Below are 130,510 nucleotides of genomic sequence, written 5' to 3'. Positions count from 1 at the left end.
TATATAAATCCTTATTTCCCAATAGTTATTACAAAAATCCTTTAAATTCTCTTTGATTTTCTTTTGCTCGAGCGAGTGCGATTGGCGTATCGACGTATCCCTTTCATCAAATGATCTATCGCCTGTAGAGTGTTGAAAGTTGTAGCTTTGCTGCAAAGCACAATCGCTTGTCGTACAATCTATCCATCGCTACAATCAAGTAAATAAAAAGAATAAAACATAGCATAACATAACCTGCCCATATATATATATATATATAAAACAAATACCCAGAAGCGGTACGCTCTTCCATCTCAATCATCCCGTCACACACGTGTTGTGATGTATCAAAGCTGCTATAACTTGGTACCTGGAAGGAACTGGAAGCTTATACTTCACAACGCTTTCTTGAAAATAATATCATACACACAATCCAGTCTACATACTTGCCAGAGCCTTCTGCTCGCTGCCGTTTGCCACCGTACACCGAGTTCAGAACCGGAGCACACTCAAGGATGCATAGAATTTTTCTCTTAGCCGTCGTCACACTATTCCACTTTGATATCTATTTTCCCATCCGCCCGCCCACGCCAAACTCAATATAAAAAACACTTACACACCTACGTACTATACCATCGCATCTAACCCCACCGCCCTCTTGCATAAACCTCATCTTTTTCACATAAAAAAATTATACTCGCACATATTTATCATAAAACTCATCTAAAATCATGGCTATACGTCGGCAGTAATATTGTCTCGCTCTCGGTCTCGGTCTCGGTCTAGTTTGTAGTTTAAACTACTCAGCGCCCTCATGATTTAATAATAATTCTCATTAAATATTTTGATAGCCGCAACCACAACACCTTGCGGCTAATATTTTTCATGCTGAGCCAGTTACTATTCCCTGGCAGCAGCTATTTGGCGTCTGTGTTGCTTGAGGACAGATTTCAGCGGCAACTTTAGCACATACACACTTACATAAAAGCCATCACACATACATATATATATACATATATAGATAGACGCTTGGCAATGTATAGATATTTGCATAAAAGCAGTAGGAATTCCGTAGCCTGGCCGAGCAACAATTTATCCTCGTTTAGGGTTACGAGAGTCGCGCAACGACCCGATTTCCATGCTTGTAGTAAATGTGACGTAGGTTGCTCGGTTGCTTTATTGCCGGAGGTGAACTTGTCACATCGCGAATTCTAATGGCGTGCGGCAGGATGGAGGCCATGATTCTGTAACTCTCTGTACCAAGTATACGTACTAGTAGCAGTTGCAGTTGTATTAACTGTAACAGTCAACCAACGAGTGACTAGTAGATAGAGTAGAGTAGAGTAGTAGACCAGGCCTCAAACTGTTGTTGTACTACTTTACTATATACTAAACACTATACAGAGTGTAGTATAGAAGCCACGTTATCGATACCTGTTGCTTGCTCCCTTAATCTCTTTATCAAGAGTGCCCGCCATGGCAGTAACGACGACAGTCTGCAGCGGCATACCATCCGTCGTACGTCGACATTCTGGTTGTCGTTGTCCTTTAACTCCCTACTCACCGTTAGTCTGATCAATGACACTCGCATGTATCTCTTGCATTTTCAATTTTACCTTCAACATAATCCAACTTGATCGTACATTAAGCCCAGGTACTAGAGGAGTATATCTCAACTGCATTGCGACTACTGTGCCACTTGTCTATTTTCATACATATATATATATATATATATATATATATATATATATATACAACCTATATGTATATACAGATATATAGATATATATATAGGCAACAACATGTGGCTAAAACTCAATGCATGCCAGTATAGATCGAAGTTGGTCGTCGTCGCAATCCCTCTAGAGAGTGGTTACTCAAATTCATTTGCATTTGAACAATCCAACGACAATCAGGTAAATATTATTGTACGCTTGAACGAGGATTGAATGTGTTCACATAGCTTCCATTTCGGAAACGTAATAACGTTTCTCAAATGGCGGAATTTACAGTGTCGCGAACAGGAAATGTCTCTGACGTTCTCTTTAACTGTAGATATCACCACCACTGCTTACGCTCCTGTTCCTGCTTCTGTTCCTGCTCTTGCTACTGGTATTGCTACTGCTACGGTGAGAGAATAATCTGTTTCACGCTCACACTCTTTGTATACAAACCGTTGAGGATGTGTCTGTAACTAGCATCCGCTGGTTCTCTTTTGCCTTGTCTCACGTCTATCATGCTAACCACAAATGTCCCTCTACTCGTCTCTCTTTCCTCCCTCGGTGGTAGCTCCCATGCTTCCCAGTAATAGGCGGATAGGTGAATAGATAGATATAGGTATAGATGCTTTCCGTTGTTCTAAGCACCTCGTGGTTTCGTCGGTTGCCAACTTTGCTGACTGGATAACGATGATCGTTGCTCAGCGGGAAATTTTCGATATCGATTACCGATTATGTCACGCACATATATACATATATGTATATGCGGCCCTAAAATACGATATAGCCCTGTCTGTTGTCTCACTTGCTGTGGCATTACTATCTCTCGGCTAGTAAATGCAATGCGTGCATAGGTCACAGTGTCTGTACGTCATTGTGTGGGTGTTTTCCGCCTGTGTCTTTGCGTAGGTATCCGCTGTATTTGTATATTGCGTATATAGATATAGACATGCACCGTGCATTGAAGCTAGTGCGTCATGCAACCAGTAAGCTGATGACGCTGATAGCTGTGCTTTGACTTTCCTTATCGCTTCCCATCCTCTTCATCGGTCTCACCATTGATGCACTCTAATTTAGATATGCGGTACACTACGTACTGTGCTGTGAGCTACTGCTTTGTTCACGATTACTCTCTAGAATGTCCTCGACACCCGTCTATCTTTCACTAATATCGTTATCTGCTTTATATATATATATATATATTTCTCTCTTTGTAAATATTTGTTTTATTTCATTTAATATAATACAGGACTACAGTATGAAGTGCACATCACATATAGTGGCTCTTGGACTTTTAGCTGTTTTAAAGCCAAAGCCAAAATGAAAAATGAATGAGATGAACAAAATGTAAATGAAGTGGATAGAGAGTAGTACCGTGAATAAATTTGTGCGATTCAGTAGATAATTGCAGCATTTAAAATTAAACGCACCCTTGCGTTGATACAGCGGGAAGGGAGATGGGGAAATGGAAATGCGACTACCGGAGAGCTGGAGAGTTAGACAGATAGTGAGTAATGTAGAGTGAGATAGTAAATTTATATTTATACGGTATATATATGTATATACGTAATAGAGGGAAATAGATAAATATATATGTGTATGTATGAACAGAGAAAGGTAAAATGGTACGCGTCGGGCCACAGAACATTCGTCACCGTCCGGCGATTTAATGACAATCCCAGTGGCTGATTTCGAGGTTATACTAATATACATATACATATATATACTAATAGCAAATACCTCAATATCCAATGTGGATGAGATGATATATATATAGTTATTTGTGAAACCCGACTAATCCTAGTCGTTTCATCGAGTATATCTATCAACTAGTACGATCGATCAAGTTATCACCTTACTAGTACCCTTTTGGCTCAAGTCATTCCGGCACTCCGTCGAGAGTCATCCCGAGCTTCGTATCCATCACTCTGTATACTAAACATCTATTAATTCATACATTCCGACAACCGGGAATGCTTAAAATTATATTGAATACAAAATGCTAATAGCTATTTATAATTATTAATAGCGAAAAAAAAGCAATTATATTTATTTTACAAATAATATATAAGCTTGCGGTATTAAAAATAAATGATAAAATTGTAGTGAGAACAGCGTCGTCTCGGTTGTTGTGATTTTATCTCTATTAAGTAAATGTTGTCATTAATAAATTTAAAATTAAATAGCTTTTCATTTGAAAGTCAACGAGGAGTAGCGTAATTCTCATTAAATTAGTTATTACATTCCGTAATCCCAACTAAATATGTATACATCAGCTGATGCCGGGGTAAAAATAAGAGACGACGATAATTCAAACGATAATAGCATACCTGCTGTATTATTAATAGACATATATATATATATATTTATATAGATACATACATGTAGATTGTATGTACATTCCAGTATAAATATACTGTCAGATTGAAACGCGTGCGCGAGAGTAGAAACCCGGCAGCCTAATCGCATTCCGTTGAAGCGAGCACCGGGTGGCGGCGGTGGTAGCGGTGGCGACGACGAACCCCGGGCTAGCATTTATACCTTCGCGGTAATGACTATCGTTGTTCCGTGGAGAATTCAATATCGATTACCGATTACGCGCGTACCTATTCGTACGTGCTTTACGTGTTGGTCCAGAAGCGCTAGCTCCACTATATAGCTCCAAGTAGCAGTAACGCCAGTAACAGTACCAGTGGCAGTAGCACTAGCAGCAGCAGCAGCAGCTGAAGTACGCGGAAGCTTCTCTCAATTTCCTCTTCTCTCTCTCTCTCTATCTCCTCTTTAATTCGTCCCCTCTCTCCTTCGCAGACTCCTGCCTCGTAGTCCTCTTAAAGTTGCACTCGAGCTTTCTCATTCCAAGCATACCCAGCACACTTCTCGCTTCTCACTTACTAACCGTCGTTGTAGGGCATCTTTCACGCGGCGCACCCACAACAAAGTACACTACCACCGCCCTGACACTGCTACAGCAACCTTTTCTATATACAGTTTCTAGTCTCAAGTCTTAAGAGAGAGAAAGAGAGTGAACGAGAGAGTCAAGTTGAAAGAAAGAAGGAGAGAATTAGTTTTGTTACTGCGGCACTCGTGCGCGAGGACTCGCTTAGCGACTTTTCTACGCTCGCCAAGCGTCAAGTAGAGCGAGATACAGATATACACTAGTTAAGATAGTAGTGGTAGTAGTAGTTGTTGTTGTTGTTGTTGTTGTTGTTGTGGTGACTGAGAGAGCTTGAAGAGAGGCTTTCCTGTGTGTTGTTTAGCAAGAGAGAAAGAAAGAATGAGGGAAAATACTCGACGGGGGAGCTTGGGTGGAATGGAGAGGAAAAAATAAACGAGCTGCTAGCCCATCCCAGGCTACAGCGTTTACCGAAACAACGAGTAGAGAAAACGAAGGAGCCCGGGTAGGATGAGGATGAGGCAGAAGAGCCAGCAGAAGCAAAGGAGGAGGGAGAGGGGGAGGAAGAGGAGGCCCAGGAGAAAGAGGATGAGGAAGAGGCCACGGGAAGCAAGAGGTGCTGGTAGCTGCTCTACCAAATGGAATGGACGGGAGGATGTATATCTTGTGTATAGTATTTATACATATATACATACCTCTACTGGTATATCGTAAAACGGGACAGTAACGTCCCTTGAGTATGCAACGAAAGTACATAAATATAGTCCAGGTCCTTTTGTTGTTTCATTTTTTACTTCAGAAAGTAATTTAGAGCTTACAGATTTTTTTTTTATTATACTTTTTTTAATCTATTATTTTTATTATTTATATTTATTTATTTTATACTGTTTTTTCAGCCAACTCATTCCGATGTTCGTTTACGAAAGCGCGGTATTTTTTTTAGTTATGTGCTTGGCGTTTTTTAGTTTTTTAAATTGAACGATCTTGAGGATTTACGGTCGCGCGAGCCATGTAAATGCATGGAAATATCTGCGGATGCGTTCGCTTGTGGAATTCTACCAAATGTGAATTTTATGTACCAGTTATTTCCATGTGTGCGCATAAATGTGTTAGGTATGTGTGGGAGTAATGGATATCTCTGGATACACCGGAGCTAATGAAACGAGGGACAAAAAGTGACTGTACCGTGGAATAGTCTGACAGCGCGAGAGAAAAGCATGGTAGAATGGACATGCCACTGTTCGTTCGTTATAGAGTATATAGTTGGAGAGTTTATTGCAGGTTTGAGGAAAATGTGAAAGTTAAATTGTCAATTAACATTGAAAACTCACGGGGACTGCACTCTCGGTCTTTCAGGACTCTCTGGAATAATTTATATTATTTATTCATTAAGTATAGACACATTGTGGTGGGTTAATTTTATCGAGAAACAGCCAGTTGACAGAACAAAATTATCCGGCTGTTGGTGAGGGAGTGGATAATAGAGGATGAGACCGAGATCGAGCTGGAGAGGGTTAAAGAAGAAGAAGACGAAGTAGAAGAAGGTGGTGAAGAGGAAGAGAGTTTGGAAAGGTTCCATTCCTTGTATTGGCACTCGAGAGTGCTGCTATTGCAACGGACAGCCGCATGAAACTGTTGAGAAGTAAGATGGAGTTCACTAACACTTTGATAACTACCTCGATTTATTTCCCCTATATATCTATCTATCCATATACATATAAATATATATGTATATAAGTATGAGTTGTAATATATAAGTTTGGTGGACGTAAAAATGTGAAAAAAAAATAAATGTTAAAAATAAATCAGACTTTTGCCGATTTAAGCAGCCAGTTTAAATTTTTATTTCACGTCATTTTTTTTTCTTACGTTTCGCAGTCTAATTTAGTGCATCTGATTTATATTTTTTATTAATTTATTTTAAGTTTCCTGGTCAGTCAGTTGGTTAATAAGCGAGTAAATATTAAATTATAAAATTTTAAATTCAATGTACTTGTATTAACATTTAATTTAAATCGTGGAAATAAAACACATGAGAACTATTTCTCAAGATGTCAAGTATTTAATTGTAATTTAAATCTAGCAAAATATTAAATATGTTAGACAGGTTTAATTATTTTATGAATACTGCGAATTATTGAAATGCCAGCTATAATAATAACTTGAAAGTTGTATTCCTTAGATTCAATTAGTGAAAAAAAAAAATGTTTTTACATTCAATTTTATATAACTAGCCCGTTAATTCCAAATTAATATTTGATGAAAAAAATTAAATTAGTTTGAATTTAATTTTAAAAATGTTTGATAATTTAAAAGCTATCGGAAAATAAAATTCTGTGCAATTAATAAATAATGTATCAATTTTTGCCGGCATGAAAAATCTTGAATTATTAATACAGTGATACTTTTGACCTAAAAAATATAAAAACGCTGAGGTTTCAAGATTATAGAGATTTGTTTGGGTATGTATAATAAATAATATGGGGTTTAATGTAAAAAAATATTTTAGTAGGTTTGTGTATGTGATCGCGTTAAAAGAAATAGAGTGTAGGTTATATTCAATAACGTAATCTACAGTGCACAAGAGAGTAAAACAAGCGGATAAAACAACGTGCAGCGGTTCGAGATAACTACTATTGCAGCAGCATTTGCCCGCGAAAGAGCAAGCTTGCGAGCAGAGAGTATTATTTATGCATACACAGAGCTGTAGTGTAGTGGAGTACAGCAACACAGGCCGAACTGATGGAACACAAGGCTGTGACTGGTGAAAACGGGCGGCAATGCCACCGAGCAACCAAGAGCGGCTCTCCCTCGAGGGGAGGCACTAAGGGCCGATAAATCACACGAAGATGCATACCACCCGACGTTTTAACGTCCATCCAATATTTTGTATCCCATTATTTTGTTGACCAATTACTTTTTTCACCCCTGATCTTGAGCTCTTCTGAGGTATTTCAACTTTTTTCTCCAATATATTTTTATCACCTTTTTTGCCGTCATACTAAACAATACTCTGTAAGTGATGCGATAGCTCCAAGGTATTTCACATTTATGACATTCTGTGTTGAGAAGAATGCATTCAACCAAAGTGGAATTTTTATTCAGGCATTATCATTGAATTTTTTACCAGAGATATAAAGACCCGTACACTACGCCACAAGTAACAATTTTCCCGTGTTTGTCACCACCAGAAAGTAGTATAACCTGACTTTTGTCAGCCACCGTAAAAAAAAAAAAAAAAAAATAATAAAATCTATTCTACATAAATATTTATTTTTATTATTATGTAATTTATTTTTTCTGTTGAATAATAATTTTTTAACTCTACTGCTTGCTCAATTTTAAAGATTATGTCAATCATGTATATTTAGTATTTTAATTAATTTTAATTGACATTTCAATTTAAGGTAAATAATGAATTTAATTATTTTAAATCCCGACAAATATTTACGAGGAAGTAAATTAAATACATTTGATATTAAAAAAAAAAAAATGTCGATATTTATTTATTAACTTTAAAAAAGACGGATTGGAAAAAATGATAATAGATCGGTAGATTGAATTATTGGGCTAAAGTATAGTGTACAGTTGAGCAGTACGTTACAATTTATTTTATTTTTATTTTTTATTATCGTTTTCTTTGCTCGACTGGCGACACGAATTCAGAGATATACAATTTCCCGGACCGATGGGAACGACTTGACAGAAGCCCATTGTGTGGTTAGTCCGAGGTCAAAGACGAGGCGACTTTTGAAAGGACAAAAGTGCTCGGGGGTATTGGAGTATTATAGATTTTGCCGAAGAGATTCGGATTTCCGATTCCAGTGCCTCAAGCCAAACGACTCAGGAAAGAGGTGTCTTTTTATTTCAGTCCTTATAGGCGTGCAATCGCCAACAAACTCCGCTTTTAGTATTAAGAAAACAATGTGCAGACGAATGCTTTAGCTTCATACTACAGCCAATGCTGTTACGTATGACAGTTGGATTCCCACTAGATTGGTCAGTTTCCGCGTCCTATTCACTGCCAACTCTGTCTCTATCTGATCAGTTATTTCTCTTTCTCTCTCTCTCTCTCTCCCTCAAATATATACATATATATATATATATATACGATAGACTAGAGGTAGAACTGAATAGAATAGTGGGAGAAGCTCGTGAATTTGAACATAACAGTGAATCGTTCCCTCGTCATGCAATGATACACATTACATATATTATATATACAGGTATATATATATATAGTGTGTGATGTGTAACCATGTGGTTCTCTATACAACCAATAATATACAACATGTATCTACATAAATGTGTATACATAGAATGTACATTCATCATCTAGTCACGATGAAGAGAGACAATGAACTATATAACGTGCGATGTCGTCATTTTGATACCCACTACCCTACAGTAGTTGCCGCACTGTATACCCACCCCCACAAACTACTACCTAGCATCCACTGTAACCATACCACCTACAGCAGTAGTCACATCTCATTCTGCTCTACTATACACCATCCACACAAGCTCGTCGCTGCTCGTCGTACGTCACTCGGACCAGCGGTGGCCTGTCAACTATGACAGGCACGAGGCTTCCTGTTTACCTACTCGTCTCCCACGTCTGTCATCGTCTAACTACCAATGCATTTTTATAACCAGTATGTATATATGTATACGTTAAAAAAATATAACAAAAATAACACAATAAAAAAATACAGTGGGTTTTGTGGGCACCCCTCACTGCTTCCTCCCTTTTTTAAAATATCTTTGTCTATCCAGAATTTATTTGTTTATTATTTGTTTTTTTATTAATTTTTATTTATGATGCTATCTATTTATTTATGGTGGCATTTATTTATGAGTATCATGATTTTATTTATGGCAACAGCTGAGTAATCATCTCTGCCTCAGAATCCTTCGGATTGAATTTTTTTATATTTAAATATAATAATAATAATAATAGTAATGATAAAAAATTGTATTACGGTGGAATTCATATATACATAAATATATATCTTGTCATTATTTATGGGTAAATAATGTTTGTTTTGTTTCGAGTGATTTAAAATAAAATATATAGAAAAAAAATTGGTTGGTTTTTTAATTAAATTTAAATTAATTATGAAAGATATTTGAGACAGCTGATTGAAAAACATGCTAATTAACTCTATCGGTAAACTAAATATTAATAATACTTGTAAAGTAAATTAGTATTCACCTGTAATATGATTAAAAGCAATAAATTGAGTGAGAAGTACTATAAATAATACTAATTAATATTTTATCGGTAAACTCGACAGAAATCGGGCGTCTTTATAACTAGCCTCTGATGCTTTAATTGAGTTCAAGAGATGATTCGACATACATATAGATAGAAGGATAATTGCATTCAATCAAGACATGTATAATTAACATGGATTCACCAGATAATTTACACAACAGTGGATAGTCGGATGAAGAGTGAGGAAGAAAGGGAGAGAGAGAGTGAGAGAGAGAGGGAGTGTACCTATTAAAACACAGCTGACTCTGTGTTTATTTCATCCACGTATACTCAATTCAACTTTATTATCTTACTTGAACCGCCGGTAAAATAAATAAACAAACTGAAACACCAACACCTACACCAACATCGGGAAATATAAAAAAAAAAATTAAATAAATAACTTACAACGCGATGAAAAAAAAGTTAAATAAAAATGAATGAATAAAATAAATGAACGGTAGTAAAAAATAAATGGAATAAAAGAAAAGGTAAATACATAAACCCAGAAAAGATGCCGCGATTAAACTGCTCAGTGCGCGGATCCAAGTACCGGCAGTAAATTCCTGACCGCAGCGAATCGGCGGTGATCGTCTGCTGGTGTTGCTGCTGCCGGTGGTACTGATGGTGATACTGCCATTCCCAAGCTTCTACAAAGCTAGCAAGCCAGTTCGCTGGGTTTGTTCATACTTACTTGCTCTCTTTCCTCATATCATGTGCAGTAGCGCCGGTGGTTAAATGGTATTGCTTAAAATGTTGGTGCTGGAACGACGATACCTCCACAGCTTCAAGGTATTCTCGAGACACTTGGTATGTTAAGCTGTCGTGTGCACAATCCATGAGCTCACTTTCACAACGAGAGGACATAAAGGCTCTAAAGGTGTGTGGGGAAGCTAAACTGTGGAAGCTGCAGTGGCAACGTCAATAATAACCAGCACATATCCAATATCCGGATGTGTCGCACATTGGAGCTCAATAGAAAGGACAAGTGGAAAGCCATAAGGCAGCCAGACCGCCTCTACTTGTGCTCTCGGCGTCATCGCCAAAGTCTTGGCTCGTTCGCGCGTAATACCATTTCATATAGATACCGCTGCTTCCGCCTCAGCCTCGGCCCCTGCCCTTGCCTTCACCGTTGCCTCAACTTACTGATCTTACTCTATGTCTATGTCGGAATCTAATATAATACATGTACATATATATATATATATATATATGATATTGTATATAAGGTCTAGATGGTTTTCATGTCCATGTGGTTGTTGCTGGTAGTGTTGCTACTGGTACTGTTGGGTTTGCTGGTGGTATCCCCCGTCGGCGGTGAACCCCGGACATCGATACAGCTCTACCACTTCTCGCCCCACTTAACCACTCGCTTTTCGACTACACTAGACTACAGAGGAAGCAGATCGGATGCAAAGGCAGAGCTAGAGCTAAAGGGAGAAGCAGAGGCAGGGAGAGAATGTAGTGGTCTCGACTCGTCGTCATCGCCATCGTCATACGCACATTAAGCGCTTGAGGCACCTCATACTCTACTTCATTTCCTGTCTTTCTCTTTTACTATATCCGCTCTTTCTATTTAATCTATATACATATATATGAATGTGTGGACGGATCAGAGAGTACGGTAAGTCTTTTTACTAGCCCGTGATCCTGTTTAGATACTGTGGCCACGTTTGTTTCAACAAACGACTACTCGATTGTAGAAAAATAAAATAAAGAAAAAGAAAGTGAAAAAATAAAAGTTGTTTAAAGAAATTATGGCTTACCGATATATATTGGTTGTCGCAGGGGTTTGTGTTCCGTGAAAAAGGGAATTAAAGAATACACATATATTTTTTTATCCGGGCCAAAAAAAAAAAAAAAATAATGATAATAATGAAAAAATAAATGAAATATACTGGCGGAGGAAACTCGCCTCGGGCAGAGATCCTTTCTGGCTTTATGAAGAATCGAAAAAGTTGCTACAGGAGAGAGAAGGTCGCTCGCAATTAGCGGATGCATAACTCAATACCCCTGGTAAATTGGCTCGAGTAGTTTTCGTGGATTAAAATAAAACGAGTGATTGAGGAGTGGAATGAGTTGGTATTCCCAGCGGTGGTAGCAGCAGCAGCAGCAGTAGTAGTAGTAGTAGTAGTAGTAGGAGTAGTAGTTGTTGTGGTGGTTGTGGTGGTGGTGAAGAAAGTAAAAGAGATGAAGAACGATGATTGCAAATGGAATAAAATGAGTGAGTGGATCGAGTTAAAGGAATGAATTATTTTACAAGAGCCTAAAGTCCTCTGCAAGTGCATTTCTTATCGTTAGCTCAGGAAATGCTTTTGTGGACGTCTGGACGATGTTTTGGTCGTTGTCGGTCGCCCGAATCTCTTACGATAAACTCGATAAACTTTTCCCGTAGGTCAACCTCTTTCTCTCTCGCTCTCTCTTTCTTCCTCGCTTTTACTCTCACATGGGAGCCTCTCCGGGCTCAAGTCCAGAGTGGCCCGCGTAACTTGAACCAACCGAAGCTTTCGTACATCCGTTATGGTCGACCAAACTTCCCTCTGGTGGTTGGGTTACTGCTATCGGTGTATCGCTTCTTGTCGAGCATACTCTCGTGCACAAGCTCGACTCCCGCCTTCTTCTACTTCTCTAGCAGCTTCTCTTCCTCCCCTGCTTCTTGTTCTTCTTCCAACAACTGTATATAAACTATCGTCTCACGTTCCTAGACCTCATAACACCCCGACACTCTAGCTCCACCACTGAAACCACCTTTTAGCTACTGCTACCTTCTGTTACCTTCATCGCAGACTCGAACACCAACTTTAACTCCACTTGCCGACTAACGAATCACGCTGGTTATTAAAAGGATACTCAACTACAGACTTTAAAACCAACCTCTCGAGTAGTCTCTACCTCTACCTCTACCTCTGACTTCTCTGTTCTTCTTCCTCTGCTACAACTACTGCTGCTGCTTCAACTAGTGTTTAATAGCAAAGACTATCCATTCAGATGTGTTGGTTAATGTCGTGCGACTATTCCATTGTACTCAGTGCTAACCATTTACACACATAACACGCGACACGTAAATACAAACGAAGGTTTGTTAACAGCAGGACGAAAATTACAGTACGAATATCTCATTAGCTCAGCCAAGTAGTTTAGTGCACCGGTTTTCAACCGGGGGAAATACTGTTCTCTATGTGGTTGAATGTTACTCTGTGAGATTATTAGCTTAAGATTAACAAAATGTATATAATAGTGAGAAGTGTTGAGGGAAGGGGTAGGGGAGAGTGTTTTTGTCGTGGTTTCGGCTCATGATTTTCGGGTTAAGTAAATTAATTAACTCGACACATTTTACGAATCGTCGTATATTTGACCTTATTCTATCTATTAATAATATTTTTTATAATAATAATAATTATAATAATAATCATATCTCATTGTGACAAACGACCACATGAATAAAAAAAAATAATACATTTAATAAATTGACGTGTTATTATAAACTTAATATTAATAATAATTATAATAATAATCAATATATAAAAAAATTCATCACTACCATCTTTGGGAGAATATAATATAGAAAAGGCGTTTTTATGTTTTTTGTTTTAAGATTTTTTCAAGAGCTAAAGGATCCTGGGGGCAAACGGGACAGGATGATGAAGTTAATTCATTGAAAATAAGAGCACGGGGCCAGATAATGTAATTGAGATGAGGAGGTTGGAAAGAGGTCGGGAACGGGGCGGGGAATCGGTTTCGAAGCAAAGTAGAGCAAATTATGGTAATTGGCTATCGTATAAAGGCAGTTATAAAGGTATTTTTTTTTTTATTTTTATTGCGATATAAAAATGAATTTGGGGTTGAATGAGGAAATCGAGATAGTGCTTACACGGTAATTCATACATACATTGTAACGATAATTTCAGTGTTAATCCTCAATAATTCTCATTCGAGCCACTTTTATAATCATTTGCGCAAAAGTATTACTTTAATTTTACTTCTTTTTTTTTTAATTTTTTTTTTTTTTTTTTCTTTCATTATTTTGTTACTTTTTTTGTTCACGTTATAAAACAGTCTTTCATTGTATCATCGATGCACCAAAATAAGAGTCCCTGGTCCGGGCGTCCCTCTTATTTCGCTCGCTTATATTTAATTATTAATTTTTTTTTTTTTTAAATGTACGATATTTATATTCACTGTATAAATATAATTTTACGTACGTAATGTCATCTAATTAAATTGTAAATTAAAAAAAAATCATTCACTTTGCCGGTCACGTCCGACTGATACGGAGTCTTACTACTTACTATAAAATTTTAATTATTTTAATTCCCACTCAAGTTGTTATTTATTTAAAAAGTTTAAAATTTAATTAACCGTTATTTATTTATCATTTATATTAAACTTGATGTGTTATTTTTATTTTCATTATTATTTATTATTTTTATTCATCCCCTTCGTCATCTATTACTACTTCTATTACTACTACGTATCAGGTATCGAGGTATGGGCCTCCGATCGATTACTTACGGTGCGCGGCGTCCCGACGCTACGTGCTCATACATATATCAGTATGATATATACAAGTAATCCATGAGAATAAAAGAGACATATCTCTTTTTTTTTATTATCATCATCCCTCTTCCCTTTTTTACTCCGCGTCAAACTCCTTCTCATCTCATCTTTATAACTAGTCATTTTTCGTATTAAAAAAACTCTTTAATTTTTTAAATTTTATATTTGAAAGCTTAAAAAATTTAACGCGAATACAAATCGTGTCGTCGGATCGCTGGCCCTCGATAAATGAAAGCAGTCATTTAGTACAGTCAATTATCAGCGATATTGCACAACCAGTTGTCAATTAAACAAAATAATAATCACTAAATTATTAATAATAATAATAATAATAATAAAAATAATAGTAATAAAATCACTTGTTTCAATATTTAAGCGAATGAGTGATAAAAAATTTTCGTTATTTAAAACTTTTAATCAATAACATTTACGCCGGATAAAGTTAAATATTTACGAAGACGTAAGAGGGACGTACGAAAAAGGGAGTATTTATTTTTAAATTATTTTAAATTAAATAAATGATTTAGTTAATTGTTAAAAATTCATTAAACCACTTCATCTCACGTGCGTTTTGTTATCGCTCACAACTATTATTATTTTTCTTTTTGTTCATCATGTAAAAATGCGATTAATCTCACATCATCATCATTATCATTATCATCGACCATTAATCATTACTAGTATTATTCCTCAAGAACAAATCACTATCATCACCAATCACTGTCATTGTCATTATTCAGCTCGCAATACACGCGATTAATTTTACTTCAGTTATTTATTTTTTTATTTTTATTTTTTTTTTTGTTGTTTCAAAAGAGTACTATTTATTACTCAGCTACACAGGTGACTAATATCAGCGATTACTCGTTTTAAAATCTATATGAATATTGTGTCAAGTATAGGTGTTAGTTTATCGTTTTTTCTATTTTATTGTAACAATACAAAAAATACTACCAGGTATATACATATAGATATACACGAGTAGTTTTCAATTGAAAATATACGCCAGTACTCGATAACAATCCTTGCGAGTATAAAATTCAGAGTTAAAACGTTGGCAAAAAAAAAAAAATTTACTGTACTTTTCCTTTACTTGGCTTACACAATAGTATTTTTTTTATATTTTTAGTTGAGTTTTGTATCGAGTCTTTGATTGACATGCTGACGCGTATCGAATATCGTAAAACACGGGAACATCAATGGGTTCATTTTATTATCTTTTTTACGCTCTTCTATTTTATTCATTTACGTTTTTTATAATTTTTTTTCGGTAATGGCGTAAAATGGTTGAGCATCGGTTGAACACTCGCGGCATATGTATACGTATGTATTCATTTATCCCAAGTCTCATAGTTACTATTTTAATTTACCGAGGATGGTGTTTTAAATGAAACACCTGTAGCCGAGTTTTTAGTCCCTGAGCTCGTTTAATGAATGAAAAAAAGTTTAATTGGAATGAAGGATACGTGATGGTGACCTGTCAGCTTGTTACTCAACTTAAACTACTGGTTAAAATGCTTAAACTGGTAATTTTAATGCTTAAACAGCTAGTGCTTCTTTAGCTATCGCTATTGCTGATGGCGATGCTGATGGAAACGGTTTAATTTAATCCCTGAAAACCATAAATTTAAAACCATCTCCTTAGACTATCAGTTTAACTCTGTGATTAAAAAACACTATAGAAAACCACTGGGTCTCGTCCTTCTTTTTTCAATATACATCTATACTTTTTTATTTCCATTTACTTAAAGTTATTCTCCAGTAAGTCAATAATCCGTTTGGGTCTGTTACGATTCAGGAAGTTTAAAAAAATAAGCCAACGTTAAAAGGATCACTCACGCGAATGTGAACTCACTGATGGTCGCTTTGAAATAACAGTCGATAGTCAAGCTTAAATGCAGACTATAAACTCTTAGACTTAATATATATATATGTTACTTCAACTCTTCTCTTCTTTTCAGTACTAAACTAAACTAAACTAAATTCAACTCAACTCTACTCGACTCATTTCTCTTTTTCACTTGACTTTATCTCTGTTTGTCGGTTATTTTCCTTAACGGATGACCGCTCCCACAACTTGTGTTTACACACTAGCAGTCCTGACCATAACGTACCGAAGACGACGAGGAACTCAAAGCTGGACACGCGAGAAAGCACAGCAATCGTTTTACCAAGATGTTAATACCGCTCAAAGGTCCAGAACTAATTCTCCGTAAGGACAAACTTCCTGGATACTGCTCGGTATTATTATGGTTATCATTGTCCACTAAATTGCCGCTATAACTTACAGAGTACTCACGGTTATTACGCTCTATAATATTACTATTGCGGTAATTGTGATAATAATAACGACGTTGATACAAGTGATGGTTTTGTTGCTGTTTGTCTTGCTTCTGATGTTTCTGCTGCTGCTGTTTCTGCTGCTGTTGCTGGTAATGATATTGGTGTTGATGATGATGAGGAATACGATGTGTACACTCACGGGCATCCCTGACACTCGTATGTGGCAGTGGAGAATGAATAAACGAATGTTCTGGGACATAACCCGTGATATTTGGCAAATTATACGATAAAGATGAGGATTGTGCTGCTGGTAGCGACGATGATGATGATGATGATGATGGTGTTAATGATGGCGGTACTTGCACGTGGGATGATGGGGCCATACTCGGCCTCATTCGGGATCACCAGTTAGCCATACCCGGTTTGTTTAACGTCATGAAGTAAATTTGACATGAACTACCGCCTTTCGCTGACGAGAAAAATACCTAAAATAAATAAACACATAATTTATTATTAATTAGTATCAGTATTTGGTATTTTTAATATTAATCATCATGTTCATTAAATATTTAACACGCTCTATGGCTCGTGTACTGTTAAATATTGACGATTAAATTTTTTATTTATGGATTACTAGGTACAGCTTTTTTTAAATCCCTTTAAAATAGTATTACAGCGTGTACTTAATTATTTATGAGTAACCAGATGTTAAAATGAGCTTGTGGAAATACTTTTTTTTTTTTTTTATCTATTTATTTTTCGGTAATATAGAAATACTGCAAGTAATTAAATTGTCTACAAGTTTAGTTTGCATATAAAAAATTCTTTTTAGAGCTAAACTTGTTAAAATTTAATTTAGCATAAAAAATTTTTGTTTTTACTTTTAAATTAAAATTCATGTAACACAAAAACTTTGATGATTCTTTAATATTTTTTTTTATTTTCTAAGTTTAAAGTTGTCAAGAATTTAATTAAGGATTATAAAAACTTGCTGACAAGTATTGACATGTAATTTTAAAAGATAAAAAATGGATTAAAAAATTTACAAGGGCTTCAGATGCCAGTGGTAATCCATAATTTTATGAAAAGGCTCAGTCAGAAAGTATGAATTATTTACCTTATCATTACGTTCGCAAAGGAACTTGAGCCGTTGAGCTTTTTTGTGCATGAAAACACCATCAAGATGACCAGTCTCGACACTTCTTATTTCAATAGCTTTATTACCCCATCCCATTATTTGACCAGTACCAATGTATGCCACACTAGTTGGCATTTCGCCCCACTGCAAGACCATTGTCTTGGACACACGGCCATAGGTATTGACGTAAACGCCTTCGTTGTCGTAACACAACAACAATTGCATGCCATTACTGTGCGGTAATGCAACAATACAGTGTGGACAAATGGGTCCCTGAGTCTGTAATAACAATTGTTAATTCAATTGGAGCCAAACATAAGCTACTGGTTGATAAATAATTCATTTAATAAATAAAAACTCACGTGTTTTGGAAGATAAATATCGTAAACAGTCGCGGAATCCAAATCAACCGCATGAAAGCCATCAGCGCTGCCGTAGATAACTTTTAATCTCGAGCCCTCTTCGACAGTGAGATCGACGAGTAGTGGACGGTGCGCTAGCTCACCGAACGATTTAAAGGCCATGAATTTGTGATAGGGTTTAGGTGCCCAAGCGTAAATCTCTATCGAGTCTTTAAGAGCGATGACGAGAAATTTTATTCTCTCGTACTTGACTATTTTGAAGTGCACAGCACCCTGGAGATCGCCTACATTTATCCAACCATTACGTCGTTCTACTTGCTGTTGAATAATTACCAAAAAAAATATGTAGATAAATAAAGTTTATTTTTTAATCGATATAATATTTAAATTTATAATTTTAAATTTAGCGAGCGCTCTCAGCAAACCGAAAACAAAATCTAAAAACTGGTTTGATGCATTTCACTGCTACTTGAACATCAGTTTATAAAATTTTAATTTTAAAATAATAAATATGAGATAACAAAGCGTGAAGTAAACCCTCTGTAATTTTCATGGTTCAAGTTCTTCTTAATAATGTTTTTTGTGATAACATAATAACTCAGTTAAACAAAACTAATTACTTATTACTTACAATTTAAAAATATAAAATAAGCTTTGATAAATATAAATTGGTTAATTAGTTTTTAAGTTAATGTGGAAAAGTTTGTGGGTAATTTTATATTTAAGATAAGTTTAAAATGTATATAGACACTCATAAAAACCACTAGAACTTGAAAAATTTCTGTAGAGGCTTACATATAAAAAATATTGTAAAACAAATTTGAAAAACTGTTATCCCTAAGGTTTTATCCCTAAACTTCCCGCTGTTTCCGAGCTCAGAGAACTTAGTCTAAATTATCTGTAGAATTTCTATAGAATTTCTGAGGCAGCGATCCTGATCAAAATTAAGGTGTCTATGGATGCTGGAAGGCCTCAGGGATATCAGAACAAACTAATCGATTCGAGCGATCTTCGTGGCAATCAAAAGAGCTTACCAAGACTGAGGACTGATTCATTTTGAGGTGAATCAGGTGAGTGGTTTGAGATACGAAAAAAATTTAAAAACAAAATTTTTTTTATTTTTATAACTCGTAAACTACTTAACCGATTGACTTCGAAATCTAATCAGATCTAAGTCTTAGTGAGCACTTTCGATTGCTACCGAGTACGTCTGAATTCGTTTATTCACTCCAAAGATATCGTACGACAAAAATTATTTTACACAACACACACACGGACGTCCATCCGGAAATTTTCATTCTTCATAGTGGGGAGTTAAAAACTAAATTCAGTTGATTATATTGATTTATTTAATAAGAATTATCTCTGGAGATTTAAATTTGTAAATACTTACGTCGCTGTGACCATCGGTCCGCAATATTTTACTCTTAAGCCAGGAAAGGTAGTAAACCCTGACACGATTTTTTTTCCCGCTAATAGTAACTAGAATATTTTGTCCTTCGAGTACTTCCATCTGCTGAAATCGTCTTCTACTTATCAACTGATATACTTTGCCTTGTCCGCTTCTGTCTAGCAGCATTAAGCCATTCTCCGTTCCAATTAGTAGATTCACGCCTAGAATTATCATTATTTTTATAATAATAATAAAATAATAATTATTATTAGAGTATTTTGTTAAAAGTAATTATGATAAATTTATTTAATGAGATTTTAATTTAATTTTCATTGCTATAATAAATTCTATAATGCAATTATTATAATCTCATTTAAATTATTATGATAAATTATAATTTTAAAAAATTTTATCATTTTTTTTTGCATGATCAAATGAGAGTCGAGATGGAATTTAAATAACGTACGAATTTCAAAATGTTTTGGTAGTAAATGTGGGATATTTAATTGAAATTGTTTTGATGATTCAAATTCTGTGGAAAGAGGCAACGCGTATAATTATCAGTTATTTACACGGTTACCAAAAGCCACAACTAATTACTACGATTACTATTTACCTTGATATTATACCATAGAGATACTAATTTCGTGCTTTAACGGTTTTTTTTATACAGTACGCATCCCTGTTGATAACGTTCCCTTTATCTTTACATTATTACCGTTCTTTTTATATTTATATTTACAACTTTCTTTGTATTTTGTAAAGTAATTTATAATTTATATGTATAGTAAAATGAAAGTGAAAAAAAAAAAATTATTTTTCTCCTGAAGCGACAAATTAAACTTCACTCCGTACCTTTGACTTTGTAAATATTTTTTAATTATAATATAATTCTTAATATAAATTATAAATTTATTTATATAAAAAAAATAAATTAACTATTGATTTTTAATTATTTATTGTGACTTGAAATGTTTTGGTAATTTAATAAAAGAACATTTGTTTAATAATTAATAAATTTTTGGACAACGCTCAAGCAAACTTTCAAATAATGATAGTTCAAGTTTTTAAGTCAATAATATACCAAGTATTAATTAATTTAGTTGAAAGTTTGATTAAACTTTTTTTAAAAACTTTTAATTTCCGAATTATCGATCGGAATGTAAGAATAATTAAAATAATAAATTAATAAACTAATTTTAATTATTAAAAGGACATTTTATATTAAAAATTGTTGGAAAGAATATTTCTTGCTAATAATTTAAGTTCACTAATTTTAATTAAAAATAATTTAAAAAAAGAAAATAATAATAAAATGACAATAATTGTGATACTTTTAGGGGTGTGAGAATAGTTCGACTTTACGAATTACTCGTATCGAATCGAATCGAACTATTCGATTTGTACTTCGAATCAAATATATCAACATTTTGAATAAACCGTATTTTTCGATTTGAAATTTTCGAATTATTCGTAAGTATTTTAATTATTTATAAATTTTCAAATAATTGAAAAATTTTTCTGAACGACTTAAAATTCTAATATTTTTTCCAATAATTCAAATTTATTTTCGATTCAAATCGAGTAATTTGAAAAGTTACAAATAATTTAAAAATTTACGAATAATTTGAAAATTTATAAATAATTCGATTTTATAAAATTATTCAATTCAAATTTCGAACACGATTCGCAAGTTTCTAAAGATTATAATTCGAAAAAATTACACCAGAATCAAAAATAAAATAATTCGTGATTTAATTAAAATCAAATACGATTATTATACTATTGTAAAAATCATAAATATGAATAAATAATTACCCCATAATGCAGCGCAAAGTATTTCGCTATTGAAACGTTTTTTGTATTTCCTTATCTCCGGTGTATCTGACGACAAATCGTGACTTGTTGGCGTAACATTGACATTAACATGTGATTCTCTCCGTGCAGGACCGGCTCCAAAACCAAACGTCAGGAATGAACGCTGTTTCTGTTGAAGTGCAAGAGGCGCGGGTGTTTTAACAGCTTGTCGATACTGCTGTAACAGAGTCACTTTTGTGAATTAACAAGTTCCATAGTAATGTCATAAAGGATGCCGTAAAAATAAGAATGAGCAAAAGATACTATAGGAGTATAAAACTCAGTAAAAAAAAAGAAAAAAAAACGAGCTCGGCATCGAGTTAGAGAGAGCGTAAAAACAATAAGTATAAAATCAGATTACTCAATTACTTAAGAATTACTACACTCTAAAGCGTTATGGCTGTTGCACCAATACTTATTTCTACTTAAATACGAGAAAAAAAAATTTAAAAAAGTAGTACTTGTTCTTACATTACTGTAATTGCACATGAGCTTGTTTATTTTTGACTTTACTTTATTTACTCTTAACTTTTAAATAAAATTAAGCTGTAAATATTTTTTTATTATTTATTTTTTATTTACTACTGTATGCATTGTACCGCAAATGAAGCAACAACCAACACATAATGATAATAATAATAATAATAATTATAGTATAATATGAGAGTGAGAACAAATGCCAATAACAGTAACACCAATTTTAATTAACACAATCACTATACACGCAATTACTACCTCACTAAAAGTAAAATAGTAGTAATAAGGAGGGTCTTCATATAAGTAATAATAATAATAATAAAAAAAAAATTTTAAGAAATAAAAATAACATATAATAAAAAATACGATGTACAGTGTATGATAAGTAGAAAAAAGTATAAGTACTCGTTGAAAAATTTACATTTTTATAATTATTATTATTATTTTTTTTTTTACATTATTTATTTATTTATTAAAGAAATTACTTTTTTTTTTTATTATTTTTTAGTACATGCCAATTGCAGAAGACAAATAGTACACACATCCGGTAAAGTATAAATAATAATAAAAAAACAGTAAGAAAATAGTATATATTTTTTTCGTTCACCCCAAGGTTTATGATAGAATGAATACAAAAGAAAATATAAAAATAAATAACACAAATAAAATAATAAAAACAAAACAAATAGTTAATAAAAATAAAATAATAGAAAAATAAATTGATTACAAAGGGAGTACGGAGATAAAAGAAAAGCCCCAGATAAATTACAATAGTTTAAATTGAGAGTAAAAAATTATTCCCGTTCATAAACTTTTGAGTATATATTTTTATTTGTTTACTTTTTTTTTTATTACTAATTATTTAAAAAAAATTAATTATAGTGAGTTGAGTTAATGTAGTTGTTTAGTTTTATGAAAAGTGACCCTTGAGATATAGAAATAAGGAAGCGACACTGATCTGATGTAGATGGATAAATACTTACATTGTAATTAGTATTGGGATGGGGGTGGTCAGTAGATAGGGCCCTGGCGTTCAAGTTAGAGCTCCCGCGTGTCCCACAACACACAATAATCGTGAATTAGTCACACGTGATGGATATATACGGTAATAAATTATTAACAAGGGTCATATCATTAAATATTATCATCATTATTTATATATATGTACACAGAAAAAATGGATTTCTTGGCGCTAAAAATTTTTACTCGCCTCAAGAAAAATTTTACTTATCCTAAGAATTTTTTCGCCTTATAAATTTAAGCGGATAAGCTACCGAACCTATTTCTTACACTCAGAAAAATGAACGGGACTATTTTTGTTGCATTCGTTGAGAAAATGATAATTTTAAAACAATTTTTTCTGGAGATGAATTAGAAATTTTGAAAATACGAAATTTCCCGCCTTATGTTAAGATTTTAAAAACGCTAAAGACTCTCTATTTTAAGTTTCCAGTGTTTATCCGTAAATTAAATTGAATTGAAAATCGTAACCTCTTAAAATGAAAATTTTCTTGGGGCGAGAAAAAATTTCTTGCATCAATAAATTTTTTCTAGTCTTGATAAAATGTTTTTTTTCTGTGTATATATTTATTTATGTATATATATTTATATAAATGGTTATTTTAATGTAGTCAGAGAAATAAAAAGTGATATTATAAGGTTTTAAAAAGCAGTTAAATGAGTTTTAAGAATAATTTAAAATATTTCTCTGGCTACATTAGCATTGAGAGCAGATTATCTCATTGCGGTGTTTTATTTTAAAAATACCGAGAGTATTTTAAGGCATAAAGTCGTGGGATTGTTAATTATTCAGACACTTATTTTGTAGATCTTGATGATAAAATGAAATTATTATAAACTTTTTATTTTTTTATTATAAAAGCTAATGAATAATAAAAAGGGAGAATGAATATAAATAAAAATTTTTCGTTTCGTTCTTCCTTTTGCCGAATTTTAAAATTACATATAAAAGCTATAAAATAACAGCTATTGCAAAATATATAAAGAGCAGATGATTAATTTTGTTCCTATTATAGAAAACAAAAAAAAATGAAACTTTAAAAAATGAATAAAAACATAAATAAATGAATGATAAAGGTATTAAATAACGAGTATAACATAAATAGACATTACAAGTTAAAGCTTAAACTAAAGCTAGATATAATAATAAAGATTTCGTGAACCGCTTTTGCTCTAACGTAAGTTCTTTGTATGAATAATTAAATTGACTGGAAAATCTTAATTTTAAGCACGAAAAGTTTGAGCAGCAGCGGTGGGTGGAGGGTATTTTGACCCTGATAAGATAGTAAAAGAAAGGAAAAGAGAGACAGAGTGATAGCGAGATAGTGAGAGAGTAAAATCTTTATCAATTAATTGAAGTGAATTCAAAATTAAGACAAAACTTTTCACAAGACACACTATATATTTAAAGCATAATGGAATCTTTTAAACATTAATGCGGGCCCCACTATATTCATCACGTACCTAATTAAGTGCACAAGAGCGGAACGTTATTCTAAATAACTTATATTATTTTTTATAATGTATTAAGTACAGAAGTCTATCAATTTTATTTATTTATTTATTTTTAAATTAAATTTCTCGCTCAATAAATTTTTTTTTAATTATAAAATTAATATAATTTATATGTTAAAACAACATTATTTAAATTAAACTTTCGTAGCGAGAAATTCGATTTTTAATTATTCTTAGTCAGGACTCATGACTCTTAAGGATTTTGTAGATTTCAGAAACTGGTAATTATGCAGATTTACAAGCCTGTATATTTTTACTCGTTAAAAATCTTTTCAGGTTTTATTTTAATCTTATCTACGCATCCGCAGATTGATAAAAAAATGTGTACACGGATTTATTATGCTGTCAACCAAACTTGAAACAGTAAGTTGTGTGGTCGAAAAATTATTACGCTGTACTGAAATTATTATTATGAGCCGCTAACATTTTTTCCTAATTTAGACAAATGATATTCATTACAATTTATCAATCTTCATTATTGTAGTATAGCATAATAATTTTTTGACAATTCAACTTCCTGTTTAAAATTTCCTTAACAGCATAATAAAAAAAGTTTGGAAAATCCAAAAGTGCACGCCTCGAACGCCAGTGTTATGATTGAAAAAATTAAATTTCAAAAAAGTTTAAATCACCCGCGTTTTTTCTCATAAACAATTCCATGGTAAATATACAGCAATGAAAGTCAACGAAAAAAGTAAGATATGAAAAACATTCCTATTAAAAATGGCTGCAATGTGTCTTTGTTTACATGCAAAATTTCCGGTTTTAACAGGAATGATTTATTATAGAAAAAACCAGAAGGGCTACAGTAGTAATTTTCGAAAAAAACCTTTTCTGCATAATTCTGAAGATTGTGAAAAAATATTGAGTCGTTTCGTCAAATCGTTCTGTAGATATCCGTATCACGACCTTTTTTTGAACCACAGGCTAATGCACGTCCACGATAAATTTTTTATCTTAATACGTATCGGACAACTTAAAAAAAGTATCAGGCTTATTGATAAGTGTTCCCTTCTTATACTGATGTGTTTTTCATAACGTGTAAGTGTAATATAAAAATAATATATACAGTTAAGTATGAGAAAATCGTGTAACTTTGACAAGTCGGTTGTCAAGCACAACCTCTCCAATTCGCGTTCGAAGTGCGCAATTCGTAGATTTCTTAAGCCCGTTTTCCTCCGTGTATATGTACATGAACAATACTTATTCTGATTGTTACTCATTAAAATTTTAGTTCACTAAATCATCTGAAAATTGTTTCATTACGTCTGTATACTGACAGAATATTGAAAGAATTCATTGGCTTAGTAAATAGAATAAAAATAAATAGACAAGTAATTCAAAAAAAGGTAATAATAATTTTAAAATTTTTTATGTTCGTAATTAAAAGCTATTGTGCTCTATAAAAGTTTGTAGTATTACATATTTTCATTAATTTGCAAATGGATAAATTCGATTAAAAAAAAATTTTACAGAAAAATATGTGAAGCTTCGCAGTATAATTAAAAAACAATTTAAATTAAAAGTATAAAAATAGTGAAAACAAACGAAGTGAATGTTGAATAAATTGACGAGTATCGTAAAATATCAATCGATTTAAAACTTCAAAGCTTTATTTGAAATAAATCGAGTTAATACAGATGAAATGCAATTTTATGCACAAAAAAAAAATTAAATAAAACGAAACTCATGAGGATTTACGAGCGTATCGTAATGATAAAAGCTATAGCACGTGAATTTAAAATTCTGGACATATTTTCGGATTTAAATAAATATACAAAATCCTTTTAGCGAGTCTATATTATAATAATAATTGATTAAATAGATTGGGTAATACGTTTGAATAAAACTTTAACGTTCGTGTAATCTGTGAAGCCAGAGAATAATGTCGAGTCAAATCGTTAAAATAGAAATTTCAATTTAAACTCACAGAATAGCTTTTTAGTCTATCAGCACATATATTTGTACATACAACAAAGTTATACGAATTGACTTGACTTATTCTGCTGGTAGAAGGTGAGGCGAGTGATGGGACAGAAAGAGCTTAAGGAAAGGGCTTGTGGTTGATGGCTGTCTGGGTAAAATGAGTGTAGGTGTAAACGGTAATACACGAACGATGGATAATGCTGAAAATATATATTAAATATATATGTATATATAAGCTTATATGTCTGACCTCTTCGCTGGTTGATTTGTCCTGTCGCTGACCTGGTGACGAGGTCAAAAGGTCCGGCAGTACTGAGCTCGGTCGTGAACCTGGTGACGAATCTGACCTCTGGAACTCACCGCCGCTACTTCTTCCACGATCACTTTCACGATTCTGTAAATTTATATTTAATTATATAAATTATAAATTATTTATTAATTATTATTTATAATATGTGTGATGATGAATAAAAATACGGGGTTTTGTTTTATTTACTGGGAAATAAATATTAATAAATAATAAAAAGGATGTAAGAAAAAAAAATAAACAAATAAATATGAGAATAAGAACAAGGAAAAAAATGAAGAAGCAAATGACTACTCCAATGCTGGTATTTATGACTTGTATTATTTTATACAGATATATAGGGGTATATATATATATATATAATATGAAGCTAAATAATACTGAGTTGAGTTACTAAAGTTATTTCCATTTTCTTGTCGCTACTAAAACTTTGTAAATATTATACATTTCTCTGAATATGTATTTCATATTTTATACTTCTCTGTCACCATTTTATATGAATATTTCATTTTTCATGATGAGCCCGAGCAATTTTAACTTCAAGACAGTTCAGACGTAACAACTTTTTTTTACAAATCTAATAAATTTATTTTTTCAAATTATTTTAGCTTAAGATTGAAAAAAAAAATTTAAAGCTTTACTAGAAAAATGAATATGTATACTATGGGTTTTTTATTGATCGATTAAAATTAATTTATGATTAAAAAATATTTTTTACCATCATACAGCCAGGCTTAATGGATTTTCGGTCATAAAGTTATTCGCTCAGGTATTTAATGATATTTTATTATTCATAGAATTAAAAAAAATTAATAAATATATTAATTGTTTTGCTAGGCTTTGAATGTTTCTAAATATAAATTCATTCATAAAAAGGACTGAAAATTAAAAATTCATATTTTTCTATTGCAGCAGAACTTTAATAATTTCTTATGAGTTTTTTTTTTTCAATTGTTAGTAAAAATAAAAAAAAAATCTGTAATGAAGATTTTTTATGACCAAAAATGTATGAAGCCTGTAAATAAATTTAACAGATTTTTTTATTACATAAATAATAAAACTATTTATTGCGAAAGTTATAATACTACTGTAAATTGGAATCAACGAATAAAATAAATAAAATTTAATACCGTAAAAATCATACAATATTTCAAGTATACTAAAAAATATATATCACAATTAAAATCATTATTTTCATTATACCAACGCTGCATTGAGTAGTCACTATAAATGTACGGTCATAAAACAAAAACAAAAAAATAGTAGAATTAGGAGCGTAATAAACTGCAGTACTAAAGGAATTCACTTTATAGGCTAAATTGTAAAAAAAGTTAATTAACGAAAAACGATACGAAAATTAAAAAAAAAAACAAACACGATATTAAAAAAAAAATTACATCCACAAGCGCGCATATCAAGCGCTAGCGATACACTTAACATGTAAAACACAAAGTAAAAAAATACATCAACAAAAAAAAATTTTGCAACAAAGGCTGAAAATGTGCGGTGCATTTTTGTTTAACTGTCAGAGTGACGGTTGCACGTAAAGGGCGACATAAATGTAAAAAAAAAAATATATGTATGTATTATAATATACAAATAAATATATAATAACAATAACATAAATGTATAAAGTGTAGGATAAAATATTTTTTTTTTTTTAAGTAAACTAATGTAATGTTTTTTTTCTCAAGTTTCTACTTTACACAATAACGTATAATAACGTCACATAAATTGATATACACGTGCTGATCATCACGTTCTATACGTATACATATAAATGTATAAGTACGTTAAATGAGGCAAATACAAATACACATTGTTACATATACTTATTTTTTTCTCCATCCACAATGAAAACGTGCAACTATTTCGCGTCATCCTCATGCCAGTTTTCAAAGCATGCTTTTATGTTCATGTTCATGTTCATGTACACATATAATAATAATCCACACATACGCATATACATATATATATATGGTGTAAAATGTTTTTATAAAAGAGCAAGGCAATGGCTGGTTGAGATGACGACGATGTGAAAAAGTATATTGTATCATAACATAACAATCAATTGCAATAACAATGTCTTTTTAGGCATTAAAAAAAAAATTATAAATAAAGCAGGTCATGCAACGGTCTTCACGATCATCATTATTATCATTATAACTATATTATTGTTATTATTATTGTTATTCTTGGTCGTTTGTCAGACGCCAATTACAACAATTCGATGCCGATGAGACCTTAAAAAAATTCACATTCACGCTATTTCTTCTGATCTTCTCATTAGATTCTTTTCTTCAGATGTCGCTTTTGTTATTATTTTATTTTTTTTTTTTACTGATTGCTGTATTTTTTTTTTTTAATTTTAAGATTATGATCTTCTATTGGCAGTTAATCGTGAATTTGTGGTCAAGTTGCAGTTCCTTCGTTAAAGAATGGCTTCATGCATGCTTTATACATAGATATATATATATATATATATATATATATATTTATATGTATATGTATATATATACATATATCTGTAGTAGCAGCAGGCACGTGAACATGTGGTTGAATGAATGAAGAACATATATGTTAGCACAATACACACATGGTTATTAATTTATCACTCGTGAAACATAATCAAAAGTCTTTGTGTTACTAGTTGAATGAGAAACTGGTCTAACCAAATATAGATTAATTATTTTAGTACTATAGTTATAATTACTATTATTATTAATATTATTATTATTATTATTATTATCATTGCTATGATAATTATAATTATTACTTTATGATTGAACGTTGACTATTCAGTCGACGCGTAAGAATAGAAAAGATAATTGGGAAATAAAAAAAAATGATTTATATTAATATAATATTTTTTTTTCCAAATTGATTGAAGCAAAAAAATAAAATTGGTTAGTGGATATGGAAAATAATTTTTATAATTTTTTTTTTTTTTAATGAAGGGATTAAATTTTAATTGGATGAAATAATAATTTAGTCTAATAATTTGAGGGATTTTTAATTACTTTTTTTCACCGTTCGTTATTAAAACACCAGCTTTGTCAGTAGTTAATGCGTGCAGTGATGATTAGCGTACACGAAAGCATCGCGAACCTCATGCGATTAGCTTTCATTTTTGTTAGTTTTGTTTTTTTTTTTAAATTTTTCATTTTATTAGTTACAGTTTAGACAGTCGCGTAAGCGAATCCCAACATTCATCTGCGGTTATATGTGAAGTAGCAAGAGTATAATTAATAATGGAAATGAGTAAGTAGAGGGAGAGATTGATTTATATTCAGCATTTTTATTTTATTTTAAATTCAAATGGAGAGGATTTTTAATGTGAAATGTTGAAGATTATTATGTTGGTTATGATATTGAAAATTGATGGAAGTCTCCCACATCAACTGTTAAAATACACGAATCAGAGTCTAATGGTTTATTTTTTTTATTTTTACGGATTCTAAATGGAAGTTTTAAGTAAAATTAAATTGATAGGAATTAAAATATTAAATAAATATAGTATTGCACTTAATTACCAGTTATAATATTGGTTTTTAAGTAAACTATTATGGAAATGACAGTGAAATGATACGATAGCAGTAGCAAATTTAATAAACTATTTAATTATTAATAATTAATTCATTAATTTTCACTACTCGTATAATCAAATTTTTAATTAACATACCAAGGAGGTTTTTCTCGATTATTTAAACCTACAGTATCTATAAATTGATTATTAATTATCTACATATTTTTAAATATATAAAATAATAAATTATTAAAATTTTTTTTTTTAATTTTTTACTAAAAATAATAAATCAAAATAAAATCAGAAATTATCAATTATTTTAATATAAAAACCTCCTCAATAACAGTAATAAAAAAAAAATCTATATTATAAAATGCGTCTACCTTGTACTGCCTCGACTATATAATTAAGAATAATAATGATAATAATCTATTGATATATTAAAGTCATTCGTAAATAAATATTATATATCCGTAGATGCGGGAAGTTATTATCAAAAAAAAAAAAAAAAAAAAAAAAAAAACAGTATAGGAAATGAGTTGATAGATAAAGTATAGCGTAATGAGGGCATTATATTTATAAGTAAATAGGATAAAAAAATAAAGAGTAATAAAAATGATGAGGTACTAGGTTTCTAGGTTGACGAGCCAATGATCTGGCAGACGGACAGGCAGTCAGGGCTCGTCGACAAGACTGACCTGACTGATAACCGGGCTGTACTCGCTAGCAGTTGTACTAGCCGTCGATTTAATAGTCCCTCCATCATCGGAAGAAATTGTCGTATTAGTGGCATTCAATGAATTTGTTGTCGTTGGGCTACCCGAGGGTCTAAAACTCCGTCTTCTTGACGACGAGTCGTCAGCAGCAGTAGCAGCAGCGCGTAATAATCTAGCCTCATGACGTTCACGTAAAAAGTCTTGCTGTCTACTACTGCTACTGCTACCAAAAACAATTTCACTCTCTGTTTTCTCTCGTCTTGGCCGCTGGAGTAGTCCACGACCAGCGTTAGTGCTCGTCGGCTCACGTCCATACGAGAATTCGGTCAATACCGGTTCACCAGGTGCCAATCCGCTGGATTTTTTTCCTAATATACCGGCAACACTTATTTCACTTCCACGTCTATTGCCACTGGAAAATATACTAGACCGTGGCTCGGACTTTTGCAGATAAGCCGAGTGTCGCGTTGATGGAAAAAAGTCAGAATTTTCCCGCCTGAATGCCCGTGCAAACGCACTAGAGTTTCCTAATTTCGAATCTGATTCCTGACGTCGATGCACGGCCTTAAGTTGTGATGGCTGTGACTGTTGAGACGATTTATGATTACTCTGTTTATGTTGATGATGAAGTTGAGATTGGGTCTGAGGTTGTTGAGCTTGAGACTGTTGATCTTTACGTCTCGAACCAGCGGCTTCGTAGCGCTTCAATGTCCTATCCCCCGAGGACGAGGACCTCTCATCACTAGCAGATTTTCCGCTGCTGCTCGCCTCCTGTTTCATTTTATCCAACCTTTCGTTACACCCTTGAAAGAAGCGAGTAAAGTCCCACTCCTTGAGGAGCAGCTGCTCGTCAATCTCGGAGTGCCTGTTGCTCGCAACTACCGCTCTATCGTCCGTCGTCGTTGTTGTCTTACTGTTGCTATTTGTCATTGCTGTCGTACTTGTTATTGTTGTTGCTGTTGATGTTGTTGTAGTTATGGTGATTGTGGTGATTGGTGTTAATTTCTACTCGACAACGACGAACGTATAGAGAAGACGGTAATCGAATGGTCGGGTAATGAAACAGTGATCAAGAAAAAAAAAGAAACAAAAAAAACGATACGTAGTTTGTGTTGTGTTTTATATGATTGATGTTTCATTATTTTATCAAACTTTTTAATTTACTTATGGATGATTACTGTATTGTATTTTTGTCATTCGGTTTTTTTTATTTTAGTTAACGTATGTTTTATTGTAAACGAGTTGTCGGTATTTAATATCAACGAGTGGATAGAGTGTTTTATTGTTGCAAATGAATCGTTAAGATATTGCGAATGGTTGAGTGCTTTAATTAAACATGTGACATGTCAACAAAATATTTTTTTAGTCCATGTAATTTAATGGATGAGTTGTGATGGCCGGTGATGGTTATAAAGTGGCTGGTGGTTTGATGTATGTAGAGTGCTGGCAATTAATCTGCCAATAACTGTGATACATATATATATATAAATATATATATGGTGTCATATAGGCTCGAGCAAGTATCATACAGCAAGTGAGACTGTGATGTATGAAGAGCCGACACGAAAAAATGAATTTTTTTGTCATCAATTAAATATTTTTTAATTTCATCGGTTAAATATTAAATCAAGTGGAAACTAATTAAACTAATGGAAATTTTATACTTTTGAATAACTAAAAATTAACTTTTTTTTGTCGAGAGTTATTTAGCGAACTGCTTTGTAAAGAATGTATGAAATCTTATTATTTTCATAGAATTTAAAATAAAACTTTTAAATTTTTTAGTTGTAATAATTTGGAGTATTTAGTTTTCAAATATTTGTTAAACTATGTAAGTAAAACTTCACATAAATAATTTTATTACTGTATTATACTGATTATAAACTTCAGTGATAATTTAATATTTTTTTTTTAATTGTGAATGTAAAAGGAATAACAAAAAAATTTTTTTCGTGTACTGTTTATAGTAATGGAATGAAAAAAAAAATGAACAAAAAGAAAAAGGTAATTTTGACAGGCATCTGAGATGATCGTGAAAAATTAGGCCTTGAAAAAGGCTTCTCAAACGCATGATATGATGACAAGTACTCGTTCATGCGTCTGGTTGCATCGCCTCGATGATTTGCAATGTATTAAAAAAAAACAAGAGGAAATTTTCGTGGACCGTTAATTTAATGGCAGTCTATCGTCACTTATGTACTTAAAATAATAACAGTAATATAATAATAATAAAAAAAAATAAATAAAAAATAATTACGTATATAAACGGTCATACGACGTAATAGTAACGTGTAAAATGATACACTGCAGTGCGATACATATACAATAGTGCATATATATATACATATATATGTATGCAAAAATTAGCTACGATAATTAAATTTATACTTGCACTCTCTACTGATAAAGATAAAGTACTCACTCTTTTCATGACTAGTGTACGGTCACCAGATTCTTCTTCGTCTGGAGTTGGTGGTAACGGTCGATTTGGCGCGCCACCTCCTTTAAAAATAATAACAATAATAATTATTTTCATATTTATATTTACATACCCAAGTAGCAGACTTGATTTTGTGACATCTATAGCAGTTTTTTGACATATCGATAAGCCACCAAAATGTTAACAAAATCATCAGAAATTTGTGTCACCGGAAAAATATCTGCTTAAAAAACTTGACACAATTGACGGCAAATAGTAAATTACAAATATATGTCATCTAAATAAGTCCATTTTTTAAAGGAAATTACTTTTCTAAGATGGAAAAGAAAACACAAATTTCTTATGACTTCTAGGACCAACATCTGTATGTCTTATTTATACAAACAAACTTGGCTTTGAGACAAAAAAAATTTGTCATCCTTTAAAATGACATCTTAAAGTTGTCTCTTTGCTACTTGGGCAGAGGTAGGAAATCGATCATTTTTATTCTTAACATTTACAAATTGAAACTTCAGATCATTCATTCTAAAAAGAGCGGTGTTAAAAATGAACTCAATTTAATACCGCGCGGTGTTAAAATGAAATAACACTGGAGTTAAATCAGTGTAAAAAAAAATTCCATGTATAGAAATTAGAAAAAAAAAATATACTACATATAAAAATTTAATGAATATTATCAGGAGGGAATTTCAACTTTGTTATGTACTTATTTGTTATACGTAATTTTTTTAAAAATTACACAATTTTACTTCCACCATTTTAATCATCCATAGTTTAATTAATTAATAAAAACACTCGTCAACTGTTAACACCCGTAAAGAATATTTATACCGGCGGCTTATTTTAACACCGATTTCGTTGAAATTTAATACCGAAAATATTAACACCTACACCGCCCGGATTTACCCCGTTTTTTTTTTTACAGTGTGTAAAACAAAGTAAATGATTTAATTGTTTATATTTTACTATTGTATTTGTATAGTAATAATAATTATTACTCTTACCTTCATGGTGATTTTGGGCATTGTGCGAAGAGGATGAGGATGAGTCTGAAGACGGTCTGAAAGCAAATTCAGGACTGGTACACGTGCCACAAAAATATATAATTCATCGGCGATTAGAGATGAGACGATGGACAATGACGATAAATGATGATATTCAATGATGTACGTACGGCAAATAGTATGAATGCGATGCCGTAGGTCGATCAAATGTCAGTTGATGAGTGATTAGAAATGAAAGATGAGTTATGAAATTTTTTTTAAATTTTATATAAATTACCATTATTAGTGTGAATATGGATATGAAACTTACAGAGGTTTGGGTGGATCACTGGCCAATAGTGTACCGTCATTACGTGCATTATTCCCACTAGCGTCTTCAAAGTCGTCGTCGCTGTCACTCTCAACAGATAGTGCCTGAAAATTATAAATTTTTTAAATAAAATTTTTATTTTCCATAAATTATTTTATGAAAATATTTATAATTATAGATAATAAATAATCTTAATTAATAATAAATAGCTATAGTGAATTTACTAAGAACAATAAATTTTAATATAAAAAAATCGTGTACCTTAAGATCAGATCGTTTTTCGCGCAATAAAAAAAAATTGCTCAGTAAAAAATCTACTGACGACTGGATTTCTAAAATGACTCGCATGTAGGTCCTGGTACTGCTCATTAAAAAGTCAAATTACATATATTTTTTTTCATTTTTTCATTGCGCAAAAAACATTCTGATCTTCAGGTACACAAATAATCCACAAGAAACCCAAAAAAAATTTTTTTATAAAGTGGTGCTGACAGTGAAAAATAAACCCATATAAGAACAATAAAAGATATATATCTATATAAATCTAATATAACAAATACCATAGTAAGAAGGTATTAATAAAAAAGAGAAGGTACGTAATGTTATCGTACTAATTAAACGGGATGTTGATTATTTGTTTGTGTCTCGAGTAGTGGGCAGCATTTTGTTTGTTTTTATTATTATTATCATTATTATCATTATTTATTTTATTTTTTTCAGTTGCTGATGTTGTTGTTGTATTGCTTGCTTACTTGATCAAGAATACTGGAGGACTGAGGCATCTGTTTGTTGTTTTGTTCATTATTGGCGACAGGTTGAGCCGAATGTGTTGCCGCATTTGCCGATTGTGTTGGTGCGGGGCTCTTGTGCTGACGATTGGGCCTCGGCGGGGCTTCTGGGCCCTGTGACACACCAAGCTCGTTGAGTTGAGCACACAGCATGTCCAAGTCCTACCACCCAACGCGCACACACGTTACCCCGTTAGTCACAATGTCATTTTACCAATTTTACATTTTTTTTTTATTTTTAATTATCACATTGACTGATTTATTATTTATTTTTATAAAATATTTATGTTAGCCGCCTCCATATTTTTATTTTAAAAGTAACAAGTAGAAAGCCAAAGTTATTTAAAAGCAGTATTCTGTCAAGTAAAACTGATTTAATAATAAAAATTAAATCATCAGATTATTATAGCGGTTGATTTAAAATTAAACAGTTTAGATTTATACTCAATTTCATAATTACAATATATATTTTTTATCTTGTTAATTATGTATTCAATAGCTCTCTACTTAGCTAAGCAAGTTATGTTAATATTTTTTTAAATTTATCAACAGGTAAAAAGCATGGCTGTGACTGATTTAAAACGTCGTGAAATGTTTATTGGAAATCGTTAAAAGAATTGTTAGTGAAAGCCGAGTCTTTTTTTTTTTTTTTGTTATTTATACAGAGCGAAGCATAAAGCGTTGGATAATAGTGTGGACATCGTACATATATAGATATAAATATAAATACGAATATATATACATTTAAGTAGATACGTGGCAATAAATTATTACTAGTAACATGCAGGTCATATTAAAAAGATTTATAAATAAAAATAATAATAATAACAATAATAATTAAAATTATTTTTCCGTAGCTGATAAATCTTTCGACAATTAATATACACGCTAAAAAAATGATAACTATTACCATCTTACAACAAGATATAAATAAATGATTACCATCTATATGATAATCATTATCATGCTTTTATGTTAACTATTCGTCTTTCATAGAGTAATATTTACTATTGCCATCTAGATATTTCTTATTTCTGAAAAATTTTTAAATTTTGCTTTCTGAGATAGTAATGATTATCATTTCGGATAAGAATGCTTACCATCTTCGATAGGAAAAGTTGACATAAAAGAATGGGAAGTAATACCATTTTTTTAGCGTGTATTAATGCACTGTAAAAAATTGGAAGTGAATTCGGAGTGATCAAGAATTTGATTCAAATCCGAATTCACTCCGTCACTCGGAGTCCTGGAGTTTTAAAAAAAATCTCCGCATACGGAGTAAATAGGGATTTTTTTTTAACGGAATGATGTAGATTTTATTTAAACCCGCATTCACTTTGATTCGGAGTTTAAATATTAAAATAAACTCCTTTTAGAAGTGAACTTCACTCCAAGGGAATTAAATAGACAGTCATCTGCTCTGCATACACTCCGTTAATTTTTTACAGTATGTAAAAACTATTTAATAAATAATATAATTAAAAGCGAGAGGAATAGTGTAGTGCGCTCTTACCTCCGGCCTTCTTGGTGGCAGCTACAGATTACATGTGAACATGGAAAAAAAGAAAATAAAACAATAAAAAAAAAGCCAGATACATTTAACATCAACAATTACAGAAAAAGATATAATTGATGCAAATGTATGTGGCTTGTAAGTGGGGTAAGGTGGCTAGGGCTACATAATTGTAACTCTAATAAAAAAAAAAGTCGCTTACATGCAGCCGCTAATTATATATTATGCCAGAGTTGGAATTTAATCGGTCGTGCACTGCATATAGGAAAAATAAACTAGAAAAGTTTATTGTCTAGCGTATAAATACTGAGAGGTGTGTGAATTAAAAATATAAAGATAGAATCATAGAACATATTATTAAAGTGATTATTGTTTTTTTTTTTTAAGTCTGCATCATACATTTAAACGCTCGGCGGTTTGCATCAGAACAGTAAACGTGCACTTGCAACGTCGCCTTGATTTTTTTTTAAACTTATCTATTGTCTTTTATTGTAATGCTTTAATAGCTAGTTGACAATAATAATGATAATAATAATACTATTTATTGTGAATAAGCATTACTTACCATAGGTTTAAAAATATGACTATTTCGCTGAGGAGCAGCTTGACCGCCTGATCCGCCGCTGCCGGCTCCACCGGAATTCACCGCTGGATGATGATTAGACGGTGGAGTAGATACTTTGTGCGGCTGTCTTGGATCGTCTCTTGGAGTCGGCGGTAGAGGTCGAGAAGGCGGTTGTGGTTCTATTGTAATAAATGTTTGACCCGAATAAATTTAAACCGTCAGCAGATGCTGTCATTTTTTTATTTTGTCATTAAATTGCAATGAGTATGAGTGTTTTCTTTTTTTTACCAATAAGTCTGTGAGGAATAGCCGGTCGTGCTGGAGGGCCAGGTTCTGGAATTTCTCTTTGGCCTCTACTTGACGGTTTTTCTTTGTTCGGATGCGCTGGCTGCTGGGGAATGTCCTGGGTCAACGTTCTACCCTCTTGAATCTGTTGGAAATTACGACGCAGTGTATCTCCACCGGGTGCTTGAACTATTGAGGATGGTTCGCCAGCCAACGCTGGTTCATCTTCCTCATTTTCGCTGCCGCTGTATCGATAATCATCTCGTTCTGCGATAAAATAATAAATAAAATAAACATATAAAAGAGCAAAAATAGATAAAGCTAAAGTCTGATAAAGAATAAATATTATAATAATAATGATGATGATGATGGACAAGAGCTATTGATTGTTTGATAAATCAGCAAGTAAATATCACTCAATAGCTATCAAGTTTGCTGATAGATGGATGGAGATGGGGCTTGGATGGGATGGTTGGTTTATGATAAATAGATAAACCGATAAAGCTATCTTACCTTTCTCTTGTTTACGTTTCTTACAACGATCGATGTGGTCTTTCAGCTGTATCCTTACTTGACGCTCCGTCGGCTGGTCCCGGATGAATGGATGCTTTAGTAGCTGCTCTGTATACGGCCTTTGATGATAATCCTTTACTAGGACCGTTTCAATAAAACCGTGAAATTTCTTGGCCCATTTTTTAGACTTTAATCTCGGTGGCATATTACGTGGAATTAAAAATAGAGCCTGTAATAATTTTGATAATGTTAGTATTGCTATGTAAACGTGTACCATTGTTTGGAATTTAATTAAAACAACCTGAAGAGTACAATACTTACTCTCATGGGATGTAAATCGCAGAGAGGAGGCTGTGACTCGGCCATTTCAAGTGCCGTGATACCGAGAGACCAAAGGTCACTTCTATTGTCGTAAGTTGCGTCTGGATTTTCATCACAAGCGATAACTTCGGGTGCCATCCAATACGGCGTACCAATGAATGTATTTCTTCTACCGATTGTACGATCTAACTGTGCACTTACACCGAAATCAACTGTAAAATAAATTTTAGTAAATTATTAATTCATTAAATAATTAATAATAATAATACACTGTAAAAAATTTAGGAGTGAGCGCGGACTGTTTATTCGCTTAATCTCCTCGGTGTGAAATTTACTCCGAAGGATAGTTTATTATAATATTAAAACTCCGAATCAGAGTGAATGCAGATTTAAATAAAATCCGTCAGTACTCCGAATTCACTCCTAATTTTTTACAGTGTAAGAATAATATTAATCATACCTAGTTTGACTTCAGCATTATCTGTTAATAAGACATTCTGTCCTTTAATATCCCTATGAATGACTTTATTACTGTGAAGGTAGCTGAGTCCTCTCAAAATCTCTCGCGAGATATAAGCGATCCACTCCTCCTTTAAACTTTGGCCTTTTGTTGATTTAACTAAATCAGTAACCGAGCCAGCACCGCAGTACTCCATAACCAGCCACAGCTGGTCATCTTTGCCCGGTGGTGATTTTTTAACAAAAGCTCCATAATATGTCGCAATATTTCTGTGATTTGAATACTAAACAAAACATATTCATTCATTAGATCAATAGATCGGATACTTACTAACATGATAAATCCTTAAATAATTTTTTTCTAGCTCACCTTTTTGAGGACATTGATTTCAAGTTTTATTTCTTCTTCTTCGTCCTGCAATAAAGTTAAAAAATTTAATTATTATTTTTTTTTTTATAAGCATCAGATGCATTAACTACAGATCGGGATTTATAAATAATATATTATTTTTATTAAAAACTAATAATTATTTCAAGACAGTTTTAATCCTTTTTTAGAGGAATTGAAAATAGAAAAGCAAAGAAAAAATGTATATATATGTTAGTGTACTTGTAGTATTAAAGATCATGAAACGATATTGCGTATCGACCGTTAAGTAGGTAAGTAGAGTCAAGATTAGCTCAGGCGTTATATCAAATAAAAATGAAACAAGAGTATAGTTTTTCTCTCTAAATGCTACAATTTTAAATCCACTATTTATTTATCTATCTGTCTAAGCACTCAATAATTTATTTTATATCAATCTCATTAAATGGATTAATAATAAATAATTACTGTAATTCAAATAATTAAAAGATTCAGTGTTTGATTTTGATTGCCCATGATTAGTTTCGTTATTAGCAAATTTCCGATCAAGTTATTCGTAGTAAAATTCGTCATCGTTCATTTAAAACGCATACCGGATACAAATAAATGCACACTCATGTTAATATTTTATTTAATGTGTATGTAGGGTCATCGCTGTGTACAGATTCTAGAGTATCGTAGTGTAGACGGTATTACTGTTGCGATGTTTTACAATCATCGGGTTTTTTTATCTCACGCGATTAATTGGAAATCGAGACTGTTTAAGAAAAGAGAAAAGAAAAAGTAAGAGAGGGGGGGGGTGAAGAATGGAGTCATAAAAGCAAGTTAAGCGACTTCTGTTAATATAAGATATTCGGTAATCAGCAGCAAACTCACGGGATTCTCGGAAATTTTTATCGCGAGTATGAGTAATCAGATATACTGGGTCATTACAGTAAATTATTGTTTCTCTGCTATCAATGTATACAATTGCATTTAACTTTATTTTTTTTTATCTTAGTATTTTAGTTTAAGTAAAATTTTTTTATAAAATAAAGATTAAGTAAGTAATTAAGTGTTTGTAATCACGTTAGTGGAAAATTTCAAATGATTTAATTTTTTTTAAACGCGATAATTATCGGTATTTTTATGGAGTTTTAATAATGGTAATTAAGAAGGTAAAGAGATGGAGAGATAAAAATGGAATAAAGTTCATTGACTGGATATTATTATATTGGTTAGACAAAGGTCCTCACCTCCGTGACGTCCATAACTTTAATGGCCGCCAGCTGACCCGTTTTGGTGTGTCGGCCCTGTAAAATAAAATATAAATAATCATTAAGAATATAAATTAGATTAATTTATGTTATAGTTGATTTGATTTTCATTTGTCTAGACTGATCATTTTTTTAAATATTTTTTTTATTGGAGCAGAAACTTTAAAATTTATTGTTTAATTTTTCGGGTGGAAATTTTTTTTTATTCAAATAAATTATCTGGGAATAATAAAATAGATTTGAATAATAAATATGATGTCCAATAATATGTAATAAAAAATTACAAATTCCTTAGTAATTTTATTACTGTCAATTTAGATTTAATGTCTGAAAAAAAAAAATTAATAGCAATAATAAATAAATAAAAAAATGATTGATAAGATTTTTATTAAGCAATATATATATTTATACGATTGATAAAACGCAGGTACAGTGTATTACATACACAAAATCTAACGGTGTCTACGTGATGTAAAACAGAAATGCATGAGTAGTTGAAAGGAGTCGAATAATAACAAGTATGCATGTATGAATATATGTATGTGTATATGATAGTAAACACATCCAAAATATATGACCAAAGCGTATAATAGCAGACGTGATATCGGTTTTCATTCATCGTAAACTCTTCAGTACCATCATGATGTCAGACGCGCCCGTATGTCAACGGTTTCGAGTTTAGATGTACGTAGCATCTCATACATGTATATAATATACCAACCTATCATTGCTTAAAAACGAAACCTTCTTGGTATATATTTATTGCATACATCTATGTGCAAACAAACTCTATACTCATATATAATTTTATATACGAAGGCAAATAAGCGTAACAAGAGGAAATGAGGATACATTTTTAGGTCTTCGATTTCCGTTGTGTCCTTTTAATTTTTTTTAAATTTTTATATTTACTATTAATAATATATTTTTGATATTATTAATCGTTCGTTAAACTATATGTTTATAATATATGATAAAAGTATGTTAATTAAAACGATTTATATGTACATATGGAATTTTGTGCAATGATATGCCGACAATATCATACCGGTGCATCTAAATGCCGTGTGTCATAAATGAAATCGTGTAAAAGTTTGCGCAAGCGCAGAGTAGTAAATATATATGTGCATGTACATATATGTAAAGTATTTTTATATATATATATATATTTGCTATCACTGTCGTTGTCGCGGTAACATATAACGTGGAATCGTCGTCTTCGTTGCCGTCAAACACTACGTAGTGTCATCGGCCCCAAGCTACACAATACTCACATACACACATCCATACACACATGACACACACGTGTGACGGTGTAAACTGTCTAGGGGGGCTCCAATCTCCCTACGTTCTCTCTTTTTCTCTCCATTGGTCTTGCTCTATCATACGTATTCTATTTTCTTGATTCTCTCTTTATATTATTCCTCTTGTCGTCTACTCGTCCTTCCTCCCGGTTTTCCTCACTGATAAACCCGAGTACTGCGGTAAAACTCAAGTCCATCACTTACACATCACATCATCAAATAAAATACATAATGTGTAATGTGTCTCAACTCGTTTTATTTTAAAAACTAAACATTTCAGGCTCAAGTGGATATTCACCAACTATCCACGTTGTTAATTTTTTTTTATCCTGCAGCTTCAAGTGCAAAGATGTAAAAGAGAAGTTGAGTAGAGTAAAAATGATGAATTAATTTTTTTTTTTTTTTTTTATCAACTAGTTTTAAAAAAATAAAATTATTTAATTGAAGTATATAAATTTTTTATAGAATTTTTTATTTTAATAATTTTTTTTTAAATGATAAATTAAAAAATTGCAGTAGATTAAAATATCTAATACTCTAGAATATATTAAAACATGAATATTTAAATTTTAATCTTCTTGATAGTAAAATGAATAAATTAATAATACATAGTACTATGATTTAACCACGAAAAATATATTCTTTATTCTTTATTAATCAACTCCTTGACTCAACTTCAAACTTCTCGAGTAAAAAAAAAAAATAAGATAAAAAAAAAAGAGGTCTACTTTAAATCGGAAGTCTTGTACAGCGAAAGCTACGAGAAATTCTCTCATGCCTCTCTACTTCCCCCTGAGAACAATCATTAGTTTCAATAGACCGGATAGAGGTTGTCAGGTCGTTGACTTATATTTTGGCACCGCTACTTTTGTTTTACTTAAAATTTTCCCAAACGCCTTATAAACCACCTCCGCTATTTCTTCTTCTTATTATCATTATTCATCTTCTCAACACACTAAATAAAACCCATGCCAATGAAATGTTCTCCGAGTAAATCGTTTGCTAACTAATAGATATATGCCCACGCTGAATTTTTTTGAATTTATTATAGCTTATTATTCTTTAATTTAATAAGATACTCCTTGAGTCATAAACACATATATCGTCTCTGAGACATTATTTTTGTTATTTTAATGTGCAACGTGAAACTCCTTATGTCTTTTTGCTATATTTCAAAGAAGCCCTAAGAATAATGGCTTCACAATGCACAATATACACTTGACTACTGTCTTTAAGTCTTTACTTTTATATATATACATATATATAATATATATTTATATATTATTGAGTCGTCCCCACGCATTACAAGGACGAGAAGCACAAGGTAAAATTTTTTCAAGGTGAATCATCATACTACACATACATATTATTCCTTATACAATAAATTTATACATATAAATTTTTTTTTATTTTCTATACTTTTTAATACGACACAATACACGTGAGAAAGACTAGGTTTTTTTTAATCCTCAGATGAGACTTACATTATTAGTCATCATCGACCGAATGATCGCCCCCGTAATTTTTCAACCAATCGATCAAAGTCTTTTTTATTTAAAATATCTATCCGTTGATTATTATAAATTATCCAGAACACTCGTTTAGTTATAAATATAAATACGGTTGACATTGATGGGAATTTAAAAAAACTAACTATTATTGACGAGGGTTTATAAATATACATATATATATATATATATATATATATATATATATATATATATATATATATATATATATATATATATATATATATATAATTGGTTGTGTATGTAGATGCATATAAAAAAAAATGATTTTAATTAAATTTACGGTGGCAGAAGTCGGGAAGTGAGGAAAATTTTCTCTTGTATTTCTCATGATACTCTGGGCAGCATAATATGTGATGTGGATATGCACACACGATACGATGCATGCGAGTTATTTAGCCCCTCGCAAATATACGGAAATAGAACGCGACGACCACGGGCACTGCGAACTTGACGTCGTAAGAGTACAAGTGGAGAAAAATAGAGGATAAAGAATAAAGAAAAGTAAGGAAAAGAAAAATAAAGAGAAGAAGAAAGAGAGTGAGTGGGCTGCAGTCCACAAGATGAAAAGTATCAATGGCAAGCTCTACTCTACTCGCAACGACACTCAAAACTAAAATATACCTTTGAAAAAATTTTTTTATATTTTTTTAGGTCGATCGATTATTTTATGCTTTACTTTGTTGCCTTTTAAAAATTCTTTGTGTGTATAAAGTATTTTTAGTTTTTTTATACTGTTTTTTTTTTTTTTTTTTTTTTTTTTTATATTTTTTTCTGCATTTTATTTTGGATGAACGTACTGAGAAAAATTATGAAGAGGAAACTAGTAGAACAAGAGGTAATAACTGTCTCCAACGAAACATAAGTTTCGCGGTAGAATGAGAATGAAAAGTGGAGAATTTAGAGTACAGTAGTGCAGTTTAAAGTTGAGGAAGACAAGATTTCAAGTTGTAATATAATAAGTAGTTGGTGTAATGGTGTTTGGTTGCGTAGTGTTGGATTGTAAGTTTCGCGGTTCAGCTGCTAGTGCTGGTGGTACGCTAGTACGGATGGCTAAGTCTGTCATGAGAGCAAGTAAAGACATAAGAGAGCCAACCAAAAGACTACGACGATCACGACGACGATATGCGTGCGTGCGAGAGTAGTAGCTACTTTTATATACATTTTTCTCTTTCTTTCTCTCAGTCTGTTCTCTCCACGTCTCTGTGGTACTAAACTCGCGTGGGAGTTATACCGCATGCCAGAGTTTTTCTCTTCGACTTGGCAATACAATATTTTATATATATATATATTTTTTTTTATTAAACTGCTTGATCAAACGAAATCTTGGTTACAAAAAATTATCTCTAGGAATCTGAGTTTAGAAAAGTCATTTTCGTCTCGTAACTTCGTAGTAATAAATAAAAAGTTAATGAAAAAAAAGAAAAAAAATGATTTTTAACTGTTGAACGATTTATTTGTTGAGAGTAGATAAAGTGATTAAAATGAATGTTGAAAGATAAAAAAATGATAAGCAAAAAAATTTAATACCATTGAACTACTGTTGCGACATCCATGAATGACACACAGATCATACGGTGCATTTATTTTTTATGAATGACACATTCGCGTAAAAGCTTTATAGCCGAGCGGTAAATAGAGAGCAATTTTTATTCTTTATACATCAAACGACCCGGTACAAATGCTTCTAAAGAGAACATATATATGATAATAATAAAAAAAAATCTCTGCTCAACCTGAATTTGTAGCCAGTGCATATTGTATCGACCGGCGAATCGCCTACGTAAAAAAAAAAATAAATAAATGATAATAATAATAATAAGTAACTCGTCAGACACGTTTTCGAGTAGTAAGCAACTTTCGTGGAACATTTTAACACGCGTACGCACAAACGCTCCAAAATATCGCGGTATGACAAACCGGAAGTACCACTATAACAATTTAATACTCAATACAGTTATACAATTAAAAGAAACTAATAAATAGATACTGAAGTTAGCTGACGTCTAATAATTTTTGAACTTTTTTTCAAAGCAACAAATTATAAAAAAAAAATATTTGAAAACAATGCACCTATAGCTTTTTAGATTTTCTACATGTGCATATTTGTATTATTTTTTTTTTAATTCATTTAAAAAAAAAAAAATCTGAAAATTGTCTGCTAACTGCAGGATCATATAAATAAGTAACGACACTGGTTAGCCGACGTCTAATAATTTTTGAATTTTTTTTCAAAGCAATGAATTATAAAAAAAATATTTGAAAAAATTGCACCTGTAGCTTTTTAAATTTTCTACACGAGTATATTTTTAGTTTATTTTTTTTTGTAATTCATTCGTTAAAAAAAAAACCGAAAATTGTTGATTGTCTGCGAACTGCATCATGTAAATAAGTTACGAAAAAAATGAATTAATAATAAACAAAAAATTAGGCATTCTCACCTTGTAAACTTGACCGTAAGTTCCATTGCCAACGACCTCGATGAGCTCGAAGATGCCAGCTGGATCCTGTGGACAAATAAGTTTATTTATAATATTTATATATTGTTAACATTAACATTCATAATGAATGCACGCAGTCATATATATATTTATTATATTAAATGCATGTTCATGGTATCCCAACAAGTCAGAGGCATATTTCATAGACATATTGATGACGCATTACCAAAGAATGACTGTGTCTCTTAACACTTGCCTTGCCTGGCTGCTTTATTCTACTACTACATTATTCTGATTAACTCAACCGACAATTCTCGTGAATAACCGGACTTTGTATCTAATCTAGAATAGGATATACACTCTAACATACACCATATCTACATTTATAAATATATATTTATATAATAATAATAATAAAATAATAATAATGCGGGTAGAGGAGAAATCATCCGTGTCAATGACGATTCAAGATGACAATGATCGCAAGTACCATCAACTTCTTTAACTCCAATCATCATCCATTGCTCCAGATTCTTATTTAACTCTGTACTGATGAAATTCAACATTCCTAAGACGTTTTCACGTATCTAGTATCTAGTACATACGAAACCCACCATTACCATTTACAAATATAATTTATAAAATTAAACCAAATAAGAAATTAGCATAGCTGTAACATAAACAGAAAAAAAAAGTTAAAAAAACCGGACTATCACAACAATTAAAAAACTTTCCCCTCCGAAACTGATAACTGCGTAAATACTTACTCACAACTTCGATAAAGTAATTAAAAACAAAAACTAATAATTAAATCCTGAGTAAAAAAAAACATTATAAAAATCTAGTGACAGAAAATGTCTGCAAGTCTACGATGTGGAAAAATAAAAATAGATCAGCTTTAAATATAAAAATTGTTTAATTGGTGAGTTGATTTAAAGAGTAAAATGAGGCAGGATAATCTGTAATGTCATGTAAATAAATATAATGTACCTTGAGTGCATTCAAGTCGATGTCGTCGAGCGAGCAGTTAACGCTCGGTGCCAAATTATGCGCCATCTTGATACACGACTCGTGTTCTCTTACTCTCTCTGTTGTATTAAATCCTCAGTGCCCCTCTTCTCTCTCGCACTCTCTCGTTTTCTACCACTAGATTTCAATCTACCTAAAAATCTCTACCACACAACTATTACACCCGCACTGCACGATTTTAAAAATCACTACTCAAGTAATAATTATTGTAATAACACAAGACCGTCTTGTAAGTAAAACCCGTGATGAGGGTTACTATTAAACATTAATAAAACACGTTTGTAATATTAAACATATATATATATATATGTGTGTATATAATATAAGACACGCCCGACACACCCGCAAAAGGGCCCAAGAGTATTTATATTTTGTTTTAATTATTTTTCTGACTCCTTTTTCTTTAGTTTTAGTATAAAATGTGACGGGCAATACCGCGCACGGGCCTCGTCCCCGCCTCTACAACACTGGCTGTCTGTCCGTTCTCTATATTCTTCACCAGCAGCAGCCTCTCTCAATCTCCCCGTTGTTTCTATCTCGTAGGATATCACACACTCAACTTAAACATGTACACATCAGCCTCGATACAATAAAAAATATTTTTAAACAATAAATTAAAAACACTAAAAGTTAACTCCGTTTACTTGTTCTGTGTGTGAGTGTGCGTGTCTATTTTTTAAAAATCTTGTTTTGGCGCACTTGGGTGTTAGATGACATCCGGGCTTGCAGATGACGGTGATGGTGCTACGGAGATGATGTTGGTCATTGGTGATACTGGATGCTGGGTGAACGCCGCGCCAAGTCACACCCGGAGCAGCACATGGCGAATAATCCCATGAAAACTCCACACACTGTCAATTAAATGCACTAGCAGCAGCAGCGGCAGATTATTTTGAGGAATTGATAACGACATGTACGATGATAGACTCAGCCAGGAGGTATATTAAAAATGTCCTGGTGTCTATTCCTGCTCCAGTGCTGACGTTCCAATCAACTGTGTATGTACTGTGATGTATTGGCTCGTGTTTCTCTTGATGTCTTGTCTCTCTCTATGGGTCTCTACAAACTTGAGAGGCCTTGAAAGTTTGCTTGGATAGTTTATATACTTGATACTTGGTTGGTTACTTGGTTGTTATATTACTTGTTAGTTGGGTTTTGGGCTTGATGGTATATGGTATGAATGTATGATGGTTGTTCCCCCCCACGAGGACTAACTTAATCATGTAGACAGCGCCTCTGGCGTTTGTTTAATTATTTCAACTGTTGGTAATGAAGTTCAATTATTTGTTTTTTTACTTGGTAATTTTAGCTATTTGTTTGTTTGACTTTTTGTTTATAAACAATCGGCTGCTTGTTTGCCATGACAGGCCGAAAGATTATTGTTTACACAATTGGAATTTTTTGACAGCTGAGAGGCGACATCTCACGGCGAGCTGATAAATTGGTTGGAAAGAGAGCAAGTGTGTTTATGTGTGCACACATGATGTGTTTGTAAATTATTTAAGCATTCAGGAAACTGGATAAAAAATTAGGTAGTGTCATCTAGATGATGGTTTTTGAATTACTTGACGGGTTAGCCGGTTTTGTTATCAAGAGGCGCTTAACTTTTTTTTTTATATTGAGAGCATGCGCGTATAATTTTCAATTTCGCAGTTTAAAAATCGCGCTTTCTTTTGAAAAATTTTCTATAGATTTTTTTTGCTGTGGGACATACCCTGATAGCACGAGTTGCTCGTCAAAAAGTTGGGATTCATTTGTTTGCAACCAACTTGACATCAAGTTGTCGACAACTCTAGCTTTTGCAATTTTTGCTACAAGTTAACACCAACTTTCTGAGAAAGTTGATGCCAGGGAAGAGCCGAAATTCAAAAACATGTTTCTGAGAAAATTGAAGACGACTTTCCGTCAAGTTACGATTGTCAACTTTTGCAACCAACTTTGGCCACCAACTTTTTCAGAAAGTGTCTATCAACTTTGGAATTACCAACTTTTGCGGCCAACTTGACGTCTAGTTGCGGCTGTTTGACGACAGTTTATCGCTAACTTGGCTATCAGAGTACACTCATTGTCATTAATGCCTGGCCCCCTGCTTGGTAAATAATTTATAGTCTGGAGGATCAGGCATCAATGACAACGAGTAGATGAGCCTATACTAAACATAAAGCTTTGAGAACAAAACACTACTGCCGTGTTGGTTATTAACTTTTACTTACTCGATAGCGCAGCAGATATTGTAGAGATCTAGTTTTTCAAATCTTTGTCCATTATATGTGAATGTAGCAGATATGAGACATTTTATAAATTTTGTTTGAATAAATAAATAAATGAATTTAAAAAAATGTGCGTACTTTTTTTTATTGAAGTAACTACGCATTTTTGAATTTTTGTTCTTCTTACATTTTGTCTATTCATTCAAAAATTAAAAAAAATTCCTACTTGTTACATTCTCACTCATTTATCTATTCACCTGTTTAATGCGCATGTGCAGATTCTAAACATTATCTTTATCGTTGACCACCGCACTACTAATTATCATTCCAATTAAAGTATACATACTCAGGTACTGCTGAAAATTTGAATAAAATTTATTTTGTAACCATTTATTGTCAATACGATTTCACAAAATGAGTGTGAATGTAGCTGGCAATTGGTAATTTTTTAAACTTTATGATAAATAACACACTTATTTACACAAAATATAATAGCGATTTAAATATTTTTGAATTCCCAGTTTGAAATAAGTAAAAATAAATATTATTACCTTTATAATAAAACATTTTATTTAATCTGAGCTACGTCGAGACCAGAGTATTTTTGAATGCGTGATTTTTTTAATTTCCGCGCATGCGCAGTCTGCAGCTAAACAGCTGAATCGATTAATCGTGAGCAGCATATATCGATAGGTATCGATTATACATTTTATTTAAAGAGTAGCAAAAGCAGTACTTGTGTTATTGAGTGTTATATTTTGTAAACAGTACCCGGAAAATGGACGCCTGTGACATACAAAAAGATAATTGGGACGAGTTAGAAGTGACGAGAGAAGAGTTTGATAAATTAAGTGAGTGTTTAAAGAAGGAGGATTTTCGTAAGCTGTTTATCGAGTACGCCGAAGAAGTGTCAAAACCTGAAAATCGTAAATTATATCAAGAAGAAATTAAGAAACTCGAACGTGAACGTGGCGTTGATGTTACGTTCGTAAACCCCGAGCCGGGTTACGTCATAAAGACTAGTTTAAATGGTGATAAGAAATGTTTTATAAATATAAGTAAGAACGACTGTGTTGGCAAGCCGACAAGTCAGCCATCCTATGATGTCGATAATGGACACCGTGGCCTGCAATGGTCTATTCCGCATACTCTTGCCCCGCCGCGGGATGACCTCGATAAAAAAAAATCACGTTGCACTGTCTTCGATGTTGTCTTTAATCCCGATACTCTATATTTGGCATCGAAAAACCCGAGGTTTAAAGACATTGTTAATAACACAGCCTTGGACAGCGTCGAAAATAATTTTAAGGTGAGTGACCTCGAGTCTTGTTTCCGAGATCGTTTTGGTCACGAGTTTTAGAGCCGGCACTGATGGCGTTGCCAAGCCGCCATCGAATTTTCTAGAATTATTCGCTACTATATGTAGTTGCTGTCAATATTTTTTTTTATTATCTATGACCTTGAAAATAATATTTAATGTTTTTTTTTATCAGCTTGTTTTTAATTTTATCAATAATGAACATGTAATTATTGATAACTTTGATAGATTCTAACTTGGATTCGCAATCCAAGAATTTGATGTGATTATTATTTTTGTATAATTAAATAATAAATTTTTTTTGTCATCAGGTTAAATTAGATCGAAAAAATATAAAATTTCCAAAGATTAATTTCAAAGGAGTAAGTCAGTCAACTGTTATAAGAAAAGAATGCGAAAAATCACCAGAATCAACGGAGGAATCGAAAGATTTTGAGCCAGAAATTTATCAAAAATTAATTTCGAGTTACGACGAAGCTCGGGAGAAATACAAAAAGAAATTATCAGTACAAGAAAAACCTTCACGTCCAACACCAGTTACAAAGTATTTAAATAACAAGACATCAGTTTCCGAGGATAATAAATACACAACACCAAAATTTGTAATAAAGCATCAGACAGATTTGGACCTTCAGGACTTTAGGAATGCGAAGGACTCGAAAATCTACGCGGCAACGCCTAAAAAATTGATTATCGTAATTGATTTGCCGCTGCTACGTGGCGCAAATGATGCGACCTTAGACGTACAGGAACGATTGCTGAGTGTAGTGAGCGAGAAACCAGCACAGTATCGACTAGAGCTTCCGCTGCCTTATCGCGTTGACCCAGATCATGGGAACGCTAAGTTTGATACTAGTAAAAAAAAATTAACAGTAACACTGCCAGTTGTTAGAGAGGTCGTTAAACTCACAGAGGTCACCAGAGATGACAGTGGAGTTGAGAGCGATCATTCTCCCGCTATTTCAGAGTCATCAAGCATCGATACTCATGAATCAAAGATTCATTTAGATGACTTTGAATCAATTATCAATAATGTTGATAATATCAAGGCTTCCAATGGTTTGATAAGCGAAATCACATCAGTGGATTGTGATAAAATAAATTTAAATACCACTGATAACTCGATTACATCAACGAAAACCGTTAAATCTATTATCAATACCAATATTACGTATTCACTTCCGCATTTAAATTGTAATTTTTATGATAACACAATAGCACTAGTTATAGATGTCAAAAATGTCGACGCTGATTCAATTTGTTATCAATTTTTGAATGATAGCACGGCAATAAATATCGTACTGGTATCAATCGGTGCGGGTTTCTTTCCTGTCCACTACGCGTTGTATTTAAAACTCGACAGTGGGTCATCGTTTAATGAGGAGAGTATCAATGTTGAGCCCTGGGATAACAATGTTATTGTCAGTATTACGATGAAGGATGCTGACAAAATGACACGTTACTTTGTTGGATTGAATCAAGAGTTTTTGGAGGCACGGGATGTACCGCATAGAATATCTTTTACTAAAAAATATGAGGCTTTCTTGAGAACCAAGGATGAGGAACAGCAAGCAAATGATAATAATGTCGGTGTTCAAGTGAACCGGACTGACGACAGTAAGCAGGTTGTTATTGATATAAAAAGTAATAACAGCAATCAAGATCACATGGATTCGGATGATGAGTACTCGGAGACGAGGGCTGATGGAGAGAAGAGAGACTGCTTGCAGAAGTGCAGGTCCATTTCGGAGAGCAGTGGCGATGAGCTTCCAGATAACAGAAGAAGTAATAAGTCGAGGGGTATTTTGAAGTATAGACGGGATAATTTTTCTAGATCTGTTTCGGAGTCTAGTATTGATGATACAACTGGATTGGTGTCGTCAATTGAATTTAATTATGACTCTGTACAAGAACATTACTCGGAGTCTGATTGCTGCAGTTTGAAAAAGACGGTCAGATTTAATGATGTTGTATCACGACAATTATTCAGGTAATCTTTTTTTTCTTTGTTCGAAATATTTAAAAAAAAAAAAAAAAAAAAAAAAAAAGCTGATTGCAATTTTTAGGCCATTCTTAGACAATGCCCTTCTTCCCCACTTTCTAAAAATTTCAAAAAAAATTTATGCATTGATTGAAAAAAGGAGATCGTAGTTGCGATTCCATTGAGATATAGATTTTCAAATTTTTTAGACTAAAATTTATTCAACGAATTTCGTTTAACTCCTAATTGATGACAATTGTGAGTAATTTTTTAAAAATTCTATACCATCGGTGGAATTGCAACTTCGGGGTCTTTTTTAAATTAAAGTTTTAATTTTTTTTTTTAAAGCCATTCTGAGACTGCTCCCACTTTTTAAAAATTTTAAATGACTTTGAATTGTCATAAGTGTATCAACATTTAATCAATTGATTAAAAAAAATATGAAAACCTTAATTGAAAAAAGGACAGTGTAGTAGTAATTGTGCCGAGGTATAGATTAAAAAAAAATTAATTCCAATTGATATCGATTGGGAGTGAAACGAAATATGGAGAATAAATTTCAGTAAAATCTTCATGTCAATTTTGAAATTCGAATTTAAAAATTTTGTAGACTGAAATTTATTCAACAAATTTCGTTTAACTCCTAATTGATAACGACTCTAAGTAATTTTTTTTTTAATTCTACATTTCGGCGAAATTACGACTACGTTGCCTTTTTTTTAATTAAAGTTTCAATTTTTTTTAAAATTATTATAACTAATTATTATAAATAAAATATTTTTAGGTCTAATTCAAGTATCTTGGGACGAAGAAAAAAAAACCAACGAAAATTACGCAAGAAGAAGCAAGCACACGAAAGACGTATGAGCGAGAGTGAAAATTCCGAGACTGAAGATCGTGATAAGTACAAAGTAAACGCAACTAACAAAAATAACAAGGAAGAAAAAATAGTAGATAATAATGTAAAGTCAATTCTTAATCGGGATAAATTTTCGAGTAATAAATTATCCGACCAGGAAAATAATTATAACAATAAGTGTGATAGCAAAATAAAATCACAAGTCAGCGATAATTGTGATCAAAATTTAAATCAAGCGGAATTTAAAAACGATTTGATTTTTGATCTTGATATGTAAATCGAAAGAGTATATTTTTTTAAATTTTATTTTGCACTATCCTTATATTGTGTGATAATCAAATGCCCAAAAAAACAGGTAGTTGATGATTTTTTTTAAGACATGATTTATCGTAGCCATTGCGGAACATTCCCAGTGATAAAATATTAACACATTTATTATAATTATACATTTTTTTTCTTTTTTCGATTTTGAGCACGTTCAATATTATCATTATCAATCATATTTATACAAATATATATGTATATGCAAAACGTTTATAATATTTATAGTCGAGCATGTGACTACGTAAGTTTTACAGTCAGTTGTTAGAGAATATATCGTACTATTGATTAGTAATCATGGAATTTATAAATTTTTTGTTTTTTTTTTTTTCATATTAGTATAACAATATATGAAGTAAATAGGACCGTATTTTTCAATTTTACAACGATTGTAATAAATTTCAATCTATAATAATAAAATCCATCGTTAAAAAATATTTTTATTGTGATTATTCATCATTAATAAATCTTTTGCTACCATTCCTTTGAAGCCTCATCTATGGGTAAATGAGCATCTTATATTCTTACTTCTGGTTTGAAGATTTTTTGATCCTGATGGCCACACTTTTTCTTCAAAGATTTGCTGTTCACTGTTTCCGGACACTTTGACGTCAAGTTCTCTGCCGAAATTTTGACTACAATATGAGGACAACACTTACCACAAGTTGGCGTATCTCTACGCCCGCTTTTAGAAGACAATTGTACAAAAAATGTTGCTTAGAAATTGCGGGAAAAATTTTGAAGAACAAAAGTAACTTTTAAATTGATGACAAGTTAGCGTCAACTATTTGTACATCAAGCTTTTGCAATTAACATGACGTCAAATTTGGGCCGTAGATTACCATCAACTTGGCTATCAGAAGACATATGAGATATACTTAGATTCTATATTATCGGGACTCCGTTCGGTAGGTATCTTTTTCATCAACGTCTGTACATACTCAGATAACAGTTTCTCCGCATCTATCCACCTATTGGCTACTACTTTCTCTGTCAAATTGGCAATAATCTGCAGCCACAATATGAAGGCAATTTGACAGAGAAAGTTCATCAAGTTTTTATCAACTTTTTACTCGCCCACCATGGCATTCAATTTGATGAAAAGTTTTTTTTACTCTGATAGCCAAGTTGGCAGCAAGCTGTCGTCAAGTTGGCCGCAGAAATTGGTATTTTCATAAGTTTATCGCAATTTTCGCAGAAAGTTAGTGGCAACTTGTAGTCAATAGTTACAAAGCTGCAACTTGTCGTCAAGTTGGTCACAACTAATGTACTCCAACTTTCTGATCAGAAAGTCTGGCTACCAGGGTATACATCAAGATTTTTTATTACTTCTTGCTTTTGAATTTAAATCAAAATAATTGTCTTAAATTTTGAATATATTTTTCAAATCTTTAAAATCACTCTCTATATCAACCCACTCTACCTATTTAAAATATTAAAAATTTTCCAAATGTATCTCCATAGATTTATTTCCTTAAAATTTTCATCAGAAAATACGATACCATAAATTAAACTGAGAATGGGGACCATAAAAAGAATAAAACAAAAAACACTTTAATTCACCGCAGTTTCATTTACAGCAGCCGTGCCATTTTCTTAAACGGTTCGCGAGGGCTGTGAGCATCACTCGTAAACGAGCAAGGTCGAAAAAAAGTGACGAACTACACCAGTATCCAAACAAAGAAGAAAATAAATAACTGAAAAGTATGAAGAAAGATTTTAGGTTAATCATATGGCAGTCTTCGCCGTCATAGAGAAAGATATAGAGCAATAAAGTGCTTGGGTTGATGGAGCTGGCTAGTCGTTGAGCTTATATTTATAGATCTTTTTATGTTTTAGGATGTAATAATTTATACCGAGAATTTCTTTCAGGCATAGACTCCATACTCTGACTCACTTTCCGTGGCAACTGCTCCGTACTCATTTGAATGGTTTTCAACATCACGAGGGGTGCGGAATAGTTTTTCTCAGTGATTGTCGAGTAAAGGACCAAAAAAATGTAAATAAAAGAAAGGGTCGCCACTGCTATCTTTTTCTCTCTCTTCTTCACTCTTTTAGCACTCATGCGTGTGTTTATATGCGTGCGTGCACGCATCTCACTTTACTTGCTTTAATATTTTTTTATCGTCATCCATAACTCACCTCGAGGGTATAAATAATACCTACATCAGTTCAGTAACATAGAACACTATACACCCAACAGGAGCTAGATTTAGATGGCGGTCAAAAGTTTTTGCAAGATAAGACCTCAGAAATAGTTTCCTGTTAACTCGACGGTCACTTTCCTATGTATGACACGGAATGAAATAGCGAATAAAAAATATTTTATCTTGGGAATAAGCTTGGTAGAGTAGTTATAGTAATAGTTAGTGGTATTTGTAGTAATACTTGTTGTTGAGTGGATCTTTTATTTTCCAATGGCGACACATTACCATAGAACGTGATATTTTCCGCCTACTTGACATGTAAAACTCTTCATTTTCTAAGGCCGCTTTATGTTTTCCATTATTGCGCTATGTGGCTGAATGTGTAATTTTAATAAATAATATCTTATGTATATCGTAGCTATGGTAGAAGGACCATACCGAAATATTAATATCAGATATCAGAGCTTAAATATGTAGATACGAGTTTTCTCGAGTTAAATTAAGTCTTGACAAAATTAAACGACATACGTGTGACTATTTTCCGGAATTTCCGAGCTTCATTCACAATAAAATCATAAATTTGTTTTTTTGGTGTAAAATATTTTAATTAAGAATTGAAAATAAAAATTAATTAAACTACGAGGTCCAACTACGAGAGGGTCACTGATGCTAAATTTTATTAATATTTTCAACGACATCAATTAACTCGAAAAAAAGTTTTTGTTGGTATATCAAAGGGAAATTCTCACTTAGAAGATTGTGCAAAGGTGTGTAGGACGCTTTTAAAACTTGAGAAAAAGTGAGTAGATTGGGAGGAAAAAATAAAGAAGAAAAAATTGTCCAATTAACGAGGAGGACCCGGGAAGAGAAAATTGCGGCGTAACTGATGTAAAGGACACACCTGATAATTTTTCTCTCTCACGCCCTCAGGCGTCTAGTCCTTGGCGAAATGGCTGAGCCATCCTTTGATCCTGTAATTGAAGGTGTCCCCGACCAATGAGGATTACGCGGCGAGACAAGACTCGCGGCTGTCCGAGATTGTCCGTAAAAGACGTGTTCATGTAATCGGAATCCACTTTACAGCTTTTTTTACTTTCATAATCTCTTAATATTATTAACAATGATAATAATAAGAATAATGATCATGAACTGAAAAAAAAACTTTATTTTATTCATACGATAATGGATGCTAAAAATATATTGATAAGAACTTTTGTTGAATAAAACTTTTTCAATTTCAGGTTTATTGATATAACTCGGTCGGCCAGTTGAAAATTCGCTTTATACACGCGGTTGAATTTTATATTTATATGGTTTCCAATATATATATATATATATATATATATATATATATATATATATATATATATATAAATTTAATATTATAATAATAATAACTATAGTATAAAGAAAGAATAAGAGACACGAGAATTCGTTCAATTCAACGGATAGTGGTGGAACATTTGAGAAAAATCTTTTTACAGTGCACTTGGCGACCAATTTATCGTTAAAGAGAGGACACTTTACTGCAGGATGTAAAAAAGAAGTTACTGTATATAGTAGAGAAGGGAAAGTGGAACAGCGGGGTGAAAGGTACACAAGGAAGTAACCTAGGGTTGTGGTCTTTTTTCTTTTTATACATGAGAAATAATGGAAGACAGACCACCCAATGGTTCGACGGAGACGAGGATGACTTCCTGCGGGACGTGGAGACGTATAATGGCTAATAGAAGAATCAGTATCGTAAAATCATACGCGCCCGTAAAAGTATTTCTGAGTCAATAACGACACGATAAAGGTGCATCATAAAAATTCTGTTGGGCATTTTATCGTAAGTCATGAGGATATTTTTTCGTCATTTGAATTTTTCACCCTTGCACTCTGGCGTGTTTTCTGCTTCTATATGTTCTCCCACTAAACTCATTTTTTTGCTTATTTATATTTTACTATTGCACATCTTCGTCGTATTTTTTCTCTCTTTATATTTGATACGCAACAGCAAATCATGTTTTTTATTACTTTATATTCTGTACAAACATTCATACTATTTTTTTATTCATAAAAAAATATTATCGAACATAAATATGTCAATAATAAGGTCATTTAATATTTATCTCTTTTGTATTTATCCATAAATTATTAAAAATTTTAAAGTTGAAAATAATTTAGACCTTTTCTCCATGTAAATATGCCTCTATAATTTTATATAAATTTCTTCTAGCGTAAGAAAGAGTTATTAAAACAAATTTATGGATCGCAACATAAAACTAATGAATTTTTAACGACTTATTAATCCATAAAAAATATTTTATCATTAGCAATCCATTATTTATAGCGTCCAATTGAGCCAATATCACGATCGAATTTGACCCGGACACTCTAATAGCGAGAACCTCAATAAAGATAAACATAAAATCTAACAGCTCAACTCTATTCGCTCATCGTAATCATTTTCTATCTCCACACAGTGGGCTGGTGGTGTGCCGCCGCCGTCAAATCCGCCACCACCACCAGCTTATTCTACATCCACTCTTCACTTTATTCTCATATCCTTTCTTGGCCACTTCTCGAGTAATTCTTCGAACCAGCATGAGCACTTTGCCAAGATGAGATTTTGCGTCCGCAAACGCGTTTTCTCTTCTATACATCTACATCTACTTATTACAAAACCTGCTGTACATCCTTTCTCACTTATTTTTTCCACTTTCATTTCGCAAGCTTCTTTGCACATGCTGTTCGACAGTCTTTCGATTTACCCAACACACATCCACACACACACGCACACACCCATCACATCACATTACATCTTTATCCCTGTATACACCGCACGTGTGTATGCATTTTCAGGATTTTAAAAGGATGCACATTTATGTACATTGCATGTTAAGGAATAATATGAGCAAAATGAAAGGGTGAAAGACTCAGAATGCTAAGCTGGATCAACTCTTTAGCTTGATAGTAAACACTAGGCACCGAGGATAAGACTTTCAACATCAACTCGAGTCTCTTTGCATACAAACATCATCCCAGACTGAAATTCAACGTTCATAGATACTAGATCCTAGATATTTGACATTATTCAAAGCTGGAGATCTTCATTGAGCTTGATATACTAATCCAAGCTGTAAAGATTCCTATCCACTTAGGATATATCTGTACATATATATCTTAAAACCAATGAGATGGCTTAGACAGTTTTGGATATCCGATTAAGCTGTCGCTCGATCTCCTGTCATTATCAGCATCCTCTAATCAAAGTTTACGTTATAAACTTCGACATCTCCGGGGGGTTTATCAAAACTATTATCACACAGCATGACATTCTAAATTTAAACATTTAATACCTAATAGAGATATAATAACAGAATTTATTAAATTTTTAGTCTAGCTTGAATTTTATCTGTTTATAAATGTCGTTATTTAAAGGGAAAATTTTAATAACGATTAAATACGGTCCATTTCTCCAGCTGCGGACACTCGTTCATGGATCGTTGCTCCTGATCTACGGCAACAGCCTCGCACTGCCGCGTATGTCGGTGTAAAGAGTGGGTATTATGTGCCTATGAATACTGTTCGTATATTGATGTTAATTCTACTGGGATATAGTATAAGTGTGTATGTTATGTAACGTATAAACGGGATGATAGCCGAACCAAATGACTGGTTCGAGTCATTATCGTCGTGCCGCACGATCATCAGTGAAAACCGTTGGCTATTTCCACTGAATCCGATGAATGCTACATCGTATCGTACTATCCTGCGATTATCATCCACATTGCACGGTAGAACGTGTTTTAATGACTGTTAACTATTTATGTATATGAATAAAGTGGATATAGTAGATTGCGTCGTTTGCTAATTCGACACATTAAATTACGCAATCCATAAACGCTTATATATGGATCTGTATATATGTTTGAATTATTCACAATAGTACAGAGATAAACTGAGGGTGAGATGGGATAGCACTAGTTTTTTTTTTACAGCAAAACTGAGTATTAAAAATAATTTTATGCATATTCTAGTAGTTCTGAAAAATCTAACGCGTACATTTGTACGCTGATAAAAAAGTTGTCTTGATTCAAGAGAAAAAATTATTGAGCCAAGAAATTATTCTTGGATTTAGAAAATTTCTTTTGGTTTAAGAATTTTTTCTTTTGACTCAAGAAAATCATTTTCTTCAAAATGGAATTCTTGGTTCAAAATTTTCGCTCTTGAATCAAGTCAACTTTTTTATCAGTGTATATAAGTAAATTTGAGGACATTCGAGGGTATATTGATTGAGATAAAAATTTATAAAAATAACAACTTGTAATTCAAATGATTATCATAAAATTATCAGTGTATATATTTTGTGTAAAACATTTATTAATCGCAAATTTAGTTATTGTTGTTTCTGAATGCTCGGAAGTATGCCAAGTGCACAAAACCGATGATAAAAATGGTATACGAGTCCCAAGCCAGAGAGTTGCAATAACAGTAGAACGATTTGGAGATTTAAGAGAATAAACTCTCCTCCGGCATATGGCAATTTTTACTTTTTTTAATCCACGTTTTATTTGCAATAAAAATGATCACACGAGTCCCCAATAAATCATACAATTCTGCTACTAAAATAAAAATAATGAAAAAAAAAAAAAATAACATATTGAAATTTCGTGGTTGATAAAGTTAGCAAGTCAAAAAAAAAATATATACAAATATATTTACAAGTGCTCAGTGTAATAAAAACCGTTGGACGTATTTCGATTGATGTATTTTTTTCAACTCCAAAAAAAAAAAAAAAAAAAAAATATACGTACGTGTAATAAAAAAATATTGCAAAAAATAGCAGTTGACATTTGGATATCGTTATGCTCGAGCTATCTGTTAAAAAAAAATATATAAAAACCGGTAACGAAAAAACGAGATAGTACGCTCTTGGATTAACGGAAAAATAAAAATAAAATAAAATGCAATCCTCGTAGCTTGATCATTGGACATTGTATACAGTATGTATTTTCGGAGTATCGAGCTTCAACAAAAAAAAACTGATAACAAACATAATAACCCAAGCTTCGAATGTCTACATTTGTTCGTAGATAAACGGAATGCACAAGTATAAGCAGGAAAAAAAGTACAGTACAAGTTGGAGTATTTGCTGATGAGCGATAGCGATTGAACGATGAACACTGAAAAAAACGCTGCCCATGCATAAATAGTAGCATGACAAAAAATGGGAAGCAAGTAAAAAACACTGGCCAAAGGATAAGTAAAAAATCGAAGAATAAAGTTTACAACCGTTAGGTATTTTTTTATTCAACGTCTCGACGATAAGCTACGCGAGTTTATTGTTTGGAAAAATCTGAGCATGAGCTTAACAAGAGAGACGTAACGACGAGAAAGATCAGTTGCTTAAGGTCCGGCGAGAGGATTTGTGAGTAGAGTTGTGTGCTCTTACAAGTGACGTGGATCAAGCGAGCGGGTAAGCTCCCTTACGTGCAGCCAAGAACGTGTGCAAGTATGTTAGGGTAGTGGAATTTTAAAAGTCACAGTCGTGGTATTAGTAATGGGTGTAATGGTTGTGGTAGTAATAGTCATATGTTAGTAAGTTTAGTTGTCGTTTCCTACAACTATATACAACTCTTGTCGCCTTTTGTCGTCCACGTTCTTTGCTATTGCCACTACACCGAGACGAACGAGACCTAGACCAAGACTGAGATCCCTGTTTCTCAGTATAGTACCAGTGTATAGTCCACCGACATCACAGTACAATGACGAGAGATACTCCGATGGCATCCAGACAAATTTCGCGAGCCAAGAGCTCGTAAAAGCAAAAAAAAACCCCCAACTGCCGGCAAAACCACCCCTTGCCAAAGCTATACCAGCCATCTCCGACCTTGTGTAATGTGTATCTCAGTTTACATATATATGTATACATATATACATATATGCCAGGGCTATTTCACTGTACACTTTGCTACGCGGACAACTTTTTTTTATATTGTTGAGTTGGTGCTCTTACGAGGCTGTGATTCTATTTTATTTGGTGGTTTGGGGGACAACTTTCAATGGACTTTGCTTAACAGTCCGGAGTTCCTATACGCCTGGGACCGAGAGCTAATAAACAATAAATCCTTCCCTTTTCATTCTATTTTGTATAGTATACACTACAACGGGAAAGTCTTTATGATATTTTGTTAACCCTCAGTCACTTTGCCATTGGCCTCAACTACTCACTCGCGCTATAATCTTGATGAAAAAGTTACGTTTACTGCTTTTATTATGCATATATATTTATTTTTATTATTACTCTTGTTTGTCTTTTCTGAAATATCTACCAGCCCTTTTCGACGCTTAACTTTTTTTATTTTATTAACTTTCTTCGATTATCATTATTATTATTATTAATATTATTTTTTATCACATGGTTTATTATATTAAATTTAATTTACTTGAGTATTTTTATTAATAAAAAACTAAAATGAGAAGAGCTGGGTGTATGTAGAGCCAGGATTATTGAACGAAAATGGAAATTTGTCTCGACAGTCTGTGCGACTACTCAAGTTTTCGTAAATCTCCATAAGGAGAAACTGCTTCCAATGTTTATACAGATATCCGGGAAATTTGTATAGAGTCACCCACGAAAGTACGTTCAATGTACAAAAGTGTAAGAGAGATGCAGACATACAAGAAAAGAGAGGATACGATAGAGGATGAATGTCAGAAGTTTTCTACGCGCGTTTGCATTACGACTATTTGCCCCGCGTGATTGGTCGAGGACGGAAGTAAGCCGACTATGTTGTAGGAAGTCACGCAGGGAGTTTTAGACGCAAACACAACTATCTTCTCATCTTCTTGCTCTTCCTGTTCCTCCTTTTGCTCTACTCTGGCTTGTCCTTACAGTATCCAGTACTTTCCGAGTAGATCGACTCTATCAAATTAATATCCCTCAGACGCTTTATTTGTCGAGATATTTGTACAACTTTTCCGGTATCAATTACAACCGAGCTTGCGGCTAAATTATTTTCCAATTGCGAAAAGAATATATATATTATAACTTTCTTTTCTCAACAAATAAAATTTAATAACTGAATCCTTAAGAAATTAATCAATTTTATTTCGTTCCAACGATTTCATACTTTGATATTTATGAAACCAATGAAATGTCAAAAGAATTTATAAAATAAAAAAATATATCTCGAGTATTAGTTACTTCTCTAAGCTCGTAAGCAATAAATTATTTAGCATGGCCAAGTAATAGCTTTAGTAAGAAGTAATTAGTAGACTCGTATGTTTAATTAATTAATACCCAGCCACGTAAGCCAAGTGAAGCACAAGATCAAGACAATTTTCAGAACCCCTCAAACGAAGAATGAGGCTCTGATGCATATATACACAAACTACTGCTACCCTCGTCCAGAATACCACTTGTAATTATCTGTCTCTCTCGACTTATAAAGGAAACAAAGCATCACGGAATCGTATTTCAGGCGTTTAGTCAACGTGGCGCAAACCGATAAGAAACTCCTGGCAGCTATCCCGTGCGCCTACCAGGGGGTTGTCCGATAATACAGTCACCCATTCCGTCTATGCAGACATATTTCGCACAATATATACATATCTTCGGACTACGTCTGTGTGATTAGTGTTATAGAGTATTGAATTCGCGAGAGTCTATGTCCATGTGTGTGTTTGTAGATGTCAGTGCAATAGAGTTTGACAGCGCGAGAAAGGAGAAAGCGAACTCTCGATTGTTAAGGGGTGTTAGGGGTAGCATATTGTCCGATCCTCCGTACAAGTAGGGATGCCACCCTTATCTTTAACGTACAGAATCCCAATCGAAGTCTGTCTATGTGGTTATACATATACATATATATATACATACATTCACTACTCACTACGTATCGTTTCTCTCCTTCTATCACTTACTCATCTATTCTTTTTATCTTTTCCCTATACTCTCGGAACTATCAACCCCTAGTGTAGTGTAGTGTAGTAGTATATGTATATGTATATGTGTATATATAGCTAGGAGAATACCTCAGTGGTAGTCGGGCAAACACAGTTCTAAACGAGCCGTTCGTCACTAATGAATGGGGTTAATGAATGTCCCGAGTGTCGAGACGCTCTGGGAACTTAATCGAATGGAATCGAATGAGTAAAATGCTCGACGCTTGGATCTGTATAAACATTCGAGTGTATGAGTTTTATTTATAAAAAAATATAAAAATTTTAAAGAAAAATATGAAACTCGTTGGGAGAATTGTAGGAGTTTTAATCTTCATCAATTTTATTTATATGATGTGATGAATATTTATTTTAACGTTCAGTTGTTTGAAAAAAATTCAGCTTGATTGTGAAAAATAAAAAATATAGATGGAATATATCAATATTTTTTTTTTTTTTTTTTTTTTTTTTTCAATTTAAAAAATGAACTGTTGATGAGATATGAAAATTAAATACGTGTGAATTAATTTTTATACTATTAAATTTGAGGACTCAAAGTTTAATCACTTTAATTAATCCCCAGGGCATAGTTTTATTTTATATTCAGTAAAAAAAAAAGTGGAATTTAATTGATGAATAATTTAATTTTGTGATTGGGAATCTACTCGGAATTTTTTAATGTAGGGGGAGGGCGGGCAAAACGGGACCGCTAAAGAAATAATGGAATTTTGTGCTTTTGAATACGGGGAATCTTTTTTTTTTGACTTCTATTTTAAGTAACTAAACAAAATTTCCAGTTGTCATAGAAAAAATTTTTTTCCCTGGGCGGACAAAACGGACCATCCCGCAAAAAAAAAGTTGGGTATTTTGTTTATGTTGAGTTCCCAGGGTAACAAAGTATAAATAATGGATAAACAATAAGGCGATATTGAAAAATGTAAATTAGAAGAGTATTGTATCTAATATAATCTTTGCGAATAGATATAAGCATTATTGGAGTTTACGTAATGGACTTTTAATGTTGTGTGCGCCGGAAAATCGATTTGCTGTTCGTCTAACATTTTTCTTTGAATGAGTTCTTCGACCTTGGAATAAATTTACATATTATTGAGGCAAGAGAACCATCAATATCTGCTTGATGATACAAATCTTCTTGTATATATTTATATATATACAATAATATTTTATTGTACACATATATTCCTATGCATATAGACAAAAAAAGGAAAAGGGGTACAATGGGCTCTATCAAGTGAATAAAATGAAGCTCTTATTTTTTTAAAAATAAAGTCTTCAAAAACTCTTTAAGTCAGCAGATATATTAATTATTATTACTATCACCATAGTAAAATTGACAATGGTAATGTCGGAAATTACTGTAACCATTGTAAAAAAAAAAAACTAGCAAATATTAATCGCAATGGAAGCATAGCTTGCATACGAGAATAATGTATCCGTTAGTGATGGTAAATATATATATATATATATATATTCATATATATATATTGTTTGTGTTTTACTGATATTTATATATTTCTCTCAGTCACTCCTCTCTATATAACTTTGGTTTCCTCTCTTCCTATGTACACAAGTTGTCAGTTCAACTAAAAATTATATCTAATTACCTAGCAATGATATCAATCAATAGAAGTTGCAATAGACTATAGGCTAGACGGAGAAATAAATGTGAGATAAAGCGACAGAAATAGAACGGCAGACTATTCAAGTAGTTGTAGCGGACATAAAACGATATGTATGTTATACACTCGACGAAATAATTGAATATATAGCATTTCGTGAACGAAACTTTGATGAGCGACAGCTTGCATCAATGAATACAGGGGGCACTAGTGAAAATACATTTTAGCGATTGCTTTGTTCTCGATATCACAACAAATAAAATATTGAGTTTTACAAACTAATTTATTAAGCATTTTTTAACAAAAATTTATTCTGATAAACTTTAATTTTTTTTTTAATTAGTAGGCATCTATTTTATTGTCAGTAAAAAATAGATAAATTCAAACTGTTATCAACAAAAGTTTTGACAGAAACTCAATTTTAATTGGAAGTAGTTTTAATTGAAAAAAAAAAAAAAACGACACTAAAAATAAATAAATAAAGAAAAAAGTTTATGATATTTAATAAAGAAAGTAAAGTAAACAAAAATGATATTACATTCAAGTAAATGAGAGTTTCATTAACTTCGGGTTGCGGGACGGCGGATATTAATTGAAGGTAGAAATGTGCTAATTCTTGGTGGTTTGTACATTATGAAGGATAAGTAGTTTGAGACTTAGTAAAAGGGACAGAGGGAAAAACAAGCGCTTTGATTCATGTCCGTGAGATGAAAGAAAGAGAGAGAAAATCCGACGGTAGCTCTCCACTCTTATTTTGCCTGGAGGCGATTTTCTCAGCGAGGCGTGCGCGATTAAATGGCATTCCGTATATAACGTCACCGGGGAAAACTTTGACGCGCGGTCGTTCGCACCGTCGGGCAAGGAGTGTACAGCATCAGCTATGTGCACCACACGTTTCAGCAAGTAAAGAGAGACGAAAGAATATATAATATACATCCACACATTCACAACAACTACATCTATATATACATCTACTCATAAACACAATCTGTGAACACTAGGACTCAACTCGACGTTCTCGATCCGTCGCTTTCTACAAAATTCACTCGACCCTCGTTAACGCTACGTTAGCGTTGAATCTTATGTCGAATAATAATGCGCATTATACCTTCCCTAAATACATATATATATACAGATTCGTAAAAATATGCTAATTCTGCATATAAGAAATAAAATAATGAGTCTAATTAATATTTAACGTAGAAAATAAGAAGAAAAAAAATATAATTATTATTAGAACTTGGAAAAATAAATAAATTGAATAAAATAGTTATTTAAATTTAAATATATTAAAATCCATTTCTGTCAGTAGCAATTGTATCAAAGAGTATAATAATTATAAACTAGAAAATCGGAACGCGGCGATAACAACGTGGGGGCAACCACTTCACTCGTGGTTGCCTGAAATTCCAGGTGGTCGTCAGCGAAATTCTGCGGCTAATTATCGTACGTTTGAAATGTTCTCTAGTGGATATGTCATCACAGTATATGTATACGCGTTGATACGTATCAACATATACATATATATGTATTACATACATACCGTAGACTAACCAATGGAAATTATTACTAGAATTGATGATTGATCTGGGATCGATATTAATTATTGAATTTAATGACCCAGCTGATTGAGAGCTATGCAGAACGTTGCGTCTCGAGGATCTTGTTAGTCTCGCATCGAAGGTCAGTTTCTCTCTCTACTCAAGTGTATACATTCCATTGCAGCCCTTGTTCGTGTACTCGTCAATCTACATCCGCTTGATCATTTGCCCTCATCAAAATTCACCCACCCAACACACAGCTACACACAATTGAGACACAAATTTAAATGTCCTAACCACAATTTAACGTTAACGATTAAGAGGAATAAACTTTTTCTTTATATTAATTGACGGAAGGAGGAGAAGAAATAAATTAATCAAAAGAAGCTAAAGTTGTTAATCAACGCGTTGATTTTATTCATTTGGCCTGATTACTCGTCCAAGTGGAATTGATGGATTGACGGTGTTAATTGTATTCGGAATTAAAGGGAAGTGAAACTAGAAGACGGAAACCAAGGCGGAGATGAAAACGAACAGGAAGGCGTAGAAATAGCAGTAGATGTATAAGTGCAAAAAGTAAAGACAACTTTCACTCAGTAGTACCTTTATAATTTTCTGTTTTGTTCACATTTAAAAAGTTGAGTAGAACAGTCGCCAATCGTCGATTTAATTTGTCTAAGTCGTCTGTACTTTCTTCGCCTGTCTTTCAACGGTTTTCTGCAATAATATAGATAATAGTATATAGAAACTATATAAATTTATAGACTGTATAAACTCCAAAGTATAAATTCATCTTTAGTAACACACTCCTTATTCCTTTTCTTGCCTCTGTCGACGAACAAAAGTTTTCCGAGACGTAGATATAGATGTAGGGATAGAAATAGAGGTAGACATAGACACAGACATGGAAGTAGTTGTTCTTCTCTTCGAATCAATGACTATCGACTAATGAGAAAAGTTTAAATAATTAATGTAACACGAACGAAGGGCTGACTGTCCGACGCGCCAACTGATCGATATGTATGTCGTGAGTGTCCTTTGTATTTTTGACCTCAAGAAGTCGATAGCCTCGTGGTTCTATAGACTGTAGTCTAAAAATAAAAAAAATAAAAAAAAAAATAGAAATGAAAGTAGATATCAATATCTACATATGTTACTGTTTTATGTTTTATATTTTATTTTTTTCATATGTTTTTTTTTCATTCTATTTTGAAACCTAATAGTCTTCAATATTTGTTTTTTGAAAATTTTGCCTGAATAATGACATAAATTTTAAACTTTAAAGAGCAACAATGGTCTCACAGACTGTTAATCAAACTCAGTCACCAGAACTTTTTTTAATTTCACGAAATCGACTTAAACTTTTTAGTAGCTTATATTTCTAACTATTCAATTTTGAACAAATAATCAGTATTTTCTATTTTCATTCAATTGATAATAAATTTTTTCAAATTCGTAGCGGTCTGACAGACTTCCGTATACATAAATTTCAGTAGTTACCGTATACATAAATTTTTTTCTACATTTTAATGAGAAGTGCGTCATAATCTCACTCACTTAATAATGGAGCCGACAACATTACAATATCCGGACTGATTCAAGCGTTTTTTTTAACAACAATTATTAGTAATTCCGAGTTGTAGTAACTAAATTATGGTTTTTACTATACACGGAAAAAAGTGATGCTCAAAATTTTAATAGTTTGTAGTTTATTTTCGACTTAGAATTAGTATATTCGATACTAATATCAAACTAGGATCATTATATATATATTACAAAATGGCTATTATTTATATTAAAATTTGATACACATGGAAGAAAAAAATTTGTAATTTCGTATATTAAAATTAATATGAAAAAGAACCGATAAATTGGCATCTACAGTTATTACTATTCAAATAATCATAGAAAAATTAAAAAAATGAGGAACCGAAAAATTAGTAAACGTACATATTAATATATGAAGATCTAGTATATGAATTTTTCATTTTATTATTTACCACTTATTCGATTTATGTATATTGTAAATTAATTTATAATGATGAATAAATGATATTTTAAGCTAATAATTGATCAGTGATATAAAATTTATAAAATAAAAGTTAGTAACTTTTGCAATTTTTGGCTGGAAAAATCAGTATCTAAGATACCAATTGTTAATTTTACCAATCATTACTTTTAATAGATTATGCCATAAATTAATTAACTTTCACTAATAAGTCACGTATTATACCAAAAAATAACAATATTTACTTATTTTTTATAATAATTGACAGTAGTTTTTAGTAATCTACAACAATTAGTAAACTACTTTGCATTAAGCACATACTAGTACTAATTATTGATAAGATTCCACTTTTTACTATTATTTATTAATTTTTAATATTCTGTTTTTTCCGTGCAGAGAGTAATGTCTTAATTAGAAAAAATACGTTCAGCAGTACAACAACAGTATAATAGCAGTATTAACTCAAAAATTAAGGAGTTAAGTTGAACAGTGGTCTGTCAGAGCGGTATTTACCTGTGTGCAAAATTTTGACGATAGCCTTTAAAGGTTAATAATAATTTTGATCTCCTAACGCGTGTGTGATTGTCCAACACCCTTGATCTTTACTATCTATATGTTGTTTTATAAAATTATTCATGACTTTGAATTAGCATACATATTTTAAATATCGATTATATCGATATATATATAAAATAAATACCAAATATTTACAATTAAAATTAATATATTCATTGAATTCAGATTAATAAATTCTATGGAATATTTAAAATTACAGAATATTTTCACTATTATTTGAAATACTTATGAAACATTTTCACAAGGTAACTAATGAATAAATTTAGTTACTTATTATTATTTTTTTTTTTGTTCGCGAATGGAGACAAATGCTGTCTCATACATAGTCGATGAAATAGAATCGAATAACAGGAGAAAGGGAAGCAAAAGCAGCAGCAAAAAACTTAAGAGTCAAAAAGTTTAAGAAATAACATCTTAAACTTTACTAAATTTATCGAGTACTTCGTTAAGTTCATTGAAACAATAAATTTATGTAAATTCTCGTTTTCGTGAGCTCGTGACTACTTTATACACTCAGAGCACTCCAGTGGCTCAAGTTTAAACCTGCACCCAGTAAAAGTTAAACTTTTAGCACAGAGTCTATTTAACAAAATTCATTTATGATAAAATTAACGTGTCTAATTGGCGAATTTAAGGAAACTTGTTTAGTTTGTAATTTTTTTTTATTTTATTATAAAACTTTTTTATGTTATAAAACGTCTTGCAGTCATCGTTTGCCAATAAAACTAAAAATTTTATTACCCATATCAATTTACCAGTCACTGGGATACTAATTTGTCGACTGGTAATGAGAAAAACGAGCGGTAATTATTCCCCGATCACAGTCAAGTATAGACGACACTTGGTGATATTTCATTGAATTTGATTAAGTTAATTGTTATCCAAATGAATCCTAATTAAACTCTCGTTCGTCTCTTTCCCATCTTCCTACATATATATTTATATTTCAAACTATTTCCAATTGCTCAGAGAAAATAATTCTACCAGTAATTTAAACTAAATCGAATCTACAGAGACCTTTTCAGCCAAATACAGCGACAGACTATCAGACAAAACACATCCAACTGTCCACAACATCACGAGTAGAGTAGAGGGTGTTAAATGAGAAAGAGGATATCGCTGAGGGTTATACCACTAGAGTATACACATTCAATACCCCATGCTATCCCAAATATATATATATATATATTTACTGTTATATTATATATAGAAATTAAAGAGATAAGAGAGAGAGAGAAAGTAGATCGGTACGGATTGTCACCATGGGATCGCGCGCGTCTATTTTAATTAAATTCTGGCATTCGTAAACCCCGTTGTGCTTACTCGGGCGCGCGAGTTACTTCCGCAAGATTGAAAATCCATGATCGTCCGATAAATTAATGCGACAGCCACTGTATTTTTATTTTATATGTATACTATTTATGCATATATATAAACCGCGACTATTTTATTTTTATTATTTATATTCGAGCTCACGTATCTCTGGCATACTCTTATGGATATTTATCTATAGTTTGTCTCTTTGTGTCTCTGTTCCAGTCATTAATCGTGATGCTTTTTGATTGCGCCTCTTGTTGCCAGCTGGTTCACACCCAACCGCAACCTTTTAGCCGCGCGCCACGTGGACGTTCGAATGTATTAAAAAAAATGAATAAAGCGAAAATAAAAAATATATACGACTGTGTTTTTCATACTGACGACCGTATTTTTGGTTAAATTCACTTCCGATGGCTGGCTATAAAATTCCCACATTCATTATTATTATTATCAGTATTTACTGTCATTATTTGTTGTTTTATATTTAAATTTTCATTTAAATTTTGAATATTCACTTTCTATTGTTGAATAGATTGATAACAGGTGAGATTTAATTACTAAAAGTAAGTTTTTACATGAAACAAATGTTGACAGAAGTTTAATAAATTACCCGGTTGAATTGATAAGGTATACAATGCAGACATGACAAACCTAGAGAGACTTATGTGGGACTAGGGTTATCCAGTAGCAGGTATATAGTAGAGTGTAGGTAGGAGTCGGAGTTGTGGTTGAGGTAGTAGGGAAGTCACGTACGCACGATTTCCGGAAATTCGTCATTTATCCGTTCATCCCCCGACCAAACTGCCCCTGGGAGCGGACTCCAGTCCGCGGGACGGTGAGTGAGACCGAAAAAGAGGGTAGTTTTATATACATATATACATTACGACGCCTGCGCTAGAAGTGATACCGTCGAAAACTCTACACGCTGGGCGACGTTTCAGTTGTGTCTCGACACCGACGTCGACGACCTGTACGCAATCTCCCAGCATCCCTTTACACTTTTGTACACACGTTACTTCACCACGTGACACGTTTGAATTTTTTTTTATTAGTAACCATCACTTTTGGACACTGTTTTGAAAAATACATGTAAATATATACGTCTATTTTTTTTTTATAATGCTTTGATGTTACAACGTGAAGATGACACGTAATTTCGGCTGGTTGATTATTCATAGTTTTAAATGCGGACGCGTAAGTGTAGACAATTAAAAAGTGAAAGAGGTGAGATCCTTTATTGGATCGGGCAATGAAGGATGTGACAATGCAGTGGAGTCCCGTTAAAATTTTTCGGCTTGGAATTTTTTTTCTTCTTGTTATTGTTGGGTGCAGTGATGGCTATCTTAACATATTTATCAGCCAATCACAAGTTATGAAATTACTAGGTAAGTTTTTGATATCATTATTATTTTTCAAAATTTTTTATTTTGAATAAATACCGAAATTTTTTGTTTTCATGCTTTATCTCAATGCATACAAAATAAATATTAAGATTTGTTCAAAAAATTTGAATAATGTCATTTAATTAAATAAATAATACGTTTTATGATTGATTAATATATATGTTTAATTATATAAAACATGTAGGAATCTATACAAGTATTGATACAAAGAGTCGAAGGTAATTGAATAAAATTTAATTAAATAATAATACAACTGGATTTATCACCTCTAAATATAATTCATGGCATTCAATAATTAAACGTAACAAGTGATGCAATTTTGTAAACGTTGTTTTAATAATAATAATAATGACGAATTATATGACAATATCAATTTATCGGATTATTTACAATGGTATTAATATTAATGTGGAATTAATTATGATTATAATCCATGATGATTTTTATTGATGAATTATAAATATCGATTGTAGATTTGTACGTCGAATTGTGCAAACCGTGAATACAAAATTAAATCCGGGATTCTTGTTTGTTCATCTCTTCGTTTGTTTTATTAATTTATCGTTGAGGCAAAAGGCTAGTCCGAGTTCGTCATGTAGACAAAATTTTATTTTCTTTAGTTTTTATGCCAAGTAAAAAAAAATTTGAAATGGTTTTTGTCTTTTTTAACATTCATTATATTTTTTTATTTTTAATTTTACGCTTCAACACAGACTGATGAAATGTCAATGGCAATTGACGTGAAAATAAAATATCATTTTTTTAAAAAAGATAAAAATTCATAAATTGACCAAAGGTTATTTTTTCATAACTTTTATTCGTATCGCACGAAGTTAAAATGATTATAATACAATAACAATTTTTTTTTTTCGATTGAACTGTAAAATTTACAACAGAATGACAAGTGGACGTAGGTAAAATGGTATTGGAAGGATGGGAGAGAAACAATTTTACGTTCCATTTGAAATAACGTTTCGGGTATCCGTCTCTACGCGCGAAAACTTTATTTTCAATAAATATCACCACCATCGTTACCACAACTGCCAAATGTATGTGTCACGGGTCTACTTCCGCCGCAATGCGAAAAAATTTTTTTTCGTCAATTTTATCATCGCCATTTCTCATTTTCATTTTTGCATTTGATTGTTTTTTCATCCATTTAATTTTCAAAAATAAAATAATTCTCACTTATCAAAAATAGACTTGAATTCGTGTTTAATTGCAAATTATTCAATTACACAAAGAAATACTCAATTATTATTATTGTTATTTTTTTTTAAGTATAAAAAAAGTTTGAGTGCATAAACAATAATTAAGTAGATTTTAAAAATATGAGTGGACGAAAAATATTTTAATATCAAGAGCGACTAAAAAAAATTTTTACTTTATATATAAAAATAAGTTGCAACAATACGTAACAGCTATTGAAGTTTTCATGAATATATGAAAATACATTAAAAAGTTTATAAAATTATCGAAAAAAAAAAAAAAAAAAAAATTAATAACATTGTTGAGATAGAAGTACTTTGCTGTCGGAAGTGGTAGCGACTGCAACAGAGTGTATATAAGTAGAGCGCGTGATATGAGCAAAACAGCCAACAGTTACTCGACTATATAATATAATAATAATAAAATATATACATGCAGATGTAAGTGTTGATGTACACATACATGTACATATAATACAGTGTATAAAGTAGTATATGTATATTTTACTTTACGAGGTAATAATTCATAGTTAAATGTATGTAGGTACACACAGGGCGGGGACTTTAAGCGACGAGAGCTATTCATTAAATGAAAACAAAATATCGTTATTGAAATAGCACGTGCCGACACACCCTAAATTAAACTCGTCATCTTTTTATTATTACTCGTTTTTTTTTTATCCTGAGCTTTAGCCGCAAATGTAAAAGCAGATACTGCGAATTGAATCCATCAGAGTAATGAAATATTTTAGTGAGGAAAAAAATTTAAACTTTCATAAAACGTTGTTTTTTTATTATTAACTATGTAGAGATGTAATGTGAGCTTTTGCAAAGAAATTGGGTTCGCGGTGACGTGGATGTGGAGAAAAAGGTTTAGGGGTTTCATCGAAGCTATCAAAGAGTAGAAAGCAGTTCAATTTCCGGATTGAGTTGAGCTAACAGGTTACAAGTTAAAGAGCGGGGAAATGAATTTCGAAACAAAAGTTTTCCACGACTCATGTTTCGTGTCTCTTGCAAGCGCGAGTAACTCAGATCTCTGGAGATGAGCAGAATTGAAAACTGAACAATAAAGTTATATGGAGTTTCAATTATAATGTTTTTGTTTGTTTGCTTTTTTTCTGATACTAACTTTGAGTGGTTGATTAATTACATAGAAGCCAATGGATTGGACGTAGATAGAAATTATAGTGGAAAGCCTTTTTGATGCGGTTATCATGATAGATTTTAATATTTTTAAGTAACTGACTACTTAGTAATTTGGCAGGTATATGCCTTCAGAGTAATTTAAAGAAAGTCATTCATCCAAAGAAGGTCTCGTTACTAAACTCTGGGTCAAAATCTCAAAGACTGAGCCGAGTTTTAGAGAGTATATATAGAGTGGAGTCTCTCTTGGAAGTCACTTAACTTAGATTGCACTGGTGAAATGACTTTACTTCCATGGAAAGTTCTTTCTCCATGAATCGTGAGCCACGCCGGCATAGAATGGATCTGCCATATATACGTTCTCGTAATTCACAGACGAATAATAATAACAATAATAAAAAAGTATAAAATGAGGCATCTTTAATGTACCGCCGCAATGTAAATAATATTAGTTATAGTGTATATATATAGGATTTAAAATGGTTCTTGGGTAAAAATTGCTTCTTTTCAACGTATTAACTGGAACTATTCAAAGTAAAATTGCGGCCAAGTGTCCCTCGAGTTTTTTTCTCAACTTTTAAACTTTTCAACTCTTTTATTCTCATAATAATATTATTAAAATTTTTATTTCATTATCATTTCGATGAAATTTACTTTTAATATTGTATTTAATAATTACCAGCGTTAACTCAGATATTAATTAACTTTATCAAAAAAAACGTTTATAGTTATTATTACTGTTATATGATGGCATGTTTGAAATTCAGTAATTGCATTTAGTGGTTAACTCGATGAATGATGTGGTAATTCTGATTCTAAAACCAATTAGTAACACCACAATTATTTAGAGTACTTTGAGTTATCATGTAGATATTCGGATTACAAATTATTATTACAGAGGTAATAAATCAAATTAATATTAATTAAAATTAAATTAAATTATAAGCTATTGGGCTCTGGGATAGCAGGTCGTATTTATAAAATTGAAACTAAAAATTCCTAATCAAAAATTTAAAAAAATCGAGTGCAATATTTGCATTAGAACACGTGATTTCATTTTTAAAAAATGACCTGTCTCTCAGGTTTTAAATTTTTCTCTTGTGTGTAGTGAGAAAAAAAATCTATTTGACGGTGAGTGTTGGGCGACAGCACTTGGTGAAAGTTGAATTGATTTTTCATTTGCTTTGGGAGCAAATCATGAAACGTTGGACTCCCGTCACTATTTGCTCTGTCTGGATGGACACAGTACCGGGGTTCAAGTGCGACGCTCTTTCGATGTGACTGGAGACCGACTAGACTAGACGATGGAACTTGTGCCATCAGTACTATTATACACACAAAGAGGCGGTAACAAGTAAAAGAGAACCGTCGACATCAGAGTTAAAAGCCAAATCAAAGCTAAAATTACAGTCCTCCTACTGAGACATTCTCTTGCTGAATTTATACGTTGCCAAAAGACATTGTTTTGAGTGTCCACAGTTAATTAATAAGGAAAAAGCATTAGAAAAACCAAATAATTGACACCTTTAACTCATGTAGTCTTTTTTCAAGTCAATTTACTTCTTAACTAAAAAATAAATTGACTAGCGGTGCTACTTAAAGGTTTGCATTCAGAGTAAATTAACTTCGATTGGAGTATGAGGGTTTGAGTATAAATCCAGACCATTATCAGATATCTGGTATTTTTATTGTATTTGAAATTCAATTCGATGTTTGATACTTCAAAAATAAAACTACTTGTCTTTTTTAACGCCGCTTAACACCGGAAAAAAATTTTAACACTGATAACCTTAACACCGGGATAGCGTGGACTTACACCAGTTTTTTTTACGGTATATGTAAAATTTTTTATCACCGTTAATAAATAAGGTTTTAGATTTACGATTGAAATGACGTTGAAATAGTGGTCGTAAATTAATGATCCGTAGTTGTGTCCTCGTGTCAATCCCATGACGGATGTCCCGATCAATTTATTACCGGTGGATTATGTTGAAATATAGGAGTCATGAGACATAACTCGATAGGAAAGCAGACATTTGTTGTGAGTATTGAATATATAATATATGTTCAGGTGCTTGTATATCTATTTGTACATGTGTATATATATGTATTGATATTTGTAGTTATGTAAAGAGGTAGTCGGTGGATGAGCAGGATAACCGACAGCAGTGGGCTCTGGACAAATGTCCAGGAGGCTATAAACCACGCCGGTTTACGTTATCACCCGAGCGGATCTCCCTAGTCGACGAACTACTGCAATTTGGCTAACTCACCACCTCCGACGTGTGTTTGTCGGTTAAATTTATCGTCTCCCGTTACACTTTTCCATAAAAAATTTTAATCTTTCATATTATAATTACATCTATACCTTTTTCTCTCCATTTATTTTCATCAATTCTTATTTGGATTTTCAAAAACTATTTATTTTAATGATATTTATAATTATTTGTGTATTTTTTTTATACAAAAGCTTTCACTACCAAAAAATAATATTAATAAAATTCTATTGTTTTTAATACTTAATATATTTTTTTAAGAAGTTGTGAATACAAAACGGAAGCCAAGAGTTATATATGCATATATATATATATATATTGCACGGTAAGTCGAGTATTCACGAGCTCGTTAATTATTCATTCGGCTTTGGAGCCGAGTAAAATGGGGATAAATAATAAATGTCTCCATCGCAAGCTTTTCTTCCCTTCTGGGAACCCCGGAAACTCTAAAAACCTGGAAAGGTCGAGATCTTTGCTGTTGTTGTTGTTGTTGTTGCTGTTGTTGTTGCTCCACCTCTTGTACTTTATTATTATGTTATTTCCGTTTTATTAAATATTTATTTTTTCCCCTGTAACTATAAATAACTTTGAAATGTTTTTTTAAATCCATTTGAATATTTGCTGTGAATTATCGTAGATATTAATAAACAACTTTTTATGGATCGAGTGAATGTGGAATGCAGCGGATGCATATATGCGATGCGATTTGTCGAGCGAAAGTACCAGGTAGATTTCGGGGGAATTGATTCGAGTTAGTGCCTATCATAGCATATCAATTATCGATTGCTCGAACGCTTCATCGTAAAAGCGATTCGATACCGAATAAATCAACAGCAACAGCACTTGCAACAGTAAGCAACGAGAACACGAGTGCACTAACGGCTCTCGTTTGCTCTGAAATTGATATACAAAATGACGCGTATATTGAGTTAACGATTTTGATATGCTGCTATGTCATATCAAATATATATACATGTATTCATCTCTCTACAATATATTTTTTAAAAATTAAAAAAAAATTTTAATCTGAACAAAAATTTTCTCATTAATTTTTTATCAATTCCATGTTTTTTTTCTTTTTTTTTTTTTTTTTTTTTTAAATCAGCCATATTTCGGCTGCCGAATTTCAAAATACAGTAAGGGACAAATTTTTCAAAATCGAATTTTTAGTATTTTTAGTTCCAGTAATTTTGTGAACATGATTCAATTCATATTTCAAAAATTATATTTTTGTCAGTTACTGTGTTTTGAAATTGGACAGGCGATTCGAAAAAAAAAATTAATAATTTCGGTTTTAGGCCACAAAATTTACTCATAATATTTATAAATCAATGCGAAATGTACTATAAATTTGAATTGAATAACAATAACTATTCTCATCTGACTTTAATTAATCGGATATTAAAATATTTTATGTAACAGTCGCTATTAAAAAAAATGTTATTCTGTGACATTAAAAATTAGCGAACTGAGAATTAAATATAGCATTTAAATATTCAGTTATTGATAAAACTGTTTGAGTAGTTAATGAAAATATATTTAAAAGCTCGGCTAGTTGTAAACCAAGTTGTTGATGCAGAGCGTTTTATTCACTTGGGGATGCAAATGCTCGACAATTACAGGTGTAACGATGCGCGGTTACGCCGATGATAACTCGAGTACTCCCGCAACCGCGAGAAACGTCTGCATAATATCTGTTTAATGCAAATCACATTTCAGAGTTGAGTTTCTTGTCCCGTGACGGCATAAACTACTTTCTCTTCTTTTTTCAAATTCATTCACTAAGTATCTCGTTAACTTTCTTAGTCATAAAACTTTTTTTTAAAGTATTATCCAGTAATATTTTTTTTTTAATTTTGTGTTCTAGTAAAACTTAACAAATAATTTGAAAATTTTCCCACTGTTTTTATAAGTAATTAAAATATATTTGATACGTCGGTCATTTACTCTTTTATCAGATATTTTTTTTAATTTTTCATGGTCGAATTTATCGAAAAAATTTAACAGAAATAAAGAAAGAATGATTTAAGGAGATGTTCAGAATTGGAATGCCAAAAAAATCGTTTTTTTTTTTTTTTCATTGCTTCAATCGATAGATAAACTATCAAAGAGTATATTTACAAAGTGTCAGAGGTCGATTCTAAACATTTCCAAAAATATGAAGCCAAAAGCAGAGAAGCGTTGACCAGAAGAACGAGCGTTCCTTGCTCTCCGACTTTCTATTGAGAATTTCATTCCTGCAAAAGGTTGAAGGGTCTTTCAATACAATACTTATAATTTATACATGCGTTAAGTTGAGTCCTAATGTGGCTTTACTTGTGGAAGTGTTATATGAACATAAAACAGCTGATTACCAGATCATTAGCGTAAGTAACTAAAAATTGATATTTATTCCTATTGAAAACTTTCAAGTGTATTTTCTACCATTCTTATTTTTACGATTTCTTTTAATTGCTACGCGTGATAAGTAGAAAACTAAACGACCTATTGAATCGAACCGAAATTTTATTTTCTACAGTTTTAAATTATCTTCTAACTGAACTTCAAAAGTTGATCGAAAAATCTATTTAAATAATTGTTATGGCTCCGTAGTATTTTTTTTCAAACGCAAAAAAAGTCCCGTTTACGATATTTTCTGCTTTTTTTCTGGTTCGCCAAAAAAAAATGTGTAACAATTCAACGCTTTTTTGGTTTTTTTTTTTAGTCAAGAATTACGAGCTGGATCTTTCCTGTCGATTTAAGGCTGCAGTGATAAGACGCTCATGAAAAAAAACTAATAAATTTGCTGTAATTTATTATGTCAATTAAAAGAAAATTTCTATAAACTCTCAATATATACAGGAATATACCTCAAAGTTCAATGGGTAGATTTCTTTTTTCCTTTCAAAAAAATCACGAAAAAACGGTGTTTTCGAACCTTCTAATTCAGGACTCCTTCTTAATTAAAATGCAATTACTCAAGGGGTTGCGTACCCAAGTGCATAAAAAAAAAGTTAATATAAATTTAAAAAATTATCTTTTCGCATTATCCATTTTCATTCATTAATTTATTTTGTTTACTTATCGTTGCATGTATCTTCAACTCCCGACGGCTTGTGTCTGCTTGAAATGATAATTTAAAATATTTTTTTTATTTCTGTTTTTTTCTTTTTTTTTTCACTATTTATTCACTGCGCACGGAAAAGTTAATAAATATTGAGTAGTCTGCGTGCCGTGGAAAAGCAAAGCTTCAATCATCTTCATCGTCATCTGCTTCGTTTTTCGATGGCTCTATCTCTCATCATCCTCATCCTCATCCTCGCATTCTCATCCCGTTCACTGCTGAGTCTGCTCTTCCTCGTCATCGTTCGCTCTCGCACTACACTATAATACTGTATAACGGAAAGTTTTGTCGTTTGGGTTAGAAATAAAAAAAAAATAATGATAATAATAATAAATAAATAAGGGAGACGAAGAGAGGAAAAATAAGAAAAAAATAAACCCCCGAGTTTCAATAAAAAAATTCCTTCTTAAACGCGATATCGATGCGACCAAGTACGCTGCGTGATTGCCAACGAATTTCTAATTAAGAAATTTATATAGATATATTTATATATACCGAAGACTGAGATGAAGTGGGCACTTCAGCAAAATAATGCTTGGAATTTTTTTTTTTGTTATTTATTCATAAAGAATTAAAAATAAAAGATAATGTAAATGAAAATTCGAATTTACTTTTTTTTTTGTTAACATTAGATTTTCATTTGTGCAGTTAAATTTTCAATCAAGCCAGGAAATTCCGTGCATTATTGAAAAAATAAGAAAAAACATCACTGAGAGTATATCGAAAATAAAAAAAAAAAATTGTTGAGTAAAGTGGAAGATCGAAGGCAACGTAATCGAGTTTGCCTGGTGCTAAAATCCTTGAAGTAGAGAAGAAGCAAGAGCTAAAGTAATAGCAAGGTATAGCAGTATATATAGATAGACATGAAGCAGATACTCTGTCTTTAAAGTCTCACTAAGTATCCGTAATAAGTCTGCGAGGAGTGAAATATCAGATAGTATAAATAGCTAAGGGCGCAGGCTTGATCTCTCGCTCTCAAGACTGATCTCAACAATCTTAAATTTTACCTTTAATTATCAAATAATTCATTTATTAAGTACTCATTTAAACTTTAAATTATTACCTAAAAAGTTTATAACTAGAATGAATAAATAAATAAACAGTCCTCTTTGAAAATGAATCAGTGAAATTCCCCGCGAATTAGTGAATTTGCATTGGGGAGCAGCTATAAGTATACCACTGGTTTAAATATTTTGGAGCTGGTGGAGAAATAGTGACTATTCACTGATTCACAGTAAATTTCGTTAATTTATTTTTAGAGACTATAACAGGTGTACATAAGCTATTTTCTGATGAGATCCAAATTTACGCCAGATCGAAACTGTCTAGCATAACATTCATGCAATTTAAATCCGTATAAATATGTTCTATGAAACTATGCAGTTATAACATGAATTAGAGGCGTATATTCTCTATCATAATTGCGCAATAGTAGTAGACGTTATGATTCATACACGAATAAAAAGGGGTAATATCTCTCATCCTAACGGAATGTCTACACCTGGGTAAAAAAATTTCAAGCCGAAAGAAGAATAAATTTTTTCTCGGTCGAAAAGAGGCCAACAAAAGGCCGAGGTAGTGAACGTGTCTGAAAACTTGTTAGGCTGAAAAATGGTCGATAACTAAGCCTAAAAAACAATTATTGGTCAATTTTTAGCCTGTTTATTAAGAATATTAAGGTTTCGATCTGTTTTCAGTGAAATTTCGACCTCTTCCAATAAAATTCTATGGCTTCAGCGAGATTTTGGGCCAAATTTTGCCTTTTCAGTGTATTTTCGGCTGAATATATTTACTCGAATATTTCTATCTTCACATATGAAAGATTCTCATTTTTTTATGTTCAGTCTTCTGATCGGAGATGATAATCATTTTTATTCGAGATGATAATCATTTCTTAATGCAAGATGGTTATCATTTTTTTGGCGCGTATACTTTGAAAAAAATGAACACCGTCTTAACAGAACAGAACACCGCAAAAAATACATATGACTTATAAAATAAATAATATTTAATCCTATAAATGTATATTATGTCACCAAAGCCTTGAGTTTCTATCATTTATATATCTTTCCTCTCTTACACATTTGAATATACAAATATTTCGTCGTCTGAGCCGTTAATTTAATTCTATTCGCATTTTCTTACAGCGAGACTTGGTAATCCTGAAGTATTTTTCTCATGCTTGCAACTCTTTTCTTATTTCCCAGCTCATCTCCAACGTTTCATTTTCTCAATTCCTCTATTCATACCTTCAACTTAACATTTTACATTCCAAGAAATCAGATAAGTCTCGGAAATCTTAAAAAAAAAATCTTTATACTTCAAGTGCCATTATAACATTTTATTCAATAATTCCGCAATTACTTTCTTCATCTTCTTTCAATTATTTTTCAGTCTGCATTCAACCAAACAAGTCAACCACCCAAGTAAATAAATGAGCCGAGTCTGTAGTCTATAATAAGCAACCGCGATTACTTCACTTGGAAAAATTTATAAAACTACGTCATGCCAAGTCTATTTAATCTATTTAATTGTTTTTAAATATTTCACAAGATTCAAAAGAACCCGAGAATTTTTTATCAATTATTTGTATTCATGCAGTTCTTCATTTTCTTTGCTATCCATCGTTAATTTTTTCTCTAATTAATTACATTCATAAACATTTATCTATCAGTCTGTAAGCGCCTTTGAATATAATCAGACCACGATACGATTTTCCTCAGTGTCAATACCCTCGGGTATTATTTGCTAATTCAATTACACTCTTATTTCCCTTTTTACAGAACGCACTTCCGATACCACAAGTTTCTCGAACCATTGGTTTTATTTTTTTTTTTTACTCCCATTCGTTTATACGCGTTTTCTCTTAACTGGTAATAATGTAAGGTAAAAAATAAAAGAATATAAACAATTGCTGGAAAAACAAGCATCTGTAGATTTTACTCCCTTTGTACCCATTTCACTCATAGTATTTTTTATTTTTTATCTGACTATTTTTATATCCGCTGTAACAACGTTTGTTTCCGACTATTATTACCAGCTCATAAAAGCCACTTTAATAGAACGTGTATACGTTAAATGTAAAAAAAAAATTATGTCATTAAAAAAATAAATAATTTTCCTTCCTTTTTTTCCATGTTTCTTAAATTGTCGTATTATAATTTTTATTTCATCTCTAACTACATGTTATCTGTTAAAATGAGTGTAATAATGAACTTTAATTCCAGGTTATCATAAAAAAAAAAAAAATCGCTTGGTATACATTTGAAAGATAAAAACCAAGAATTCTTTTATATTTAATGATGGTGTAATTACACGAATAATTTTTGTGAGAAACAAAAGTGTAGCAAAGAAAGGATGTTGGATATTGTTGTTGGCAGAAGTGTTAGAGGACGAGGGAAAATATTCAGTTGTTTGAATCGTGTGGGACAAACAATCGTAGGTGTCGGGTGCAATTGTCGTTACTGACTGTCAAGCAATACCACAGTGTACACGTTAACGAGTTGTATGAACTACTATATATAACATATATATATATATATATATATATATATATATATATATATATATATATATATATATATATATATATATATATATATATATATATATATATATGTGAGTGTATGTGTGTAAAAGTGTCTATAGTTGTGAACGTTTGCTAGCTAGTGAAAGAACAGACCGATGATAATTAGCGCAACCCTGGTTACAGTTTCGTTTTGTGTCGCTGTCGTCGCAGTTTAACTTTCTGCCACCCTTTTGATTCAACGGGTTTTCATTTTATTTTTACGGTACCTTTTTTTATAGATAATTTTATTTCATTAGTTTTTTTTTTTTCTTTTATTTATTTCTTTTTCTCGTCCATGAGCTTTTCTGACACTTCAATGGCATTCAACGGCGATTGATTTACGTCGAACGTGTCAATTGTTCGCTGCACAATTGTTCAATGTATGCTTAAATATATATATACTTGTCATAAAGCTTCAACGCCATAAGCAGAAAATGTTTTTTTATTTTTTTAACTTCAATTTTATTTTCGCGTCAAATTTTTTTTTTCTCATCTCGCAGTATATGATTGATTGAAAAGGAATATATAAAATAAATTTCACTATTTAGATTCAATTCGAAAATATTTTTGTCGTGAAAAAAAAATAAACGATTCGAGTTTTATTTAAAAATTTTATAAATTAAATTTTCAATAAATGTTTATTATCAAAATCCAATTCGATGAGTGTATAATTTCTTCTTTAGTATTAAAAAATAGATAATTAACTGGAGACAATAATGATAATATAAGCTGGCATATTAATTACTTTTTTGTTACGAATAATAGCGGTTTTGCGTACACGGTAAGCATTAATTAATTAAGCCGGAGTACATTATTAACAAACAACAAACAAGTGTCACCATAAACACAGAAGACCCAGGAAGAGTGAGAGAGAGCTGGTAAAATTGTGTTGATGATTAAAAGCTCGCCGGGATAATTGAATATTAAGAACTCCACTTGACAAAGTAGTACCTCTCCATTGTCTATCTTTTACTCTAGTCTCCACTCTCTTTCTCAAACTACCGTTGGTTTATCTCGTACAAGAAGGGTAGCTCACCAGAATCGCGAACTGGAAACGGGTTGATTTTAATTAAAGACAAACATCATCTCTCTACAACTCACGGGCGCTTCCAGCTGAACCGCTTCGTGAAAACAATACGTTCTACTTGCTCCTTTTTGAGATTCTCAACTCTCTCTTCTTCCTGATCTTCTCTTCTCTTCTCTTCTCTTCTCAGCCTTTTCCATCATTTTACTATTTACTCAGCTTAGAATAAAATGAAATAAAATAAAAAAAAAAAACATTAATCTATAAAAAATCTAGTTCATGTGCAGTTTTTTAAAAAAAAACTCGAGCCTGGCATTTTCTCAGTGTACCGAAGAACAAGGCTTTAAAATTTATTGCAGAAGACCCAAATTAGTGAGACAAAAAAGCACCTCGAGACTTTTTACGGTGACAATAACTTAGACCGGAAAATAAAAATATAAAAATATCATAGACAAAGGTACTTTTTAAAATAATTTACAGCAGTATCAAAGCACTATACTGTGAATTTTATCTCTTTCGGCGGTACTTTGTAGAGTATGTGTATAGAAACTCTTCAACACTCGATATCAAGACTCAAAGGGGTCATGAGTGGAAGCAAAAGTGTAGAGGAAAATGAAGGGAAAAAAATGTTTATTTGCTTTGTTAAATGCAACAAATGAGTCATGAGTGTCCTCGCAGATAGTAACTGCCTTATGTTTACAGTTGAAAAGAAGAATAAATAGAAGCAATGCTCGAAATTAATTGGTGAACTGGGTAAACTTGTTTCTGATCGAACGTGATAAACGATTTTTCTACTGGCGCTATTTTTTATACGATACCTTTCGTGTTACGTAAACTCCTCACGTACCCACTGTGTCGTAAAGACAAATAATCCTATCTCTTTCTCCATCTTACCTTTACTCTTTTTATTTTATTTATTTTTTTTTTATTTTATACTGTAAAATAAAAAAATATCTGCAACTAATGAAAGTGGGACGTCGGACAAAGAGATTTATAGACAAAAGCTTTTGTGCGGTGGTATTTTTTATTTTATTATTTTAAATGATAAAAATAAATATAAAATCCATATAAAGGGAATTTCACATACACCGAGATATGTATAAATAAATATGAAATTAAACGAATTGTTTTTTTTTTGTGGATGAGAGAAATTAAATTGGACGATTCAATTTCAAGTTCAACGGAGCGAATAAAAAATTGCCGGATGGAAAAATTTTCAGTAACTTTGTATCCTTCTGCACTGTATATATATAACTATATATATTTGTATGTGATGTATATAAAACAGTATAAATAAAAGGTAAAAGTTGCGACGAGAGTTGTCCCTAAAATTTTCCATCCTTCGATATCGCAAGTGACAGAGAGTGTGCCCGGAGTAAAGTAGCCCGCAGAGCCGCATCGAATCTCGTCCCTAGACAGGATGTTCTCCCGCAGGATGTTGTATCCTTAATGTATTTACCTTGGCTTCTAACCCCGATCGAACTACCGCTGCTGGCTCTTTTGATAGCCCCCACGGCCTTACGATCTCAAGCTCTACACTACTCTTTGCCTCACTTACACACTCACTTAGTCCCTTATTCCCTCACTCCCTCGCTTCCTCACTGGCTCACTTACTTACTATACAATCTCGTAGATTGTGTTTAGTGTGTCGTCGACACACGCCAAAGGGAGTAGTTTTGTCGATGTCGTAAAGATCTGTTTAGCCTTTACCGAGGGATTAGAGAGATACTTGCTATAAAAGGAAATACAGACAATATGTTTGTATATACAATAATCAAGTGTTCAAGTTTACCATTGATTAAAACTTAAATTTAAATTTAAATTATAATTATAAAACAATATAAGTTATAAGCAATAGACAACCTAATTACGAGAATAAATAGTATTTATAAAGTTTATCAAACAACAAGTATTTAAGACGTTTAAGAAAAGTTTATCCGTGTTGTGTTGGTTCTAAATTGAAATAAAAGTGTCAGGCAACAGTTCGAGGAAGTTTAGTCTCTCGTTTTAGTGCTCAACTCTACTGCCAGAGACGGCATCGTAGTGTGGCGCATTATAGCTTGAAGCCACGTGTGTACATCGTCTTCGAATTAGTGAAATCCCTCGATGCTAATTTCGGCTCATTAGCATGTCGCATAGTGTGCCAAGGAAATTTTACCAAAGTTTCACATCCCAATGCCGTGGAGGTGTGTCTTGAATAGACACTAGCTTGGGTAGTCAGCTAAAGATAAAGACAGAGATAGAGTTTGAATTTGCTTATGGGTGTGAAATGTACTTGGGCTAGTGGTGTGCCCGTATTATTGGGGTGTGCTTGTGCGCAAGATTATGTTTAAGGAGTTCTATGTACTCTATAGTATATAATAATAATCATAATAATAACAATAGTAGTAGTAGTAGTAGTAGTTGGTACTGGCATTAACAGTTGGCGTCGTCTGGTTCTGGCAGGAACTCTTCATACGCTAGACACGATTTTCTACTTAGCAGTGGAGCCACATCCAGCACGTGGAGCCGATGATGGCATGACGTCCGACACCAAATACCTATCTATATAGGATGGACCCGGTTATATTGATAAAAAAAGATAAAATAGCAGGAGGAATAAAGAAAAAATGAATGAAAGGAAGGAAGGAAGAAAGAAAGAAGAAAATATTCCCGTGAGACTCGTTGAATAAGAGCGATCGGAACTATTATATATACTTGAGAGCAGTAGGTAGATAATATGCTTTCTTTAATGGCTTTCCGCTGCAGCACTTTGGTTTTGTAAAGTAGTAAGGGTGACCTTCGTAACCCTGCCATTTTTATACTTGACGGCTGTTCACCAACCTCTTGGGTACTTCTGCGGATGATCGATCCAATGCACGAGACACAATCCCATTGATTTATTTCTGCGCTATAAAAGGCCATTATCCCAATATTTGTGTTGTTAAAATGTTTACCATTTGCTTTACTACCGAAATACAGCCACTGTAAACAAAATTGATCTACAGAGCAAATAAATTATTTTTAAAATAATAATTATGAAAATTATTATGTAAACAAAATCATTGCGGTTGATAAATATTCGTTTTAAATTAAAAATACAAGTACGAAAATTTTCAAGCTTCTGTTATTTATTAAAAGTGCATTAGAGTTTAACAATATAATTCAAATATAAAATTTATATCCTCGTGTAATGATATTTAAAAATTTTTTCCATTCAAAAAGTAAATTGGATATGTATTATATAAGCATCCGTATAAAATACTATTTTCAGTAGTCCAACCCCTTGAAAAGTCAGACTCGATTTTCTGCTCGACAGCGAACGTCTCAGTACACCAAGCAAGAAGTGTGTTCCACCCATACTACCTACTAGTACGGTACAGTACTTATACTACCACTGTAGCGTATTCAAGTTGGTTAGCAGCATATACGACTCGAGTACTCGCATTTGTCGCGCTTCCACCAGTCGCTCTATTCACCTTGTTGCCATTCACGAGAGAAATATCTCGAGATAAATAAAAATAAAAATTCAGAAATAAAAAAATACGCGCTCGTAAAAAGTAAGAAATACTAAGTCCACACGGGATACCAATTCTTTTCCATTTGAAATATTTTCCTCTTTAAACTTGTCTCTTTATATATCCAGAGGTGTTAGAAACGTCTGACTGTCGCAGATCCACGTGAGCTCGACATTTTCGAATCATGATATCGAATTGCGTAGTCACACGTGAAGACACTTGTGAGCATGAAAATATATCATATATATATATATATATATATATATATATATATATATATATATATATATATATATACATGCATGTGTACATAAAGCCATATGTTTCATCTGAGATATCCCGAGGAAAATTCAACTCTACATTTTAACATTCAAATATATTTCTGTCTTAGGAATTCTCCTACTTGGTTTTGTGAAATTTTCGCATGATCGGCATTACAAATCCCATTCCAGTGCTGTGAACAACTCAGTCGGAGACACTCGGGACTTGTGAAAAGACCAGACACCGGATGTGCCACTGATAGCTACTATATAAAGGGCGATGGTTCATGAACACACCTTCTCATCATTTATATCTACCTCTTGTACTCTACATACATAAACTCGTTCCCTCAAAATATCTACACTTTATAGTAACCTGCCTCCCGCTCTTTCCCTCTTCTCTTCTCTTCTCTTCTCTTCTTTGTCCTCTCTTGAACCTTCAACTATCACGAATATCAAGCTTTACACCTTATATCTAGACAATGTATCCCTTTAAATTTCCCACTTGATATTCTCTCTGCGAATCTTCCACTGTGATTTCATGGGACAAAACGAATGCCCGTTGTAGAGCAATTTGCTCTAGAAATTCACCGAGTATAAAATGTATACTTAAGCGTCCGTTAATTTATTTTCTAATTTTTTGGTTTTATTTTTTCCCTGCCCGATATTCAATTGGTTATTTTAATTAAATTAAATTTTATTGTTGCAGGTTTGGAAGCTGAACTATATTACGTACGAGAAGGTGTAGTGAATGCATACGCAATGACATTCGTTGTACCTGTGCCGGCGAATATTGCAGACTTGGAATTTTCTTGGCAGAGTTTAGCTGGTGTTCCAGTAAGTAAATTCATTATTAATGTATATTAGTGGTTAGTTGGGGAGAGGTTAGATGAAGAGAGATTGAGAAAAATAATGTGAAGATAATGATAGATAAAGAGGCAATATATAATGCAAAAAATTTGGATTTATATAGTTAGAGGGGTTAGTAGATGGGGTGAAGATTCTGGCAGGTTCTGGCTCGTGTTAAGGGGCGTGTGCACGAGTGCTCTCAGGGGAAACTTGGCTTCGGTTGATTGCACTTTTCGCAACTACATAATCGTCTATGAAACTCTTATATATATTATTTATATATATAAGCTCGTTATTATTAATGAACAAAAAATATTATCACCAAATTCACTAAAATATTTATCGCGTAAAATAAACTTTTGTCGATGAAACTGTATATTTGTTTTTTGAGCGAGAAAAAAATCACGTTGTTATTTTAGGGAGTGAAAAAAGTGTATTTAATAAAATAGTCTGGCGTGAGCATGATAAAATAGAATAATAATAGAATTCAAATCCCTAAAAATCTCAAACCCAAATTGAGGCGAGATAAACAATCGTGAAATCACGTCATCCCCTCGGAAAAATAGAGCTCGCGGGTCATTCAAATCTATATATAGAGACGACTCATATACACATGGCACGAATATAGAGGGGTGAAAAGTGAGAGTATCGTGTGAGGGAGAGAAAGAAAAAAAATATTACGAGGGTTCGTATTAACACACTCGTGACAATGGAAAACAAAGTAAACACGTGACTGTGACAATAGTATAACAAAAGTTTGTAATGTTGGTTCGTGTTGTCCAAGTGATGCTGAAGGAGCCTAAAAGCTGCTGTAGTCTATATATATTGATGTTTGATGGGTTGCTGTTGCTCTAGATTATTCGGTATAGATTGGAAATTGGAGACTGCTGAAGACCATGTGGAGACGACCAGCGATTGTGGGGCTGAGAGAGCTGAAATTGAAGGCTAACGTGTAGTTAGTGTGTACAAGTGGGTGTATGCGAGTGAGAGATCGGGTGGTTAGCAAAACCTGACGGTCTCTCGTCGAGGGAGAGTATCAATACTCTATCAATATGAAATACAAACAGCCGTGACGGTGGTTTAGTTTGGGGGTTGAGGTTCGGCAGGGTTCGAGTAGGGTTTGAGTTACCACCAGACTACGCCACGGTCGTCAAGGAAACCAAACGTTCTGGTAACGCCACAGAGAAACGAACCGACGTCATCCCTTGTTTCCTCATTCCCTCATTCCCTTATTCATCTGTACTCTCACTCTTTTTTCGGATTCCTCCAACTCGAATACTTTTACTCGTTCTTCAATTCTCATTCCTTTATTTTATTCTCAGTCAACCCTAAAGACCCCCGTACCCCTATTCTGCCCTATCCCATCCCCAAATGTCTGTCTTACTTCCGCGTCGCAAATGTACCACTCGTTTTCTCTCGTTTTACCCTCAATCAAACGTTAAACGACAAGGAAATTGACGCTCCGCTACATCGTGCTACAAGCTGGCTCTTTTGCTTTGCCAAAGAACTGAGAAAAGTGGGGGGATCAAGAAAACTCAGGGACTGCTGTGTAAGATTCTTGTGATGATGAAGTGAAAGTTGAGATAAAGAAAGGATGATGAAAACAGTTAAAGTATATAAAAAGGAAAATACTAAAGTATGGAAAGAAAAAAAAAATAAATGATGAAAAAGAATTGAGGAATGGGGAAAGTCGATGAGGGAGAAAAAAAATGAATTTGCTCGAGGACTCAAAGGGAGTGATAATTGAAATGTTTTATATACAAGAAAAAATCAACGAGACGTATTTAAGGGCGAGGGTAACTTTCGAAAACAAAAGAAAAATACATAACTGTTGTGACATTACAAGTATGGGGAAAGTTTGGGGGAAGTTTTAGACGGGATCGAAATTCCGTAGTTGCGATGAAAACTGCTAATTATGTAGCCAATAATAATAGTAGTTGTATTAAAAATAGTTTATTAAATGGGTTTATTATGCGTGAAGCGAGGTCGATTGAGAAAGTGAGCGAATTTTAAACGTAAAGCTCGTTATTTAGTAGCAGGAAGAATTTCGGGGATAATGGAATGAATAACGATGTGACTCTGGAGTTATGGTTAAATAATGAGTGGGATTGTACACGGTTTGGTCACAGAAATTGGGCAGAATGGGAGCTCGTAAACGTTGAAATTTAGTTTTTGATAGTCATCTATATACGTATATATATATTTATTGGTTTCACCTAAATTTAGCGACTAAACCGCGAGCTAAATTTCACTCCGATAGCCCAAGCTATAAAAGTATATTATTATAATCCTATAATGGTTTTACGAATTATAAAATACGGCGGCATATATTTTACCGTTTTTTCACCGGACTTGTGGTTTATGTTGCGATAAAAATTAAATTAACGTTATACTCAAAATTATTACGCATTTAAACTAATAAATATCTTTTTATTTTTTTTTTTGTGCAATAAATTCAATTACTTGGATTCAAATTGTATTTTTTCAATTGCCATTATCGTTTGAAAGCTTATAAATATTTATTTAGGTAGTAAAATTTTTTATATACTACTGAAGAATATAATTTGAGTAAAAAAGTAAACTAAGCTGAAATGGATATAATTTCGAATATGGAATTTTGAAAGCAATGATATCAGCGAATTTATAAAAGTTAAAAAGGTTTTATGTGCAACGAGGCAAATGCATTTTAGAGCTGCCGACCGTAAATAAATGGAAGAGAGTATCTTGGCCACCGGAATTCCCAGATTACTCTAATTTTCCGAGCCCACTCAGAGAATTTCGATCAGATCTATGTATATATGGACGTACGTGGCATAGGGGCGCTGAAATGGGAGGGTTAAAATGGCAATTGCTGCCTCATATCTCTCCTCTATACGTTTATGTATACATATATACACATAAATATACAAAGTACATATATAAAGCATTTGTAAGGACGTTCAGATGAGCAACGGTAGCAGCCAAATGTTTATCCTGTGCTGTTACGCTGCACTGAAATAGATCTATATCCTCATTCTCTAGTCTCTTTTACCTCTGGTAGTACTGGTTTTTCTCATACCACTAGCCCAGAATACTACCGAGTAGCTTGAAGCTTCATTCGAGCATTTTCCATTCCGTTATCTGTGGGATTTCTCGTTCCAACTGAGTTCGTTAGTCCGACGGGAGAAATGGAGAAATGCTCAGAACTCAAATCCCGGACCACCACAGTACTCTCCGATGGTAATCTCCGAGTCACTCGCATTCGTTTTTTTCTTTTACTTTTTATTTTCGTTACTTTTTTCCAATTCGTTGTCCGCGACAAGACGAAAGAGGGTTGCAGCGATTCGTTTTATTACCAACCCCTTTTTACTCCTTTTTGTTGCCGCATCGTCTTTTATTATTGTGTTTTCTACGATGTTTTAATTTTTTTTTTTTTTTTTTTTCTGTAGCTTCGAGCATAAATTTATCGGTGTGATTATTGTCGTTTATTATTGTAACACTCAAGTGCCTCGGAAAATAGGAAAATATAGGTCTCTTGGAGAATTTCCAAGGCGCATATAATCTGGCTTTACTTATCCTCGGTGTATACGTAGTTTATGTACACAAACATTATTCTCTAAAGAAATTAAAATTATTTAGCTCGCACATTTTTTAATTTTCTAAATTAAAATTAAATGTTTTTTAAATTAAGCTACCCCTGTAATTTATTCCACAAGAAAAAAACTACTCAATAAAAATTTTGTACGAAAACTTCCTGAAAATACATTTTGGAATAAATGAATTTTCTTACAACATTTATATTCAAAGCTATAAAAATGTAACAAAAAGCTTATTCTACGTCATTGCCTCAAGTATTCTTGTTGTAGACAAAAAAAGTAAAAACCTCAACCAAAAAAATGTTAAAAATAAACGAAAGGGATTTGTTTCCCAGGTTTATCGAGTTTGATCTCACAAATTCTTGGTCTCGAGCACGTCTCGAGAAAGTAAAAGCTGGAAGGGGGTTAGTATGTGCGCTTTCGCACGTCGGCATGGTTTAACTCACACCACATTGATTTATCCTTAAGCCCATTCCTCGCGTTTGGTTTATCTTCGAAACCATCCGCCAATTCAGCTGGCGATATTATCTTTTCTAGCATTCTCGAGAAAATTTTTCTTTCCGTACATTCACTGGCAGTCACGGCGATGGTACTGCGGTGGAAATGGAAATGGAAGTGGAAGTGGAAGCTACGAAAAAGCTACCGCCAACTGCAATGAGTCACAAGCTATTTGACTTTATCAAGATCAATCCGCAACTTTCACAACCCCTGTAGACATTTTCAGACAACTAGTACTGAAACAACCATTTCTCTTGCTCTCCCTATTGATAACTATAGATGTCATTCCTCCTTCTTGATAAATATATCTATATATCTATAAAAGACACATAAATCTATAGGTAGAGTTTTATATAGTGGGACAAACATTCAGCAGTTTTCTTGTATTCTATTATTATGGTAAAGATTCTTCAAGTGATTATCCGGCTGAGTCATCGTCATTTGTTGCGTCTTAAAAGTTTCCTAATAAACAAAAGTCATAACATGTCATGACTTATAAGTAAGTAAGCTTGAGTCATTCCTTCAATTAATCTTCGCCGACCTTTTACTTTAGTACCCATCAACATCCTTATCTCCCATATCAATCAATTACTTTACTGTCTTGTAACATAACCAATAAAATTAAATTCGACAGTGGACCTTCCTTTGATCAATTGTTTTATGACTGACATATAAATTTATACATTTATTGCACGCACAATAAAACATAAACAGTCTATAAATTTTTATTTATCAACTGGACTATAAACTGTAAATATATCTTATCAAAATCTTAAATTTATGGCTGTTTTTCTTCATAGATACAAATAACTTTTTTTTTGTGTGGTTATATTAAAATATTTTAATGCAATAGTTTTATTCAATTCTTTTATAATCTCTATTTATAAGCTTTGGTATATTTACTATCTCTCATATATTTTTATCATCTATTATTATTTCATTGAATGCTTTTTTATTTTGTGATATTCATATATTTACTCTATGAATTTTCCAACCCGTTTTTATGACTCAGTTTCGACAAATAACTTTATTTTGACAATAAATAATAAATAATTCCAATTCTCATATAAATTGAATACCTCAAGACTTTCCCAGATAAAAAAAATATATCATTTTTTCTAAACTGCATGTCAAAAGTTGTAGTATATATTTCGAATATATTAAATTCTTTTCAAATAATTTGAGAACTGAGACGCGTTCAATCAATAGGTTCAGTCCTTGATAAATATTTAAAAAGCTATTTGAGACACTTGATGTAATTACCATCGAGTGGTGGTTTTTATTTAACAGACTACCCCTAGCTAAAACTGAAATAAGAGAAACGAATTAGTTGATATAAATATAAGGGCACCAGTATCTATATTAATCTTTAATATACTTTCGCCCCTGAAAAAGTCCCCTGTCCATCAATTGTCACATCTGTGACTACTGTACTGCTCTCTGATACTGCAGCATCGTGAGTCACTTGTCACCTTAATTTTCCCACATTGAACATCGTCACGATCCAGTTAAGTCTTGTGCTTCAAATACGTACAACACGAATAGAGGCGTTAACGAGATTGTAAACGCTTCTCTAAGGGTAAATCAATATATATATATGTATATATGATGTTGAGATAAGAGTGTTTGAGTGTATACATTTAGTATAGAAAAGAGGCAAATGAATACGGGCGCGAATAAAGTTCGCAACGTCTAGTTTAGTTCTTCTCTCTTATCTTATTCGAGACACCGGAGAACTGAGTTAAGCTGTGAGCAAAGCAGAGCAGAGGAGTAACAGCAATTGGGGATGATTTGTGAATCATCCACTTGTTAGACGAAAGTTGCTTCCACTTTCCAGTGGAGTAAATTTTACCACCCTCCTCTTGGCCTTTTTCGTGTGGGAATTGCGGGGGCCGGTGAGGGAGCAAAAAAATGAGGAAAAGCCAAAGGAGAACCGGAGACGAGCTGTGGAGCAGGAGGGTGTTTTCGACGCCTCGGGGGGCCAAATGGTAAGTAAGGGACTAGAGAAGAGAGAAGAGAGTAAGCTGGTTAGGTGGTGTGAGAGTTAACTTACCCTACGGCGACAATTACTTGTAATACTGTCGCCCCCAGCGGTGATGGAGACTCGATGGGGCGTATTCTCGATAAAAAAGATATTACCGAGGACTTTACTCTCTCTTATTCACTACGCTTCCGCTTTAGAGATCCTAGTAGTGTCTTACAGTTGACAGTTGTCTATATACGGGACCCTCAGGCGGGTCACCCTTACTTACTTATTTACTTGCTCGTCTTATTCTACTTGCTGATTATTAGGCTTGTAAGAAAAGGACTTCTGAGGATTCACTGGGATTATCATAAACATATGATCATGAATCACTCATATTTTATTCAACACTTTTACTTTTTCGTCTTTAATGGAATATTTATTAAACTTTTTTCCCGAGCCCTAAATTTATCCTTGGAGATTAAAATTTTAATTTTGAATTTTAAAAGAAAATCCTGTAATAATTATTTTAAAAATGAATATTTGAATGCCAAAGAGTTAAATTTTATTTTTTAATTATTAATTATAGAAAAATCTAGTCTAGTAATAGAACTATGGAGCTCACGTACTCTGTTAAAAAAAGTATACTTGGATAAAATAACAAATACTAAAGTCGAAAATCAGTTGCCCAGTATTATGACATATTAATGGCACAAAGTGAACTAAATTGCTAAAGGAATAGACTTACGAGACACGCCCATATGTGCTGCGATCCTTCATCATTATCCTTACAAACTCCTATAATATTATGGCTTACAGCCCGCAATGTGTCTACTCGACATTTACGAGACTACACCACCATCATCATAACTGTCAGCAATGATGATAGCAATTTGAAATTAATTGGGAATTTACTGAGATCGCGACTAGTGACGCAAAGTGATTAATTAACTACTTCCACCATCATCATCACATTGCTCTCACATACACATAGACATTAAGCACTCACACGCACATACTATACCCAAGGCTGCCGCACAGCAATGCGTGCATGGGTTGTAGTACCAGAGCACAGTAGATACAAATATAGTAGGACGTGGTAGTGGCGCTAATGCACGCAGACTATAGAACCCCGTGATGCTCGATGGCATCAGCGTGGCGGCAGCTAGCAGCGATAAGTCCTGTGGGATAACAGCCTCGTGTTTCGGATAACAGGGAATATCACGGTACACCCGACACCGTGAAACACACCGCGTCGTGGCCGTGACAAACACTCTGTTACTGCTATGCCATTTCTCTACTCCGACCCTCCGCGAATAGTCTAGAGGCCGTCGTCCGCCACCATCACCACCGCCGCCAGTTCAACACCCCCGGCCCCTAAAACCCTAACGGATTATACAGCATAATCACTGGAAACCCGAGACCTCGGCGTAATTCCCATGAAATATCCGTTAAAATTTATCTACCAAGTGTGAGACGACAAATACCTGGGTATTAAAATACCATATCACGGATTATTATTTTTCCCAGATCACGAGTGTGAATACTGAAATTAAACTCGTTGAAAATATCAATCCGATACTTTTTTTTTTTTCAATAACCCCAGTATAAAATATTTATTTCCTGAAATCGGATTAATAAATCATCAAAAATAATTGTTGGATTTAAAATATTAAATTTTAATTGATTGAATTTTTTTTTTTAATTATTTAAACGATAAAAAAGTTTGCTGTTATATTAAAAAAAATATTTGCCCTTAATTTTTCACGTCAATGTCACTCTGTTGGCAGTTTTTATTTTTTGTTGACGCCTGGCTGTGTAAAGAAACTTCATCGGCACGATAGACAGGACAAATAAAGGTGGAGAAAAAAAAAAGAAAAATGGAAGCAGGATCGAAAAAAAATAGTTTTGGCAGGCCGAGCGAATCAGCAGGAAAATTGAAAATGTTGGTTCTTGTTTAAAGTTGCTATCGGTGGTTACGTGGCGACTGTCACCCCTACACCACATGCTTCCCTCTCAGCGTCCTCGATAGTTGCCAAAGCCGTGTAGAGTAATCGAAGGCTCGCCCCATCCACTCTATCTTCATCTATACACATATATATGTATATGGAGTATACACAAGCGTGTCCACAAACCTCGTAAGACCTACAACGACTACGTGCCACGTTGTATAATGTATCTTTCCTTTTTAGCCTCTTGCCAAAGAAGAAGAAGACGAGAAAGAAAGAGAAATGTGCCGCCCCATACCACCAGAAAGGTGTCCGCGTATACTTTAACATAATAGAGGGTGCATTATGCCATGTACGCGTGCAAGATTTTTGTCTCGGTCTTCATCCTTCTTCTTCTTTTAGTCGTCCTTGTATGTCGTACACCATACGTCAACCTTACAAAGTGGAAGAGAAGACGAAGACGAGGAAAAAAAAGAGGAGATGGAGAGAAAGAAATGCCAGCCGTGTACCAAACGATTTTTTATTCTGTCCTATACAAAACGTAACGGGAATTTAAATAAGATAAGCTTATGTTTAAAATATTTTGATATATTTTTTACAACTTATTTGTTTATACTTATAATATATTTTGCCATTAATAAAAATATTAAAAAAGTTACTGAATATAAAATAAAATAAAAATGAAAATAAGGAATAAATTTAACGAGTTAATATAAAAGATTTGTGAGTAAAAAAGGGTAGGAAAAAATTTAAGTGTGAGTGGATTTGAGAAAAGTTGTGCATTCCTTCATTAATTTTCCTCAGGAGAGTACTTTAGGGTTGAGGCGAGAGGAGGTGAGAGAGATTGGTCTTGCGAGTGGAGGCAAGCTGTGGTGGTGATGGCGGTAGTGCTGGTGTAGTTTCAGCTCAAGCTGGGTGTAGTCTCGCACTCGACGTCGGGTGATTGCGCTGTAGTAGGTGGCATTGAGCGATCATCTCATCTCGCGACGCAAAGTTAGATGAGGAAATTTGTCCCCGCGATAGGTTTGCTGATAGTTTGCTAACTCACACCGAGTGTAAGACCAAGGGAGAGATGCTATACTTTTGTAATATAAAAGCTTTTCGGCGGCGTGCGTTTATCAAGGCCTTCTAGGCTATTGTACTTTTTTATAGTGTACCGTACTTTGTTACAACGTTTATTTGTACCTTGAGTTATGTCACGAGTTTTTAAATCTTGTTCTTGTTCACACCCTTTAGAATAATGGCTAAAAAAATTCATTCTAATAAATATATCGTTCCCGTAATTGTTTTAAATTTAAATATTTTTATTTATCAATTTAATAACTTTCATTTAAGTAAAGAGATATTTAATTAAATTTTAATTACACAAAAATTTAAGTTATAAATTTTTATTCTGCATCTTATTCAAATTATGAAAGTTAAGTAATATTGTAGTTTTGAGTGTCTGTTGACGATCCACATGACAGCGCTGTATCTAATTACACACCTGTTTCAACGTACGCTAACATAAACGGAATAGCGAGTAAACCACGTTCACAGAAGCACTTGAAGGAAATCGAGTGGTTGCGAAAATTTAGACGCTTTAAATTAGTTGCAGCTTGGATGAACAACAGAGCATTTGCTGATGTATATATACATATATCTAAAGGTATATACATAAATATGTATGTAAGTATATATTCCTCAGGATCAGTAGCTCATTTATCAACTGAAGGATTTTGAATGTCTGGCCTACGTCTCGGTAGGATAAATTTATCGGTTTTATAATTAAGCAGGATCCGAACCCCGCCCTACTACTGCCTTCCAAATAACGTACAGTAACTCTCGTTTAATTTATATCTTTTACTCGGCTTGCTGCACATTAAATTCACGACGACGAGACGTCGCGTATTATTGAGCATAAAATGATGAGAAAAATTTTCTCCACTAGTAATTTTTTCGTTGTTGTCTTTTATTACGAAAAATTATGAGGACGTGTATATATTTGAAAAAAAAAAAACACACACACACACAAAAAAGAAAGAAACAAACAAACAAAAAAAGCACCGTTTAATTTGAAGCCTGTGAAAGTAATCTCCGGATTTTGTAGTTTCCAATTACAATTCCAATCCCTCGTGAAAACCGCGATAATTATTTTTACGTCCTACCACTTCTCTTTTGTTCTTTTATTTATTTTATTTCACTCTTTGTTGAATTCATTTCTGTAAAGCAATACAAAAAAAAGTTCCTCACCGTGACCTTTCGAAGGTTCCGCGATAAATAACGTCAAAAGTATTAAGAGATGGTAATTTACCGTCGCGTATTGATTAATGTAACTTGCTTGAATTTTATCCGGTTTTTGAATCTTCAAGACTCTCTGAGACTCTCAAATGTTCGAGTTAACACGCAGCTACGAGACCTGCACTAAAAATTCAAGAAGCTTAACTTACTCACGTTCTGCACAGAGCTTTACTGTCATTCATCATGACTTTTACCTGTGTAAGACTGTACTGTAATATTTCATGAGCGAACAAGATTTTCGAGCTTCATAAATATCAAATATTTCATACATTTTTATAATTATATATAAGATCAAAAAATTATAAATTAACAAAAAACTTTCATTAGTTCGTCAATTTAAAATAAAATTATATTGGAACATTTATTTCCTGAGTTTTTACCTATGGAAATTAAACAATAAATCCATGAGTAAATATAATTGTTTGCATTAATATAGATATAAACAACACGGAAATAAACAAAGGATTTAATAATGAAAAAGCAATTACTAACGTTAAACAAACTTTAGAGCCAGTAAATATCACAATATCCGACTTAGTAAAATTCAGACTACAGTTCTCCTACGGCTACAACTATTATTCCACTAGTACCACAACCACCACTATCGCCAACAACAGAGTAGATTCGACGAGTAGGATTATCAGATGTGACAGTTAACACAATGCAAGGTGGCAACAATCCAACGTCACTTTGCATCCCCCATGTTTGCGCAAGGATCCATACGAAGCGACAAGGGTCAAATCTGTTGGACCTCGAGATCTCAACGAGGGAATAGACGTGAAACCGCAGTCTCCTCCTTCCTCTGTGCTCTATAACTCGGCACTCCATACTCCGGCGTACTCTCTATTCTGTAATACTCTGTACTCTATAGTATATAAAGGAAACAAAGCTGGCGACGAAACTTTTCTCTAACAAGCTCGTAATTATAGCCGAAAACGATTGGACATAACAGAGTGTCGTGTGTTGAAATGGAAATACAGGTTGTTTAACTCTCATTCCACCTTTACTCGGCAACTCATTACAAGTTTATGCCGCCAGGGGGCCTTCACACGCGTTGTTCTCTCGTACGTGGCAAGCGCCATGAGTTTATATTATACTTCTTTTAACAACAGAGTACTCTTATTCTTCGTACCTGTGCATATAAACGCATTAGTATTTGTATATCAGTAGATATCTCTATGGTGTCTGGAGATATCTGTGTTTGTGTCTGTAGATAATGAGGATGAGGAGAAATAACACGAGTGTAAAAGACAAAAGATATTATTGAGAACAGAAACAAAGTGAGATAAAGTCATTGGCCCGGCTCAGAGTTTAGAGCTTGTTTGAACAGGCTGATGCTACTCCAGCCTCGAGGGAGGATGGACAGGGGGTTGCTATGACGATCACACCCCATCGAATTACACGAAAATTGCCCTACGTACCCCCTTCCATTCAATTTGCTTTCGTATCTACTCTCTTCCCTCTCTTTCTCTCTCACAGGTTATACTCCAACTGTCTACACGATGATCCTTATCCTTTATCTCTCATGTAGTACATGCACTCTCTCTATCCATCTCTCTCCCTCTCACTTCAGCGCCACTTGAACGAGAGACTAAATTCAACTCATCGCAAAGCAATGTACACGTATATACGTATATTCAAAGTTACTTTAGTGTAGCTGCTTCAGTTGCAGTACACATCGTATTAGATGTACGTAAATGTGAGGATAAACGTTTCTAAACTGCATTTAATAAATTGGTACCAAGTTATATGTACAATGACACTACTACCAGTATATGACACTGCTGGTTGGCTGGCTGGCTTACTAGCTGGCTGCTTCCATTTCAAATATATTTAACATCATTGCTGTGTGTATGTGAGTTTGTGTGAATGGCTTTGAGTCTGATGAAATAACGTAGAGTTTCCGGAAGTGAGATGCGAATGGAAATATAAGGAGGAGAGTGAGCAACCGAGTAAGAGGAGACGTGTTAGTAATTACACGACTCGTGATGCGGGATTTTGATAAGACACGGATGTTTATTTAGAGATATGTTTTGTGTGAGAAGAAATGTGTGTTGAAGACTGCTTTGTACATCGCGTGATGTTTTGTCGCTTAGTTATCTTTGTTTATTTATTTTTTTTTTAATAGATTATTTTATAAATATAATTACCTTTGTAGTTAATTAATCGTGTGTAACTTTTAATTATTTTAATTTTTAGTATGATAAGTTTTCTTTAGAGAATTATTATTTAAAAAATGACCTCCGGCAAATTAAGCTATTTGTACAGATTTACAAGTAATGAAATTTAAATTATGGTTAGGTGAGAACACCAATTGATTTCAATTTAGTTACATAAATCCAGTGGATTAATTGACTATACGTGTTACTAATAATCTCTATGGGTTAGTTGTGTGACGCAGAAACGAGGATTAAAAGATTATGCCTAGCAATGTATAGATATATAGATAGATGTGCGGGCTAAAAGTTGTAAGTCTAGAATAACTTTTATATAACATGAGACTTTAGTACACTAGTATTTTATTTATACCTCACAAATAGAGCATACATCTTTTATGTATCCCAGTATAATGTTTTCACATTACGCAGCAAATAACACCGAGTTTTCTACCCTTGAATTCCCTGGCAACACTTATTTTCCTCTTTAATCAACCCATGACATTCTATTAATGCGTCCCTTGTCAGCAATTAACTAACATAGACCACAGCCAAGTGCACTCAGTTAATTTTCACACAATAATAATAACAATAACAATAAAATGAACCGTATAAAAGGTCGCTAAGTAAATTGATTGCTAAAATTATGGTCTTAATTTACTTTTGGTTTTATCCTATAAAATACAAAACACTTTTACAAATAGACTCTAGTAAATTGCTCTATCAACGTTAACTCAATCCTACTCCATTTTACTCGTGTATTTTATTTTTATTTTGTATTGACGAACGATAACATGACTGGGATATTGTATTTCTCTAGTCTTTTTTTTTTTTTTTTTTTTGTAGTTTTCATGGTAACATTTCCATTATCGTGGTTAAACGAAAATAAAAAATTGTTAAAGAGAGAGTTGGGTCAACGAATTGACTATCGTGCGAGAAGTTCAGCAGACCTTAAATAAAAAAAAAATAAATTGTTCTATCGACAGCAGCTAATTGATTTTTTTTAACTAAAACAATAGACGTAGATCTGATGCTCTGGCACTTGGTAAATTGTCTGTCTAATTTATTTCAAAAATACATTTAAAATTTTAATTTATAATTATTATTTTAATGAAATTTATATCGCTGACGTAAACAAATAGACCAATTAAAAAAGCAATAATATTTTTTAATTCGGCTGTAGTTAATTTTTAAAATACTGCGACAAGGTAAATTGAACTAAAAGAATATAATAAATGATGAAAAAAAAAATCTCGTTTGGATCACTTAATAAAAGTTGCCGGCGAATTTAATCAAAATTTTAATTACGTTTAAAGTTAAATGGGATTTAATTAAATAGAGTAAAAGCTGCGTAATGAAGTCTATCGATCTATTGTCGCAATGTTATTGGTCAGTTTTTTTATTTTACCCACCTACACAAACGCGTACACTGAATTTATAATTGGATTCATTTTTAAAAATAATAATTTTAAATAATCAAAAGAACTATTAAATATGAATACTAATTAATTATTAATGAATAATAATTTTCATTAACTCTTTGTTATTTAAATTTATGAAAAGTTATCAAATAAATATATATAATTTAACAGATATTAAATATCATAAAATAAAGTTTATTCATAATTTACATCTCAAAGTAGTGAGCAGATAAATTTTTAAAAAATCTTTTCTCTAGTGTTTGACTGTTAAGTAAATAATAAAGTTAATTAAAACGACGCAAATAAAATATTATAATTTTAGGGAAAAATAAAAATTATCAAATAAACAGAACTATTAATAAATCCGCATTTTAATATTCCACTGAGCAAGTATGATTTTCCGATCCCAATTTTATCGTACGTGCTTTACATTTAAAACGAATTACTATACACATAGATGTGCATGTGTGCACATGTATGGATGTGTGTATAAATATAAACGTGAGTGCTGCACCGCGAAAGGTATAACGCAGAGTATTCTCATGAGTGCGATGAAGAGTGGAGAGAATAGAGAGACAGAAATAGAGAATGGATGAGCGGAGGATGATTGGTCGACAGCTTATTGCTTATCACGAGTGTGCCAGGAGGGGTGTCTGCGATTGTCGCGTATTAACCCACTACAGTACGTTCGTCGCCACAAAGGACCGAATTTGCTTACAACCAGTCGAGAGAGAATCTAAAATCGGGGTTATATAGGATATAGAGAAGGTGAATTGGGAGATTCAATGCAAGGCTGGTGTGCAACCTGAATGAAGGGATGTTGTGAGACTGCAGACGACCTCAGAGGACTAGAATAGACGCAAATATAAATGTAGATGTAGATGTAGATGCAAACGTAGACGTAGACGTAGAGACACATAACGAGAGTCGTAAACGCACACAAGTGACGAAGACTGAGACAGAGTTTAAAACTATGGAAATGAGACTAGATTCACTCCCACGTCGGCTAACCGGTCTCACACTCCACGTGATCCTGCGTTTGTCTCTCAGCGACGTGCGAGTATATTGCGTTAGCGCCGAGGGTGCAAACAACCTCTTGTCTCTCGAGTACAGTCGAGCTAATAATTAAACCGTTAAAAGTACTCGGTGAAGCGCGTCAGTTTCTATTTTATTTTCATCTCGTAAAATCCATCTGTTCTATTTTAAATCATTTTATTATTTTTTATTGATACCCTTTGTTTGGAGCTTTTTTTTAAATTTATAAATTTTTGTATCTCCTAGTCGACAGCTCATCAGATAATTTATCGTTATAAGCTTTTACTTTATTCAAATTAATGATATGACCGAAAAATATTAATTATTTACACTGACATGAGTGGAGTCGCTGATAATCAAAGAGAATATTTTATTACTAATAATCAATCGGTAATGACTCAAATAGTAATTGAGCTTCAATTGAGTTCTACTCAACGAGTAGTCTAAAGCTTATGTAAATATAGATTAGCTAATTTGTTGCGTAATTCTAAATTTATACTCGCGGTGTGTATAAGTACATGTAAACAAATAATCCGAGTATCCAACGAATCTAGATTTTTAAACTAAACTTTTAAATTTAATACCAGCTATAAATTAAAAATAAATTGGATTATAAATGCCTGACGGGAAAATCAATGCCAATGACATTGTATACAAACCGAAAAGTGCGGTCTCGTTATACCTCCATAAACACACTCGTATCAAGTACAATAATTAATACACGTCATCCGATGACTGCGGTCACAGTTGATTTGCCCGTAGGGTTACTCTAAATAAATCCCGGAAATTTTCGTATATGCAAATAAAGTACTGTCGAGATATGGGGGACAGTGCACGCATAATTTATGCTAACTTTATTATTATTTGCCGAACTGTATGATACATTTTCTATGATTTATCTATTCTCGTTTGTCTAATCGATACCAAAACATCCACTCGGATTGTTTATTGCATTTCTTGATTTATTTACCTTTGACTTTTTTGCTCTCATTTTTATAACTTTTTTTAGTAAAAAAAATATAAATGCGAGAACTGGTACATAATCATTGAAGAATAAATATTTGATTGAAATATTGTAGGGTTCAAGTGTAGTATGCACATCGTCCTTAGCTCTCGCGTGTCCCTACACAATCCGCGAAGAGATGCCGAAGCACACGAAGGCCCCGGAGAATTGTTCCCTTAATTTTTCGTAGGCCGCATGTGTCACGCGACGTATATAATACACGAGTTTTAGTGATTTTAGCGTATTAGGATGTCAAGGTAGCTCGGTACAAACTGACAGTATCAATAAAAAATATATATACTTATATACGCCCACTTATATACTAAGCGGCCACGGAGGAATAATTTTTTTATAAATTTACGGTTTATGAAAAGTGATATTTATGCTGGAGATAAGTAATTTATTGAGTTGTTTTGGAAATAAAATGCGGTGAGTTGATTTTTCAAGTATATTTTATGATAGAGTATCTTTGATGAAGGAAAATGAAAAATAAAATAAGTATTAAAGACTACAGTAAAGTAGTAAAAGTAAGTATTGAATGTCACATTCCAGGCGTGTCGAATTTAGTTCCGAATCGTTTATGTCAAAGACACCTCGATTAAATTTCCAAGGGCTGAGAGGAATGTCGTCATAGCGTTACAGTTGTAGGTAAAAGCTCGTCGAATAGAAGGAAAGGAAGATGAACAAGTAGAAGAAAAAGAGGAAGAAAGAAGGGCTGGAATGAGGGACGAAAAGGAGAAGAAGTTGGTAGAGAAGGAGCGAAATGAAATCAAAGCGTGAATTCGCAAGTTTCATTCCATTTTTACAAAGAACGAGAATAAAGAAAAAAACCAATGGCATGTCGTTATTGCACAGGGAGTTAAAGAATGAAAATAAAAAAAATAAAACAAAAAAACAGGGAAACCTTTGCTTCCCCCTTGTCAACTTGATTTTTTACGCTTTTTATTATTTTTTTTTTTTTTTTTTGTATGTTTTTTATTTTTTGACTCAACCACGGACAAACCGCTGTCCGAAATGGGGTAAAATGATTCTGGTCTTTTTATTACCGACTACAACGGCTCGCTTTCACTCATACTCCCGCTCAGACTCTCACTCGCTCTGATCCCATTCTGTCAGAAATTACTTTCTGAAATCGTATTAAAAGCTCTCCTACCGTGAATAATATCAAAGTTTGTCAGTGACATTTATTAAAAAAAAAAATAATAATAATAATAAGAATGATAAAAAATATATTTCTATTGCAATTAAAAATGTTGAAATTTTACGACGAAAATATATGTTTAGTTTAAATTTTTAAAAATTATGTGCTTAATTATCACGACTCCAATATATTTTCCGTCAAATTAAAAAAAAAATTTCTATGTAATAAAATTCTACCGCGCTAAAATAAAAATATAAAATTAAACTTTAAATTAATTTGAAAATTTATAAACAAATATAAAACGAATATTCAATAGCTGAATTTCTATCCCATTAAGAGGTCGCTTTTAAAACAGTGATAGTCAAGTTGATAATAATATTAAATAATAACAATAATGACATTGGGTGCAGCGTAGGAAGTTTGTTGAGTAAACAGAGAGGTTCGAGGGGATGTTATGGATATGAAAGGATGAGAGGAAGCTCAACATGGGAGGGGTAGTTGGGGTAATTTTTGAGGCGGGCGGAGGGGATTGAAGTGGAAGTAGAGGTTGAAAGCTTGTTCAGCGGGCGCCGGAAAAGGTAGGGTTTATAAAAGTAGTGTGAGTGCCGCAAGAAGGTAGTAGACGAAGTTGAAGTGCAAGTAGTTGTAATACTAGTACAGTAGTAGTAGTTGTTGCAGCAGTGAAAGTGGTAGTAGAATGGACCCTCAGCGAGCAAACATTTTTACGCTATTACTGGAATTCGAGAGTGGATATTAAGCAAACGCTTGGAGTTGCAGAAAATCACCCAGCAGCGCGTACGAGCAATCCTTCAATCTTTTCCTCGCCATAAATCGATTCGAGAATTCAACAATTTTTATACGTGATGATACTACCTAGCAGCATTTTAAATGACTTTATAATTTGATTTGTAACAAATGTTTACGAAGTCAAAAAAAAACCAGAGTGAAAAGTGTAATATATGGTTCAAACTTTTTTTTTTTTTATTTTTTATGTAAACGAATTTTTAGTAAAAGTAGTTTGTCTCTTTGTCTCTTTTCCAAACGAGACAGAAACCTGAAGGTTTCTCGAGAAGTTATTTTCTCAGGGAATATAAATTTTACGTCTTCACGTGTCGTCTTGGGTAATACATTTTAGTGTCGGTTTTGTTAGTGTGTGTCTCTATGTATATATATACATAACTTGGAAATAGAAGCGAACACATTCGATACTCGGTTGATAATAACTCAACCAGTCGACACATTACTCACTATCGATCGATATTTAAGCTAACGAGTTATCGAATTTTCAATGGCTATTCCCATTATATATTCATCATTTACTATTGCGGTAATTGGATATTCAAGACTGATTCAATTGGATTTGCGTCATACTAAATTACTTGTTTTAGATTGTGTTTCATTTTTATAGTTGTCATTATAATTTAATGGCTAAAGTGATCAATGATCGTAATTATTTTCGATTATTGATTCAATAATTTTAATTTATGATCCAAGTTCATTACGATCATAAATTTATAGCCGGAAAATTAACGGAAATTGTCTTTGATGACGAAGTTGTCGGTTTAAATCATTCGAGCGATAATTATGTTCGTATCCGAAAAAAATGTCGGTTTCTGCTACAGCAGCTGAAGTTGAGGTTACTGTGGATAGAACCAGAGAAATACAAACTAACTTTAACTGGTAATAATCTCAGCGATAACTGTAGTAGTGACAACTACTGAAATTTACTACTTATAGTAATAAATGATTTTTTTATCCTTCGTAGTGTCCTTTAGTAGAAAAAACCCCAAGAATTCTCGAGAAAATTTTTTTCTTAATCTACCGACAATAGGCACCTGTAAACACTTAAGACAAAAAACACTTTTGAATATTTACAGTGTCCCCTAGTAGAGTAAACCCTAAAAACTATCGGAAAAATTTTTTTCCAGGTATTGTGGAAAATCCTATTGTTTTATAATGTTTGTTCTGATTTTGATTATTGTACGCGATATTATTTTATTGAACAGATCTATACTAAAATTTAAGTATTTTTACTGAAAAAAAAGATTCTTTTTCGAGCGAAATTAAGATAATTTTTATTTTATTTTGTTAAATTTTTCAAAAAACTATTTTTTCGAGCAATCCATGAAAATACCATAACAGCAAACTGCCTAAACATTTCCTACTAAAATTAATTTTTTTTTTTGCCAAATTTTCAAAATATCCCATTGTATTTTTTTCCCATTACAATGCATGAAAAAAATGCAATTAAATCTTTTAGTTTCAATATTATATTATGAACATAATTAAAACACAATACGTGTTGATCAATATCAAAGCATAATTGAAGAAAATAATTACATCAGCCCCGAGCCTAGCAAACATTTAATTCAGCATTATCAAACATCACCAACAATTTCAGCATTGTTTCAATTCGACATGTAAACACGTCACGAAATATAATAAAAAATACGTCACACAAGGGGAGACTTGCATGGACTTTATTTGAATGCAGAATTGACAATGTATCAGCATACACCCCTAACTCTATTATTTATGTCACCTCGTAAAACTTGTGGCGTGTCATGGGCTCATACTCGTCGTTAATTTTCTCTCTCTCTCTCTCTCCTCTTCTTATTTACTCGTGACTTAAATTCAGTCTACTCTGCGATGTCAACGCAACCGTCGTGAATTTTCTTCTCCACACAAATGTACCAACGTATTTATATACGCATTTATAAATTACAATCCACCGTCAGTCGTAATACAGAGTTGTCGTCGTAATAAACTCAAAAGTTAACCAACGAGTTTAGTCAATAAAAAATCATTTTTATTTAACTTTTAAAATAAACTCGTGCAACAATTCGTAACCTGTAAGCATTAATTATTTTTTTCTTCTCCATCTCTTCTTGTTTTATTTCATACGTGACTTGTAAAAAAAATGAAAATTAAAGTATTATATTACGACCGAAGGACTGTAGAAAAATATAATCGCAACGATAGTTGAAGCATGTGAGAGAATGCTTCTGTAATTTAACATTTATACCTGCGTATACGTACAGTAAATATAAAATCCTTAAATATATATATACTTTTTTTTTTCTTATCACAGCGACATTTTTATCAGCTAATAAATAAAGACCATTGTTGTATTGTGCTAATGCCAAAGAGATACGGGTATAAAAAAAGTGTTTTTTAAATTTTTTTCTCTTTTCGCTACTTTTTTCCCGCATTTATTTTTATTCGTGATAAATTCTGATAGTGTTTAATTGAGTCATTAATCATGGCACTAAGACTTATTCTTATATATTTTTTCTTATTTATTACAGCTACCTTACTCTATGGAACTAGATTATGATGTCGTGGGAGTGCAAGGTGGTAATCCCGAGGCAGTTGCACTACTACGACCGCAAGTTAATGTTTCATCCAGAGGCCAAATACCAACGACACTTCAAGTCTTTAGAATTCGTATTCCATGTTCAGGTTTACTTAGTGCTGAAATACCAATGGCATTGAGGCTCAATATTTCAGCACCTCCTGGTACTAAGTACAACGATACCACGCTGGTATTTAGGCGTAACAAAATTTGTCTTAAAGGTAACGATATTATTTTTACTTTCTTGAATCCAGGGCAAAATGGAACACCACAAAATCTTCAAGTATCTGGAGAAATTTTTGTTTTTTATCCAAATTTTTTCTATACGTCAGACAGAAAACCATGGGGTAAGTTGGATACCTCAAACAGCGTGGCCATTCAAAAATTTTTAATATCAAAAATTTTATTATTTGAGATACTTTCAAATTAGCGGAATTTGGAACAAAAAAAGGCTCTGAGTTAAAATGAGCTTATAAATAAAATTTTTTTTTTATTTCTTCGCTTCAGTTATCAAAGACAGAATACCAGTATTTTTTTCTTCTACAATTGCTCATTTTACTCCGGAGTCAATTATTTCGGGTCAGTAGAATATTTTAAATATCAAAATCTTTGAAAAAAAAAAAAAAAAAACAAATTTTATTACGGCTATTAGAATGGCTGCACGGAGGGGTAGCAAACTTGCCCCATTTTTTTTTCTAGACATCGATATTTTTGAACAAAAAAAAATTTATTTATTCTAAAATAATATCTCAGTTTGCCTTGGGTTCTTCCACTTTTTCAAAATTAATATATAAGTTATTGATCAGCAGTTATTAAATGTGTTATTATTTATAAGCAAAAAAAAGCATGTCTGAATAAATGGGAGTAGTGTAATAATAAGTAATAAATATAATAAAAGTAAATATTTGAGTTGGTAAGTCTTAAGATGAATTATTAGTTTGTAGAATAAGTTTATAAAGGTAATCGATCAAGTGTAAATATTGTCCGAAATATCTGAAGCTTTTCAATTACTTACAAAAGCCTCCGGGGTATTCTCGGATACTTTTAGTGTATGAGGGAGTAGTGGTGGTGTATAACTATAAGTATTAGTAGGGTCCAGAAAGCTAAGAATCCTTAAATTTTTCCTGCCCCAGCAGCGTCTTAACCCTCACCAGGATGTTCCGACGTTATTTACGCTTATACCCGCTACTAGTACTCCATTCCTTGCTTTGGCTCTCTTGATCTCCGACGACGACGCCCCTTGATCTTGATGCTCGATGGCTCCAAGAGTCGGATCTCTTTCATTAAATCCCGCCGACGAGATTCAATTTTACCTCACGGATTGCTTTTCCCTGTTCCATCTCGCTTTGTAACCGGATCCATTTCTGCTGAGTCTCTTTCGCGAGCTAAAAATGTCGTCGGGTCATCCAACACGACGATCACTTCTTTTATTTTATTTATTTACTCTCTCTTCCTCTCTCTCTCTCTCTCTCTGTTTATCTCTTCCTCTATTTCTACCTCTTTCTCCTTGTTCTTCTATCCTACTCGTCATTTCCCACTTTCTAGTCATCTTTCATGACATTCGATACTTAATTCAATTTTTAAAAAAATAAAATTGAATTAAACACTCGACTTAAATCAATTTCCAGAAAGTAAAAAATTCAATTTATAGTCTCAGTCTCCATTTTAAAAATTTATTCCATTAAAATGAAAAAAAAAAAAAATAATAAATATATAAATTGACAAAGCAATGGTCAATTAGTCAAGAACAAAAGCTAATTATCCTTCATAAATTTTTTTCTAAAGTTTACAGTCAATTTTATTTTTTATCATGCGGAATAATAAGATTCCCTATTATCACAAGTGTACAAATAAAATTATTTTATCACATTTATTAACTTGTTTTATTTTTCACAAGTTTCATTAAAAAAATAAATAAAAATCTTTGATTAAGTATAACTATTAAAGTAAGAAAGAAAAAGTAATCCTCAGTAAATTGGAAAATTAGTTGATCCAAGGAACACAGTCTCTCTCACGCATACAAACACAACACTTGGACTCACCTATAAGGCAAGACAAGAGACGCGGTGTGATTTATACAGTAAGCCGTTGATCCCAAAGGACTTAATTCTGGTCAAGCGTAAATCTCGGTTAGTGACTGTTTGATCGTGGCTGACCACTCACCACCATTACCACTTGCACTTCGGCCAGCTATCCAACGAGGACGTTGAAAACCTGACTCCCATTGGACGGAAAAGGAAAAGGCCAAGTCAAGTGAAAGACCAGGTCCGAAGCATAAGAAAGGAATAGAGAGTTAAGGAGAATAAGGAGATAGAGTTGAGGATAAACCAGCGCAGAAGAGGAAGAGAATATTATCGTGCAAGTGGAACAAGACTACGTGATACCAGACGTCGCACTAGACTTGTAACAGCCCAGATGATCTTAACGCCTCTCTGGCTTCGTCCCCGACACTTGTCTCTGTATTGAAACTTGACAATATCTTGGTACAACTTGCCGAGTATTCAAACTAAATGCTGAACAGCCTTTGACTTCGAACAACATTAAATTGGAAAAGAAACTTTATCAATACTTTTCAAAATTTGTCTGTTTTATTTTTATAATTTTTTTGTTTTACTATTGTTATAAGTTTTTTTTATCGTATTTTCATTCGTTATTTGTTGTGTTTTTTTTTTTTTGTCAATTGTCACGTCTCAGATGATACGAGATTTTCCCCAGTGACTTGTTGAGAAAACGAAGGATTTTATCGGTCTCGGTGCACTTTGTAATACTCGTTTTGAAGTGAAGTTGAGTCACGTACACAGGACACATGAGCTAGACAGCGCACGAGTTTCGTTCCAATTTATACGACCGAATCGAATCCTCTTTTCTTTTCTCGTTCCTCGCCTCGCTTCACTCACATTTGAAGGCTCTCTTATCTGGTAGGTACTCAGAACAAAATGTCCAGCCAGGTAAGTCTCTGATCAAGACCAGCGTCGGGACAATAAAATGACGATATACAAGCTCAAGTAGATCTTGAGGTACAAGTTCTGAGAAATGTAGGAGCAAAAGAATGAAAAATACGAGATTAGATTGCTCCAATTTCGCTCTACTTTTCTTTTCTTTCTTCAAAAAATAAACGACTGCACCGGCAGATTGTATGCAAATATTTAAAGCTTATATTTTTTTCATTTAAACCCGTTCTAAAAAAAAACCTACTCCAATTTGCTTGAAGCTTTTTTTATTTTTAAACAAACAAACTTATAATTTGAACGGAAAAATAATTATTTTAGTTGGAAAAAAAAACTTAAAGTTTGATCCTGGGAATTTAATTTTTATTATTATTAATTTCGTAGCTTATACTTTGGCAACTGAATAAATAAGTTAACAAACAAGTCGCGTTTGAAGCTCGATAAGATTTGAAAAACTTTTTAACGTGTATTATTAAACAATATCGAAGAATTGAAATATCTTTATACCTTGACTTGTCTGCTTGTACTGTACTGAGCTGAACTGACGATATAACGTCCAAGCTGGCACAGTTTCGAGAAAAGTTTCTTAAGAGTTCCGCGCCCGAGGCGGTCGAACAAGATCTTAGTGAGCGGAACAAATAAGAAAGCCTGAGAAAATACTGAGGGAGCCAACTATACTACACTATAACTAAAGATGAGTTGCTCTCAAGAAGAATTCTCGCTCTTGAGTTTAATGCAAGCGTCTGCCATGAAACTGATATCTGAAGAGTGAGCGAGAAAATGAACAAGTAAAGAATAGAAATAAGGTAGTGAAATAAAAAGGAAAAAAGCGAATGAAAAAATAAATATGATGGTATAAAATGAAAATAAAAAAGTTGAAAAGCCTTCCGGGCAAGATCTTGGGTACATGGGTTGGAATGGAAAGTCGACGTAAATAAACAAAATAAGATCCCCTGCCGCACTTTACTTGGCTTGGATTGTGTGTGCGTCAGTGTCCTATAGTGTAGACTCGAGATGTGCCTTAGTCTGAACGGTTTACCCGAATACGAACAACGAGATCCGCCTGGTGATTTATTTAACTTGTTCCTTTTTTTATATTTTTTTTTTTTCACTTGCACACGCCTCATCACACCCGAACAAACTCGCCCTCGCTAACTTGTTCTCGTTGCCTTCCCCCGTTCACCACCCTTTAGACTTTTTATCCAAACCTATCTTGTCTTTTCTTACTACCGTTTTGTCTTATGTCTTTATTTTTTTGCTTCGTCCTAGTTACCCTTTTTCTCATTGTTTTATATTTTATTTATTTTTTTTCAATTTATAAAATAACCACTTTACGTTTGTTTACCGATAGGCAGTTGTAGAAAGAATTATTTTTTACTGTCCCAGACAACTTTTCTGCCAAATTTAATCAAACTGAATTTTTATTTTTTTTTAAGATAAAACATAACATTTACTATTGATCATTTTGTCATTGATGTGAACTAAATCGCTGCATTGATTTTTTTCTTATTTATTTATTTTATTTTATTATTCTGTTTTTTTTTTTATTTTTTTAACGGTGGTTTATCTACGGCGTATCTATCCTACTGAAAATAGACATTAAAAAAAAAAAATACAGTGGTCCTCGGGTTTCTCGGGGCTTTCGGGCAGCTGGACAGCTGCAGCAACCCTGAGTTTCAGAACAAAGCAAGAGCGCAACTAAAGAAAAATTATAAACAAAAAAAGGGCAGGAAAAATCATAGAGAATAAAGGCTGGCAAAGCTCGAGCGAGATATCGAATAAAAGTGTGCTCACTAGGGGACGGAAAAAAAAATATCAAAAAGAAATCCTTGAATTTCCTAAGGGAATATAGTATATATTTTTCTCTATCGAATACTGCCAATTGATCCAATGTTTGTTCTTAATAAAGTTATCAAAGTTTTTTAAACAGTTTAATCATGACAATAATTACTGTCTAATTTTCTGACTTCGACTGAAACCGTGCTTTTAGCTAGGATCGCCGTCTAAGAAAATCTGTAGAAATTTAATAGAAAATCGAGACTCACTGGCTTTTACAGAAAGAAATAATTTTTTTTTTCGTACGTTCATGAGCTAGCGTTCTTCCGAACAACTTATCTGATGTCTCCAAAGACTCAAAATTTCGACCAAGAGGTTCTCACCCGGAAAATGAAAAACTCTTTTACGAAAATAAAGTCAACAGTTTAAGCCAAATTCGAAATTTCTGTTTTTGACTGTCAGATTTAAAAATTAAAAATACTAATGAGTATTGATCTCTACTTTCTAAAAATGAATTAGTGAAATTCACTTTGAATTAGTGAATATGCACTGGAAACAAGCTACAAATATACTATTGGTTAACTTAGGGGTATACTTATAGCTGTAGAAATAGTGACTATTCACTAACTCGCAGTGAATTTCACTAATTTATTTTTAGAGGGTACTCTCTAAACATGAATAAGTGAAATAAGTGAATATTCACTGATTCAGAATGTCAATCGAACCACTTTTTGGAAATAGTGGTTCGATTTGCTCTTGGAATTAGTGAATATTCACTTATTTTCACTAATTCATGTTTAGAGAGTAAGTAACTAAATCAATGTCAATATTTTTAAAAATGAGCCAATTTATAAATTAGTGGGAATTGAACTCATTTGCTTTTATGAAAGACAATTTTAATAATTATTCAAATAAAAAAAATTTGTTTTTTTTACAGGTGTTGAAGCACCACCGAGTAACGATTCAGTGCGTTTAGAAGCTGGTCCTTTCATTAATGGTACAGGTGCACTCTACCTTGCAGCAACCTGCGCGTGTGCTTTTATCCTCGTTGTTGGTAGTGTTGCCAGTGCTTTGTATATACGTAACAGCAAAGCTCGTGTACAAGAATCACAGTAAGTTTAATTGCATAGTTATAATAATTATATAAGCTAGTAAAATTTTAAATTTCCGTAACTATTATCATTTTTATTTTAATTATGTAATTACCCGTGACACCAAAATTATAAAAATACAAAAAAAAAATTTGTGTAAAGGACGGTAATAAAACGTGAGTATACAATTTTTTCTATCGATACTTTGATCCAGTCGTAAAATAAAATTTAAAATATATGAAAAATAGTGTAGGAAGAAAAAAGTCATTATAAAAAGAAACCGTTAAGCTTTGAGAGGGTCCGGAGATCTTTCAAAAGGTTTCGAAAAAAATCAATTGCCAACAAAAGAGGTGTGAATCCCTGTGAATCCTTCAGTAATAAAAAATAAAAAAACAATAATAAATGATATGGAAAACGTACAGTAGCTAAAGCTAATATAAGGAAACCCCGATATGAGTTGAGATGGAGGTAAAGATTTAGATTTTTTTCTCCGTGACTGGAGCCAAACGCCGGCATGTGCAGCGTAAAAGTTTCAAGGGGCCAAGGAGGCAAGATATTTTAGGAAAACGAGTAAGAAAGCCACATAGTCAGGCATGGAGTAAGAAAAGAGTGGTGTAGGGTAGGATAAGCTGGATAGGTCCTCCGAGCGGATGAAATATCCTTTCAATAAGTTGGGTGATCTGTCGGTCGGCTGGCATCGCTCCCGACATTTTATTACACGGCTGCAATGCTATTGGGCGGATTTCGAGGTGGATTCAACCCGGGATATAAGGCCACAGGATATGGCCTTTAAGTATAAGATAACGGGACGAGAATCTCTTGGTGAGGAGACGAACAAGAGGTTGAGTAACTTTCCGTTCTGAGACCCCAGTGTTGAAGGGAGGCTCACAAAACATTAGAGGAGGAGGAGAATGGGAATAGTGTGGTAAGAGGCCGTGTAGGCTATACGCTGAGGGAAGCAAACGATTGTCTCTCACGGGATATATTAGCTCTTTTGAAACTCTGCCGACGGGATAACGCCTTAGCGGTTCTGGCGATGAGGATAAGGGGTAGTTGAGTCGGGGCGATGCGCAACCCCTCTTGCAGTTGTGGCAGCGGTAGAGCTATAAGTACAAGTACTGGCAAAGCAGAACGAACAGCAGTCTCGTACGCTCGACAAAGCGGCAAATTTTACAATGGTACTTGTTATGAAGCATCTCCTCGGACGCAACAACGTGTATTGGTACTTAGCCATTCTCAAGTTGTCTTTGATCCAATTGTAGATGAGTTACCGAGAACAATAGAGGGTTATGCCTCAGTTATTACTTTTAAGAGAATTATTAAGTTTTTATGAGTTATAATTTTTTATCAAAAATTTCTTTATGCAATTAAAGAGATCTACTAGTTGATATTAATATGAATATAATTTTTAAAAAGCGAAAAAAAATTTTTATGAAAAAAGTTGAAAAATATATTTTTCAGATATGAAGAGCAATTTTTATTGGTATTTCCCATGGATTTCAGGGAATGTAATAGTTATTTGTACACGACTATTCTCCCTCGTAATAATCCAGCATAACGCCTTTGATCTTTTTTTTATTTTTTTCGATTGCAATATAATCGACTGCGCAACGATTTTATGGACTTCCAAAACCGATGACAAATCGATTATAATTCGCTCTTTTATGAATTACATATAGATAGAACTGTATATCTATATTTTTTTATATCACCATCAGTCTCATCGAATCGTGTATACATATACATATATACGAGCCGGAATATTTTAAGGATTTTTCCCCCGTGACATTTGTCTCGCTCACTCGTACCATTCTTCCATTTCTCTCTTTCTGGCCACTCTATTCCAATAAACGCGCACTAAACTAGGGGCGCGGGAGCCCTCGTATAAAAATCTCTCTGCCGTAGGGGATAAAGCAGTAATTTCAAATACAAGTGTTCTTCAACAGATCTTGAGTGTGCATAGTGTGGAAATTTTCACGTTACTTTACATCAAATTTTAAACAACTTCTATAGTTAAATATTTAATGCTCCATCTTCAAGATAAACTTTAAAATTTTTTAGACTCAAAATTAATTTTAATCATCCCACTCTTCATAAATAATAATGCGTCGATTATTATTTTTAAAAAATGTAAATTAAATTAATTAAAGTAAAAGTATTCATGAAACTTTTTTCAGTCTCCGACTGACGAAAGTTAATAAACGAATTGATTAAACGTCTCGCAAAACAATATACATTACAATATACTGTATAAGGTATATGTGAGGCATGAGGTATGTAATTTCCGTATAAATGATGAGTGAAACTCGTGGGAAATCAAATTCATTGTTATGGTCATTGGATCTCCGTTAATCACAAGTACGTCGCAAGCATCGTTGATAAGCATCAATCCCCTCTTGTACAAAGCGGACGAGTTAACGTGTTTAAGGATCCACTTAGTCTCTCCCTACATCTCAACCTCATCGTTGAATATATATACATATATGAGAGTGTAGAACTTCGTTACGGAGGAAACTCACGAGATACAGAGACGTTTGGTTATGGTCGTGGTAGATGGTTAGATGTAGGATGTAGAATAAAGGAGGTCGGAAGAGGACAATGCCCGAAGATGTGCCAGCAATAGGGAAGACTTGGTAAAGCAACTTGAAGCCATCAAATGAGACGAAGCAAGGGATCTCGTTTGCTATGGCGATCTCCGACCCTCGGGGCAATATGCAAATTACTCGACAATATCACACGACAACCGTCTTCGCTCTTATCGAACCCAACATAATATACCTACATATGTATATTTATATATGTATATAATATATATAGACAGATATGTTTGGGTGGGTGTTTATAGGTATGAGTAAATGGATCAGGGTGTGAGCTTGAGAATGGAGATGACGACAGAAGGGTGAGCCAAAATTTGTTCCTGTCTTTCTCGGCTTCTTTTTTATCCACCCTCGCTGCTGCTACCACTGCTTGTGCATCACCATATTCAAGAGGATTGTTAAAAACCAATGAACATTCTTTATACATTTTTTCCCTCGTCAAACGCTTAAAATTAAATCTAAATGTGTCAAAGTCATTTTTATTTTTTAACACTTTTTTTTTTTTATAATTATTTCAATAGTTACAAGACTTGATGGTTATTTCTACTCTTCACTTTGAATTCTTTTTTTTTTTTATCAAACAACTACGTCATGAGAAACTAGTCGACCTAAAATTTTTAATGGCTGGAATTTTAGTTTCATTTTTATTTTTTAACACAATTCTTTGTCAAAAGATTTTTTTTAATCGTGAAAATAATTTTGCACAATGAAGATTTACTAAAAAATTTTTCTATGATTTTAATTTTTCCTTGAAAATATATTTATTATAAAAATATTAAAAAACTTACTTTAAGATTATTTTTGGGTAATTAATAATAAAAAATATAATTAATGAATTTTTAATGACCCACTCGGTAGAAAAATAATATAATGAGAGAATAAATTTATGTAAATAGCTTTTAGTTTTACAAGAAGCAAAAGATTTAATTATTAAAAAAAAAATAATAATGTAGTAATAAAATATAAAATATGTAAGTGTTGCATAATTGCTTGGGATTTCAGAAAAACGTTGCCATGCTGCAGCTACTCAGCAGCGGGTACGGGTGGACTGACCGGAAGCTCAGTACTGGTAAGGGTAGATCCAAGGCCAGGAAGTGCCAACTCAGGAAGCTACGCGACTATCGCAGACCTCGAGCCTTTGTACGCGCGGCCCTGCGGTTCCCGAGCGAGTTATTACGCAGCCAGTCACGTTACCAACATAAGCCAGGTGAGAACCATCCATACATACAAGCTACAACTTTAAAACAAAAAACATCCACTTCCTCTATCCGCATTAACCCAAAGAACAATCATTACCTACAAGAATAATAATCATTACCCAAGAACAATAATTATCCGAACAATGCTCGTAGAACAAAGTATTAAAGTATCAAAGTAGTATCAGTATTATTAAGTTCAAGTGAACAAAGATAAGACCAAATCCGCTGGCTTGCTTTTTATTTCTTTTTCTCTGCTCAGCTCTCATACACCAGACTAACTACACTATCAAAAGACATTCCCGGTATCGCGATATGCAAATGTCAGAATTTTAAACAGCCACATTTGGTTTGCAGCATACTCCACTGCATTACAAGACCGTAGTACCGCCGTAGGTACTCTATGTGCTCTAGATATACGGTATATACGTATGTATATATACTTAGGAACTCGTATCATATCTCGAGATGCTATTGTGCACGTTTGTGAGTCTCGTTGTCTCGGTTGCCATTGAAATCACAGACTCAAAGACGTTTTCTTGAGTACTACATTGGTACGGCGACGGTGTCGACGTTATACCGGATGCCGGAAGGTGGTCCAAGTGACGTTAGAAGTGAAAGACGTGATGTGGGGTAGTAAGAAGAGACATTCTAAGTAATAGTAAAGTTATATTGTTACTATACATATATATATATAAATGTACTGATGTTTGTGTATGTGCATTGTCGTTATTAATAACGTTACTGTGCTGGTTCTGTAATATTTAGTGTCACTAGAAGGCCGCGACTACTTACGCATGGCTGGTACATTATTGAGTGCCTCTAAAATGCAGTCACTACTCATGTACTATCACCACACATGCTGTCGCTACAATATTCAGTGCTCCGGAGTGCTGTTACTACTTATGATGTGTATCATCGCAACAACAAGATCCCGAGTAAAGTAAAAGAACATGAAGCTTAAAAGTGCAAGAAACAGACACTCATGTTTGCTGTTTTCCACTAACGGAAAATCCGATTTCGTTGTAACTGAGCAATTTCAGCTTTTGCTCTTCCAGAGCTTTTATTCCATCTTAACCCGAGCTCAACTTTTGTACTCAAGTTACCTCGCCTCCTCGGCTCTTTACCTCTCGTATCCCCGGTAGTATTACCAGCCCTCAACTCTCAAACAGTTCAACGTCTCTTGATCCTTTTTCTTTGCTGAGTGCGCACCGGAAGCGGAAACCGTGCGAGACGTACATCCACGAGCCAGAGTAGAGTAGTGGCTCAAAAGTTTATCGAGTTTGTGGTCGAGTGAATCGCTTTCCACGAACAACTTTTCCTTTACTACGTTTGCCCTTCGTTTACTCTTGCTCTTTTTATCTCTACTCCCACTCCCTCTCATCCCGCATTCTCTCATCACAAACTCCGGATTTCTTTCTGTCCATCCTCGGCGCATACTTTCCGGCTTTTATTCACCCATTTCAACCCCCGTCGATCGTTGACACGAGCCACTCGGCACAACGTACCCGCCAACTCCAGTCAATATGTTTTCTCAATTTTATTTTTTTCTTCTTTCTACAATTTTTTCAACTCTTTTTCTTATCATTGTAGAACCTCGCTCCCCAAATTTCGCCGTCGCTTTTTTTTATATTCATACCTTTACCTATGTATATATATATATATATATACATAAAAATATATTTTATTTTTTCTCAAAGTTCCACGAGCGATCTGGACGTTTGGCTCAGTACTCCACACTACTCTGTACCCTTTCTCTAATACACTCTCTTTGAAGCACCGCGTGCGAGCAATGGGATCAAGAATAAAAAAAAAGGCATACGCGGGCTTCCAGCAAAAAGACGCGGCGACGATGCTCTGTCGAGGGTATACAGCATTGCAACTAGAAAAGAATAAAGCAACAAAAAGTATAAAAATAAAATAAAACTAAAGCCACGTTTACTTTTACAGTTCACCCTACGACTATTTCTTTCATCTCTGCTTTTTTCACTCACGTTTTTTTCTCTTCTTCTCCTTCTTCCTCAATGCCACTACCACCACCCTTTTTTCCTCACTCTTTTTTATCTTTTCTCCAGCCCCTCACCACGTGCGTCTTATGGTCCGAATAGCATTCTCATTTTAGCATTTATTTTTCCAGCATCTCTAATATCTTCTTACTATTATTTTCCATTTCTCACTCTTCTTTTAGTTACACTTCTAGAGCCACAACAACAATTCCTCAAGCGACAAAGCACTGACACCAAACGCACCAAGACCTTTTATATTAATTTCCTTCAGCAACAATGAAAAAATCCTACTGGATATTCTACTGCTCCTCTGTATGTTCTTCAGTATATAGTATGCCTGTAGTCATCCTGTGACTCTCTACCTCACTGACTACACGGCTTCAGATCCCAGGGGGACATCTCGTCCGAGTAAGCTCAGTACACTCGATCCATAGAAGCCGAGAAGTTTCTCAAGCTAGTGGTAGTAGTCGTAGCTGACGTAGTGGTAGATAGAGTTGGGGTAGATGGAAGGTTACACACGCGGTTGCTTCTCTTGAGCAATCCCTCGATCAAGAGCGTGAATCCAGTGTACAGAGGTGCGACAGAGACTATCTAACGGACGGATGAAAGTCGAGATACAGAGAGGTCGTGCAAGAGCTAGAGGGTGGAGAGTAGAAGAGGGTACACGAGTAATAGAGTAAGAGGAACGGTTTTGGTATGAGGAAGCTTGCAAGTGGGTCCTGTGATTGTTTTGGCTTTGATCTTGGATCAATTTACCGGGTATACGCGTATGCCTTTACTGTACTCTCTCTTTCTCTCTCTCACACACACTCCTTATACTGTCTCTAAAGCTTGGATGTCGTCTGAAGTAAAGCTTCAGCTTGCTACCGAAACACGAACGTAATCGTCCTTCCAGAAAATACTCACTCCCCAGTTTACCGTCGGTCCCTCATCTTAAAATCCACTTGTTTACTTGATGCTACACGTCTTCGGGCTAAATGATACGCTTGACATACTCAAGACGATTTTATCAATGTATTATGATGGATGCAAACTACAGACTACTGAGTACTGAGTACATTCGTCCTAGCGTACTCTCTAACATCTCTTTAAACCTCACAAGTCTCAAGAGAATTCATAGACATTTGTATACGTTGCTTTTATATATTTGATACAGCGGTAGTGTGCTATGTTTTCTTTACTTTATTCATGTGTGAATAAACCGTGGTGCTTGACGGATGAACAAAGTTTTAATCAAGTTAGTCTGATGTATTTTACTCTTTCTCTCTCGAGTTTTGCGCAACAAAATCCCAAACACCAGTGAGTGAGTGAGTATCTATGTATGTTTGTATGTGTGTTTATTAAATGTACGACATGATTTTCAGACGCTGACTGAGTATTAGTCTCTAGAGTTTATTGCTTTTGATAAAATATAATGCCATTATGTACACAGAATATTTAACAATAGAGCTAAAATTTTCATTAAAAACTTTAACGCTGTTTATGTTTTATAACGCGTTGATGTGCAAAAACGGAAAGTAAGTTAATAAATTTAAAATTAGCCTATTTAAATTTGACATTAAAAATTATGTGTCGTAAAAGTTTGATGTACAAGTTTCACTCAGTAGCATTTTAAAGTCCGACGATGAAAATGTGTTTATTCGATTTAACAGCTCGTACATATAAATGTCCATTAATATTGTCCGGCAATTTATAAGCGTGAATGCGCATAACGAGGGCTCTCTAATAATTACAGGCCTCGAGTCCACGATAAGCCCGTGGAATTAGCGGATTTGCATTTAACGCATTTCGACGCCACGCGGGACAGCTCGTGCGAACTACCGAGTGCTGTTGGTTGTTACTCTGTACTCTACTCTGTTCAATCTACTACGTAGCTTCGTAAATTATTTCCGATTCCAATATTGGACCGGCTGATTGCGTATTGCCAACACACTCACTTTTCTCCCGCACAGCTATTATTATTTATTTTTATTTCTGCCTTTTCTTTTTCTCTCCTCTCCTCCTCTCTCCTCTCGTCTTCTCTTCCTGTTTTTTGTAGGATGTATATTTTTTTACTGTATCTTTTCTAGTTAACCCAACTATTGAGAATTTTACAGCAAAATTGCAACTATTTTTCCTCGTCCTCATTCTCATGCTAATGCTACTCGACGATTCAGTCCCTGGAGGGCTGAGCAACGATAATCTATTTCCGCAAGCAACTTTTTAACAATTTATTTCAATGCTATTGTGTCCAAACAAACGATTATGTAGTACTATTATTTTTTTATATTTACTCTGCCATTTCTCCCTGCTTTGTTAAACTAGACGATTCTATTTAATTTATAATAATTACGCTGAGATTATTTTTGTTTTAAATGCCATAGTGTCATAGTAAAGTTAGACCATGTGGGCCACCTGACGAAAATTAAAATTAATATGTTGCAAAAATTACTACGGTCATAGTAATTTTTGCAATATCTTTATTTTTGCCAGATGGTCAATATGGTCCAGTTTATTTTACTATGACACCGTAGCATTAAAACAAGAATAATTTTTCCGTGCAATCATTAATAATAAACTAACTGACAAAAAAAACGACAGCATTATGGTTATAATAATAATAATTATAATTATGTCAAGATATTTGAATGGGTTTTTCAAGTAAAAATAAATATAAATAACGGGTAGTTGAAAAACGTAAAAAAAAAACATGATAAAACTTTTAGCACGTATTTTATCACGTATAAAGTTTTTTAATAAACCTCCTTAAAAATTCGCGCATCGCAGGGGAATCTCTGTGTGACGAACAGAATAGTGCGCGGTGAGAGAAGCTTTCTCACCCTCGATTATATTTAAAATCCCCCTTGTTGATTTCAATATCATACAAAATACGAAAGGAGGGTAATGGATAACAGCTTCTCAATCCATCTGTCCTGTCTCGGTTAATGCATTTCAACTTTTTTTAAGCTTTTACAAAAGCTAAAGAGTATGAAAAAAAAAAAAAAAACGTTTACAAACATTTATATATAAATATAGAGACGAGTACTTGAAGAATGATAGAAACGAGCGGAGATTGTTGAGAGCACAAAAGACAGAATAACGTCAAGGGAAAGAGTCAATGCTGATGGACTCGATGCCAAAGGCAAAACTCCGTAAAATTGAAATTAATGAATGACCAGGTCTTCCCATCCACTCTTTGCTCCTCATTTCGGTCTACAAGCTGATGCCAGTACTACAACCCTCGTCTGCTCTCAACAAAGAGGGATTGATATCCTCCGAGGATGAAATGTACTATTGCTACTACTAGAAGCTTTACTTTTATTTTACTATATATATATATACTATACACAGTACACTCTGGATTCGTATCTGCTGAGAAGCCTTAGCGACTAAATAATAATGATACTTATGGATACACGACATTGTTGTAAGAAGCTTTAATAACGTATTATCGTTATTACGGATTATTTTCTGAGATTTTATATAAAAGTAACAAAATTATTATTACGTCTCTGTTATATACTTCTTTTACTTTAATTTTTTTTTATCTGACTAAAAAATAATCCAATCTACTATCCAAGGATTCATAATAAAACTTTTCAATATACAATCCTTTAACCGAAATTTTTCATTAAAAACTACGTAATTTTTTGCTTGAATTTATTATGTTATAAAAATTTTTTGTCACTGATTTTTCATTGGATTTGTTGACTGATTAAAGAATTTATATAAATAAAATATATTTTAATTTGTTAATTTCAGACAACTGATCCATGTGATAAAGCCCGAGCAATGGCAATTCCTAGATCAGCACTTTACTGCCGAAGTGTTGTACAAGAAGGTACATTCGGAAGAGTTTATAAAGGTTCACTAAATATTGCCGGGCGAGAACAAGAAGTTATCATCAAAACTGTGACAGGTGAACTTACAGCTTTTACTGCATCAATACCGCTTAACTCCTGAGATATAACAATATCATAAATCACCTCGAACATTACCTCATAACATAATAAATTCACCTTTATCCATAATCAAACTTTACTACTTAGGGTAAAGTAGGAACCGCAAATGCTTGAGCCCGTAATCCATTACAATAACTCATCTACTCTCGTGCAATTTTGAAATTTATAATGATTATGAATAAATAATTTAACAGAAGTGGCATCGGCTTACCAGGCATCACTTTTGGTAGTTGAGGGTTCCCAATTAGCTGGTCTAGTGCACGGAAACATAGCATCACTGGTGGCCGCGTGTTTGGACAGTCCATGTCCGCTGTTGGCTTACGCCAGTTCACCCAGCGAGCTCAATCTGAAGACCTACCTTACCGACGGCCTTCATCATCCAGTTACCCGCGATCTAGTCAACGTCGGTGTACAGGTGGCTCGTGCTGGCGCTTTTCTACACGGTCGCGGTCTTTTGCACAGGTAAGATCCAGTCATCACCTGCAATAAATTGTATTCTATAAACCTCTTAACTAACAAAATTATTATTATTATTATTATTTGTCTTTACAACAGGGATATAGCAACAAGAAACTGCTTAATAGAACCTAATAATTTCCGAGTACGTTTAGCAGACGCAGCATTAGCTCGGGATTTATTCCCGCAAGACTATCATTGTCTTGGTGACAATGAAAACCGACCAATTAGATGGATGGCTTTGGAAAGTCTCGAACACAATCAATACAGCACTGCCACAGATATTGTAAGTTTTCCAGCTATTTAATTCAAGTTATTAAGTTTGATTAGAATCATGAGCTTTAAAGATTTTAGTCATTGGGATTTAGTTTTATTTCCATGGAAGAAGAAAAAAAAATGCGTCCTAAGTATGAATGAACACGAAATATATTTTTCAGTGGTCGTTTGGTGTATTCCTCTGGGAATTGGCAACAATGGGCGGACAACCCTACGTAGAGGTGGATCCCTTCGAAATGATGGCTTGCCTGAGAGACGGCTACCGACTTGTGCAACCCCGCCCTTGTCCAGATGAGCTTTTTGCCGTGATGGCAGTGTGCTGGCTGGGAATGGCTCGAGACAGACCAACTATGCCCCAGCTTCTTGCCTATCTCCAGGAATTTCACGACGCTCTCGGTGGATTCATCTGAAGTGTCTTATAATCCGAGAATGCCGAGAGAATCCTGTTTATATATATGCTATTAGAAGTGGACTAAAAACTGTTCTACTGGTTTAAGGACTAAATTAAATTATATTGATATAAAAAGCCAGGAATATTCAATTTTCAGGGTCAACTATTTGGTTTTTATTATTATAAAATTATAGTATAGGTATCTATTATAATTGTATTATATTTCTATATATATATGACAAACGATCATGTGGATTGTTCCGTGCCCAAATAATGATAAGTCTTTCTCTAGTCTTTTTATTGTACAATAATATTTCATTTATTTTTCTACACGTCATGAATGCTCAAAAGATTTTACTCGAAGACGAAATAAACCATAAGATTACCGAGTCTGATACTCGGTACTTATCTTATTTTATTGGTGAGGGATAAGGGACAGGGGATGAGTTGGAAAGCGGGCGCCAGGGGACAGAACATGATAAAAAAAAATACAACTGAGGGTTTTTTATTCAAGACAATTTGCTACAATACCGCACACACTGTTATTTTTTTTGCTCACGTTGTCGGCAACTGGCCAGAAGTGAGAGGCACGGGTTAAGGGAAAGGATGATGACGAAATAGGGTGAGTTATAAATTCCGTCTTCAGAGTCGCGCTTTCGTGGTCCAAAGGAGTAACAAGGCATAAAAACAAGTGGATCACAAATTCAGCTGATACTGATAGAATAAAATGAGAAAATAAAAATGACTTCATGCATGTCGAGTTTATTTTATTTGTTATTTTTTTTCGGACGGGTTAAAAAAGAGCTGGTAAATATACAGGCATCAGGAGATTGGGTGCGAAATACTTGGGCACGAAAGAATTGACACGATCCACGTGGAATATTCATGTAAAAGATATTGAGGATTTTATTTAACAAAATCCATTATATACTAATAATATATATATATATAGATATATATAGATATATATATATATTGACCCAATCCGGGTGGTATTTTCCAAACGCTGAAAGTAAAAGTTGTGCTATTTATAATTGACGCTCAACCGCGAGCTGCTTTAATCAAACCGTATCTCAAGTCTGACAAAAAATATTAAAAAGAAAATAGTAATAATATAAATCAAATAGCTCGGAATTGAAAACTAATATAAATACTTATTCATGAATCAAAAAGAGATAAATACTTTTTTTATTTATATTAAAATTCATTATTACTATTATTATTATAATTTATTTATATTTACGTAAGACTAATTTAATGCTCAATTAACCGAAAGATGAATTTAAAAATTTATTCAAATCAATGATGAATAAATTTATAACCAATCAATATAAAAAGTGAAATTATCTAATTTTGATTCTTGATTCCTAAAAATATATACACATATAAATGTATATAAATATTAAATACACTACTAATGAAAGTTTCTCCGTGCATTTGCGCAAACATTTATACTTTATATATATATTCATGTTATATGTATATTTTAAATAGTAATAATAATAATAATGAGCGTACAGATCATAAAAAATATTTATTATTAGCTTAAACGCCGAGAAATAAGTCGATATGACATGAATGACTTGTATAAATGAATATAAGTATATAAATAAGTAAATAAGTATACATATATATGTATATTTAAAAGAGGATAAGTTATAAGATAAATCTTCTCTAGTGGGTAAGGATAAAAGACAATTGATAAAATCACTTGAGAGTGGAATCAGTGAATAGTTGTTGTTAAACGACTTGTTGATTTCCGTAGAGGGAACGAGGCCAATAAATGCGAAACTCGATCGCTCTTGACTCACGTAAATCTTTCTTTCCATCGAAGCGCCTGTCCTCAATTACGAAACTCGGATATTTGCAAGCAGCACTCAGTACTGCTCTGTACGACAATGATGGCGACCAACTGTGGAGATAGATTTACTATTCTCTCTAACAGACTTAACTCAAACATTTTACATTTATACAGATAAATCTATATGTATATATTAATTAAATATATACACTGTATTACTTATTTTCGTTCGTTGTTAACACGATCGAGCTCTTTTAACAGAGAACATACTTTGTAAATTACATTGTCGTGTTTGACCTTCGAATATATATAAATATACATAAATATTGTGAGTATTTAATATTATAAATAATTGCGCAAATGATTAATTAACTAATAGTTACCCGTATCTTTCTAAGTCTATAAATAATTGTGTAAAAGTATATTTAATTACTCTTTCACGCACAGACATTGGATCCTAGAATCCTCTGGTATTAGTTGGAAACGCGGTAAAGCATTTCCAGGTATTTGGTAAATTTATTAATATAAAAAGTACGCAAAGTTATTTTTTATGCTATGGTCTCAGTTACGTTGGGTTATGGTGGCTGATAATTTAAATTCGAGTAAAAATTTTCAAAAATTTCAATAGAAAAATTTATATTTATGTCAAGAATTTCAATGACAGTTAAATTTGCGATTTGTGATATAATTAGACTCCAAAAAAATGGGAGCGAATCCAGAGTAATGGCGGACTATTTAAATTCGAATTCACTCCGTCACTCAGAGTCCTGGAGTTTAATAAAAATCACTCTGCATATGGAGTAAATAAGGAGTTTGTTTTTTTATCAGAGTGATTCCGGAGTGATGTGGATTTTATTTGAATTCACATTAATTCTGATTCGATGTTTTAATATTAAAATAAACTTCACTTCGGAGTAAAATTCACTCCACGGACATTAAATAAATAGTCATCCACTCCTGATTTAATCCGCGTTTACTGCCAATTTCTTACAGTGTGAATACTCATTTTTCTATTTCAATTTTTGAAAATTTTCATTTTGCTGTGCGCCAACGGTCAATTTCTTCCGGTGTTGCTATGAGACTATAATTTTAAACAAGAAAAATTTATCCGTGAATTCAAAATACACTGCCGGATTGTAAAAACTTTGAAATTCAAATTTTTTAACAAAATATTTTCAGGTATTTGATAATTTTATAAATAAAAAAAATTTTAAGAGATACCGCCGTATTGTAAAAGGAATGTCGTGATTAAAATATTTTAAGTCATTTGATAAATTTATTGATAAAAAAAAAGTAAATAAATCAATTAATGTTCCAGAGACACTGCCCCACTGTGTAAGAAATTTTGTGATAAAAATGTTGTCGCAAAATATTCAATAAATTTCTAAGCAAAAAAAAAAATTTCAATAGATACTGCCGTAATGTAAATGTGATTTCTGTATTAAATTTTTCTTCGCATTTGTATAAATTTAAAATTTATAACTTTATAATAGTCAAGGATTATTGGATACACGCTCGGTTACTCTTTTGTGTGGCGACATTGTATCAAGGTTTTCTCTATTGTTTTTTATTTGCACTTTTTTTTTTGTTTTATTATCTCTATGAACAAAATTCAAGGATGCAAAGTGTTTTATTTTATTATTTTATTTTTTTTTTTTTTTTTATGAAATTTACTGATATCTCTATCACTTGTTTTGAAATTAACAGAAAAATGAGCTCTGAAAAATTTTATCACTGCACTTTGGCTTCGACTAATTATACAAAAAGTTTCGCAGAGCAACTTTTTCATATCTTTTCAAAATAAATTGTTTAATTTTACAATATAAAAATTTATTCTTTGGAAAACAAGTTTAGTAAATTAAAATAATTTTTTTTATTCTTAATTATTCATTTACATTTGGTGCTAAGCCACACTATTAAATCCCCCGCACCACCTACTCGAAAATCAATCTTCAGTAGTAAAGTAAAAAAAAAATTATTAAGTATAATTACTAGTGAGTGACTAAAAGTAAAAAAAAAAAAATGAATAAATAAGTAATAAAAATTAAAAGTCAAAGGTGTAACTACGATCTAAGTATTTTATAAGTGATTATTATTATTATGATATTCGTGAATATTTTTTATGGAGGAACAGGGTAGTTTAGGGCTGCACACTTTTTTCGCTACACACCTTTGTAGATGTGAAAACCGCATGTTTCCCTTCTTTTATTTTTTTCTTTTCTTTATTATCGTAATAGTACATTTTATATTATATATATTATATGATATATTGTGTTATTATATATTGGCTGCTTGACCTTGGGATCCCACGAGAGATAACAGAATAAAATCGATGAGAAAAGGATGTAACCGATTTTTCCTTCCTCCATTTCTCAATCGATTTAAAATCCACAATTTTTTTTTACTCATTTTTATACATTTTTATTATC

At 32.9% G+C, this 130,510-nt stretch overlaps 3 protein-coding genes across 13 annotated transcripts; 2 read left to right on the top strand and 1 right to left on the bottom strand.

Moving 5' to 3' along the window:
- Positions 1–17,081: 17,081 nt before the first annotated feature.
- LOC103580192 (serine/threonine-protein kinase mig-15) lies at positions 17,082–48,415 on the bottom strand. Of its 11 annotated transcripts, none has more exons than XM_014442712.2 (21): positions 47,010–48,415; positions 46,020–46,085; positions 40,725–40,781; positions 39,493–39,537; positions 39,124–39,406; positions 38,664–38,875; positions 38,343–38,571; positions 37,833–38,096; positions 37,545–37,723; positions 36,980–37,000; positions 35,431–35,628; positions 34,679–34,782; positions 34,369–34,442; positions 33,347–33,426; positions 30,907–31,929; positions 26,626–26,769; positions 21,399–21,615; positions 19,581–19,801; positions 18,188–18,505; positions 17,805–18,104; positions 17,082–17,172 (listed from the first exon to the last, which is right to left on the bottom strand). In XM_014442712.2, the coding sequence occupies exons 1-21, from the start codon at positions 47,073–47,075 to the stop codon at positions 17,089–17,091; spliced, it is 4,185 nt and encodes a 1,394-aa protein (XP_014298198.1). In that variant the 5' UTR covers positions 47,076–48,415; the 3' UTR covers positions 17,082–17,088. The 11 variants fall into 11 exon arrangements, with proteins under 11 accessions (XP_014298198.1, XP_014298199.1, XP_014298202.1 ...); XM_014442713.2 differs by having other exon boundaries at positions 21,399–21,612; XM_014442716.2 differs by having other exon boundaries at positions 21,399–21,567.
- Positions 48,416–49,965: 1,550 nt separating this feature from the next.
- LOC103574539 (protein kintoun) lies at positions 49,966–54,174 on the top strand. Its single transcript, XM_008554006.1, has 3 exons — positions 49,966–50,567; positions 50,888–52,566; positions 53,342–54,174. The coding sequence occupies exons 1-3, from the start codon at positions 50,037–50,039 to the stop codon at positions 53,691–53,693; spliced, it is 2,562 nt and encodes an 853-aa protein (XP_008552228.1). The 5' UTR covers positions 49,966–50,036; the 3' UTR covers positions 53,694–54,174.
- Positions 54,175–72,144: 17,970 nt separating this feature from the next.
- On the top strand, positions 72,145–126,702 carry LOC103574584 (tyrosine-protein kinase Drl). The gene is made up of 9 exons (XM_008554059.1): positions 72,145–72,280; positions 89,087–89,214; positions 109,556–109,823; positions 115,264–115,438; positions 119,017–119,221; positions 124,958–125,114; positions 125,352–125,619; positions 125,713–125,899; positions 126,051–126,702. Exons 1-9 carry the CDS (start codon positions 72,145–72,147, stop codon positions 126,297–126,299), a joined length of 1,773 nt encoding a protein of 590 aa, XP_008552281.1. The 3' UTR covers positions 126,300–126,702.
- Positions 126,703–130,510: the final 3,808 nt, after the last annotated feature.

This window comes from Microplitis demolitor, chromosome 3 (assembly GCF_026212275.2).
Source record: "Microplitis demolitor isolate Queensland-Clemson2020A chromosome 3, iyMicDemo2.1a, whole genome shotgun sequence".
In the NCBI taxonomy this organism is placed as follows: Eukaryota; Metazoa; Arthropoda; class Insecta; order Hymenoptera; family Braconidae; genus Microplitis; species Microplitis demolitor.
Note: the sequence above shows the minus strand (reverse complement) of the source record. Positions and strands in the feature narration are given on the sequence as shown.

Coding starts and splice junctions, on each gene's coding strand:
- LOC103574539 (XM_008554006.1), top strand. CDS start 50,037: ATGGACGCCTGTGACATACAAAAAGATAATTGGGACGAGTTAGAAGTG. Junction 50,568..50,887: donor GCGTCGAAAATAATTTTAAG/GTGAGTGACCTC, acceptor TTTTGTCATCAG/GTTAAATTAGATCGAAAAAA. Junction 52,567..53,341: donor GTATCACGACAATTATTCAG/GTAATCTTTTTT, acceptor AAATATTTTTAG/GTCTAATTCAAGTATCTTGG.
- LOC103580192 (XM_014442712.2), bottom strand. CDS start 47,075: ATGGCGCATAATTTGGCACCGAGCGTTAACTGCTCGCTCGACGACATC. Junction 39,538..40,724: donor AAGTTATGGACGTCACGGAG/GTGAGGACCTTT, acceptor ACTTTATTGCAG/GACGAAGAAGAAGAAATAAA. Junction 21,616..26,625: donor ACAAATCAACCAGCGAAGAG/GTCAGACATATA, acceptor ACTCTGTTACAG/CAGTATCGACAAGCTGTTAA.
- LOC103574584 (XM_008554059.1), top strand. CDS start 72,145: ATGAAGGATGTGACAATGCAGTGGAGTCCCGTTAAAATTTTTCGGCTT. Junction 119,222..124,957: donor ACGTTACCAACATAAGCCAG/GTGAGAACCATC, acceptor TGTTAATTTCAG/ACAACTGATCCATGTGATAA. Junction 125,115..125,351: donor TATCATCAAAACTGTGACAG/GTGAACTTACAG, acceptor ATAATTTAACAG/AAGTGGCATCGGCTTACCAG.